Source organism: Gymnoscopelus braueri (genome assembly GCF_963280865.1).
Source record: "Gymnoscopelus braueri genome assembly, chromosome: 8".
Taxonomy (NCBI): Eukaryota; Metazoa; Chordata; class Actinopteri; order Myctophiformes; family Myctophidae; genus Gymnoscopelus; species Gymnoscopelus braueri.
In genome coordinates, this window is record NC_137609.1 from 10496904 (window position 1) to 10600791 (window position 103888).

Below are 103888 nucleotides of genomic sequence, written 5' to 3' on the forward strand. Positions count from 1 at the left end.
GTGAAACTAACGAGACACAGGTGAAAACAATCAGTCTCAACCCAGGTCCATTCTCTGTGCCTTCACACTTTGCATTAGATTATAGTCAAGGGATATTAGCAGAAAGATTTCCAATCTTGGAATAAATTCCTTACCAAAAAAAATCTTCACCAATGTGTTTGTAAAAGTGTCTAGTAACACATCTCACAAAGACTGAAATGCAGTTTCCCTAGGAGAATTTTTGACAGCTCCTGAAAGTTTGGGTACCATCCATAACCTTATGTGGGGAAAAAAATCAAATTTTAATTCTGTTTTAAGTAGCATGTGAAGGGTCAAACTATGGTGCTTTTATGATTCTGAATCCATTGCAAGCATTTGTTTTGCACCAAAACCACTCCTTGGGCTAAAAACGGCCCAATCTCAATGGGCTTTTTACACAAAAAGTATACCTGGAAAAGGATGGCTATGGCCGTTTTTAGCCCAAGGAGTGGTTTTGGTGCAAAACAAATGCTTGCAATGGATTCAGAATCATAAAAACACACTAGTTTGACCCCTCACATGCTACTTAAAACAGAATTAAATTTTGATTTTTTTTCCCCCCCACATAAGGTTATGGATGGTACCCAAACTTCCAGGAGCTGTCAAAAATTCTCCTAGGGAAACTGCATTTCAGTCTTTGTGAGATGTGTTACTAGACACTTTTACAAACGCATTGGTGAAGATTTTTTTTGGTAAGGAATTTATTCCAAGATGTTTTTAATATCCCCTGACTATTAGAGGTCATCTACTGTCAACTACATTCCAAAATTAATGAGCCAGACGGACAACAGACTGAATATAATAAACATGTTCTCACTCTCTTTGTCTCATCTTAACAGCTGGTCATCAGGACTAAACTGGAAGGGAGGCCTTATGTTTGCCTTTGGTTGTTTTTCTCCCTCATGGATCAATAAGAAAAAAATACAATGTCTAGTCTGACCCAGTTACACATGCATTTACTCACTCACTCACTCACTCACTCACTCACTCACTCACTCACTCACTCACTCACCCACCCACTCACTCACTCACTCACTCACTCACTCACTCAAATAAGACCTCAGTGGTTGTAAACAGGTCTCACACTGGCACCAGAATGTTATGTTGGCTATGACGTCTGTTAACAGCACGAGTTGGCACCGGCCTACTAAGTGAGGAATTTCTCGGAAGCTGTTCACGTGGCACTGCACACCCCCAGGTCATATAATGGGCCACACATGCCAAGTTTAGCAGTAAATAAATACTAAGAGAGCTCCCTTAGAGGAGCGAGATATGGCTGGGCTACTTCTGTGGGGTAGCTACTATATTCCTCCTATATTCTTTGCCTGTATCCCTTTCAGAAAATCAACATAAAAAAAGTTCTGTGAAGCATGGCATGGATTGAATTCTATAAGCTTGTGGTAAGGCCATGACAAGCTTTTAGCAGAATAAGTCTGGACAGAAATCTGCTGCGGGAGTTTAATGATTAGAACACCAAATCATCAATACATCTGGGCTCAGGGTTCAACGACTAATGGTTGAAATCGATTGATTGCTGCAGAGTGCAGTCCCTGTGTCCCAAAGTGTGCCTCTCAGTTCAAACACAGTTGAGTTCATGTAGACAGGCAGAGTTGCACATATTTCTGCAGCAAATAGATCTGCTTTATAAAGTGCTTGCTGTTTTTCATCTGAAAAGTGGAATATCAATTTCTCACAACATAAAGTGAGCAGACATGAAACCAGCAGGGGTCCTGCTGGCACTTGTGGCCTTGATGGCTACTGCCTTTGCTGCAGAGGGTAAGTTTATTCTATGTTTTTGGGGTTGTTTTTTAAGTCTGGTCATTGTGAGATTAGCTAAAGTATGAGTGCTAATGTAATGTTGATCAATTAGCTATAACAAAGCCATAAACAGGATTGCTGTCATGTAGTAGGAACCCTATTTTACATATAACAGCAGTATATTTATCTAGTGCTGATGCGTCAAACTGTTTTTCCACAGAGTCCTGTGTGGACCGATGCGGCACCTTCAACCCCCAGCATAAATGCCAATGTGACTCCATGTGTGTCTATTATAGCAGCTGCTGTGGGGACTTTGATACTGCCTGCCCAAAGAAAGGTCAGTAAAATAAGCATCACTTGCAATTTTTAGAAGATATGAGGACATTACAGTAATATGCTGTATATAAAACTATCAATCCATAATGGACGGTATCCTGGTGACTGGTTCGATAATCCGTTATATGTCACCATACACTCTAAATCTTTAAATCTTATATATCCATGTATGCAATGTTTTGTGACACTAACTTTATATACCATTCATTGCAGTTGCTCGTGGCGATGTATTTGATGAAGTAGAAGATATGACCCCAGTTACCACAATGTCCCCTGAGGAGACAACTATTGTGACAACTATAGCACCGATGACCAGCACAACACAAACACCCACCACCACTGCCCCTCCCTCCACTACGGATCACCCCACCCTGCCCCCAGACCCCGACGCAATCCCCTGCAGTGGACGACCATTTGACGCTTTCCTGCAGGTGAAGAATGGCTCCATCTATGCATTCAGAGGTGGGTCCAGATACAACTAGTAAATGTGCTCAGTAGAGCACATTCACTTCAGCCAAGGTGTCAGTTTGTCTATACAGTGTTGATGCATTTGCCCAGTTGAACAGTTCTTCCTGGGCCAAAGATAAACTTTTTGTTTGCTATGTTTATCAGTTTTATCAGTTCAAAAGTCTGTTTTTCTCAATTGCTTGGATCCATTTATTGAAACACTAACCTCATTCTCTTAGTACCTCAAACCCTAAGGCAATTGGCCAATACACTATTTCACTTCTTTATGTGTTTGTACAGATCCTTTTGGTTTAATGACTTTAGAGATATTCCGATTTGCGTGATGTTTGGACAAAATCTGTAAGAGTAATATAAAGAATTGTCTTTAGCAAAATTCGGCCTCCTGATGGCGCTATAACATGACAATCGGAAACATTTTGGACAGAGGTTCTACTCTGGCATTCAGGGAGTGTGTGTGTGCACAGTTTTCCTGCGACCGGGCCAACGGTGCTGAGATTAGCTGCTCACAGACACACGGACACACAGACAGACAGACAGACAGGGTCCAAAACATAGTCTCTTTTTGTTATATATTATAGTTTGATCTATCTTTTACTCAGTTTCATTTTTTCCACTACTCATTTTTAGGATAAAGGTCATTGGACAAAGGTCCTAACATAGATTTGATCCCTTATTTGTTTGATTTGTAGTGTTTTGAAGCTTGCTCGCCCTCCCCACCAACAACTATGTCCTCTGTTTCTCATCACATTTTCTCAAACAACATACATTTGGGCTGATCACATCGACTGATGTTCTACATGTATTATAGCTCAAAACAAATAAAATCTGCACACTGGTTCTCAGCTCCACTTTTATAGCTGCTTTCACCATTTCGATCTAGTCCAAGTTAAATCTAGTTCTCTTTTGTCCTATATTATAATTTTACTTTACTTAACTGAACGTAACTTAAATAGCGTGACATGCCGTATTCTGGTCATGTAATAATAGGCAAAGATTAGGCAAAAAGTTGACGAAGTAGACAAACAAAAATAGGTGAACATTTTGAAACTTCCAATCTACAAGCTTATAGTGCAGTTGTAGATTGGCTATTTTCGCTATTTGTACAGCAAAGCATATGGAGTCTAAGTGGAATGAGACACCTTCTTACAATGTACAACTCACTGTTGTATCCAGACTGGATGTCTGTGTTTACCTGACAAAAATACAAATTTCCAATGTCTCCCCAGGTAATTATTTCTTTGAGCTGGATGAGAGGTCAGTTCTTCCTGGTTACCCCAAACTCATCAAAGACGTGTGGGGAATCTCTGGCCCCATCGATGCTGCTTTCACACGCATCAACTGCCAGGGAAAAACCTACATATTCAAGGTACTGCCTTATATCTCTCTGTACCAGTGCAATGCTCCAACAGAGCAGAACCTTGATATAAAATTGTAGTACTTTATAGTATTTTTATTACAAAATACTTGTTTTCATTGCAACTTAACACCTGGTGTTCCGGATCTCAGGGGAACAGGTACTGGAGGTTTGAGGATAATGTTTTGGATAAGGACTACCCTAGAGATATTTCAGTGGGCTTCGAGACGATCCCAGATCATGTCAATGCAGCGTTCGCAATAGCAGCACCAGGTCACCATGGCAGAGAGAAGGTCTACTTCTTCAAAGGTAACACACAACACCTTGTTTGTTTGTTTTGTAGTGCGTGAACTATTTCGTTAAACTACATAAATAAATAAATGTATCAACAGTGGTACAATTAGTACTACTACTACTAATATTATGATCTTCAATATTAAATATATATACTCTCAGCTAGAGCTCATGTTGATGTCATGATTTACAAGCTCACACACACAGCGATGCAAGATGTTGTAAGTTTGTTTAGCAATTTTTGAACATATGGGTGTATATAATGACATTCCCAAAATAGGGACACCAGGGTTAAAGGGATTAATCCATTCAATCCGGGAACGCATCTGTGTCATTTTAAGATTTGAGCTATAACCATTATTTTATACTTTGGGCTATTCAAAAATAGCAGATGTACAAGCTCATAGCACGGCACCGAGTCCCGTGCTACGAGCTTGTAGATCTGCTATTTTTGAAATATCTAGAAAATTTGTGAAAATCTTTGAGTATAATTTTTTTTAAAGCAAACATTTTTAACAAAAATCTTTGCTTCTGGGAGGTCCCTGGAACAAAATATTTTGAGATGGGGGTCCGCAGCCAAATACATATAATTTTGGGGGTCCTTGACATGAAAACGTTCGAGAACCACTGACATAGAAACATAAGGTTTTTTTTTTAAACTGTTTGGATTTAGATGAAAGTTTTAGAAAGCAGATCTACAAGCTCATAGTGCGGCACCGAGTTTTGAATAGCCAAAGAAATCTAAAATGACACAGATGCGTTCCCGGAATGAATGGGTTAAAACCATCCCCAGCATTTTGTCTACCTGTGTGTTTGTCTATTCAGGGGACCAGTATTACCAGTATGAGTTCAAGCACCAGCCGTCCCACGCGGAGTGTGTGCAGATGAACAGGGCCTCTCCGTCCGTCCTGTTCTCACGCTACACAGACCTGTACTGTGACCAGACCTGGGAGACCCTCTTCACTCAGCTGTTTGGAGGCTCCAGTAAGAAAATTGGTTCTCAAAGTGGGGTCTGTTGTGATATAGCATATAAGGCTGCCCCCTGGGGGCACGCAGGTAGTTCTAAATAAAGATGGCTGACTGATAACACACAGACCCCGGTCTCTCTCTTAATATTGCAGGGTCCCTAGCTAAATAAGTTAATATAGCGTCACAATCATTTTAACCACTTTAACTATCATTGTACACTTTGGATATTCAAAAATAGTAGATATACAAGCTCATAGTGCGGCACCGAGTGCAGCACTATGAGCTTGTAGATCAGCTATTTTTTTTTAATCATGAACATTTTTGCAAATCTTTGAATATATATATATTTTCAAAGCGAACATGTTTAACTCAAATGTTTGCTTCTGGGGGGGTCACTGTCACAAAATATGAGAGGGGGTCCGCAGACAAATATGTATCATTTTAGGGGTCCTTCACATGAAAAAGTTTGAGAACCACTGCTTTAGAGACCACGTTTCATCTGTTGTCATGTCCTTCTGTCAAGAACTGAGACCACCACCATATCCTAGAGAATAAAAACATGTCTCCGCTGCTATTTTTATTTTTATTTCATTGTGAGTGGTGGGGCTACTCATTATTTGTTTATGTTTTTTATCACTGACTTTAATGCACAATTTCAAATAATACATTTGTATTTGTACTTGCACTGCACAAGGGGACCACGCAAGTCGGGAGCGATGTAAGTTGGGAATGCCCCACCCGGTGATGCAATAACCGCTGTACCTGTTGTCAGAATACCAGTTCTGTCTGTCTGTCTGTATGTCTGTCTGTCTGTCTGTCTGTCTGTCTGTCTGTCTATATAACTGTCTGCATGCCAGAATAGTCTCAATATGGTTATGTTTGTGAAGCCCATGCACCCAATGTCTATTCCCAAGGATTTTTTTATGCAGATGTGTGTAGCTACACTGTGCAGAAAAAATATCAACACACCTGAGTCACTTATCTATCTATCTATCTATCTATCTATCTATCTATCCATCTGTTACAGCCCAGGGTCATCCCAGGGGCCCTCGTCTCATCAGTAAGGACTGGGTGGGCATCAGACCCCCCGTCGACGCGGCCATGGTGGGCCGTGTCTACGTCAGTCCCCAGCCCGACCCGAGTCCCCCTCCGACCGAACGCCCCGCCCCTGTGAGGAGGATGCGGCCCAGTCGCAGGAAGCGTCCGGGGAGTAGGAGTAGTAAACGGGGCGGACGGGGCCGACATAGCCGCTCGCTGTCCCTGTTTGAGGACCTGTTCGATTACTTCACCGACTACGAGGACAGTGACATGCCTGACTATGACACCACCACCACACAGGACCACATGGGCATGTCTGACTACGACACCACCACCACCACCACACAGGACCACAGGGGCAAGCCTGCACAGAATGTCTACTTCTTCAAGAGAGGTGTGTATCATACACACAGCACTGCTTCTCAATGTCAGGTTCGGGGATCACATAACCCTTATGGGTCTGTAACTCTGAGAGTGTACAAACGGAACCAAATGGACCTGTATGGTCCATTTGGTCCGTTTGTACATTCTCAGAGTTAAACTAGATAAATGTGCTCCTTGGAGCGCAGGTCTCCGCCAGGCCGGGTTGCCTAAACTCTGGAAGGCATAGCCATAGGTCATAGCCACTTGGAATGGCATCTGAAAAATCGAACTCATACATCTTAATCACATGACCCCAGAGATAATGTGCACCGGTTTGAGTGAGTTTTTGACAAAAATAGTAGTAGCAAAAAAGGTTTTTGAAGAAAACACAACATGGTACAAGGCCGGGGCCAGGGCCTATATGGAAAGTGAGAATGCAAGGAATCCAGGGGGAAAATAATATTCAAGAGTTATTGGCCAAAACGTTAAGTGGGCCATGAGGCTGATGTTAAAATCGGGAGCTATGTTCCTGATTTGTGGCATTTTGTGCAAAGCGAGACACTCCTGCAAAGTTTGGAAAGAAATCATAGCCAATTGGAATGGAAAATGAGAAGTCTGACAGATACGTCTTGATCACATGACTACAGAGATAATGTGTAGCGATTTGCGTGATGTTTGGACAAAATCTGTAGGAGTATTAGCAAAAAAAGAGTTGAAAAAAATCGGCCTCCTGGTGGCGCTATAACAGGCCGATGTGAAACATCTGGGGCAGAGGTTCTGCTCTGGCCTCCAGGGAGTGTGCGTGCACAGTTTCACAACGATCGGTCCAACGGCGCCAGAGATTAGCTGTTCACAGACGGACGTACACACACACACACACACACACGGACAGACAACCAAAACACTGATTATTTTACAGGGTAGATTGGAGTCCCAGAGATAAAACGTTGTATAAAAGGGGGGTCTGTGGCCTAATGCATATTAAACTCGGGGTCCTTGAAATGAAAAGGCTTGAGAATCCCTGGCCCACAGTATGCATGCACTCATTCACAACACTCTTTTGTCATTGTTGTTTGGTATAAATAATACAGGAAAAAGAAATTGTGATTTTATAAATGTATATTGTATGATGTTCTTATTTCCCCAGATAAATACTACAGGGTGGACCTGAAGTCTAAGCGTGTGGACAATGTCTACCCTCCTTACCCACGATCCATTGCAAAATACTGGCTGGGCTGCAAGCGTGAAGGGACCACCGATGAGTCCCGGGCAGAGAAGAAATAGATGGGTAGATTCAAAGATTTAAAGACTTTATTGGTCAGACACTCGTGTATGAGCAGTGACTCTGTCCAGCATAGTACAACATGTAACACAAGTAGGTCAAAAATAAAAAAGTAAGGTACTACTAACTAGTAATAAGTAACAAAAGGAAGTATTAAAGCGTTAAAATCTAGTTAATGTGCAAAAACACATACACATACCATTAGATATAATATATAAATGATTTAGAATTGCACCTTCCCTGGGTTGCTGAGGTAGGATATAGAAAATATACGTAATATAGGTAGAATATAGTATTACAGAGAAAAATAAAGAATGTATGAATAAATTAGTAAACAAGGATAATAGTTTAGAATTACACCTAACCTGGTTATTTGAGGTATGATACCATGTCTACATGTTGCAGCCAAAAGAAAAATGTATACATAAAATACATTTGCGAAGATATACAGTATACAGCATAATACAGTTCAAGCAGCAGTAGGATGAATAAGTTATGCATAGCAGTCTCTATTATGTGGCGAAACAGTTCTGCCCTGGGTGCACTTGCAATCAAAAATTGTACAATTTACGCTAGGAGGTTGTGCAAATTGGTGTCCTAAAAGTACTTGATGTGCTCTGTTGGTGAGTGGGTTTTTATAGGTTACAGTCAGTTGACCTGGCAATTGGGTCATTGTTGAGCGCTCTGATAGCCTGAGGGAAAATGTTCTCTCTGTAGTGGCTTTGTGGCCGTGCATGCATTTGCCTGACCACAGCAGCATTGCTGGGTTGATGGGGGCCCTTTAACCACTTACACCCTCTGGTCTTAGTAAAACGGACTTGAGTTACAACTGTATTCGAACGATTTTTTTCCCGTCTACACCAAATCTCTAAGCCGAAAATAGCAGATCTACAAGCTCAAAACGCGTTGGGTTGCGTCACGTTTTGAGCTTGTAGATAGGCTATCTTTGGCAAATGTAGCTCTGCTCAAGCACCTCCTGGAATTACAAGTCCTGCACGGAGGGGAGTGAAGTCAGCTGTTAAGTGTAGATGCCTACCCCGCCCTAGCAGGGTTCAAGTGACCACTGCCTCTCTGGACCCTGAAACCGCCTCCCCACCACTTCATCAGCTCTCTATTCTGTCAAAATAAATAAAGAAAAGTTAATGAGAAACAAAGTGAATGTATTGATTTACCTTCTGTTTATCAGAACAGTTACTGTTGAAATTGTATTTTGTGTTGCTGAACACTGAATACCAGTAGTAACCACTGCTTATTTACGTTGATTGTTCATATGAATCATTAAATGTACTTGATTGCGTCTGAATCTTAGTTGTTTTTCCTGTTCACATGACATGACATGCACACGGCGCGTGCGCACACACACACACACACACACACACACACACACACACACACACACACACACACACACACACACACACTCTTTGCCATCAGCCTGACAAACTCTCACTAGCAAAGAGACATACACAAATTTGTAAAGTCTTTTTTTATCTCTTTATTTCAGTTTAGCAGTGGAGCAGAAACATTATTAATCTAGGCATGCAGTCACTTAATCTTGTCCAAAGGTATTATCTTGTTGATTTGTGCAGTTATGTAATTACAACATCAGATATATATAGAAAGTGCTTGGATTACAAGTTGTCCATGTATAAGCATGGGATTCCCCCATACAATTTCGGCTTACACTTTCTGTAAGACAACACAAAATAATACCCTCTATTGCAAATATAGTATTGTAACACATTTCACAGACTGTGTCTAACATCAAATCCACCCATACAAGCAATTGTCTTTCTTCTAATACAAGTTGTGTTGGAAATTATTCAAACAAACCTTCAATCAATAAGAAAGGAAAACCGGTGCGCTTCCTCTGGATGCCTTTTTAGTTTAGGCAGTGGGTGCTCAGCTATGTATATAAGTCAAAAGAAAACCACCTAAGTGGAAAAAGCGGCACTCCAAAATAAAGATTGCAAGACAGTGGCTCAGATGTGGTTTCTCAGATTAGATTTAATCTAATCTGCTCTGAGGAAGGCTGCGGCCGAAACGCGTTAGCGTTCACATCTCTCAATAAAATGAGAAACCACATCTGAGCCACTGTCTTGCAATCTTTATTTTGGAGTGCCGCTTTTTCCACTTAGGTGGTTTTCTTGAAACCTTCAATCAATCTTAGATTTTCATACACAGAATGTCATTATTCAACAGTATTTCAATCCTCAGTTCAGTCATGTATAAACTCTCACTTAAAAAATAAAATAAAAACAACCAATAAACCTTTCCAGATCTACCAAATAGCTCTCATTAATATTGAAATAGAGACCGTTGGGCTTTTACCTTGGGAATAATAACAGGTACATAACACCTGATTTATACTGTACATGAATTTAGTTGCACACCGAAAATAGCTACAAACTCACAATGCGTTCCCTAACCCTTTGCAGATCGGTTATTCGGTGCGTGACACCCGCACACAACTACGTATACGTAAATCAGTCTTAAAGGTTCTATGACATTCATTTTCACTTTTTTTTTTCTATGTTTTTTGGGGGGTTTTATGACCTCAATTACACCCAAAAAATCTGAACTTTGAACATTCAGTGGATTTTATGTGGTCTGGGGTTTTCTGAATAATTAGGCTGAAAAGTAATCTGAGCTTGGCCCTTCGGCAGTGAGGTCACAGCCGATTAATCCCGCCCACTCGCCTCCTCGCCCCTCCCCTGAAAAGCAGAAAAACACCTGCCATGGATCAATGGAGTGGAATTTTTTGTTAAAACTTTCTATACACGTTTGAAGGACCATGACAAACACTTTTAATGTGTGGTAAAACTGAACGTCATGAAACCTTTAAGACATGGAATGATGAACAACGTAACCCGCGTAACTCCCTGTCACCGTGTCTCCATCTTCCTACTTGTTGGCACAGTCAGGACACAGGATGTCCCGCCCCTGGCCTACGAAGCGCTTGTTGGAGAGACTGAGGGAGCACCTCTTGCAGTTGAAACAGTATTCGTGCCAAGAGCTTCCCTCGAAGCTCACCACGTTTACACCTTTGCCAAAACCTGCCAGGAGGAGAAAGGTGACAGAGGAAAAGAGGGATTTAAGACTATTGACCATTATTCACTGGGCAGCCATTTTGGTCTTAAGACCGGGTTACAGTACAGTACACGGTCAATTAGTCGTTTATGTCCCTTTCTGAATGTCTGTTTTTCTGTGCGTACCTATTTGTATGTGTCTATGTGTGGTTGTCAGCCTGTCTTTCTGTCTATTTGTTTGTTTCACAAGTATGTCAAGTCGCCTGCCTGGTCAAATAATATTATTTTAAGGCATTTGTACTTAAACCAAAAGGGTGAACCCCCCCCCCCCCCAGCCGCCCCCCCCAACCAGCGCCCTCTCATTGTCTGCCTCTGCAAAGCCTTGCAAGTTTGTCTGACTGTCATCTAGCTTTGACTAAGGTCCCCGAGTTTCTTGGATAAGCAGAACTAGTTTCAGAAGAGGTCTGGTGGTGTTAAAGGATTTCCGTTTCCTCCTCACATTCCAGTGTTTACATTCCCCAGAAACACAAAGGAGTGAAACTAGACACACACATAATATGGAAATATCAGAGGCAATATAATCAATGAACAGCCCAAACTTGTAAAACTTATCAAGTATCGTCTTTGCACTTCCTTTTGACCTTTTCAGTTGACAAAAGGCTCTATGCACAGCAGCCATATTGGAAAGAAATTGGGCCTCTTCTTGCTTCCTTCACAGGTGTTACCAATGATACTAATGAAGGCTCTGTTCCATTCTGGTCAAACAGAGTCAGGGTGCTGATATTGTGCATGTTGACTCACTGGAAACATTCTGCTACACCAGTCAGTGGGTCTCAAAGTGTGATCTAGGGACCCTCATGGTTCCTTGAGGGGGTTCCAAATAGCCTCTTGCGGGTGTGTAACTCTGAGAGTGTACAAATGGAACCAAATGGACCTGTAAGGGTCCATTTGTACACTCTCAGAGTTATGATATAGACTAATCAGAATAAGCCAAATGCCCCCTCCCTTTTGGACACAGGAATCATGCACAGGAGAAAGCCTGGGGATGGAGTGAGTCATCTAACCTGTGATGGGCTGCTGGCATCCACTGCACTTCTTGGCCACAACGGTCTTGTAGCAGTCGACACAAAAGACCTGGTCTTGATGTTTAGTGAAGCTCGTCCCCGCCAGCGGCTTGGAGCAAGAACCACACACGAAACAATGGCTGTGCCAAGGCTGCTCCTGGTAGTTTACTCCACCTGTAGTTATAGGCTGAACGAGCAAAGGAGAGGAGAGAATACTTTTACCATGTCCCCTAAAATTGCTATTATATTGCTAAATTAGTACTGTTGCTTGTCTTTAACATTTTCTTCACAGTTATAAAATCATTGTCAAGATAAGACCAAATCAAGAGCTTGTCTTGTTTTTAAAGTACATTGGGAACAATTAAGGTAAACTGTGAAGTCAATCTGAATGTAGAACAGCCTGTAACGCTACTATAAAAGGCATACTTTTCAGCCTTATTTCCATTAATTGTCATAGTGGTGGCATATCTGTAATGTTGACACTGCTTGCCAATATTCTCTACTGTATATGGATGAAGTGAGCTGCAGAGCCTGGTTTACTACCTCAGTGACTCTTCTTCTGGTGGAAGAATTAATGAAACTTTGTCTGTAGTTCTTCCACCACCCAACTTCCTTCAATATCCTTCACGCTCGCTCTGTGGTCTAAAGCTACATCATTATAACTAAACATCTCTGCCAATGAAAACCTTTGCGACGCATACTTTCACAAGTAGGGACTCAGATTTCTCTGTCAATAAAGAGAGTATGCACTATGCAGTGATGTTTTATTGATTCTTCAATTGAAAATATTGACCATCAGTAATGATTGCACATCTACCAAAAAAAGTGGCAAAGTTCTCCTTTAAGGTGCCCCTAGAATAAGGCAGTTATTCCTTTTGCTTAAGTGCAGTTACTCCCTATAAAGACATTTCTACAGTCGCTCCGAGACTGTGGCGACAGCGTAAGAATGTGAAGCAGGAAGTGGAGGAAGGCATAGGCAACACCCTAACCCTAAAGACAACACAGGATTATTGTGGTTTATAAAAGAATGTATAAAAACCTGCTTGCAGCCAGCACAGTGCTTGGCAAACTTCCTGTCATGGCATGGGCTGCAGTAGACATCGCTTCCTTTGGAGATGAAACTCAGAGATCCTATTGGCCGTTTACAGTGGCAGCAGGTGAAGCATTCGTCATGCCATGAGTTCCCTTTGTACTCCACGCTCTCAGTGCCTGGATGGGAGATACGACAGTCTGTTCCAGCATCAAATAGTGGGGAAAGGTGTGCAGTGCAGCAGTCAAAGACAGAGAAATGCAGAAAAAACGTTGGAAAAACTCTTTCCAAAGTTGTTGAGGCTAATAATATAATTGTCTTCATATCTGGCCACATGGCATTATCAACTTGTCCTGTTGAAGCAGAGCTGTCTAAATTGGTGAGGTTCAACCTGAAAATTACAATACGTTCTGATGAACATTATTCTGTTTGGTTTGTCTGTTTCTTTTTTATTACTTTATTTTTTATGTTTTACTATTTGTCTATTTACTTATTTTTTGCTGTCTTGTATTATTTTTGTCCTTACTTTACTGTTTTTTTTGTCAGATACAGTACAATGTAAATGTATGTTTATTGTCTGTTACACATGGAAATTAAATTGGTGTGGTTCTACAGGAAGCAATGCTGTCTAATGGGTGTGTCTGTCTGCACTAGACCAGTGAGAGCCAAATTTGTTGTGCACGCTATCAGCCTGCATGCGTTTTTACAGTGTGGCTCTGTAGGCTACCGTCTATAATAGGGTTTGTCTGTCTGTCTGTCTGTCTGTCTGTCTGTCTGTCTGTCTGTCTGTCTGTCTGTCTGTCTGTCTGTCTGTCTGTCTGTCTGTCTGTCTGTCTGTCTGTCTGTCTGTCTGTCTGTCTGTCTGTCTGTCTGCCTGTCTGTCTGTCTGTCTGTCTGTCTGTCTGTCTGTCTGTCTGTCTGTCTGTCTGTCTGTCTTGTCTGTCTGTCTGTCTGTCTGTCTGTCTGGGGCTAATCTCACAAACCTAAAAAATAATAATCTTATGCACACTACCAGTAGGCCAATTTAACTAATTCGGCGGAAGTAACATTAGCGTTTTCTCACCGTCAGTTGATGCTTCATATCCATATGAGTCAAATCATTTTTGGAACACAGTTCTTATTTGATGCGATATTAAACACGTCTATGGGAATTCAGAATGGGGGGGAAAAACGGTAGGATGCGTAAATTACCCCAGACTTCGGTGCTCTATACCATAGATACGTAATAGCTGACTGAGGAGATTGACCACACTGTTATTGGACCACATTATGTATTTTTTTTTGTTTTTCTTTGGTCAGTATGGTGCAGCCCTACCAGCCAGTATAGGTTTGTAGCAGCCGTGGCATCGCGGGGCGTCCTCGCGAGAGCAGCACTTCCCGCACATGATGCGGTCGTCCTTGGTGCTGAAGGGTTCCTTGGCCAGGTTCTTGTAGCACTTGGTACAACGGAAGCAGTCCTCATGCCAGTATTTACCTTTATGGCTCAGCTCCTGCGGGGATGGAGAGGGAGGTGAGGAAAGGGAGCAATTATAACTGAGAGACGGACAGATACAGTGAGCAAGTCATGAAATCATAGAGAAAGAGAGGGAGAAAGAGAAAGAATGAGAGAGGCACAGAGAAAGATATATGTATATATATATATATATATATATATATATATATATATATATATATATATATATATATATATATATATATAGAGAGAGAGAGAGAGAGAGAGAGAGAGAGAGAGAGAGAGAGAGAGAGAGAGAGAGAGAGAGAGAGAGAGAGAGAAAAGTGTGTACGTGTGTGTGTGTGTGACAGGGTAAAGTGAATGGCAACCTTAGACTCCACACTGATGGGTCGACGGCACTCTGCGCAGGTGTTGGCACAAAACTTGGCATGGCAGCGGACACACACAGGTCTGCCTTGACTCCTGACAAACCTCTTCCCCCCGAGGTCGTCACGGCAATAGAAACACTGAGCGCTGTCCGACATGACTGCACTGGAGATGGCTCACACCTACAACACACACACACACACACACACACACACACACACACACACACACACACACACACACACACACACACACACACACACACACACACACACACACACACACACACACACACACACACACACACACACACACAGCAAATAAGTACCCGTGCAGAATGCACAAATTGGAAATGATCCACCAACATCAGAAATTATATTTAATTCATATAGTACATTTCATATGGCAGCCCAAGAAGGCACTCCCTCAGTGCTCAACAATAAATAAATAATAATGTACTCATTTGATTCAAATCAATTAATTATTATGTTGAAATATTAACTGATATTGAATCAAAAATACACATTATAATTTGTATAATTTATAACTTATTTTGTGAAGGGTAGGGGGCAAGCGGACTGAGTCTCTCTCTCTCCCAATTCCTCTCTCTTTTTTCCATTTCAGTTTCAAAGAACTCTCACAGAAGATTTTCTAAACTGGTGTATCTCAACGGGGGCGGTACAGCCCCCCAGGGGGCGTACAGAGAGGTTTGGGGGCCGCTGGAAGTAGTATTTTTTAAAGGGGGGCAATACTAACTGGATACTAAGTGGATATACTAAGTGGATAGCCTACTTAAGATACGTAAAATCTGATATGTGGAAATCAATGAGATGTTTTCTAAATTACATAAGCAACACAATATACACAATACAATTAAACATGAAACATTTCAATTGGGTGTGGTCAGCGGTTCGGGACCTGGATATTGGATAGGGGGCACTGACCCAAAAATGTTGGGAAACACTGTTCTAAAGTAAACCATCAGGCCAAAACGCTACCTAAATCTACCACAAAGGGGCAGTGCAGCTATATTTTGTAGATGAAAGAAAAACACACACATACACACACACACACTCACACTCACACTCTCACACACACACACACACACACACACACACACACACACACACACACACACACACACACACACACACACACACACACACACACACACACACACACACACACACACACACACACACACACACACACACACACACACACACACACACACACACACACACACACACACACACACACACACACACACACACACACACACTTCCAGTGCTGAAACTATCAGTGCTGTCCTATTTAGGCTCCTTTTGTGTTGATAGTTGCCCAATTTGACAGAAGGATATTAAATCTTAAATATTACTAAAACAACAGTGGTTGATATGCATGGGCTGCTGAATAAGCATAGCAACAAGGAGTGTTTCTGTGTGTTAACTGTGGGTTCCTCTTTCTTTGCATCCTTCTGTGTGTATTTTTCCATATGTTTCCATATGTGAATGATTAACGTCGGTCGTCACCATGCTCATTTTATGAGCATGCTGTCATGACGTGCACCTGCACGATGAATATCACTATCATTTACCTCAAGCTGACAGGGCAGGGCCATAAAACTGATGCATTGCACAGTAAACCTGAGAACAATCGATTCTAGAGGCGGACAAATGGTGGAGGCTTGAATCATGTCGATGACAGAGCAAGCTAGAGGTGAGGTCAAGAGGTATGACAGAGATGCCAACCTGAGTTCAATGAAACCTCCCTATTTATGTACAGTTGAGCAAGCCGTCATGGGACCCAGCAATTGGGGATGTTTATTTTTGATTTTGTAACTTCTTTATTTGAGGCACTATTCAGTGGCTTTTTCAACCTTTCAACATTTGATTCAACCCTTGTTTGAGGTCCCACTTCCCCCTCCTACTGTGTTATGGTCAGAAATGTTTGCATAATCACATTGTAACCGCTAATTCCCCCTTTCCTCATTCCTATTTCATATGAATCAGCATAATACAAAAAATATCGAGTTACTGAACAGTTCTCAACCCCACGCTGTAAAATCCTGAGCTTTAACATAGGAATGAGTTCAATTAAGTCTCAAGATTTTGCAGTGCATTCCTGGTTAACCAGAGTAGTGCTGATTGTCATTTTCTCCATCTACTCAGGTCATTATAACCACTTAAGCCCTACATACTTTGTCGTACGACAAATTGCGAAAATATCCAAACTTGTTTATCTTGCTATTAACTTGTTTAACTTGCTATTTTCACTATTGAAAGTGGTTACGAATTTTGACACCTGGGGTGAATGCTGCTATCTATACCTGATTGCATAGAAAACTAGCAGCAGTTTGCCCCCCCCCCCCCAGGACCACAGTTGAGAACACTGTTCTAAAGCAGGGGTTTTCAACTGATTGTGAACCAGGAACCACCACCCTAAGAATCAACCTGGGGACCACTGTTGTGTTGGGTGGGGATTGGGGAATCTGGGGGTATGGGCTAAGATGAGTTTTTTGTTAACACTTGATATGCATCCCGTATCTATAATGCATTATAAACATTGTTGTTTGGAGCACTGTATAATTATAGTTATAAGAAATTCAGTGTAAACGATAGTTCATGTAGACACGGCAGGCAGAATGTTTATATTTCATTCATACTCCCCGGACCCCCCCATTCGCTAACAAGCTTATTCAGTTGTACTCCTTAAGTCATACGTTCAACCCCTTGTCATTCTCATTCGCTACAAGCTAACTCACTCACGCCCTCTTATACCCACAGTGCATCTCAGGCGGTTCATTTAAGCAGCCTCTGTTCTCTGTTCATTCTCTGTTCATTCTATGTGCTTGGCTGTCAGTGCCGGTTGTACAGCTGTAGGTTTTCAAAACTCCTCCACCTCCCCGGCCTCCTCCCTAGCATCTGATGTTGGCAGGATAGTTTTGTAGATGGCGTTGTATTATGGTGATGGTTGTACATTAAGGGTTTAATGTCGTGTCATGTTATAACTGTGGTGTAATAACTGTGGTGTAACAACTGTTGTGTAATAACTGTTGCGTTATAACTGTTGTGTTATAACTGTTGTGTGATGTTATAATTGTATTACGCTCTGCTCAGGGGTTTGTGATTGAAGATCTGTGTCATTTTGCACAGGAAATCTTTTAATATCACATGAGCAGAGTCACACCGCCAAACTTGAATGCAATATCATTGCATATATGGTAACGGTCATATATTAATAAATGGTTAAATGGTTCATTACGGTCTGGTTATTTCTGAGCTGAAGTGTCTAAATGAACTCATAAACACTCATAATGCTTTATAACACTGTTCAACCAATGGTCCATGGACTAGTGGTCTATGTCAAAATTAGGTCTGCAGGTGGTCCATGGGGGGGGGGGGGGGGAGAAAAAAAATAAATACATAAATTATACCTTTATTAAATGTATTAAAATATGTTTTTGATTAGTATTTGATTTAATAGGTGTGGTGTGGGGGGGAAAGCTAAAGACGTGGTGTGAGGGGAAAAGCTTAAAATTAAATAATGAATGTTTAAGGGCTCGATATAATTCGTTGCACAATACTTCCCCTTCTTGAGATTCAAACTGCCTTTTCTGTGGAACTTCTTGACCTCCGACTTCCCGGTAAATGACAACATTGACGCGTCATCTTAGGTCACCAGGTCATTTATTGCACTGTTTCTCAACTAGTGGTCCATGGACCACTAATTACAGGTGGTCCATGTCTGTCTCTTCTTAGCTATAGTGGTGGACAGGGGCACAGTCTTATGTCATTTTCTGTCCCTGTACATATTCTGCCAGTGTGGAAATACAGCTCTCACAGTGATATGTAGTTACAAAAGGTAAAATACATTAGTTTTTTTGCTGTAAGCTCTGTGAATTGTGTCTGACAACTCATCCAGACCTTCACAAGTGTTTCATAATGTGCCTCTTGACAGTCTGTGGACATGTCAATGAGCTTTGTATTAAGCTTGAAGTACTTTTGAAATTGAAGTATAAGCCTCCTCAAATAACCACTGATGATAATGTCTTTAATTCCCCTGTCCTCAAATACCAAGTTACTAAGTTTCTACAGAAACTACTACTAAAACTAAATAAAATTATTCTGAAAAAAACAACGTCCCTTTCCTAGATTACATACATGCAATACCTTCACAGACCACCAGTGGTCCACGGACCACCAGTTGAAAACCCCTGTTCTAGAGAAGAGAACAGGCAGTGCTGTCTTTTGCATTATGGAGTAAAATACTCTCCAGGTGGAAATAAAAGCCGTTCAGTTCTGCACTATTGCTAACTGCTACAGACACACAGATGTTGTGTGGTGCATGTGAGATTGATCAAAGTAAACATTTATTCTCTCACTGGGGTATAAGAATTGTATTGGAGTTGTTTTTGATACAAGGAAGTGCCCAATATTTCACGACACAGCAATGTATGTAGGGAGCAATTTCCCACACCACAGGACAAGGCAAATAATCAGCCTCCCTAAAATACAGCGTCCCACATCACCTCCCTAAACATAGGGCTTAAATCATCACTTTCATTACCATCAAACTCAAGACACGGACCTCTGATTACAGGGTTGGGACTCATGGTGAATTAACTCAGTGACAAATTGAAACTGAGGTAACCACATGCACACACGCACACACGAACGTGCGCGTGCGCGCGCACACACACACACACACACACACACACACACTGCACACAGAGATGGGAGAAGTCTGTGGTTTGAGTTTTCTTCCCACACTGAAGTTCATGCTCGCTGACCATGTGGAATTCTCCTCAATTGGTGTGAAAAATGTGTGTGTGTGTGTGTGTGTGTGTGTGTGTGTGTGTGTGTGTGTGTGTGTGTGTGTGTGTGTGTGTGTGTGTGTGTGTGTGTGTGTGTGTGTGTGTACTCAGGTGAGCAGCACATAAAGGAATGCCAGGTATGACTGATGTGGTCAGATTCGGAATGCTGTCAGCTCTTAGAGAGAACCAGAAAACTCACTCGCTCACTCACTCACTCACTTACTTGCGTGCACTCGCAGGCACACACACACACACACACACACACACACACACACACACACACACACACACACACACACACACACACACACACACACACACACACACACACACACACACACACACACACACACACACACACACACACACACACACACCTCTGATATGAACCACTCCCTACAAAACCCTCAAAACCACAGTTCTTTCCCAACCACTTCCCTTTTCACTGGGACACCATGTGAGCAGAAATCAGTCCATACAGGGAAGTTCAGCTTTAACCACTTAAACGCCTGTATTCCTAGTAATGCAGACGTGAGTTACAACTGTACTTGAACCGCTTTTTTCTCACGATGCGACGCGTTGTGAGCTTGTAGATCGGCTATTTTCAAATAGCCTATGTATAAAATAGGGCTAAAGTGGTTAATGTATGTTTTCTAATGTAATAATTTATATCTGCAAAGTAACTAGTAACTAAAGTTTTCAAATCATTGTAGTGGAGTAAAAGTACAATATTTGCCTCTGAGATGTAGTGGAGTAGAAGTAAAAGTATAGACAATTGTTAATACACCAGTAAAGTAAAAGTACCTCAAAATTTTACTTAAGTACAGTACTTGAGTACATGTACTTAGTTACTTTACACCACTGGTAATGCATAGCTACATACTGTATGAGCAGGTTTGTTGGTTGAAAGGAAACTTGTAGGGAAGGTTGTAGATTTGCTATTTTTGAAAAAGTTTGAAAAGATTTGACAGTGTTTGAAATCATTTGACTTCACAAAGTACATGTGGGGCTCACAACGTGTAGCATCACAAGTTTGCAGTGCGTGGTGGGCTTGAAGATATTCTATTTTTTTGCATTTTTATTTTTCAATGTATTTTTCATTGACAATAATGACATGCCTAAAATAGGGACGCCAGGGTTCAAAGTGGTTAAACTGGCACACTAATCTAATGACATAGTTTTTGTTTGTTATGTTTTGTTATTTTTACAATTCTTGGAAAACGGTCAGAAATCTGAAAAATCGGAAATCAGAAATGCATAATCACATTGTAACCGCTACTTTTCCCCTTTCCTAATTCCTATTTCATATGAATCAGCAGAATACAAAGAATATCGAATTACTGAACAGTTCTCAACCCCACACTGTGAAATCCTGGGCTTTAATATAAGGGTGCGTTCGGAAATGCGCACCGGGAGCACACTCACGTATTAGTTTGTATTGGCCTTGGTTTGTATTAAGCCCTACATACTTTGTCGTACGACAAAATGCGAAAATATACAAACTGCTATTAACTTGTTTAACCTGATATTTTCACTATTTAAAGTGGTTAAGAATTTTGACACCTGGAGTGAATGCTGCTATACCTGATTGCATAGAAAACTAGCAGCAGTTTGCCCCCCCAGGACCACAGTTGAGAACACTGTTTTAAAGCAGGGGTTTTCAACTGATTGTGAACCAGGAACCACCACCCTGACTAAGAATCAACCTGGGGACCACTGTTGTGTTGTGTTGGGTGGGGATATGGGCTCAGATGAGTGAAAACCTGTAAATTAGGCTTCATAAGACAGCTCACACTCTTTTCTCTACCTGCCGAGTCAAGTCAACAGAAATGGAACAATCTGTCCGTTCAGAGGATGGAGATTGTTTCCAAACCCATCCATCACTCCCGTTCTCACTTCCACTCCCACTTCCCAGGTTCTGAGTGAGCATTTCCCTTCCCGATGCAGGTCGAGACTCAGGCCACAGGACAGTTGTGTTGTTAGGGTGACGTAGGGTCTGTATCCATCAACATTCCAGCATGCAAACAGCCTTTTCAAAGCGCCACACCGCTATCGGCATCGTCCATGTTATCTGATTGTCACGGGGGACAAACAATGGCTGCCAGGAAATGAACCCGTATCCAAATACGTAGCCAAGAGGAACGGAGGGCAGGTTTTACTGACATGAAACACGGTTGGAAGGGCTATGTTGATGCATGTTTTTCTCCTCTCTTTTCAGTTGGAATACCCTCAACGATTCTGCCTCCTTTCAAGAAAACGCTGACGCCTCCTTTTATTTAGTTTTTCCTGTAAAAAGTGGAGAGTGGGCGGACAATTCCCACATGTTTTTCTTTTATCTTCTTTTAAGAGTGTGGACATTTTTGAGGTAGAGAGAGAGCGTGTGTGTGTGTGGGGGGGGGGGATTGGCTGTTTTCAGAGTTCAAGGTTTAAGCCGTCTTGGGGTACTCGTGGAATCTGGAAGCGGGCGTCTCAAGTGGGGTGTCTTTCCTTCTTCCATTCCCGTTATTCAAACTACCTGCTCTGAACACTTTGATCTATAATCAAAGTGAATATCAGTGTTGAATGTGAAATGAAGTCCTGTTCCTGTGCTGACGGCTGGGACCTTTACTTCACATCATCACACAGCCCAATCTGGAACGTCCTAGGAAAGCAGTATCAGAGCCAAGGGCAACACTGCATGTGTGTGTGTGTGCGTGTGCGTGTGCGTGTGCGTGTGTGTGTGTGTGTGTGCGTGCGTGTGTGTGTGTACGGTGCGTGCATGTGCGTGTAGTGTACTGTGTAGATATATGTGTATGTACATGCACATGTATTTTAGGCTGCACATGCAGCTGCTTGCATTCGTCTGTGTGAGTGTTGTCATGTGGTTTGTAGCTTCTGGATTCATAAGAATTAAACAAAATGTCTTCTTTTACTCTCTCTCCTTCTTTGACTCGTGGTCTTTCTCACTACTCACTCTCTGTCTCTCTCCGTTCTACCCCTTGATTTTATGTATTGTCACTCGTAAAGTGTCCCCCAATCCATCCATACCCCAAACCAGCCACATGCAGAGATGTGTAAGAATAGCACATGGAGAAGAGGTGACATCATCTCATCTGGCAGAGGACAACCTCCAACATGTTTGGAGAAAGAAAGAGACAGACAGACAGACAGACAGACAGACAGACAGACAGACAGACAGACAGACAGACAGACAGACAGACAGACAGACAGACAGACAGACAGACAGACAGACAGACAGACAGACAGACAGACAGACAGAGGCACAGAGAGAGAGAGATAGAGATAGAGAGAGAGACTCACAGACACAGAGACACAGCCACAGAGACAGACAGACATGCAGACAGACAGACAGACAGACAGACAGACAGACAGACAGACAGACAGACAGACAGACAGACAGACAGACAGACAGACAGACAGACAGACAGACAGACAGACAGACAGACAGACAGACAGACAGACAGACAGACAGACAGACAGACAGACAGACAGACAGACAGACAGACAGACAGACAAAATGCAACAAATGTTTCCCATGCCAATAAAGACCCTTTGATTTGATTAAACAAACACACACACACACACACACACACACACACACACACACACACACACACACACACACACACACACACACACACACACACACACACACACACACACACACACACACACACACACACACACACACACACACACACACACACACATTCTCTTAGCTTTTGTTTCCTCAGCTGGACACAACAGACACAGACACAGAAATAGATAAGAGAAAAAACAGAGAGACAGAGAGAGATTGAGAGAGACAGACAGACAGACAGACAGACAGACAGACAGACAGACAGACAGACAGACAGACAGACAGACAGACAGACAGACAGACAGACAGACAGACAGACAGACAGACAGACAGACAGACAGACAGAGAGGGAGAGAGAAATACTGGGATAGAGATTCATGCAGGTGCGCAGGTGATAAATCAGATGGAGAGACAACCAGTCAGCCACCCAGACAGACAGACAGACAGACAGACAGACAGACAGACAGACAGACAGACAGACAGACAGACAGACAGACAGACAGACAGACAGACAGACAGACAGACAGACACCCAGACAGACAGACAGACAGACAGACAGACAGACAGACAGACAGACAGACAGACAGACAGACAGACGGAATGAGAAATAAAAAAGCATGACAAGGCAGTAGTGATGTACAATGTAGACCAGTGCACCCATCCAGCTGAGGAAACAAAACCTGTGTGTGTGTGTGTGTGTGTGTGTGTGTGTGTGTGTGTGTGTGTGTGTGTGTGTGTGTGTGTGTGTGTGTGTGTGTGTGTGTGTGTGTGTGTGTGCACTGACTGTGCCAGCTCCACCATTCCGGCGGAGACTTCCTGTTTCTCGACTTTCCACTACATTCTTCAACGATAAGCTAATGCCAGCACACATACACATTGTACGTACGCACGCGCGCACGCACACACACACACACACACACACACACACACACACACACACACACACACACACACACACACACACACACACACACACACACACACACACACACACACACACACACACACACACACACACACACACACACACACACACACACACACAATACACAATACAAACACATTACAAACAGAACCCTGTTGGTCACCATGAATTCTCTATAGACTAGACTTAATTGTGTTTCATGTACTGGCCATTGCTAAATGTGTCTGTGTAAGCAATGGACTGATGTCTGGACTCTGGAGATGAACACTGGCTATAGAAAATGGACTAGTAGCTATTACATTATATTTAACCACTTGAACCCTATAGCGTCCCTACTCTGGGGTGAAAACTTGTGGCAAATGGCTGATCTACAAGCTCCCAACGCATGCAGATCAGTTATTTTCAGTAGAGGGAAATACTAGTGGCTCTAGTATAGACCAATTATTTGTTTACCAACATTGAGACTGGGCGCACAGGTGATTGTTTCACGCAATCAATTCTCAACCTGTTGTTTTGGGGTGCGCTGGTTTCAGCACACCCCAACCCCCTCTCGTGTATTGGCTAGTGAGGCGCGTCCTAGCGAGACCTGACAGAATGGGTTTCATTGAGAGCGCATACTGGTTCCGCGCATACTGGTTCTTATCAGTGTGACGTCGTCTGTTAAGGGGTCTATAGAGACCTGCACTACTCCGGTCATTTAAGTATACAGTACACCGTAGGGTTTAAGTTGAAGTGCTGATGAGTGATGTTCACTTTGTTTTGTGTTACAGGTTTTTAAAGTCCTGTCCTCTCCATGCAAGGTTGCCCTTACATAAACTTTGTATTTGACAGGGTTTCAAGGTCCCTGTACTTGATTTGTGCGTGCGTGAGTGAGTGTGTAAAAACATGAAATGTTATCTGCCTCCATAATATCGCATTGATGTATTGGTCCCAAATAGGTTCTATTTGAAAGCTGCAATCCATAACCTTTATGTCCTATCCTGTATTTGAACCTACAGTACAAGTCTCCTGCGAGAGAGACCGAATTTCTACCGCCCCACCAAGACAGAATCCCCTCTAGGGGAGATATTGCGCTTATGAGCTTGAGGCAGTACTTATTGTCAACAAGTAGGTGTCCTACCCAACACCAGGGTGTACAATTCTCAACGGAAGAGTAGGGAGACCACATACAATTGTATTGTATTAACATATTCTACCATACATACCATTTTATTCATTAAAATAGCTCCTGGATTGTAGCTATAAATAGCGAACGGTTAGACTGGCTTTAGGAAAAGTTGGACAGTGAGAAACGCTGAAATGGAGAAGCCACCAAACTACTGACAGGCACAAATAGGGACACTTTTCTTCAATTTGAGCTATTGATGGAATAGTAATGACAGCCCATGGAATGATGGGTGTGGAAAAAATGTACTTGAAGGAGTGTCTGAAAGAATTTTACTAGCAGTAAAGTTGATTAATGTCTTTTTTCCCCTTTAGACTTAACTTTCCTTGAGGATTATTCAGGTTTTTCCGATAATAATGTTACATAAGCATAATAGTTTATCACAACATAACAATTTCCATTTGAAACATAACCTCTACCAGAGAATGATCTGGTACTTCCCATTTCAACTTTTAAAAACTAGTGCTCAACACTTGAATTTCAGTAGTGTGTTCATTTAACGTGTCCATCTTGTAAAGATGTCTCTCACATCTCTCACAGTTGACCACTTTTAACCATGGCATCCCTATTGTCGGCATGTATTTATAGGCAAACATTTTCGTCGGGGCGCTGCGGGGTGAATAATTTGTACTGTGCCGTTTTTGCTGCATTTGTACTCAATGCACACAAAGAACTAGAATGGAAGGACACATCCCAGACAAAAGCCCTCGTAGACCACAGCCAGATACCACACAGATTTATGTCTTGTAATGTAAGACCAAAGGAACGCATCATGTTGCTGCAGTACAATAGACTAAGCGTAGCCGCTGTGTGAATCAACAGACATGATCACCTTAACAGATGTGAATCCACTGTGGAATGTCAAGCATACACTGTGGACTAGTAACTCACTGCGAGTTTGAATGACCCTTGGTGAGTTAATACCACTCACTGTGAGTTAGTAAAACTCACTGAGTTAGTAGCACTCACAGCAGACCCTCAAAACACACAGGAGCCCTGCGTTCTGAACCCCCCTTCTCTCCCTATACAGTACACCAATGACTGTGTGGCCACGCACGGCTCCATCTTTGTTTGCTGATGACATGACAGTGATGGGCCTAATAATCATGCATGACGATTGGACAGGAGAGAGGTGGAGAACCTGACACAATGGTGCCAGGAGAACAACCTAGCTCTCAATGTCGACGAGACCAAAGAGCTGATCGTGGACTTACAGGGGGTCAGGCAGAGAGCAACACCTCCATCCACAATAAGGCGCTGCGGTGGAGAGGGTCAGCTATTTCAATTTCCTGGGAGTCCACTCCACATCACTGAGAAACTTATCTGGGACATAGATAGATAGATAGATCTTTATTGATCCTGTGGGGGAAATTCAGTTGCCAAAGGCAGTAGAGCAGTAAAAAAAAAAAAAAAAAAGGCATCTGCCTTTTTCTCCTTTTTTTTCTTAGCTGAAACAGAAGATTCAGCTAAGGATAGTAACCAATAGATAGATTCTAAGAGCAGTGATATGAAGTATATAAAAGATACTAGGAAAGTAGTGACAGACACCAGGTTTACTACAGAACAAACTTGCCTAACACCCCTCACCTGGATTGTATATGTACAGTTACAGTAAAGTACAGTATATTATGTGCATTATTTATCATAGAAAAACCACGGAGTGGTTCAGATGATGCCAAATGGAAAGTGGCTCCGCAGCCATAAGGCCACTGGCAGAAGACTGCACCACCTGGACAATCTCACACATGAATGAACTAGCAAAAGTGAAGAAAAATAAGCTTGAGAAACACAAATATCCCCCCCCCCCCAGCCCTGACAGCCCTGTTGTTTGTTGCCTAGGGTTGATGCTTTGTTGGAAATTGTCCTGGGCCAATGCAACTCCCTTCACTCCATTCAGTAAGGGAGTAGGTAGGAGTGGAACAAGTGGATAAACATTAAAAACCACAAGAAGCACAGCCTAGAAGGCAAATAGTGCAATCGGATTAATCTGTGACATTTATCCATGACAACATCATGGATAATTTATTGTCCATCATCTTCCAAACAGACAATAAAGCTAGACGACACCCATACACCATGTGAGGGCACGTGTGGCCACAGGTGTCAGGAGTGATTGCACAAGGTGGTGTTGAATATGTTGCCACTCGTATCTCTCTTTGTGTCATAACCTGAATGATGTCGGTGCCAGCGGGGAAATAATTAATTGATTAATTACAACAAGTCCCGGTCTGTCACACAATACTCTGTGTTCATTTAACACTGAGAGTGTACAAAAGTAATCAAATCGACTCTTACGGCTCCGTTTGGTTACATTGGTCCACTCACTGAGCTACATTATTAACACTTGGCTTTTACTGTACAGAGTGGGTTCATTTTGCCTTCATAATTTCGTTTTGTAGTCTTTCAGAACTACTGGATTTGAACAGAAGTGATGTCGTAGTATTAGGGAAAGTAAAATAGCGATAGCTGTTACGTATTAAAATAAAAAGAACATACTAAAGGGCCCTGGAAAGTTTTCACAAAATACACTTTTATAGATTTTGGTCACTCATATATTTTCTTCCAGAAATGGGTCACCATAGTATATACCGTATATTTGGAAACTAATCAACCTTAAGAAAGAAAATGAAAAAGAGGGGGGGGGAGAAGTGTTTTTCTAGCATACTCTACTGTTTCCCAGAACCCCGGAGCCAAAACATAATGGAGTTAGTTAGATGTGAAGTCAGACATGCTTTATAAAGCTTTATGGGTTTATGGTGTTATTTTATGGGGCTGAGCTCATGGTAATTTATTTAGCATGCAGGATGTGTGGCCAGGAGAGATGTTTTGTGTCTGTGCGGTAGCAAGAGGTGAATCACACATGAGTCTTGGGTTACTTCATTTTGTGTGTGTGTGTGCGCTCACGCACGCGTGCCAATGCGTGCGTGCATGCTCGTTCTATAGACTTATGTTCTGAGAATGGAAAGGTGATAAAATGTGGAACATTTTTCTCTCTCAGACTTAAAAGTCTTGTTTAGGGTTGGGTTTGGATTTATAATGTGGTTCGTGTTAATCTCTTAAATGTTAGTGGTTAAGATTGGACATGAGCCGGGGTGTTAGGGTTACAGGGACATGTATGTGTGTGTGTGTGTGTGTGTGTGTGTGTGTGTGTGTGTGTGTGTGTGTGTGTGTGTGTGTGCGTGTGTGTGCGTGTGTGTGTGTGTGTGTGTGTGTGTGTGCGAGTTTGTGCGTGCGTGTGTGTGCAGTTATGGTTGGGGGTATTAGCTGCAGATTACTGTCTACTTTACTTAAAATCAAGAATAGTCAGCAATAATCTGTCAAATTAGCAAAATCTTGCTGCTGTTTGCATAGCCTATTTGGATTATTTTGGCTGCAACCCTGGAAATTGAAATGACAACTGGTTTAAATTCTAACTCCCAAATCATAACTTGGAATAAGTAGGCAATACCTTCACAATAAACCACCATTTCATACTCTCAAATGTTCTTCCAAGATGTTAGTCAAAAATATTTTTTTAGTTAATTCTACAGGGCTTTTCTCCCCCCAACAGCTAAAGGATTACAGTTATGTTTGTGCACCACTCAAACACTATAAAATAAAATACATTACATTTAATCCTCATTGTGCGTGTGTAGAGAAGGTCATGGCTGCTGGCTCACTGCTGTCTCCTTTTTAGAATAATGATAGGCAGGGGAACCAGCACTGAAACCATAACCCCTTGCAATTTACAAAGATACACGCACACACTTCCTCACAGTGAATGAAAAATAGCTGTAGAGGAATTTTAATTGATCTCGGGGATGCATTTTTTAGCCTCAGCGGTTCCATCCTGGGGTTGAAAAAAAAGAGAAAAACTTAACTAGAAACAGATTTGGGGGTTAGACTTCCAGAAGTCAGCATGCAGCCAAAGACAGACAGACAGACAGCCAACGCCCCAGAAAGATTTAAGTCTAGTTCCCCCTCAGGAAATCAAATGCACTATAAATATATTAGAATATATAACTAAGCTAATATATTCTCATATGCATTTCAACAATCCACTATCCAGACCCATTGCATAGGAAGCCACTGTTGATCCTGCCTGTGTATGGGTCTGTAGTTGTTGGAATTTGTTCACATAGGTATGAAACATTTGACACTGACATCAATGTTGATGATGGGATGAATTGCATTGGAGCTGTCTGGTCAACAAAAAGGTTTATTTCTGTTACAAAAGAAAAGAAAAGAAAAGAAAAGAAAAGAAAAGAAAAGAAAAGAAAAGAAAAGAAAAGAAAAGAAAAGAAAAGAAAAGAAAAGAAAAGAAAAGAAAAGAAAAGAAACACATTTTGACACAGCAAATAGGCAACCTATAGCCAAGAATTAGAATGCCATCATGTTTTATAAAAATAAATGCTCGCAATGCACAAGAAAACACAATGCACAAGAATATATCAGGCTACCCTAGTGCAAGAACTAAAATAACATCAACACAACTTACCAGATCGGGGTTGTTGTAGCAACGGCAGCACGTTTGATCAGCGCGCCGCTCTCTGGTCCTGCGTTTAGTGAGCAGAAGTTACTCTAGTCTCAAAGTTCCCTTTGCTCTTGTTGACACAACGACGAACGGTAACCAGAACGCTCGCCCCAAAACACACTCACCCCCATTTCTTTCCGCGGACCGCTCTTCCCCAGCCCGTCCCCGGGCCAGAACCGGTTTGACGGCTAAACTGGTTTTTAATGGCCACTCATTAACAATTCGGCCGAATGCAAATGAGCCCCACTTAAAAACAAAGGCAACTTTCTGTGGTCGGCTGCAACAGAATAGGGTGAGAGCTGCTAATGTTGATTTTTAGTTTTTTTTTCCCCTGGATCTTGCCCCTACACAGGGACAAGTTGGGTTTACAGACCGGACCATGGCCTCGTTGGCCCCAATGACGATACGCGCCTGGTATTCTTGTATTTGTTTTACTGAGGATAAGGTTAGATATACGTTTAGGGGTTGGCATAGTTTTACTGAGGTTAAGTAAAGGAATAAAGTTAGTTTTAGGCATAGTTTACTGAGGAATACGTTTAGGAATACCTGGGCTGGTGGCGACTGGCGACCGTTCCGAGGTCGCCGGAATTGCCCCGGGGCGACTGTGTTTTGGGGCGAGTGTTTTGGCATGCCAACGAACAGCACAAGCAGCATAGTAAGTACAGTGGCCTACATCTACACGTACAGCGGTGATCCAACCCCTTACAGGCGGTGCACTGCATAGCTACCGTCTGCAGTGGTGTAAAGTAACTAAGTAGCCTACATTTTTACTCAAGTAGGCTACTGTACTGTACTGGCATTTTTTACTTTACTGGAGTTTCCAGTTTGAAGTACTTTTACTTCTACTCCACTACACCTCAGAGGCAAATATTATATACTTTTACTCCACTACAATTATATCAGCTTTAGTTACTTTGTAGATTTGGATTATTATTACAAAACACAAACATTGAACACTCCCACCCTGTATACATTCCTATCTAGATCTGCTATTTTTTTTTTAATTATATATTTTTTAATGTTTATACAATGTATACATTTGAAAACTTATGAAATGGTACATTCTGCTCTGCATAATGAATACTACTTTTGGTACTTTAAGCACATTTTGGATTGATACCTTTTGTACTTTTACTCAAGTACATTTTGAATTCCGGACTTTTACTTCTTCTACTTCTATTTATATATTGCAGTATCGATACTTAACTTAAGTTGGGAAAAAAAGTACTTTTTCCACCATGTAGGCTACTACTGTACAGTCTGTAATGAATGCGAGGAGGGGAAAATCTGGACCGGATGGAACCTTTTGTCAACGTTCTTTCCATTCATGAAATATATCATTGTATATAGCTGGCCGCCACAGATGGGTGGTAAACATACATTTTCAGGCCCGTGTAAGAATTTTTTTTTTTATCTTAAATTAATTAGGCCTAATTGATTTAATACTTAGGCTAATTAGTTAATTAATAAGTTGCAGGGTTAGGTCGGACCGACATTAATTGTAAATAGATCACACAAAGGACAAGGGATAGTTATTTTATTTGTAACAGAGGAAGGGAAACACGTAGTCACATAAATCACAATTTCCCACTCCACCAAATTCATTTTGGACATACTAATCATATCCCCTGAAAGCACTTCACACGTTGCAAAAGGTACAACTCACAATACAAAAGAAAATACACATCTTTTCACGTTGGAGACATTTTTCTTTTTCTTTCGTTTTAAATAGTGGCCTACTGGCTTTAATCTTTCAATGCCCCATACAGACAAGCCCTTGTTTATGTTTGTGGCAAATTAATACCAATTTTGTCAAAAAAAGAAAAAATAACCCCATAACAAATACATAAAATTAGAAGCAACTCCAAAATCTGGGCCGAAAATCAACTATAAGAATAATGTATTTAATGTTGTCTAAAAAATAGAAAAGCAATTTTGACCAGGAATGCACCCGTTCTTATTGTTGAATTCATGAATGAAGTCTGGATAGTGGGAGAGGATAAGGGGAGGGGCTGAAACACAGCATCACAACAGTTGACAGGCATTTAAAACAATACACTGACTACTGTTACTGTAGTAGGCTACAATGCATGTGATGCCGCACTGAGAAGTCAGGAAGAATCTGTCCCGATTAGATTTGAATCATGTTTTAAAATAGATTAAATTAATCTGTATTCCTTATGATTCTTTTATCCATAGTATTTGAGTTCAATTAAGTTCATCCATCATGTTGTGTTACTTATACTGACACACTCAATGTTAAATACGTGTACTGTACCGTCGATTCTTTGTGTTAATTTCATCCATCTTTGTGTGCATGTTTTCTGAAAGCTTACGGATACAAAATGTTATGTATCTGCACGGTGCCACAGTGCAAAGTATGTTTGCAGTGCTGGTTGCATTCTGAACATAATGTCTGCATTCAGAACGGGAGTATAAATGTGCCTATACTTTACAACATGAATACATTGTTTCAGCTCAAACTTTGACATGAGTTTATCCTAAAGTAAACACACCTTTAAACAACCATTGAACTGTATGACATTGCACAGCCACAAGCTAAGGGCTTTTGAGGTGTTAATTACAAGGTTTTTAACCACTCAAAGTTACCATCAAACTACACGTTAGCGAATCAAAATATGTACAAATCTCCATAAACTTAATTTCAGGATAGGCACTTAAATAGAAAACAGTTGAGCCAGCCCTCAAGGTCTTTCATGACATGACAGAGTCACACATCACAAAGACCGCGGCAGTTGTTTCGTTGGAAATAAGCTCAAAACAGGTTGACCAATATAAAAACCACAAACAGATATTAGCCCTAAGAAATCTACTGTGGCCACACACACACACACACAAAGAAAGTACAGTCATTGTGGCAGTAGTTACCCCAGATAGAAGTATCTGCTACATACAGTATATAGCACAAAAATAAATCATGCTCACATTCTAGAGGTCTAGGCGCTCCTGGAATGTTTACCTTGCTAATGTACCATGTGTCAATGGTAACGTGGAGGTTTTCTTATGACAGTGCTGTTCACTACTAGAGAACCTGATGTACTGTAGCATACAGTAAGTCCTCATAAATAACATCCCTAAACGTCCGCACCGCTTAACCTCATCCATCTTTTTGCATCGAGCTATTTTCACAAAGGTTAAGCATGTTTAGATGCCTTCACCGTAAGAAACCCCCCCTTCCAAACAAAAAAAGTCCTTTCTTTGAACAGGTCAAGATAATCTCAAGAAAATGACACTTCAAAACAAACAAAAATACATCAAATAAATAATGAAATATATAGATCTGCTTTGTTCTTCAATAAATAAATAAATCAATAACTTAGTGGTTTGATCACAGGAGAACAGGCAGGAGTGAATGGAGAGTGAAGTGAAGTTTAACTAGTAGCTAGTCGGAAATTTATATTTAGGCAGTGTCCTGTATTATACTCAAAACTACAGTAAGGTCCCCAGTTAGAAATGGACAAAAAATGTGCAAACATCTCTGTGCCATTTGAGTCTGGATTTTCTACAGTATAGTAGGTAGATCAATATGACTAGTATTGTAAATCACAGGGCCTCAAATCAAAATCATGTTATTTTGTACCTATCTGATTAGCAAATTAATCAATATTATCTGTACGGCCCTGAAACCTCACTTATTTGGTACTCAAAGAAGTTCAACATAGATTAAGTATACTTTGTAAGTAATATCTGATTCAGGTTATTTCCCTGCATCTATGAAGAGGAATCACAGAGGCAAGCCGTCTCCATACTTCCTCTTTTTGCTGTTCTTTTGACTGAACTCTCTCTAATCTAAACCATTACATCTCATCCCAGGGGTTTCCTCTTTCAACACTTCCTTCAGGAGGCTTTGAGATGGAACCAACAACACAAGGAGAAATCAGAACGTCAACCATGACCTGTGGTCAGGTTGTTTCCCAGTACCAGTTAACATCACATCACTGAATGTCAATGAGGAATAATCAGTTATTACTTATTACAAGTCGAAGAAACTCATACCATCCATTCCTACTATATAAAATGTTGAAGATAAGTGTGCACCCTGGGACCCAGGGCTAGCAAAACATACTTGTGGCTAGTACCTCTCTTTAGTGGGGAGGCAGTAGCTAGTCTCTCATACAAAGTGGAGAAAAATTCAGTAGTAGCTTTGAAAGAACAAAAATAAAATGGAAGAGCACTTGATTTATGGTACCTTACATGTGCTATCTATTTTGCCTTCCTTTGGGTTTACAGTAATCCACCTTGTACAATGGATTAAATCAAGTGTGCCTCTATTTCATCACATACCTCACTGTTAAAAGAGAGGTATATACAGAGGTATCGTCAAAACTATGTCCTCTGTGAGTCGAAGATACATTCTAACAACCAGACAATTCTTTCAACTTGAAATGCTAAATCGATCCTGCTGTGATCGGATGTTAGTCAGACTCAATTGCGATTTTCACCACATTTTAAAAACATCCCCCTCCCAACAGTAAAAAAAAACGACTTGAGATTTCAAGCTGAAACCACTACTAGCTTTTCAACAGACCTATTTAGTTCCTCTACAGTCTGTGCCTGCGTGGGTCTGCACTGGGCGGGGAGGGGGGCGGGGGCAGGGTGACGGTGGTCGGGGCATCGGCCGGGTGGTCCGTGGGCAGAACCAGACGGGTGCCCCGGATCACCAACTCGTGCTCTCCGAGGGCGAGCTCCGGGTCCAGGGTGTCATCTGGTGAGCCGGCCGGGGAGGAACGTTTGCGAGCGCTCGTTCGGGCGCCGGAAGCGTCGGTGCACACAGTGAGGTCGGCGTACATGGAGCCCGCGTTGGCGTCGTCGAGGATGAGGTCCGAGTCATTGTCGATGAGCTGTTCTTCATTCTGGTGAGAGAACAGGGAGGAAGGAGAGAGAGACAGAGCAGTAAGGCAAGAAGAGAAAGAGTGAGATAAAGAGGAAGGAAGAGAGAATCATAACCAAAAAAATGATGGAGAAAGACTTCATTCTACACAGTAAAATCATCAGTGTTCATTTAATTATGGGCGTACAAATGCATGCTTTGGGGTCACACTCAGAATTTACACTGAGGATTTTACTGTGCACTTCATGCAAGTGCTGTTATTTAGCCTTTTCGTCTTAAATAAATGTATTTAAAAATATATGTAGGTACATAACAAATAGGGCTCATGGGCTCTAGCACCTAATAATTTACAAATTAAGCACCAACTAAATTCCTTCACGAACCCCAAGCTCGGCAGTAAAACCTAATAGCTTCATTATTCATATTTTCTATTCTCTTAACCATTTAAATAACAAATTTAAATTCAATTAAAATTACCTTTTATAATGTGTTATAATGCTCTTCTCTTCCCGTGTTCAGCACTTTGAATTGCCTTGTTGAAACATGCTATACAAATAAACTTTGCCTTGCCTGGAGTGATTCTGGCTCGGTTAATGATGTGAGTGTGAGAGCTTGAGAGAGAGACCAAGCAAGAGAGAGAGAGATAGAGAGAGAGAGAAAGAGAGAGAGATTCTCCATACCTCATAGGCCTGTGGGCTGGTAAGGCATCGCGCCAGCGGTGCACAGCAGGCTGGTAGGGTGCTAGTGAGAGGGGGGCCACTGTGGGTCAACAATGGCTTCACGTAGCTGGAGGGGGGGTTCTGTCAAGGACTTATGCTGTTAGACAACAGGACATTTGTACATGAGGAATGAGTAACCCCAAGGAGTCTCCTGCGTAAACTGCAGCAACTACAGTGATCTGTAACACACATTATTAAAAAAAAACATTTTAACGATACCAAAAAAATATATTTTTAATTGCAACCTGACAACTGAAACCAAACGTAAATCGAAAGCCAAAAACCTAAAAAAAACTCGTGAAAAAAAAAAAACTCGTGAAAATTTCAGAACTACCTGGACATAGGCATGTCTCCAAAATAAGAAGTGTGTAATAAATTGCATAGCTCTACCTACTGATCTGCTGTAAAAACAATCCTGTTGAATACAGTAATTTGAGTAACTAGACAGAATGGCAGCCTTGATAATTTGCTTAATTGTGCCGAGAGAGCCATCTAGTGTTAAAGGCTTACCTGCGTGTAAAATTTCAAATTCATCTGGTCATCCAACAAGACATAAACACCAACCATCTCTTTAGACAAAATGGTCGCTACAAAGCAAAAGGATACTTGTGGTCGAAGTTGTACCAGATCCTGAAGGGCCAGGCACTCTCATGTTTGTTACGATTAAACTGAATTCCATCCACCATGGTCACCTGAACATGGATGGATAGAGGACAACAGTGATGAACACTATCAAGTATTTCTATGTACTGCTGTTCAGTATGTGTCAATCTAGTTGCTGTATGTTTTGTATGTTTATTTTGGGGTGACAGTTTACACTGCACATGTGAAACCAAAAACATGTTGTGGTATCTTTAGGGCATTAATAACCAGGACGAGCAAGTGAGTGTGCATATTTGTACAATTATTTTCTTCCATGTCCACTGGTCACTTACAGAGCTCTGCTGCTCCTGATCAGAGTCCACACCCACCCTGAAGGAGAAGAGAAAGGCATGCAAGTGTGAATTTAAAGTGATTTTCTTTGCAAATGTGCTTGAGAACTCACAGGTGGGTCACAGAGACAGACAGACAGACAGTACTAAACACACAAATTAAGACAAATAAAGGCAAACACAGATGCTGTGTTCACAGTGGCAACAAAGGCTACAAAACGGCCAAACGCAGTCAGCTACGCTGTCGCTGAATTGCTGTTGAAGTGTGGCTCAAGTGAATGAAAAGGGTTGGGTTAAATAGCACAGGGAACTGGTTAACGGAGCATGAATTGTGAGCTGAGAGAAGGTGAGTGGAAGTGGTCAAATAAAAACATCATTGATTGACGATTCACTGCGTCATTTGAGCGCCGAAAAGTTGAAGACAGCGCAACTTTTATTTTGTATCGCGCCACGCAGCGACAACTGTCGGGCATCAGTTTGTAGCTTTGTGTCCCGGGCCCGGCTTTCATTCAAAATGATTCGTAGCCTGTTGCTTTGTCGCTGCTAGCGTGAACACAGCATTACACAAACATGTACAATCAAAGGGTGGCACACATACAGTATATACGGTACATAGTGTCTGTACAGCCTTACGGTATGCTCATTAAGGACAGCATGGGGGTGGTCCCCCCACCGCAGACCCAGACGGTGAAGAAGACGATGAGGAGAGTGGTGGAGAACATCATCTGACGGGCATACGTGGCCGTGTCGCGGATAGACAGGGCAAATGTCATAGCACCGCGCAAGCCTGGAGGGGTTTGAGAAATAAATAGTGTGTTAGTTACATAGTATTAACATACTCTACCATATGTATTTGATAAAGTAATGTTTTATTCACAACAAAAGTTATGGATTGCACTTCAGCTACTTGAGAGGTTTATCTACAGCGATAAGCTTGCTAAGGCAAACTGGGCATTCTGCTATAATAACAGAATCGAGTGTTGAAATCCGAGTCGTTCGAGTGCCGGTACCTGCGAACATCATAACGTGCTGGACGTTAGATCCAATCTTGTGCTTGCGGCCCAGGTTAAGCAGGAAGGACAGAGGATAGATGTTGGCTGCCCTGCCCAGGAACACTGCCAGCTACAGCAGGTCACACCCCAGGTCAAGGAAGCAACACAGTCCAGTTCACTGAGTGATGATGCACAGTTTGCTATTTAAATAACAGACAACATTACACGCCACTAGATGTGGCACTTTTACAACACCTCTGCTCTATAAGGTTCGCTATTTACCCGCCACCTCTGTAAAGCAGAAAAGGCAGTAATCATGTAGTCTGCAACATTGTAACACTATGGCTGTCTTACAAGAATATATTTGGGTAAAATGTACCTTACCCAACGAAAACACATGGCCAATGACCACCGTCAGCTTACAGTGGTAAACAAAACAAAATTTAATTAAAATGTTTAAACATTTCATGACAAATGAAGTGAATAGGATAGGGTTTTCTTTAAGTGCTGTGGCCCAGCATCACCGGCCTGGACAGGATAGAGCAGGGCTACTCAACTTAAGATGGCTCAGGGGCCACTCAGCAAAATACCAAAAGTCCAAGGGGCCGCCATAAAAATGACGGTCCTATTTTGGATTTTTCGATTTTGTAACACACAAGAAAATGTACATTTTGACATCATATTCTTTTCACTGTACCAGTTTATTTTGTGTGTATGTCCAGTGGCATCAGTTCAGCAAAAGCTAAGGTATGGCAAGGTTAGGGTTGCCAACTCCCAGAGATTGAAATAAGGGACACCTATCCTGGGCGCGCGGCAAAGCCGCGCGGCCGGAAAAATGTGGGGGTCAAACCCCCCCAAAAACCCGAAATGCATAGAAAACTATGCATTATACCTGTAACAATTGACGCACCTGTATGTATGTCTGTCTGTTTGTTTTTGAAAAATGTTTTAGCAACCCATATATTTGAACGGAAATGTATATATATATATATTTATTTTTTTTGACCATGAGGGGGCCGCCAAGACGCTGCGTTCGGGCCGCATGCGGCCCGCGGGCCGCGGGTTGAGTAGCGCTGGGATAGAGCGAGAGGCAATATAAGTCACTTTTCCCATGCAATGCAATTGACAGTGTTTACTCATTTTCTGTGATGGACTCAATTCACCAATGTTCGTGTCTGAGCTCTTCACATTTAATATCTCCAATTTTGTTATCTTGAATCACATTTATGTAATTTTGCCAAGCACCATGAATAAGGGCAAAGGGACAGATATCTTTGTAACATCTCCTATCAGGGCGGTGTAACTGTGATGCCTTGTTGGTACAGTAGCTCTCTGAAAACATCCACAACGGCTCCCCGTTTGTTTTGGCGTGAAGTGGGGGGCCAACACCAAAGGATACAAAGGCTCCTAGGATGAACAGGGGATTGAAGACGTGCGACTGGAATGAGAACAGAGTCAAGCCCATGTAGGAGAAGATAAAGTTCTCTGCCAGGAAGTTCAACACCTCAAACAGCTGGAGGAGCGGAAGAGACAACAAAAAGAAAACAAAGACATAAACCTACGTTGTAAAATTACAATGTCATCTGTGTGTTTGAGGTAAAGCATGTGTGTGTGTGTTTATGCTTCCATTTTTGTGAGAACAAAGACAGGTTAAGGTTGACTAGTACAGGGTCCCCACACATTTTTAGCAATGAATTTCCAAAACTTTTCCAAAACTTTTCCAGAATATTTAGCCCAATTTCCAGGCCTATATAACAATCATTCAGCGCAATAATGTGTCTCTTACTCCTATGTAGAATGCCCAAAGATAGGCAGTGTAGCAAAAATAAAGCATAGAATATAGAATAGTACAATTTCATTAAAAATTTCGTGCAAAATTAGGGCATAGCTCACTGGAAGACTCATTATGGCATCCGTATGACTTATTTTATTTAAATAATATATGCCATCACACAGCCCGTTCGGCGAAAAACTACTTATGTTACATATTTCGTGTAATGTTATACATGTTTATGAAAATGTTTTGTATTAACAAAATCAATAGCCAAAAACAATGCATAGCCAAATATTTTTCCAGGACCCTTGATAAATTCCAGGACCTTTGATCAATTCCCAAACTTTTCCAGTACTGGATAATTTTTTTTTCAATTTCAAAATATTTCCAGGAATTTCATGACCGTGGGGACCCTGCTAGTAGTACAAATGTGTGCGCGTGTCACCTGTTTAGTCCTGTCCTGGGACTCAGGTGAGAGATTATTGTAGGTGTAGTGAGCTTGAGTGATGCCACAGAACAGCACGGCCACCACACCTGGCAGAGGAACACAAGATAAGACATTGATTATATAATATATACAGTACAGTATATCGAAACTGATATTTAGAACCAATAATCAACTTAATCTTGCTCATGTAGGTTAATGGAATAATCAATAAGCAGGGTTTTTTGGAGATTTGCTTTTATTACTTATGTGAATCAACATGATTCTTTTTTTTTTTTGAATAGTTAACTAAATAGTTTAGTCTGGTTAACCACTTAACCCTGTACTACACCTTGTTGTACAATAGTGGCGCACAAAAATAGTGAAGCTCACAACATGTTGCATTGCAATGCGTTGATCTGCAATTTTAAATTTTTTAATAATCATAATCGAGGTAAAAGTAATCATGATATTGATTTGAAGTCGTATCGCCCAGTCCTACTGTGTGTGAGTGAGTGATTGAATGAGTCTATGAACGAGTGTGTGCGTGTGTGTGTACAGTAAGTGTGTGTGTGCGAGTGTGTGTGTTTACTCTTTACCAGTGAATCCACAAGCCTCAGCTAGTAAAAATGTGCTCCAGGACATGAGGAAGAACAGAGCGGTCTCCAGCAAGGGGAAGTCCCGGAGTTTGGTGAACTTGGTGACGTGACAAAACAGGTAGTCAAGGAGAAGCACAGTCCAGCTGTTGTGATACCGGTTTGACATCACGGAAGTATGTCTTCTTTTAATGCAGCACAATGCCGACATTTATGAATTACGTCAGTGGAACCACATGTCTAAAAGCCCTACAGGACTGTGGGACAGTGCCACTTGACAATAATGTTACACAGTAAGCTGTAAAGGATATGAAAGATGTCATGACTCCCGTGGCCACTCCTAGAGCAAAGGACCCACTGAAGACACCCAGGAAGACACCAAAGCACTTCAGCAGGGCTATGCCCTCAAAGCTGTGGTCCCCCGTGGGCTGGTATGCCACAATGGAGCTGGAAGGGACAAGCGTTGTGGGACACAGACAAGAGAGGCGGACACACAGACAGGTAAGCACACAAACAAAAGACAAATACACACAAACACACATACAAAATTTAAACATGCAATTAGAACGAGTCTAGGACGGAAATGTCCAAATAATAGATGAAGGCATACATGTGGGAATGATGCAGTCAGGCATCAAATCCAGTGTGTAAGAGCCCAACTCAACTCCACTGTCATATTAGTAGCACGTCACTAAAACTGGTCTCAAGGAGCAGGAGTTGTGGTGTATGGCCTGGAGTTGGGTTTTACGCTGACCCATAAAAAGGAAAGAAGGTAGGGTCTTGCATTCCAACTGGATTTTGTGTTTCATATCAACACCACACACGGTTGATTCTGCCTTTACCCTACAGCACAGTAAATCCTACTCAATACCATCATTAAAGGAGCACTAAGCTCTGCTCACAAGGTCTGAATATTGAATATTTGTTCAATGTCATGATTTCAGCAGGTCTGCTGAAATCATATGACATTGAATTCTGCAACCGGGAGGGTTTACCAGGCTAAGGGTGACACACGCCATGAAGAGAAATTCCTCATTCTAAGCCTTTGAAAATGTTGTAGTATAGTAATGTGAGTGTATATTATTTAAAAGATATTTCAGGAAATTTATATTCATTTTCTTTGGTCTAAAATTAAATTACTTAGTGCTCCTTTACAGAAGATGACAAACAGTCGACTTAGGATCTGTAAGGAACAAACTGGACAATATCCAGTTTGTCATACTGTGCCCTAATCAAGAGGTTAAAGGAGCTACACCATGAATTTAAAAAAAATATTTGATATTTAATATCATATGGTGTATGTCCCTCAAACCTTTTTCAAAAGGTTTGAGCCTAAATCATCACTCAGATATACTCATCCCAAGTCAATTGTCTCTGGCTTATACAGCACTTTCAGCTGCAATACCAAAACGTCCTATTGTGCAGGGGGGGGCTACTGAGCAATTCTGTCTGTTAATAAAGAAAAATATTTAAGAAAATTATTTAAAAAAAAAAAAAAAATGGAAAAATTCTGCATAAAAAGAAGCATCTAAGAAAAATACAAAATCGAAAAAAAAACACTTTGAACATTTTTGAACAATTCCACCAAGTGTTTGAGGTGCCTGTTTCACCCACTTCCGGGGGGCGGAGCCAAAATCCAAGCCCGAAGTATTTGTTCGTAGACCCCCACTTAGGGGGGGGTAGAAAAAGTTTCGGAGCGATTCGGGCACTTTTCATTTAACATTGGGTTTGCCATCATTAATGTTTGTGACATCATAAACATTTCCATTCTGAGATCGCCTGTTCAGACACGCCCATTCTGGAAATCCATGAAATGAGAAGGAATGACTGAATTAAAAAAAAAACATTTTTTTGGGTACAAGAGACACTGGGGACCCCAAAAAATACAAAAAACCAAGAAAAATTTGATTTTCATGGTGTAGACCCTTTAAGTCTACCACATTAGTCACCTGAGAGTGGATAGCACGGCATGCAAAATAATAGGTAAGAGCTGGGCCATATAATTATACCACAATATAGTGTTAATACACATCATGTCTCAGTGGTCACATTTTCTCTCAATTTACACGATTACATAAGTCAATGTATTATTATCTTTATTATTCTATTTTTAATTTGTGTCTTCATGTACTGAAATCACTGACAAGTTAAAGGAGAGACAACAGAGAGATAAAGAGAGGATTCTAGTGAATTATTTTGTCTTACATTGCTGAAAGATACAATGCTGTATTTTGAGCTTGTTCAGATTGTTTACTAAAATACATTCTATATATTGCCCAGCCCTACCTACGGGACACCATAATGTTGAGTGGTAGGAGGAGGGAAAGGGGTGGTTATCGTCTGATGGACAGAGGGTAAAACTGCATGCACAGTCAAGTACTACCTCAAACTGTGCCGCTACAACCGCACACACTAGGGATGCACCGGAATGCCAATCATTGGCTACTAGTACTGATTAAGAGCTACTGGTAAATTCTTGGACACGTGGCTGTCTTTAAAGCCAGTAACAATACATATGTTAAATCAATTTCATTTTAGATTCATGGTGAAGCCCATTGCCTAGACTACCAAAAATTCCGGTGCATCTCTAATACACACCAACCACCCACCGAGGGGTTAGTGTCTCGTTCCCTCCCAACAATTCCTCCTCGCCCTGGGACCAAGCCGGGCCATTGTCCCCCGGAGCGGACACGGCCCCGGCCCTCCCCCTGCCCTGCTTCTCTAGGCGTAGGAGAGCACTGATGATGAATGATATGGATGGATGGATGAAGAGACATTCAGCGAAGGCAGGCAATGAGATAAGAGGGATGGAGGTTAGTAAGATTAGTAACCGTTGGATGTTATTCAGCTGGCAAATGCGATGATATGAAACAGCTTGATGGAGTGTGTTGTATTTGTGTGTGTGTGTGTGTGTATGGTGAATACTTACGAGGAGAGGACAATGGCCACAGCGTCATTAAGGACACTTTCTCCAAACAGCAGAGCATACAGGTCCACGTCTACCTTGAGCTCATTGAAGATGGCCAGCACCGTCACTGAGAAGGAGAGAAAGATCAGTCAGTAGCATGTGACGTAGCGGGTCACATGACTTTACATATGTTGAACGACACAAACGTATACAATAAGAAAAGTATTTTCTTTTCGTTGCAGGAAAGTCAGACTTAGTTTACGTAGAATTATATGGGTGCTTTATCGTGTACTGCACACATCATTCTAGGGTTCACGGCATGCCCGGTGGGAACTAAACTCCCTCAACTGGAAAGCATGAGCTTTCCTCAGAAATTATGTGAATGCATGATAAAACCATGTAGCTTCCTCTGGGTTCTTATCCACATACCTGGATCTGTCGCAGACACAATGGCCCCAAAGAAGAGGCAGTCTGTGAAGAAAAAGTCTCCCCCCAGCTGGCCCACTGCTTTCATGAATGCCACAAAGCCATACATGGTCAGCCTGGGAGGAAGATAAGACACAGATTGAGTGTAAAGCATTGATTCTCAACCTTTTAAATGTCAAGGTGCCCCAGTTTGGTATGCATTTGGCCTCGGACACACATTTGATAAGACTTTTATCTCTGTGGCCGCCAAAAATACACTGTAAAAGTGTTCATTTAACTCAGAGTATAATAATCGGTTCTGTAGGTTGTGTTGTCTGTTTCCTTTGTTAAGTGTGGGCCTGTAAAGCCCTTTTTGAGACTGTAACAGTGACTAAGGTCTACAAAATTACATTTATTTGAGCTGAGTTTAGTTAAATGGATTACCCAATAACAAAGGAGGATATGATGGTTCCCATGAAAGCATAGGCCAGGATGGAACCAATGTTCCTGAAGAAGTGCCTCTAACAGAGACAAAGATAGAAAGAAAGACAGAAAGGGGTTATTATAATCAAACTACTGTTATTACTAGTCTGCTACACACTTAGCATATGTCCTTTGTAAATCACATTATAATCATAACATTTGTAACTAGATTACTTTTTATGCATACTTTAATTAATTCATTCATTTCAGTTCGTAGTTTGTAGATGTTTTTAGTCCTATCTTGGACATTGTTTTAGCCTCAAAGAGACAGTTCACCAACGTACCCGTTTCAAACCGTAGCCAGCATGAAAAATGATGGGGGGCAGCAAAATGTTGAAAAACACTTCTGGGTCAAAGGTCACCTACAGAAAGAACTGAAGTTTCAGACACAAAATGGTATGTTCTATATACAGTATGCATCTGTATTTCCATTGAAAAACAGTACAGCATACTATATGACCTTGTAACTGATAACATTTGCCACCCTTTGCTAATCTCCCTTAAAGTGTGTGTGTGTTTGTTTGTGTAAGTGGTTTCACAACTACTGATTTTACTAGTTGGTAGTTGCCACGTTTTTCATGAGTCGTCTTTTAACTTTTATGTAATAAATAATAATGTAAACATTCAAAGGACAAATTAACAACAAGCATTTGTCATCAGTATGTAGTACTGATATAAACATATATATAAAAACAGTGTCAATTGTTATAGCAGTCAACTAGTTGGTGAAATCCCTACGTGTGTGTATCTAACTATCTACAGTATGTTTCCAAGGCGGTGTGGGAGAGTAATTAACGTATTAAACCCTAGATGTGTTTTATGTAAATAGCGAAAATACAACAAGACAAGACTGGACGCGTTGTGAGCTTGTACATCGGCTATTGTTGCTGAAAGAATATTCGCCTATTTTCCCCAAATGTTTGTCTATATTCGGCAAATGTTTGTCTATTTCCACCTATTATGACATGCCAAGAATAGGGTCCATGTAGTTAAGTTGTAAACATTTGGCCTGTCCATTCACTCATTCATCCACTCTTCTTGCCTTTCTCAGCATCTCATCATCCTGTACTTCGTGGCCTTTGGCCCGGCTGACCTCCCCCCTCAGAGTGTACTCATAGAACCTCCCACTGACGTTGACCAGCAGCGTGGGCGGGCTGGCATTGACTGCACAGCTTGGGATCACGTTACTCATGTTCTGGGGCACGTGGACCGCGTACCTCAGAATCACACCCACCAGCAGACCTTACAGGAAGGGAGACAACCCAGTTATTCTTGCCCCAAGGTGTGAATCAATAAAGCCCATTATCATATTCATATCTAAATGCTTTTCCTCTTTAATAATGTAACGGGCTGTCAACACTAAGCTCTGTAACTACATTGTTTTAAAAAATTGTTCTAAATGAAGTGGATGGGAGAGTCCACTTCATACACTCTAACTTGTATAGTTATAGTGCTTGGTGTGGGGGTTTGACAGAGATTATATATACATTTGTCAGCCAATATCCTTCAGCCAATATAGTTTCGATGATCTAGTACTGTCAAACTGCAAGGCAAGGGGCCATGCAGTAACATGTACGTTAATTTTACTAATCCAGTAACAGTTATTATCTATCATAAACGTGAATTGCAACGTGCTTAGGTAACATATATGTACATGTTTTCACTCTCAGAGAGTTATTATTAGCTGCTTGAGATCCGTCCAGTCATGTACACTCGTTCATTACTAGCTGTAGAATACAACTCTTGTAGACGTATTTATGATTCTGACGTTTTCAATCTACGAGAGTTGTAGGGTTCACGCCCCATGGAGACAGGGACTTTCTGCACTATACCCCGTAGACACTCCCAACATGTACAAATTGAAAATAAAGGTCCCCAAATGTTAACTGTCTCTACGCGGTAGTAGTTTAATGTAATAATCCATATCTTTCAAAAAAATAAGTGTTTTAATGCCGTCTGTGGCCGAACGCCATTTTTTCACCCTCGTTTACTTCCTGTTTACATTTAATGTAATTCCGGGTTTCACCGGATGCGCCCCGTCACTACCTGTCACTACCGCCCATTGGGAACTTCCGACAGAATCGGCCACAGACGGCATTAAAACACTTCTTTATTGAAAGATATGGATTATTACATTAAACTACTACCACGTAGAGACAGTTAACATTTGGGGCTTGGGGGTAAGCACCTTTATTTTCAATTTGTACATGTTTGGAGTGTCTACGGGGCATAGTGCAGAAAGTCCCTGTCTCCATGGGGCGTGAACCCTACAACTCTCGTAGATTGAAAACGTCAGAATCATAAATGCGTCTACGAGAGTTGTATTCTACAGCTAGTTCATTACCATAGAACATGGCCAGTCCCGTTTCGTGCAGAAACCTGAACCTGCGGTGTTTGAACAGCCATATGGTCAGGATGGTGAGCGTCAGGAGCATGATGAAGATGAGCAGGTTGGCACTGTCCTGCCGGTGGCTCTCCTCGGCCATTCTCTCTGTGGCAGCGTTGTCCATGACAGGACTGTCGCTGTCACTGTCGCCGCCGCTGTAGCCGACCAGCAGGGATGTAAACAAACAAAGCAACACCGACTTCCACGGCTTCCTCACGCCGTCGACGTGTGCTTTTGAGAATCCCATCGCGGCTTTTCTTTCTCACCGACCGCTTAATTCTGTTCAGGAATCAGTAGACTAAACGGCTGAGATTAAACAACAGATACCATCTTTGAAGTTACATCTATCGTCACTTGCTGTCCTCCATGTTGCTTTCTTTCTCCCCTGTTTGCTCACGTGACGAATGTTTCTTCCTCTTCCTTAAATTAAACGCCCGTTTTGTCGTTGGTGTGTTGCTGCCTCCTCAAGGCAAGATAAGGCAAGGCATGTTTATTAAGGCATAGCCTACAGCAGGGGTCTTCAACAGGGGGTCCGGGACCCATAGGGGGGGGGTCCTCAGAGTTACTACAGGGGGGCTGCCAAATCTTTGTGTGATATGAACTTTTTTTTTTACATTAACCACTTGAACCCTTTTAATATGAGCCCTATTCTATGCTTGAAACCTAGCACCCTATTCTGAGAACTTAAGTCAAAAATATCAGATCTACAAGCTTCGCAATGCTTCGCAGCGCGAGGCGTTGTGAGCTTGTAGATCAGCTATTTAGAGGTATAGGTGTAGAGGGAAAAAGAGCAGACCAAGTAAAAAAAAAGTTTAAGGGTCCTTGGCCTGAAAACATTGAAGACCCCTGGCCTACATAGATATTTAAAGCTGCACAATGTAAATTTCCTGTTAAAAAAAATCTATGGTTCTCCCTCGAATTTGAACCCTCGGTCTTCTGCGCAAGTGCTGACATTTGTACCACTGAGCTAACAGAATTGTGACCTTGATCAGGTCAAAATTTGTGTCAAACCAGAAACAGGATCGTGTCAAAGGTCGTGTCCAACCTAGACAGTAGACACAGGATCTAAATGTCTAATAGAAGAGCACGGAGACCAAACGAAACCAAAACGCTCGCCCCAAAACACAGTCGCCCTGGGGCAATTCCGGCGACCTCGGAACGGTCGCCACCTGGTATTCCTAAACGCTACCTCAGTAAACTATGCCTATATCAAAATAATTGAGTGACTTAGACAAGAGCAGCAATATTTTCAAATGGATTCTTTGATGGAAGCCAGTGCATTATATCTGAGAAGTGGTGTAATGTGTTTGGCTTTCTTATTAGAACTCAGCAGCTGCATTCTGAATGAGCTGAAGCTGCTTAATATATATTTTTTGGATGACTTATAAAGACATCCTTACAGTAGTCGATTGGAGATAAAACGATGTTTTTCAAAGGCTTTGTTGTGAAATGAATTATTTCCTAGATTTCCTAGAGGAACTTCATAAACAGAATTTGAGGCCATTGACAACAAAACACTTGAGGAAACAAGTGACATCAGACGTCCACCTGCTGTCTTAGTACTGTGCCCAAGCTTCCTATAAATAGATTTCAACTCCCTGGCAACAGATTTGTCGTAAATAGTTAATAGTTCTGTCCTATCAGGCATTTTTGGGCTCAGAAAACCATCTCTGTTGAAATAGCGAATCTACTGTATCTGATTCTGTAGTAACAACTACAGACTTAAATAAAACCTCCCTTGGTAAAGTTATTGACAACATTGACTTCCAGCAACGTAGTAAATTCTTAATGTATGTATGTATGTATGTATGTATGTATGTATGTATGTATGTATGTATGTATGTATGTATGTATGTATGTATGTATGTATGTATGTATGTATGTATGTATGTATGTATGTATGTATGTATGTATGTACAGTATGTATGTATGTATGTATGTATGTATGTATGTATGTATGTATGTATGTATGTATGTATGTATGTATGTATGTATGTATGTATGTATGTATGTATGTATGTACAGTATGTATGTATGTATGTATGTATGTATGTATGTATGTATGTATGTATGTATGTATGTATGTATGTATGTATGTATGTACAGTATGTATGTACAGTATGTATGTATGTACTGTATGTATGTATGTATGTATGTATGTATGTATGTATGTATGTATGTATGTATGTATGTAATGTATGTATGTATGTATGTATGTATGTACAGTATGTATGTATGTATGTATGTATGTATGTATGTATGTATGTATGTATGTATGTATGTATGTATTTATGTATGTATGTATGTATGTATGTATGTATGTATGTATGTATGTATGTATGTATGTATGTATGTATGTATGTATGTATGTATGTATGTATGTATGTATGTATGTATGTATGTATGTATGTATGTATGTATGTATGTATGTATGTATGTATGTATTTATTGGTGGAGTTAAATTTCAGGGCCTGGTGGTGGAGTTTATCACTCTATCAACAGTGGCCAATAGTTTCTGCACAATATTAATGTTGTCTCTAGACTATAGTTACATTTTCAAGTCTTTCTCCAGAGTCTGGTACTTTGCCATCCATCATTCTCTTCTTTGGATTTTCACAGATGTAGCATTTCTCCACGGTGCTTTTTGCTTACTATAAATGGTTTTAGCCCTACGGTGCAATAACATCAATAACATTTACAATTTCAGAAATAGTGTTAGTGACAGGCCCTGGGACAGATTGTGGCTGACAGAACGGAAATCAAATTTGATCAGTTTGCAGTGTGGGTCGGATACATTTTGTTTAATCTATTTCTCGTCAAAACAGGAATGGGGAAGGTGACAGTCAGTCACTGACATAGAATGTCTTGGTGGTAGTGAGAGGCCAGCAACACACACATAATAGGGTCCCAACTTGATATCGGAGCAGTCACAAATACCATCTCTGCAGCAGCAAGGGCCCTGAGGACATCAGTTGTTATGTTTTCTGACATTGATATCAGCAGTACTGGTGGGACAAACTGTACTTAGAACAGCCGCCAGGCTGTGTGTGTGTGTGTGTGTGTGTGTGTGTGTGTGTGTGTGTGTGTGTGTGTGTGTGTGTGTGTGTGTGTGTGTGTGTGTGTGTGTGTGTGGGGTGTGTGTGTGTGTGTGTGTGTGTGTGTGTGTGTCTGTGTGTGTCTGTGTGCGTGTGCGTGCCTGCGTGCGTGCGTGTGTGTGTGTGCGCGCGCGCACGAGTGCGTGCGTGCAGGCTCAAGGCTAGCTAAATTATAGTGTGGATGAGTTTGATGACATAATTTGCCAGTTTTTCCATCTTACTTGTGATTTCCAAGTGAGGAGAGGTGGGTGTGGACGAGGGCTGAGGGTGACCTGGAGGAATGGAGAGACCCAGAGTCATCCAAGCGGTGCCATTGTGGTTGACGCGGGCCAGGATGGTCATTCTGGTGCATGCTGAGACTGTTGCTGCAGTGAATGTATCATGATGGTTGTCCTGGTGCTGAGACTGCAGCCAGAGTGAGTGTATCACAATTAGGGCTGGGCGATATGACAATTATTTCAAACATTTGCCTCGATTACGATTAATGAACGATTAGAAAAAGTAAATTAAAAAAATAATCGATTAGAATATTTTTTTGTTGATTTGTTGATATGTAAGGGAAAAACCTGATTCTCGATTATTCGATTAACCTACATGAGCAAGATTAAGTCGGTTATTGGTTCAAAATATCGGTTTCAATATATTTTCGTTTAATTGTCCAGCCCTAATTTCTGAACCCTGGGACTACAACTACCCACCCAACTACCCCCCCCCCCCCCCCCACACACACACACACACACACACGCACACGCACACGCACACGCACACGCACACGCACACGCACACGCACACGCACACACACACACACACACACACACACGCACACGCATATGCACATGCACAGATGCACGCACACACATGTAATCCAATATGTGATTCTGATTCACCTCTCGCTCCTGCACTGACACTAAACATCTCTGCTGGTACACAGCCTGCAGGTGTAGAATCCATCTGCACATGCGTGACTGAAGTATGAAGTAAAGTTAGGTAAGGTCACTTCAGTGCAAGGGATGTTTTGCTTTGGGGCGTGTTGCAGAAGGAGAGACTTAGTGTGATGCAATGCAACAGATGTGAGGGTTGCGGAAGATGGCTGCAACCTCAGTGTGGTGCAACTTAGCCTAAAGGAGGAAGTGTTTTCAATGCAGGGGAGCTCATGAATCAGACTCTATGCAAGGTCCCTTGAATAAAAGAGAAGTCAAAGGGATCAAAAATAAAGACAGAACAGAGAAGATTACTTATGTGGAAGCAGCCTTAAAGGTAAAAACACAAAACAAAAACAAAAAAACTACTGGAATGATTGTTCAGAGATTTTTTTTTACACCAGTGGACATGTGGGAAGGGATTTAACCATTTAGGCTCTATTCAAAATGTGAGCTTGTAAATCAGCTATTTTTAAAAGAGAAAAATGTCGCCTATGACATGACCAAAATATGGATGCCAGATTGAAAGTGGTATTAGCAGTGGTTATCAAAGTGGGGCCCCTAAGGGTTCCTGGAGGGGGTTCCAAATGTAACTCTGAGAGTTATGGGGATCCTTTAAATTAAAAGTTTGAGAACCACTGAACTAGAGCTTATGGGGAGTAAATCACAGTGAATTCAGTTAAGTAGAAAACATATTCAAGTCCTCAACCCCCAGTAGATGGCGGTAATGTGGCGTTAAGGATCAAAGTGCCCTAAAACACCCAAAACTACACTTCCGATCGTTGTCGTGACGTCACTGTCACATCCAGCGTTGCCAAGTCTGTTTAGTTTAAGCGACTTTGAGCTTCTTTCTCTGTAAAGTTGCTTGTGAATATATAGTTGCAGGTTTTTGGGGGGCTTGTTTCTAAAGTGTAGTTGCTTGTTTGGCCTTGTTTCCTAATGTTGTTTAAACCAGTGGTTCTCAAACATGTTCATTCATGGCAAGGCAAGGACCCCCAGATTAATGTACTTGTCCCCTAGACTGTGATTTGTCCGCAGACCCCCCCCCCCCCCATCTGAAAATAGTTTGTGCCAGGCAGGGACCCCCATACAAGATTTGTGTTGTTAAAAAAAAATGTAAAAAAATTCCAAAATTACAGCCTTTTTTTTTTTTTACATGAAAATAGCAGATCTACAACCTCACGACGCGTTGTGAGCTTGTAGGTCAGCCGCTTCTTGTGGGCTTGTTTTCATAGACTTTAATTGCTTATTTCTCTCTCAGAACTTGGCAACACTGGTATCCTCGGTTAGCTAGCAGCAGCTCGTCGGTAACCATGTAATCAGTGTCTTGTGTAATAATCGCAGCGTTAATCCGGCACATTGTTTAGATAACAACATGGACATTTAATAATCACACAATAACAAGCCTGGATCTAACAGATTGGGGGATAAATAAACACACCGCGGCGTGCTGGCAGAGGGAAGGAAAACACTGGCTTCACATTAAGCAGCTAATGCTAACATTAGCTTGGTTTGTAAAAAAAAAAAAGAAACAACTTGTTTGCTTTTCTTCTATAACAAATAAGACAAAGTGAAACTAACTTATTTTTCAATTAACGTTAACGATCTGATAGATTGTTCGGCCATTATTATTAAGATTGTTATTATTATTATTATTATTGTGTGAGCCACTACCCAGCCCTGCTTTGGAGGTGGTGATAAAAGCTTAATAATACTATACTATAACCGTCAGGATGTCACAGGATCAGGAGTTAAAATCACTGCACTGTGTCCCAAACACAACCAACAGATCATTGTGATCAGCTCCTATAATAATAGACGCCGTTCAGGGCTCATATAGCTTTTTTTTTTTGTGAAAAGAGAACCCCGCAGGCTGTAGCTGTTAGTTGTTCATATAGTTTGTATTAGTTGATGTAGCTGTTAGTTTAGTTGTTCATATAGTTCAGTATGTCTGGGTCTGGGGAAGCTTCGGATTGTAGCGGCAGCAGCAGCGGCGATGAGTCCGATTCTAGACCGAGGAGCTCGGCTGCAGCCTGCACTGTCAAACACAACATCACCAACGGTAAGTTCATCTACGTTTGAGTCATTGATTGATTGAATTATTTATTAGCAGCACAAGAGGGTACAGTTCAATACAAGGTCAGCTAAGAGCATTTTAAACCCAAGAAAGCCTATGGCTTGTTTACATTGGGGTCCTTTTGTACTCTATTCATAGAGAAGAAGAAGTGTAATGTACTGTATCTGATAACAGCAGTGGTTTTAAAACTTTTTCAAGGACCACTACACCCAAGTCCATTTGGTACACTCAGTTACAGATGTGGACCCCCCCCCCCCCCAGGAACACGGAGGGTCCCTATTTTAATTTCAAGGGCCACCCAGTTTATATGCAATTAGGCCACAGACCCTCATTAGATTACAAAAAAAAAAAAATCTCTATAGGACCCCAATATACACTGTGAAATCCTCAATTAAACTCTGAGAGTGTAACAATGGAACCAAATGGACCCATTTGGTTCCATTGTTGGTATGAAATGGAAACAAGCCATTGGCTTTCTTGGGTTTAAAATCCTCTTAGCAGACCTCGTATTGAACTGTACATTCCTGTGCTTTTTTTCTTCTCCAAACTGCTAATAAAGTATTCAATCAATCAATACAGACCTGTAAGGTTAATGGACCCCTGGGGGTCCCCATACCCCACTTTGAGCACAGCACTCCAATATGACCAAAGGGTCCTCTGATCAGAGCGAGAGACGATAAACATACCACACCAAATGACCCTGTATCAGAGGGAAAGACTGAAGGGTCCTATATTAGATACTAGAGGGAGAGACACTAACATGACCAAAATCATCTGTATAAGCCCAATTGATACTGTGTAGTAGTGTGATGCGTGTGCTTGTTAAATATAACTGACCTACTCCTACAAGCTAGAAATGTGTGCAGTACAGCGCATTGTTGGCTAATAGATCTCCTCTGTTTGGCAAGCAACACCCTTGTGATATGAATATTTAATATTTAGCTTAAGGGCTTAAGAGCTTATCATGGTGGACTAGACATCTCATGGCCTTCATTTGCTCAGCATGGGTTATGGCAGTGGTTCGTAACCACATGAACCCTGGCGTCCCTATTTTGGGCATATCGTAATAGGCGAAAACAATTGTTTATCATTGGATGATGAATTGACTTGAGTACAATGACGACAATGAAAACAAGCCCCCCAGGGCCGTTTTGTGTTAACTGTACTGCTGTACTGTTTTCAAATTTCAAAATTTACAAATTCAATCAATCAATTTGTTTTTGAAAATAGCAGATCTATGTGCTTGTTGCGTACATGGCTCATATTTAATCTGTGAAGTCACAACCCATTATAACTGGGACATAACACAACATTCCTGTCTAAATAATGTGTTGCTATTAACTTACCTCTGAGAGCGTACAAATGGAAACAAATGGCACTAGACCAGCGTTACAGACCTGTGAGGCAGACTGTTTAAGAGGGTTATTATGCACAATCGAGTAGGCCTGTATTACAGAGTTTACATTTGGGATTAAACTCCTGAGTCATATGGGCAATTTTCTGCATGACTCTCTGTTTATAAATGACATGGGAGGAACCCCATTGTTTCACTCTCACCCTGAACATGGGAATGGCTGTGACATTGGCAGCACATGGAGGAGCTATTAGAATCAGGGGTCATGCCCAAGAAGACACTATTGACATTGTGATGCTTGACCGGAGCCAGCAGGTCACCTAAATTGAATTGTATTTCTCTAATTTTGTGGCATGCATAGTGCTGCATAAAACTGACACCGTTGAAGGCTGTCCCTAATGTAAAGTCTGTGTACCACAGTTTTCTGTGCTTTAAAAGGCATATACTGTATGTATGTATGTATGCATGTATGTATGTATGTATGTAATTATTTTGAACGTGCAATTTTTTCTGTCATTAGCCAACCTCACAGGTCACACAGAGAAGGTCGGTGTGGAGAACTTTGAGCTTCTTAAAGTGTTGGGCACTGGAGGTAAGAGACCCCATCACGTGAACCCTTTTTGGATAGATCTATGTACATGGATGTAACCGCACAAATTACACAAATTACGAAGACAGGGGGACAGATGGCCGTGGGACAAAATTGGGACACCTGAAAAAATAAAGCTTATTTCTTCTTTGTGAAATTAATTTTAATATTTTTTCATTCACGAATGTCTGTAACTGACATTCATTTCATGACCATAACATGAATCTTGTAATTCAAACACTGGCCTGTTCGTTAAAACCTTTCGTCTAGTCTACTTGTGTGTTGTGTATACTTCCTGTTTCACACCAAATCTATGACAGCGATTTTTGCAACACCACCTGTTATTGCCTAATTCTTTAATGTCATGAATAACCACAAACAACTTGTAACTAATCAATCAATCCTTATTTCAGACTATAATAGGTCCATATAAAAGACAGCACAACAAAAACGTTACTAGGCCTACAATTAGCCGTACTTAAAACACTACCTTTCATTCCCCCTAAGCTATTTCACTCAAACTTAAAGACATCACCATATTGAATATAGACTCAATAGTGTTTATTTTACAAAATAATTGAAGTAAGTAAGCAGTAAGGTGAACTATATACAAAGCCACTGAAACACACATGTAGGTCGAAAAAAAAAACAGACAGCGATAGATAGCAGGACATTTTCTTTTTTTATTGCAGTGGGGGGAAAAAAATCTCCAAAGCTGTACAAGTAGCGCAACTCCTGTATAGAACAGAAATATTGCTCTACTGTATTTATCTTTAACCTCGGTCCAACTGTTCAACACTTTGGTCTGAAATTACATATCAAAAACTACCCACTGGTTTGCAATTTGCTGAGAACCATCATTTCACCAGAGGATGGCCCCCTATTGATTTAATCTAGTGCCACCCTTAGGCCAAAATGTTCAATTGCACTCACAATATCTCAAAATCGAATGGGCAGATTTCCATGAAATTGTATCCGCTCAGCAAGGATGAACCCTACTGATTTTAAGGACCCCATGGCCTTTCCATGACCCTCAGTTAAGCCAAAATCTTTACTCGTCTTGCACACAAGATCACTGGGTCTCTTAGTGGAGGTGTTTGTTGTTTTATTTTGGCTGTTATTAAGTGAAAAAGTGTTACTTTATTTCTTTAGCTTACGGAAAGGTGTTTCTGGTGAAGAAGAACAGTGGTCACGATGAAGGCCAGCTATATGCTATGAAGGTGGGTGTCACAAGCTCTTTTTCCTCTTTTCAGGAAGTGAAAGAAAAGCTTTTATGTCATTTTCCATCATTTTTACAGTATGTCCTGTTTTGCCATTTTGTGTTGAGCAATGCAAACCGACGGCAGATTTATAGTAGTGTATAATGTCACCCCCAGGTGCTGAAGAAAGCAGCTATCGTTCAGAAGGCGAAGACGACAGAACACACTCGCACTGAGAGACAGGTGCTGGAGCACATCCGCCAGTCTCCCTTCCTGGTTACCCTCCACTACGCGTTTCAAACGCAGAGTAAACTGCACCTTATCCTGGGTGAGACACCGACATGACACGTTCTTACATTAACCACTTAGCACCCGATATACTTAGTTGACTGGTGTCCCCCAGGACTCTATACCTATATAAAAAATCTTCACGTGCAAATCTTCAAGTTTATTTTCACTTATGAAATCCTAACTGGTATAGAAAGTCTTGACTTAGATTGACTTTACTATCTGAAATAGGTAGTCAACCTCTGTTTGTGTTTTGCATTGTAGACTATGTGAGTGGTGGTGAGATGTTCACCCATCTGTATCAACGAGATCATTTCACAGAGGACGAGGTGCGGATTTACATCGGGGAAATCATCCTGGCGTTGGAGCACTTGCATAAGGTGAACTTTAATCACTTAAGCTCTTGTGTACTTAACTCGTTGAGTGCCATTGACGTGTTTCACATGTTTTACAGCAATGGCGCAACGTGCCAATGACGTGTTTCACATGTTTTTGAAAAAAAAAAGATATCATTTGAAGATTTGCTGCTCCATTCACTTCTTGTTTAACTTATTTCTGAAAAGGGCTGTATCTCGGCTCCTGAGAACTTTTTTTTTACTATGTATTTTTTAATGTTATTATGTTATTTTCAAAAGGCAGACAATTAATGTCAACACGGTCCAATGACCTCATTGACATTTGTGAAACCACACAGTGCAACCCTCAGTTATTAGCACCCATCAGGGGATCGATTATACTGGAGATAAATATTCTGTGACTACTTGAAAAAGGTATAAGAAAATTGAAACATTGCTGGCACAGTTCGCAATTATTTTTTTATTTCATTGGCACTGAATGAGTTCAAACATTTTAATATTTCAACGAATCGATTAATCACTTAAGCTCTTGTGTAAATATTGAAAATAGCCGATCTACAAGCTCCACAAGCTTGAAGATCGGTATTTAAAATATGTTTGAAAGGATTTTTTTAAACTTTTCGCTATAATGACATGCCCAAAATAAGGATTGATTACTAGTCGATATACATTTTAACAATTACTTTGATTAACTGTTGCACCTCTATTATTTATGCTTTGAAGAAATCGGCAGTAATGTAAATTCTTATGAAAATCTTATTTAAAGTGCTTTAGTTTTTTTCATTCTTAATCTTTAGTCTTAATCTTTTTTTTTGTATTTAACTTAAAACGGTAACTGCACAACTCAAAACTCTGCCAAAGTGTCGTCATAGATTAAAACGGTCTCTGTTTAAACTTGACCATGTCGACAATGCATGTAACTGTATTTACTGTTGTTGGACCCAGCTGGCGATTGTTTACAGAGACATCAAACTGGAAAACATCCTGCTAGACAACGAAGGACATGTGGTATTGACAGATTTCGGGCTCAGCAAAGAATTTCTGGAAGAGGAGGTATGTAAGCACCGAGACCAGTGATTCTCAACCATTTATTTTCAAAGACTCCCAGTTTGATATGGATTAGGCGACGGACCCCCCATTAAAATAAGATTTTTTATCTAAAACCTCTGTGTTATAACCCATTAACACATTCCATGCCAGAGTTTAATCTCATAATGTACTCACCAGTGCCAGCGTTTTATTGTTGTTTTTTTGTTTTTTTCATGTCGCCACAGACCTCGCTAAATAAGTTAAAAGTGCGCGTTCATTTGGTTCTAAACACACAGCGGATCTGTGAGAAACGGCCAGCGAAAATAGTTTCCAAATGCGAGCCGCCATCTTGAAGATACAGTGGATCAACGCTAAACAGTGATCAGCGAGGAGAAAAACAACAACCGAGAAAATCGAGTTTTAAACAGGATCCCAGACAGGAAGCGGATACGATCGAAAAAAACGGAACCCGAATAATTCTGTTTCCGACCGGAAACCGGAAACGGAAATGGATCAAAAAAATTCGGAAAGTGCACCTGGGGCAATTTCGCTGCGGCTTTAAATAGGTTCGCGTAGATCTACGCGACTGGCATTCAATGTGTTAAGACCTGGAACGCATCTGTGCCACTTAAGATTTCTTTGGCTATTCAAAAATAGCAGATATACAAGCTCATAGCGCGGCACCGAGTGCCGCGCTATGAGCTTGTAGATCTGCTATTTTAGAAAAATTCTAAAAACTGTTAGGATTTAGAAAACATTTTTAAGAACTTAATGGGTTAAGTTAACTTTGGGAACCAAAATGACCTGTAATCAGTGACCTAGACAATTTGAAACACAAGGTTGTGTGTGTGATAAAAGATTTTATGGCGCTCGGCTGGCGCAGTGGTAAAGTCCCTGCCCACCACCTTGGAGGTTGTGGGTTCAAATCCACCGTGGTGCAACCGGCTTCGTCGGGGCGTCTATGCGAACACAATTGGCTCGTGTTCGGGGGAGGGGGAGGGTGGTACTGGTCATTGCATGTACTCCTACGGGCTGGGGGCGGTACCTGTCAGCGGGGGAGTGTTGGGCGGGAGGAGTAGCACAAAGGCTCTACGTCCTCCTGGTGGGGGCTCCTCACTGGCAGGTTAGTCAATAGGATACGACAGCAGTGACAACACAGAAATGTGTGTGGGGAGGAATCAATTGGCATAACGACTAAATTGGGGAGAAAAAGGGGGTAAAAAATAATTGGCTACTCTAAATTAAAAACAAAACGACAAACGGAAAGAAGTTTTTTTTTAGACATTCACAACCCGATGTCCAATAAAATGGGTGCTGGTTCAAAAGAAAACAATTGTAATTTAGAGCAGAAATATCTGCACGCCAAATAGCTCCTGTTCAGAGGACTTTATTAAATGTAGTGACATTTCAAGCAACGCAGGCTTTTCCTCAGCCTTATGTAAGAAACTGCCTGCTTTGTGAAGATGGAAGAGAGAGGATATGGCAAAAAAGAACAAGATATGCTCAAGCAGCTGGTCACAAGTCTTCATCGGTCATCCAATTATTTTTCTTGATGAAGAGCCTGTATTGCTCGAAACGTCACTGACTGCATCTAATAAAATCCTCTAAATAGGAACTATTTGTTGTGCAGATCCTTTTGGTATGTGAACAACAACCTTCAGTATCATACATTGATTCAGTTTATCTCCCTTTCTCTTCCATGCAGAAGGAAAGAACCTATTCTTTCTGTGGAACCATTGAGTACATGGCTCCGGAGATCATCAGAGGGAAGTCGGGCCACGGCAAGGTAAAATCAATAACTATGAATAAATAACTTGGCGGCAATGGCTCTGGAGGTAAAGCGGCCGTCTTGGAATCAAAAGGTTCCCGGTTCGATCCCCAGCTCCTCCTGGCTGCGTGTCGAAGTGTCCTTGAGCAAGACAATGAACCCCTAACTAACCCCCGATAAGCAAGTTGGTGCTTTACCTGGTTTCTTCTGCCGTCGGTGTGCATATATGTTTGTGTGAATGGGTGAAGGTGAAATACATTTTAAAGCGGTTTGGAAAAAGGCGTGATTTAATTGACTGCAGAAATACTTTTTTAAATAGGGCTTATTCACTTGTTTTTAGGATAAGACTCTTTTATTGACATATTTATTTGTCACTGACAATGCAGAAAGCTTAATCGGTTACAATAACATGAAACAGATGTTGTATATACCGTAGGGTTTTTAGCCAAGGCTAATTTGCAACGCCTGTCCCTCGTTCAGGATTTTCCACTTAAAAATGGTCATTCCATAACATCATTAGCAAAAATGCCTTGGGTATAGTGAGCACATGAGTAGTGACATTCATAATCATACAATAATTACATCACATTACAGTCAACGTGTTGCGTTTGTATGTGCGCACACACGCACATACCGTAAATGTGCAAATGTATTATGTTCACTAATTCATGGCAATATAATATGTGTGAATAAAAAAGTATGCACATCCAAAAGATAAAATCCCCGGTGCTGGATAGAGGAGACACTTTAAAGTAGAACATAGAGTCTGCACACTGGAAAAGTTGATTTACTGTAATGGATTACCACCAAGGTGACTTAGCTCTTCCTCAGACCTCATATCAACTCAGGGAGCATGATCCAGTGTGCAGACTCTATTTTATGTTTTAATGAGATTGTGCATATGTTCATAAGTGTGTGTGTGTTATGGCAGGAAGTACTAATACTTATACTAAAATATAAGGAGAGTACAAGATGTGATGAGACATTCAATTCAATTTAATAGGGATCCCTAGAGAACAACCACCTTCCAGCATGCGAGATTATTGAGGCTCCAGAACAATGTAGTTAATTTTTATACACTTAGGACCATCCTGTTTGAATGACAGCAAAAGGTCTTAATTAAATCGTTCCTATTCTAAATAGTCGGGGGTGTCGATGAGACTGTGATGGATAAACGGAGAGAAAACAAAGAGTACAATACAATACAGACACTATGACTGTGTCGGTTGTCGCCGCCCCGCTGAGGGAGTCTCACCGACACCCTGATCAGAACAAAAGCCATTGATGTGCAAAAGAATTGATTACGTCGAGACAGGATGTCAGACCACGGTGTAAGCCACACCCAGCTAGACCAGTTGTCAGGACAATCAGCATACAGTTTAACAGAAATATGACACAAATGAACAATGACATTTTTCCCACTACAGAATGTCTGTGCAGGGGAGGTTGACACTAAAGGTCTCAAAGGCACTTGCCCGCCGGGCAAGTACAGGTCATGTTCTTCTCCAAAGTGAGTGACACCCACAGCCACAACACTAGAGGGAGCAACCGTGATCTGGTGCCTCCCAAATTTAGATCAAACAAACTAAAAAGTTCTCATTCTACTACTCTGCCACCAAAATGTGGAAGGCCCTGACACCATCCATTAATCAAAGGATGTGAAACATTGGTTTCTGTCAAAACTGTCCTGGAAAAAACATCTATCAGGAGACCACAGAGGTCAATGCAATTTCCCATCTCCTATGTACATATAGTGTTTGTATTTGTTGATGACATGTATTTTTTATGATTTGTCGATTCATTGAATACATAGGACCACAATGGAAACAAGTCCCCAGGACTTTTTTTGTGTTATCCTTTTAGCCTTAATGTCTTACTGTACCATGTGCTGTTTACATTTCTGACTATGGGTTCACACTAGTTTATATTTTTAAGTGTAGCAACAGTGGAAACGGCACATTATAGGTCAAGCGTGCTCGAGAGGGAGAGAAAGCGTTCAAGTGTTTAGACAGATAACTCGTGTTATGTTTATAGCAAACTAAAGCCGGTTGCGTCCTCACTCAAACTCCACCTGCCCGAAAGTTTTTATTTTACCTGCCACGGGCAGTCGGGCAACCGTTAGTGTCAACCTCTGGTGTGTGTGTGTTCGTGTGCATGCATGCAAGTATTTACTGTACAGTATGTATGTTTATCTAAAGTGTGTCTTTTCCTCCATCTTTCTTACTCTATATATATTTTAGTATCTGTGTGCAATTTGGGTCATCATAACAGCCAGCAGCAGGTTGTAAATAGTGCTACAATAGAATGATGAACACATAGCAGTGGAATAGATTTCAATATCAACACACAAAAACATAATGGATAAATCTCAAACTCTCTCTAAAATAGAAGAGAACTGGGCATATAGCGGATTTGCAACATTTGCATCTTTGCAGTATCAGCAGCAAATGTGGAATAACATTCTGCATCTGCAAACACATATTAATGTACAGTTACACATGATGCACCAAAATATTACATACTGCATCGTAGTGCAAAATGTATTTGTTGGCAGTCACTTTGTCCTCTTTCCTGTATCCCTTTTTACCTTGTCTCTCAATCGATCAATTGATCAACTAATCTCTTCTCAGTCAGTAGATTGGTGGAGCCTGGGGATCCTGATGTTTGAGCTTCTGACAGGAGCGTCTCCGTTTACTCTGGAGGGGGAGAGCAACTCCCAGAATGAAGTGTCCAAGTGAGTGCTGCAGTCTTGATGGACTACCCCAGTGATTCTCAACCCTTTTTCATTTTGAGGACCCCCCCCCCCAGTTGGATGTGCATTAGTACACAGACCCCCATTTCATACGATTTCTTTATCTCTGGGACCCCAGTCTACACTGTAAAATCCTCAGTGTTAATTTAACCCATTAAGACCTGAAGCCGATTCTACAAATGTCTTCTAAATCCCAACAGTATTCTGATAAAACGTATGTTTCTATATCAGTGGTGCTCAAACTTTTTCATGTCAAGGACCCCCAAAAGGGTATGTATTTGGGGTAAATATGTTGTTCCAGGGACCCCCCAGAAGCAAAGATTTGAGTTACAAATGTTTGCTTTAAAACAATATATATTGAAAGATTTGCACACATTTTAACGATTTTTCAAAAATAGCAGATCTACAAGCTAGATCTGCTATTTTTGAATAGCCAAAGTGTAAAATAATGCTTTTTAGCTCAAAACAAAAAGGTCTTAATGGGTTAACTCTGATTCTGGATGCTTACTGGTCAATTTGGTTCAATTTTACACTCTCAGATTTACAGACCCTGTATGGATCCATTTGGATCCTAACTATCAATCATTTTGTGGGGAATTCCCTGGAACCCCTCAAGGACCACTGGGGGTGCCCAAACCCCACGTTAAGACCCAGTGTTATATGCAGATTTAGATTACTCACACTTTAAGCTGTGTCCTCACTTATCCACATTGCAAACAGATTTTCCTTTGACGCACAAAATGCTGATAGTCGCTGCCGTGCTTGTTATTCGGTCCCATAGCACTTCACATCCATTAAAACGATGGCAACGGCTCGGGAAATTGCTTTCTACACCTGCTGTAATGGGACTCGGGTTTAATAAGTTGCCGTTTTCAATCTGTCTAGTTAGCCGCCTGTCACCTGCTTTACTCTGCATGCACTTCCACGTTTTATCAGCGTGTGGAATGTTTACATCTATGCATTGCACATATAGTCCAATATAGATTTTTGAGGCTCATTGCAATTATACTTCATTATGCCAATTATGTCTCTGATTAACTCTAGAGGTGATCAGATCCTAAGTGCATCTTGGTTACTTTTATAGCTGGATTTTGATTACCCAGGTTTGTGTCAGATGTACAGGCCAGGGGCCATTTATTATTAGTTGTTCTCCGATTTATGAAGATAACAGCCACCATATTGCAGGGTCCTTTCACCCTTTTTATTTACCTAGCCGGCCGGGAATGCAATTGTTTTGATAAGACGAGTGCTTTTATGTCGAATAAAGGCTGGAGCCTAATTTATATTCAGTCATTTCTTATTAGGTTTTTTTTATCTCGTATTCAATTTCAATTTCTTGTTTCATGTGTTCCACTAGACGACCATGATGTTTATTTGTCTAATGGGCAATCATTCCCAGTTGAAACAAATGTATTTGTGTTTATAGCAAAAAAAAAGTTTGCTTTTGATATAAATGTATCGTACAACATTGTCCCATTCCAATAATAGCAGATCTACAAGCTCACAACACAGCGCGCATAGCAAGCTTGTAGATTTGCTATTTTTGACACAGGACACCGTGGTACGCCTAATGCTTAAAACTACCACGCTTTTTTTTTTTTTTTACCTCTACGCCAAAACTATTTGCCGAAAATAGCCGATCTACAAGCTAGCTGTAGATCTGCTATTTTCAGTGAAGTTTCCACCCTGAATAGGGATGCTGTGGTTTCAAGTGGTTAAACTCTCCTCTTCCTCTCCATGTTGTCCCCACCCTGGTTTCTTCTCAGACGTATTTTGCGCAATACCCCTCCATTCCCCTCCATGATCGGAGCCGTTGCTCAGGACCTCCTCAAGAAGCTGCTGGTTAAAGATCCTCACAAGAGACTTGGATCTGGGCCACGAGGGGCGGAGGACATTAAAGGACACGCTTTCTTCAAGGTCCCAAATTACCACACCCCTGCTGTTGTCCTTCTCTTGACTCCTTTTTCCTGCTGTTGTCCTTCTCTTGTCTCTCCTTTTTTTCTCACTCTTTCACCTACACACACAAACACACATACTGTAGACACACACAGGCTTGCAGGATATTGACCAAAATCAACATAACTGCAGTTTTGTGTGTGCTGTAAGGTCCTTAAGAAAAAGAGGGGAAGTCCGCACATCGTTTGAGCTCCCAGTGGAAGAGTCGTTTTATTTGTTAGGCAACGTTTCGACCGTAGTCGGTCTTCATCAGGTCTGCTCAGTCTGTAAGGTCCTTACACACGGGTGCGCTTCTTAATTCAATTCAACCGAAAGTTTAAATTTCGGTTTGTGTCATGAGTACTTTCACACAGGAATATTATATGGCAATTAAGCAAAGTTATATTTTAATTCTCAACCAGGTTGATTTTCTTTTAGCTTCCACTCAGCGAATAGGAGTATGAGCCTGTATGAATGAGGCATCAGCTATATGAATAGATTTGATGCAAAGTATTCCCCCGGGGAGTAATTTCCATTTTCCTATCCTTTTATTCGTCATACCCTGGTGTGTAAAAGGCCCGTACACTGAGACACTGATTTGGATCGTAAGCTATGTGGACACAGTTTAGATATTTTTTCAGTAAAATTAAATCAGCCCATCTTAACGGTTTTAGGACATACCAATAATATGATGCGTAGGCCAGGCTTTCTACAACAGCCCTGGAATAGCTTGTTGAGGCGGCTGCCTTGAACATCTTTACCCGCATGAAGTTTGGAAAATGCAGCAGGCCGTATTTACTTACTTTAGATCACAATGCCCTCAGTGTACGGTTCTCACGATGATCACTCTCATCTCTTTCTACATACTCAGGGACTGAACTGGGATGACCTGGCGCAAAAGAAACTCCCAGCCCCATTCCGACCAGAACTGAAGAGCGAGCTTGACGTGGGAAACTTTGCTGAGGAGTTTACAGGCATGGATCCCGTTTACTCCCCAGCCAGCACGCCTACCAGCACTGACAAGCTGTTCAAGGTTAGTCCTCGGCACATACATGATTTAGCCACACAAACTGACTTGCCAACGGGCACGATCCAACTTTCCATAAAACTCAGCTAGCAGTACCTTCCAGTGGTGCAGTCAGTGGTGTCAAGCGTTTGGAACCGGTCAAACTTATTGGAGCGTGAACGATATTGCATCTTTGGAACCATTCTGAGTTTAACTTGGGCCAAAAATGTCACTGTTTTATATCTGCCAACGCTGGCTGCTGCAATGAACTGTACCTATCCATCTGCTGATGTTTAGATTGTTGTTGTTGTTCACAGTTCACAGTATAATGTATCGCTTTACGACTGTGGTGAGAGAAGATACAAAAATAATGCAAAAAGATACTATAAAGGAATATAGGGGGGGAAATCATGCTGGATCCACATGGGAATGACATGGTTCCAATATCCTTTGTCTATGGTATGTATTTGACTTCCATTATAAAAGTACTATATTTCAAAAAATAGAAAATGTGAAAAAATATTAGAATTAGTGGCATATCAAACGTGGAACTGGATGGTCCAGTGGTTAGCTTAGCTCCGTACACACACAGACAGACCCTCTTATAGATTAGCCTCCTGCAGAGCCACGGTGTAAAAAAAGGACCATACGGACATCAGTACCTATCGTCTTTGAACAGCATTGGCCAGGCATGTACATAAACATAGACCATTTTCCTGGCTTTATTTGTACATCGCGTTCCATTTTCCCCAGTCAAGTCATTAAATTCTACCGAACTTGGACTGCATAATTGGGTCAATGTTTGCTAAACGTAATTGGGCAGACTCGGCTAGACTTCAAATTCACGCTTTAAAATGTATTAAAAAGCAACGATAACGTAACGTCGACCAAAAATATCAGTCCAATGTTAAATTCAATAAATTGCCTCTCTCGGGTAATTTTCAATTCCCTGCAAGATGATTTTCATATCCCACTCAAATAGAATCCATTGGCTTCCTTGAAAATAAAATAAAAAACATGGTATGCTTTGTAAAATCGTTGGCAGTAATGTCAAGTAAATGGTGAGTCATAGTTAATGTGTTAAACCTGCCAAACCACCAATGTGGTCTATTAATTTTGTGGGAAATTAAATGCTGATATATATGCTGATTAAACACAGATCCATGAAACCTTATATTTGGGCATGTATTGGCCAACTAATGTCTTGTTTGGGCTTTAATTTCCTCACTGTACATCCTCCACTCAGGTAAGAACTGTACAACTGGAGGTTTCAGCCAAGCACTCGGATAGGGTTAAGACAGGCCCCAACCCTGCTCTCTCAATACCCATAAAGCTCAGTTAAATACCCTATTGTCGCTGTCGGTTGCATGGAAACCTTGTATGTCCAAAACTGTTAACAGAGAACCAGTGTTCCAATGGAGCCAATGTAGTTATTATTTAGTCACAAGCTCTTGTTAATAGTTTTATTTTTGTCATTGGTTCAATATTTCAAAAGCCCACAGACACACTTAAGCACTTTAACTTTCATTTTCAGAATGTTAAAAAAATAGCGGAAATGGACAATCTACAAGCTCACAACTCGTCCCATTGCGACTTGTGAGCTTGTAGATTAGCTGTTTCCGCTACAGTTGCGCGAAACTGTTGTACAACAAAGTAAGGCATTAATTTACAAAAAAAAACATAAAATGATGAAAAATGGAGATACAAGGTCTGCCCAACAGCGACGTTATGTTTGATGAGTCTGCTCTGGCAGTAAGCAAAGATCAACTGTAGCTGTCAATTTCTTTTGTGGTTGTTGTTTCTCCTATGTACCTAGACTACCTACTTCTTTAGAACAGTGGTTCTCAACATGTGGTCCCCACATGATTTTTTTTGGGGGGGGGCGGGTCCCCAGATGACAGTGAAGTGACAATTTAAGGACTTTTAAGACCTTTTGAATACCTTTTTTTATTTTATTTTACCATTACAGCATCAAAAGTGATCAACAAACTATACTATAAAAACTCGTCAAACATTGGCCAAATTGTCAAATAATATAAGAAAGAGGCAAAACATTTGAAAATAGCTGATCTACAAGCTCACGAGGCGTTGTGAGCTTGTAGATCGGCTATTTTCACAATATGTATCTGGGGGGTCCCCAGTTCAAATATATATGATTATTTTGGGGGGTCACAGCCTGTAAAGGTTGAGAACCACTGCTTTAGAAGAGAGAGAGACAACTTTTTAAGTCAGTGCAAATCTTGGTGACCATATGATACATGATGTGACCGTTGAGGATGTCAAGTACTTTAACTATGGTTACCTTGGTGCTGTGGCACTTACTCTCATCTCTTGCGTCACCTTCATATTACCACAGTAAAGAATGGCTGCTCTTGTGTGTTATGGCTCTCATACACATTATAGTTATCAGTATCACGCTGTCAGTGGGCTTATTGCTCCAATGCACACTACAGTAACTATGCTGTCACTGGTATTATTGCTATAATACACATTGCGGTAATCATACTGTCATTGTTGGTATTATTATCATATTATTAATACAGTCACACAACACTAATCACACTGTCACTGCTTGCTGCCTGTGAGCCAACCTATTCTCTGCAACTGAAACCACTCCAATGTGTGTGTGTGTGTGTGTGTTTTTTTTTAAATCTCCAGTTAGTCATCTAAATAAAGCCATTTTACATGTATATTAGGCTATGTAAATGTATGGCCAGTTGGCCACTCAATTTAAAATTAGAGCCATTTATCTGATTTAAAAATAATTATATATAACAGAAGTAAGCACAGAGAAATACATTTGTCGACTTCCTGTGACAACCCTTTGAATGCAGAACTATAGCAATTAATTGGGTTTTTTCTACATTAGTCTATGCACATTCTTGCTTGGAGTTGGAGCAAGAGCTATGCTATGGTTTACTGCCTCACAGCATTGCATGGCAGGGTATTATAAATGGTCTGTGTGTGTGTGTGTGTGTGTGTGTGTGTGTGTGTGTGTGTGTTAGTAAGATAACTTTAAAATGGATGGGCGGATTTTCATGAAATTAGGTGGGAATGAGCAATAGGCTGCCCTGAAGAGATTATTAACCCAAGGGTCAGAGGTCAAGATCACAATTCAGAGATGTAGAACAAGAGATGTTGGTGTGGGCAGGATTTGAACTTTTGCTTTTGTTTCATTTTAGGTGCTTGGGGTATGATAAAAAACATCAGAACTGTTTTGACCATGTACTCTACATTTGATTGATTGATTTGAATACTTTATTAGTCAGAAATGTAAACAGCACGAGGTACAGTCAGACATTTAGACTAATACACAAAAGTCATGGGGACTTGTTTCCATTGTGGTCCTATGTATTCAATTCATCAACATAGTATACAAATAACACAACAATACATATCGTCAACAAATATAAAACATTATGTACAAAAGAGAAAAAATGACAGTGAATGTCACCTCCTTTCTATGGAAAAAATGAGTTTACCTCCCCTTGATAGATGGATTTTCAGGCCTGTTTTGAAAGAAGCTAGTGATCCACATTTTTTAAGTCACAGTGTCAGGGCATTCCACATTTTTGTGGCAGAGTAGTAGAATGAGAATTTTCCCATGTTTTTCCCATTGCAGGGCTACTCGTTTGTTGCTCCGTCCATCCTGTTCAACAAGAATGCTGTCATGGGGGACTTCATCGAATCCCAAATAGGAGCAGATCGACCGGGTTCATCGATGGTCCAGCGGAGTGCGATGTTAAAGGTATGTACTTCATCTTGCAATTTGTAACTTAGTTATCACTGATAACTGGATGATGTGTTGAATACTAAAACGGAGTTGGCAAGCCACGATACCGTTAGCAGTGTAGTGGTTGCAACGGTCAAAGGCCTGTGGAACCACATGTTCCCCTGCTTGGAAGTCGTGTCCAAGCTTTCCTTCTCTGTCTCCCTCTTTGCTATCCTAGTGTCTGTCTCCCCTACACGGTCTACCTCTCAGCTCTCCTAGTGTCTGTATCCCTGACACTGTCTACCTATCTGCTCACCTAGTGTCTGTCTCCCCTACACGGTCTACCTCTCAGCTCTCCTAGTGTCTGTATCCCTGACACTGTCTACCTATCTGCTCACCTAGTGTCTGTCTCCCCTACACTGTCTACCTCTCGGCTCTCCTAGTGTCTGTCTCCCCTACACTGTCTACCTCTCAGCTCTCCTAGTGTCTGTCTCCCCTACACTGTCTCAGCTCTCCTAGTGTCTGTCCCCCCTACACTGTCTACCTCTCGGCTCTCCTAGTGTTTGTCTCCCCTAGACTGTCTACCTCTCAGCTCTCCTACAGTCTCAACAAAGGACAAACTATGGAAAGTGGACTGTCTACTATTGGTCTTCAGGTGTCTACCCGAACTGAGTTTGTGTTTGTGTTTTATCATGGTCAATTGGGTCCAGGTTGGTTCAGATTCTATTTCCTCGGGTCCCGGGCTTGTTTATCATTATGTGTAATACACGGTGCTTGTTAGAGAGAAAAGCCTGAAGTGATGTGTGATAATTAGGCTGACCTAGGATCAGATTACTGCAGCGCAAAGTAAGGGAGGGGAAAGTTGAGCTACGCTTGGAAGCCGGGCTGCCAGCTGAGTGGAGAGAGCAGATCAAAGGTGTAAGATCATTTTCAGCGATGTGAAAACATGCAATTTAATTTCACTGGCTCTTATTTTAAGCTGCTATGTAGCTGCTAGATTCCATTATGGAGTTGCCTATTTCATTATATAGCAGCCTATATGATAAAAAAAAATTCAGAACCAATTGGATCTCAGAACGAACATTATGGGGCCATTAGGGTTAAAAGCTCTACTTTACACCCCCCCCCACACACACACACAAAATGAAAGAAATGAAAGAAAGGTCATCAGGGTGTAATGGATGGAGGAAAGTGTCAGAAGGAGTGATTTGTGACAGAAGGTTACCAGCAAAGAGTGAGAAGGAAGATGTATAAGCTGCTAGTGAGACCAGCCATGCCAGGAAGCGGTGGCACTGACAGAAAGAGGGACAAGATCAGAAATTACTGCATTATTAGAGGGCCAGCCCAGGTCAGAAGGTTTGGGGATAAAGCAAGAGAGGCAATCTCCAGAACACACACAGAACTTGTGCGTTCTCGTCGGACCCGCAGGCCATTCGGCACCACACACCTCGGGGTCATATACAGACACACGGCAAGTTTGAGACCGCTCGGTCAGACGCTTTCTGAGTTACGCCCGGGCCCCAGGACAGAGTCACACACACACACACACACACACACTAGGGCTGTGAATCGTCTGCTATCTCACGAATCGATTCAATTCCGATTCTTGGGGTCACGATTCCGATTTTTATCGTTTTTTTCAAAACAAACAATTCTCGATTCAAAAGCGTTTTTTTCCGATTCAAACGATTTTCGATTCAAAACGATTCTCGATTCAAAACGATTCTTGATTCAAAACATAGGATTTCAGGATCTACTCCAATCTGCTGGCATGAGAACAGAGTACATGTATGTAGCTTTTATAATTGTAAAGGTTTTATCAACTGATAATAATGTAAACACAAAGGTAAATCCAAGATCCAAAAAAAAAAAAAATCTTTTTTTTTTCTTTTCTTTTTTGAAAATCAAAAAAAAAAAAAGAGAATCGATTCTGAATCGACAGTAGAATCGCGATTCGTATTCGAATGGATTTTTTCCGACACCCCTAACACACACACACACACACACACACAAGGTAGATTATAGGACTGTTTTTTGTGAAAAAAAGCTCTTCAATGTATTTTAATAATAACATTGAACTCTTTACAGTTCACTGTGGGGAGCCATATCCTGTGGCACAACCATCATTTTCATTGACCTACCATATTTTGGTTCTGTTTGACTAAAAGCATAATGCTTTCCTGTCCAGGATTCCCAATTCTTTGTGAACTACGAGCTGTGTCTGCAGGAACCTCCCCTCGGCGAGGGCAGTTTCTCTGTTTGTAGGAAATGCCGGCACCGGCAGAGTGGCCTCGACTACGCTGTCAAAATTGTCAGCCGCAGGTGGGTTGACGGTTGTTGCTGGTACTCCAGCTGTTTAGCTTTGATTTGTCTGTGTGCTTGAATGTTTAATTTATGTGGTGTCGATTACCGAAAAGAACGACACGTTGAAGATCTATTATTTTCATCAAGTGACACCGTCATGCGATGAAGTAAATGATGAACTAATTGTCACTAATTGATTTGAGCTAAAAAGCATTGTTTTACACTTAGGCTATTCAAAAATAGCAGATATACAAGCTGCTACGAGCTTGTAGATCTGCTATTTTTGAAAAATTGTGAAAATGTGTGCCAATTTTTGAATATATATTGTTTTAAAGCGAACATTTTTAACTCCAATCTTTGCTTCTGGGGGGTCCCCTGGAACAAAATATTTTGAGATGGGGGTCAGCGGCCAAATACGTATAAGTTTGGGGGTCCTTGACATGAAAAAGTTTGAGCACCACTGATATGGAAACATATGTTTTTCAGAATACTGTTGGGATTTAGAAGACATTTGTAGAATCGGCTTCAGGTCTTAATGGGTTAATCTCCCGTCTCAGTAAAAGCAGAAATGCCTAAAAAAAAAACTATGTGCACCTGTGCTTTTACACCTTTTAAACTTTTCAGTTACATTTCATAAAAAAAATACAGAAAACACAGTTCAATGTTTTGCATACAAGTACCTAGGGAAGCAGCAATATAAAAGTAGTCATTTAATCACTCTACAGTACCTGTTACAGAGCTATACTAGGTTGCAGAAGGTTTTTGTTGACTGGACTGGTTTTCCCATTTGGTTTGAGGTGAGGTGGTTATATCTGCCTCTTGGGTGCTTTGATTTATTTTGATGCACTTGCACAATTAGCAATAGTTTCCCCTTCCGTGTGTTTTTTTTTATTTTTTTGCATTTTAACACGGTTTGTGATAACTTCTGTTTTGTCTTTGTGCAGTGGTGTAAAGTAACTAAGTACATTTACTCAAGTACTGTACTTAAGTACAATTTTGAGGTACTTCTACTTTACTGGAGTATTTCCAATTGTCTATACTTTTACTTCTACTCCACTACATCTCAGAGGAAAATATTGTACTTTTACTCCACTACAATTATTTGAAAACTTTAGTTACTTGTTACTTTGCAGATATAAATTATTACTTTATAAAACATACATTAACCACTTTAGCCCTATTTTATACCTAGGCTATTTGAAAATAGCCGATCTACAAGCTCACAAAGCGTCGCATCGCGACGCGTTGTGAGCATGTAGATCGGCTATTTTCAAAAAAAAATGTACTTTTACTTTTGGTACTTTAAGTACATTTTGATACCAATACTTTTGTACTTTTACTCAAGTTAATTTTTAATTCCGGACTTTTACTTGTAACTGAGTACTTCTACATTGCAGTATTGATACTTTTACTTAAGTGAAACATTAGAGTACTTTATCCACCACTGCTCTTGGGTGCTTTGATTTATTTTGATGCACCTGCATAATTAGCAATTGTTTCCCCATCCGTGTGTTTTTTTCTTTTTTTTGCATTTTAGCACGGTTTGTGATAACTTCTGTTTTTGTCTTTGTGTGAGTAGATTAATGGTCTCTTGTTTTCTTAGAATGGAAGTGAATACGCAGAGGGAGATTGCGGCATTGAGGCAGTGCGAGGCTCATCCCAACATCGTCAAGCTGCACGAAGTCTACACAGACCTGGTACAGGAAACATTTGAATATTTAATGAGGATGTCACCTTTCTCCAAATCCACCATTCTTCTCACAAGTCACAATTCGATTCAATTTTTATTAGATTTATTTATTATACGGCACCGATGGCTATACTATTGTTTAGACTTGCGATTGTTAGTCTTGGTCACGTAATGTGAAGAGTTCTGAATACATTTTGAAGCCGCTGTACACTGGGAATAAGTGGTGTAAAGTAACTAAGTACATTTACTTAAGTACTGTTCTTAAGTACAATTTTGAGATATTTGTACTTTACTTGAGTATTTCCAATTTCCAATTCTTTTACTTCTACTCCATTACATCTCAGAGGCAAATATTGTACTTTTACTCCACTACAATTATTTGAAAACTTTAGTTACCGGTACTAGTTACTTTGCAGATATAAATTATGATGTTATAGAACATACATTAACCACTTTAGCCCTATTTTATACCTAGGCTATTTGAAAATAGCCGATCTACAAGCTCACAACGCGTCGCATCGCGACGCGTTGTGAGCTTGTAGATCTGCTATTTTCAAAAGATGTTTATACATTTGAAAACTTGAAATGGGACATTCTGCATAATGAGTACTTTTACTTTTGGTACTTTAAGTACATTTTGATGCCAATACTTCTGTACTTTTACTCAAGTACATTTTGAATTCTGCACTTTTACTTATGTAACTTGAGTATTTTTATATCGCAGTATTGGTACTTTTACTCAAGTAAAGAATTTGAGTACTTTTTCCACCACTGAAAATAACTCGCAATGATCAATTTTTGATTACGAATGCATCCCTCGCTCCTCCTGCCCTCCCTCACAGTATCACACCTACCTGGTGTTAGAGCTCCTACGCGGAGGGGAGCTGCTCGAAAGGATCAAAAGAAAGAAGTTATTTGGAGAGGCAGAGGCGAGCCAGCTGCTGCGGAGTCTGGTGTCGGCAGTGAGCTTCATGCACGAGGCTGGAGTCGTCCACAGGGACCTCAAACCAGAGGTGGGTGAACACAAGTCCTGCATAAGTCCTGCGATGGAAAATAGGCTCTATGCACAGCAGCCATATCGGAAAGAAACTGTGCCTCTTCCTTACTTCCTTCACAGGTGTTACCAATGATACTAATGAAGGCTCTGTTCCATTCTGGTTCAAACAGAGGTCAGGGTGCTGATATATTGTGCATGTTGGCTCACTGGAAACACTCTGCTACACCAGTGGGTCTCAAAGTGTGGTCCAGGGACCCTCATGGTTCCTTGAGGGGGTTCCAAATGGACCCTTACAGGTGTGTAGGGTCCATTTGGTTCCATTTGGACACTCAGATATATGGGGGTCCTTGAAATTAACCCATTAACTGCCAGAGGTATTTTCATATTTTTTTAGCCAGTGCCAGAGATTTTTCATTGAAAAAAAAAAAGTGCTCAGGAGCCGAGATACAGAATTTTTAAGTTTTAAGTTAACAAGGAAGTGGATAGGAGTCTAGATCTTCGAAAAATCATATCTCCTTGGTCTTTGGGTCAAATTGGAGATCTACGCGACTGGCACGTGGCGGCTTTAAATAGGTTCGCGTAGATCTACGTGATTGGCAGTAAGGAGTTTGAGAACCACTGTGCTACACTAAATGGAACAGAGCCTTCATTAGTATCATTGGTAACACCTGTGAAGGAAGTAAGGAAGAGGCCCAAGTTCTTTACAATATAGCTGCTGTGCATAGAGCCTATTGGAAATTAAATGAAAATATATATATATATTTTGATGCCATCTTTTTGTTTATAAACATTACATTAATTTGATGAATTAATATGTATAATACGTCATTAATCATTTCCATGTTGAAAAATGTTTTCAAACATTTTCCAAAAATAGCGTAAATAGCCGATCTACAAGCTGACAACGCATTACAACACGTTTTGATCGGCTGTTTCCACAATTATTTTATTTTAAAGTATAAAATTATTAAGTTATACCTGACCTGTCATATCTGCCCTGTGCACATTTTGGCTTCATGAATCCTAAAGCCAAACAGAAGTAAAATATTTGTATGTTCCAGTGTTCAATGCCAAAAACACAATTGAATTGTTATTTGCAATTATTTTTATGACAATTAATCGTCAACTAAAATCTCACTATTGTGACAGCCCTAGTATTGCCTTTGTTTTTGGATACTTCATTCACTGTGAAGGATTGCAACACAAACGAGCATTATTCATGAATTCAAGGCTATTTGATTCAAGGCTAATTGATTCCTTTAATCATTCACCTGGTGTCCCATTTGGTCCCTGATTACAATACACGCAGGTCTGGGTCGGACTGCACAATTCCACATTTATTGATATGGCATTGGACCCTTTTCAGAGTGGCAATTTTGACAGGTGGACTCAGCTGAAGGTAATAAGCTAATTATGGGTGTTACAATCCATGCTGGCCCACAGTACGGCTGGACTCACCAGTGTTGGGACCAATCTGGGAACCCAGATCCAACTGAAAATGAAAAACAGCGACCTCTGCTGTTTGTTCTATGTCTGTTGGCTCTGGGCGGAAGAAAACGTAACACCAGTGCGCAAGGAAACCGGGGTTTAGGTCTGCCTTCAGCTTTCACTTCCGGTGGGTGTCACTATGTTTTCATTCCCACTAACAATATTTCTACACGGAACACTAACACCACTTCTCCCAGAGAACATGGATCGTTTTGGTTATAAGCCCACTTGTTTCTATGATGAAAGAGTAAGTTAAAATGTGAATATCTTTCCGTGGTTTTGTCTGCTCCGCGGACGCTATTGTTAAATTAGTTTGGGTTTGTTTCGAGGGGGAAAGATCGACGGACATGTGAATCCCGCCCACTACATTTGATTGGGTAAAGCGCGGCCTGCTTCCTGATCTGAAGGCACGCCCACTTGTAGCCAATGCGCACACGTTATGACGAACCTCCCCGACAGATTCCAACGCAGTGCAGAATCTGTTCTTGAGAGATTAGTTGGGACTAACGCGTTACAAAGTAACTTGTTACTGTAACTACCTTCTGTGGTAACTAGCAACGTAACTAGTCACTTTTCCCCAGATCGGTAACACGTGATAGTTACTGACATTTTAATGGCCTCGTTACTTTATGTGAAAAGAGCCGACAACTTCAGAGGATTAAAGGTTCATTGATCCGAGTCCGACTTGTACTCTCACACTAGCCGCCTGTCTGTCACTTCACTCTCCCCTCGCTGCACAGCTGTGGGCAGCGGGGCCACTCGCTCGTTGATCAAACTGTTGTTAAGAGGGGACGATCTGTGCAATCAATTCTTACCTTTTTCTGTATTCTGTACCAAAAAAGGAAAGGTATAATCCTGTTATGCTACATTTAAAAAAAAGTGTTGAAACAACCTTTTAAACCATGTTTTAGCCCTTCTGCCAGAGCCATGTTGAATATGGACGCGCGCGTTCATGACCGGGAACGTGCATGCACTCGCTGCATGTTCGTCAACATGGAGGCGCGTTCAAGATCACGTTGAGCCGTCTGCTCCAGCCTAGAGCCAGGCAGAACTAAAATGACATGATTTCAATGTCGTTGTTAAGACATTATTGAATATTGTCTTAACAACGACATTGAAATAATGTAATTTTAGTACTGCCTGAACTAGTTGATATAGGAGTAATGATTATTCCTATATCTACTAGTTTAGTAGTCTTAGTGAGCTACAATAGACAAGTTGAGAGTCGTCACCTTGTGCTTCAGCAACATGTAAATGTATACATACATTTTGAAGTAACTGTGTGTGTGTTGATACACACACACATATATGAATTGTATCAGAAAATAAAACATACATAATATACGTATATACGCATAAAATATAATATACGTATTTTTTTTTTTAAAGTAAAGTAACTAGTTACTAGTTACTTTTATAATTTAGCAATTAGTAACTTTTTGAGAGAGTAACTAGTAACTAGTTACTTTTTAAAAGTAACTTGCCCAACACTGGGACACTTCAGCCGACGCATTTGAAAGCAGAGACTTCAGACGCGTTCATTTCCCATGATGTTTTGAGGGGCTGTGGGCAGTGCTGACCAAGGCTATGATAGAAGAGGATAATAGGGTCAGTCCACGGGTCAGTCAGGCGCCATTGACGCACGTGGGAGGCAAAACTGGATCCGGAAGTTCGGTGAAATACATTGGAGTCGATGTGAGCCGGCTGGACCAGCTTGTGAACAAACACTATTTCTGTTGCGCAAACTGTATAATCTTATTAAGGCATCTAAAGAGCGCCATGTAATATTTCATTTTCAGGCTGTCACGTTCAGAAACGTACTTTGTGCTCTTAGATACCTCAATACAATTATACAGTGTACACATCGAAAAGCAACACAGCAGAAAACAATGTGTGACATGTCTTCTTTTATTTTACCGGGCAGAGTATTTTACAAAGGTCTCAATCGTTCAGAAATAGTGTTTGTTCAGAAGCTGTTTTGGTGGTCTGTGCCCTGCATCAACGCTCAAAATAGAACCACGCTCTGAAAGGCGCTTCAACAGCTTTTGACGCGCCCACTTGACGCCTTCAGTGTGACTACAGCTGTTTAAAACCAATCGCCGCTTTTTGACACAAGCGTCTGACACTTCCTGTCTGTCAGTCCCTTTTACACCGAGATGAAACACACCCATAATCAGTGTTATTACCCACAGCTGTGTTTACGCCACCTGTCAAAATGGTTTCTATGAAGAGGGTAGATCTATAGTGACTAATGCAGTATCCATATTGCAAGACACTGCAATATCATGTGCTGAGTGGAACTTAGAGGCTGCAGGTTTTCCTTCCAGCTCAACGCTACACTACACTAATGAGTTCCTGCCTCTCTGCTTGAAGGTGGCCTAATTAGCGAAATCACCTGGTGGAGACTGAGAGTTGGACCAAAGTGAAAACCTGCAGCCACTCAGACTGGAACACACTGTTCTAGTCCAAGTATTTTGGCTGACAATTCTAATCCTTATCATTCCTTCTCCCCAATATATATATATATATATATATATATATATATATATATTTTAAATTAGCACAAAGAATGTATACCATAAGCTCAATATTAACCATAAATAGACTATTGTGTCATAGTTTTAGATAGATCAGACAGACAGGCAGGCAGACAGATATTTATTGATCGAGAGGGAAAATAAGTTACCATAGCAGCACTGCAGTCAGGATGAAACAAAGGTAAGGGTAGAGAACAAGTACAGAATAAATAGTAGGGTAACACTAGTTAAAATAGGATAACGATATAAAAGACGGTATAAAGACGACTTAACTTTCGACCTGGCCCTCTACGCCTGGCCTGGATAGGTATACATAATGTATATGAAAATAGAGGAATTAGTACTGTGTGCCTTCCATCACCATTAAAACCCGGATATTGATAGACTTACAGACATAAAGACTGACCTGGCCATCTGCGTTTGGACTGACTGGGCATAATAATTTAAAATGTATCACCAGTAAAATGGGCTTGTAGTACTTTAGGTGTATGTACTGAGAGTCCAATATGTACATTAACACATTCCATGCCAGAGGTTAATATCATAATGTACTCACCAGTGCCAGCGTTTTATTGTTGTTTTTTAGTTTTTTTCATGTCGCCACAGACCTCGCTAAAAACGTTAAAAGTGCGCGTTCATTTGGTTCTAAACACACAGGGGATCTGTGTGAAACGAGCAGTGAAGACCGCGTCGCTTTGCGATCAGCCATCTTGAAGCTACAGCGGTGAACGCTAAACAGTGATCAGCGAGGAGAAAAACAACAACCGAGATAATCGACTTTTAGACAGGATCCCAGACAGGAAGCGGATACGATCGGAAAAAAATGGAACCCGGATAATTCCGTTTCCGGTGGTGCTACCGGAAACGGAAGTGGATCGAAAATTTCAGAAAGTGCACTTTTTGTTCATTTCGAGAAAAAAACCAAAAACACCACTTCGCGTAGATCTACGCGATTGGCACGCGGCGGCTTTAAATAGGTTCGCGTAGATCTACGCGATTGGCACGTGGCGGCTTTAAATAGGTTCGCGTAGATCTACGCGATTGGCACGTGGCGGCTTTAAATAGGTTCGCGTAGATCTACGCGATTGGCACGTGGCGGCTTTAAATAGGTTCGCGTAGATCTACGCGATTGGCACGTGGCGGCTTTAAATAGGTTCGCGTAGATCTACACGATTGGCACGTGACGGCTTTAAATAGGTTCGCGTAGATCTACGCGATTGGCACGTGGCGGCTTTAAATAGGTTCGCGTAGATCTACGCGATTGGCACGTGGCGGCTTTAAATAGGTTCGCGTAGATCTACGCGATTGGCACGTGGCGGCTTTAAATAGGTTCGCGTAGATCTACGCGATTGGCAGTCAAAGTGTTAATATAGGCATATACAGTAGGTACGTAGTATGTAATAAATATAGGCACATGTACATATATGTAAAGATAATTATCAAGGTACAGTCTTATCATCAGCAATATGTGCATATAGTAAGTATAAATGTACAGATAACCACCAGCAATGTGTATTAACCAATACGTACACAAACCATCACCAGCAATATGTGCATATAGTAGGGGTTTATGTACAGAGAATCAACAGTAAGGTGTATCAACCAATATGTCAAACTCCACCCAGGTGAGTCTTGTTAGTAATCAATTTAAAAATTGCACTGCATACGGTTGACATAAGTGGCAGCACATTAGACTTAATGTGACATTCGCTTGACTTTCATTTTTGAGACAAAATGATAAGTATCACAGCTCATTTACACCTTACTCCCTTAAGGCGGCACTATCACGGCTCACATTGCTGAAGAAGCAGCCTGCCATTATAACCTGCCCCTCAGTGTGAAGAAGTGCAGACTGCGCGCAAAAAAAGGTTGGAGGAGTTGAGGACAGGAATAATGACATGAATCTCTTATTTGCCTTGCAGAACGTGCTGTTTGCAGACGAGGGAGAAGACTTGGTGCTGAAAGTGATAGATTTTGGGTTTGCCCGTCTGTGCCCGGCGGGCAGCGCGCCCCTGCAGACCCCGTGCTTCACGTTGCAGTACGCCGCACCTGAGCTCTTCGACAGCGCCGGATACGATAAGGCCTGTGACCTCTGGAGCCTCGGGGTCATCCTGGTAATTTAAATTAAGGATGAGATAAAACTTTATTGATCCCCAAGGGAAAATTGGGTCGATTCAGCAGCCACTAATGGGATGTGCACGGAGCTGCGATAGAAGGGAAATTGTCAGGGAGTTGGAGTTCAAAACTCTCTCCTCTATAGGACAAAAACTAAAATATGTGAATACACATGCCAAAAAGTAAGTGAACTGGTCAACAGTGTATGCAATGTTCATGCAATGTTTACTTAGAAAATCCAGAATGTGTATTATTTAATTGTGTCTACAAAAATATCAAAAAGATTATCTACAGAGTTATGAGTGTATGGGTTTTATCCACTAATGCAAAGTGTTACAAATAGACCTAATTATATATAGTATAGAGACTGTATACTATTTGTACAGTATATACATGTAAGTGCAGATAATGTACTCTCAGTAAGACTTATACTGTAGTTAGTGTGATATTAAGGGTTACAGACTATATACGGTACTGTGCCACACTGCCACATTTATAAAAATCCTCTGTAAAATGTACAGTACATTGTTAATGTACTGTACAGTCTTAATGTAGTTATGCTCTCTTACTAGGTTTTGGTTTGGCCATAACAAAGCCCCGAAATGAACTGATGTGTGTGTGTGTTCTCCGTGTGTGTGTGTGTGTGTTCTCCAGTACACCATGCTGTCAGGCCAGGTGCCGTTTCAGAGTGAGCAGCGGGGGATGACCTCATCTCATGCTGCTGACATAATGCAGAAGATAAAAGAGGGGGACTTCTCTCTGGCGGGGGAGCCCTGGAAGGGTGTGTCGGAAGAGGCCAAAGAGCTAGTGAAAGGTACATCAAAATGAAATATTATTTCGCTTTTCGGAGAGCTCTTGTCTTGTGTGTGTGTGCATGGATGTTTTTTGTTGTATTGTTTGTGTAATGTATCAGCATCATTGGTTTAAAGGCACCGCTGGGTTGGACTGGATTCCCGCTATGGTTTTCTTACACCGGGAACGGTCCATGGCCACCTCATGGTCGATGCAGAGTGCTTTCATGTCAGGCAACACGGTGGTCTGCCAAGTCTTCTTAGGCCGGCCACTGGGTCTTCTCCTCTCTAAGTTAATCGACATTACTTTCTTCACCCAATCATTCTCTTCCTTCCTTACTGCGTGTCCGTACCATCGCCGTCTGCCTCCCCTCACCACATCCACTATGGCCTCCACTCCCATCTTCTGTCTCAGCTCTGCACTGGTCTTTCTCTCCCTCGGTGACACACCGCACGCACATCCATCTGATCATCCTCATCTCTGCTCTGTTCAGCTTCTCTTCATGCTCCACCTTCGGGGCCCATATGTCTCGCTCCCATACGTCATTCCACTTCTGACGCAGGATGAGTACACTTGCCCTTTCATCTTCAGGGATGGGGCCTTGGATGTTAGAAAGGGCAGGATGTTAGAAGGGGTTTGTGTAATGTGTGCCTTGTTCATTTAGCACAAATGAAGGACCCCCTTGAAAATGATTTGATGCATATCAAGGGGTTTATATCCTTCTAATAAAGGTACTATACGTATAGTCCATTTCATACAGCGAGTGCAACTCAATGCGCTTCACAGAAAAGAATAACATGAACCCTACCATCACTCTTCTGAGGCCAATGTTAAAGTGATTTTCTTTGGTTAAAATAAGTGTTAAATAGCTCTATATTCTCATAGTACTCATTGCTATTGAGTGTTTGTTCAGTAAAAGGAGTCTCCTTGTCTCTCCAGCTCTTAATAAAACAGAAAATGCATTTTCGTTTCAGTTTAATTTCCAATTTTATCCAATCAGGATAGAGAACTCAATCAGGATATAGATTAAACAAGTGAAATTGGAAGTGATGACACTAAGAAATGAGCAGGCAAAAATGGAACTGGAACACTATACAAATTAAGCTTAAAAATGGGTACTTTCTCCTGATTGGCTGAGATTTTGACACCTACCGGAAAATGTATTTTCTGTTTATTAAAGAGCTGGAGAGACGGGGAGACTCCTGTTACTGAACAAACACTCTATAGCAATGATTGCCATCAGAATATAGTGCTTTAACCTTTTAACCAAATACTTTTTGTTTTAACCCAAAAATATCACTTACCCTACCTTTAAGTGAAAGTAAGATTTAAATCTACAAGCTTGTAGATCTTGTAGATTTTGCTGAAGAGATTTGGTATAGAGGTAAAAAAGAAAGCCGACACCAAACTTGGGACTCCTGTATCGCCGCACTCCATTCCTTCCTAGCCAGCATCAGAGTCTGGAGCTCTGCGGTGTCCTGGCTCCGCTGTCATGCCGCAGTATGTCCACGTAGGTGGTGCTCACCTCCTAGCTGTGCCTTGGGTTGATTCCCACAGTATATGTGGGCTCACCATCAGTCCCAGGTGCCTTGACGCAGTGCCCAGCCTCATCCTTCTCTCTCTGACCTTGTCCGTGACCCTCGAGATGCCCCTGTAGAGGATGTAGTGCTCCCACGTGAAACCGGTCAACTAAGTATATAGGGTTTAAGTGGTTAAAAAATAATAATGATAACAATTCAAATACATTTAAATATGCTTTTATTTTTATATTTTAAAAATATATAAAAATAAAAGCAATACAATAAACGTGAGTATGTCCACAGATTCAGAAACCTATGGATCCTCTGGCAGGCTGTTCCATAGGCTACGTCCATTATAGCTAAAAGCTGCTTCTCCAATACATTTTTGTTCTAGCATTTGGAGCTTTTAAGAGACCACTGTCAGTGCATCTAAGGGCTCTGCCAGGCACATACCCAATAAAAAGATTTGCACATAAATAGGCAGGTGCATTGCCCTTTAGTGATTTAAAAAAACAATAAAAGGATGTTAAAATCTATTCTAAAAACTAACGGGCAACCCGATGCAGGGATTTCAAAATGGGCGTAATGTTTGCTCTCCATCTGGTCTTTGTCGGTCCGCATGCTGCTGCGTTCTGCACAAGTTGTAACTAACCAACTGCCTTCTTTGGTAGACCCGACAGGAGAGCATTACAGTAATCAGGCCTGCTAGCAATAAAGCCATGCATTAACTTTTCAGTATCAGCCTGGCCCTGAGATGAGTTTGTTTTGCTTACGGCATTTTGCAGTTGAGCTCAGCTCAATGCTTCACTGAGGGGAAACTAAATACACTGATATATTTGAAAAATGTAGTCGGTGCTGCTGTGAATACCTCATGAGTTCTCGCTGCAGTTCAACCGCCCAAGATGGGAGATCTTAAATTCGCCCAGTTGAATTGGCCCTCGCTCTGCCTCTACACACCATGACTGAATGTGAAAACTGCATTTATTACCATGTCACGATGTCAAGAAATGTTTTTAAATACTTCTTTCATATAAATGTCAGTAGCTTCCGAAATCCCACTGGATGTTTTGCAACTTTACATTTGAAGCAGAGCTTTGCTATTCAGTTGCTGTCCAGGAAATATAAAAGATGGTACCGGTTCAGTCGTTTTGCACTTTGCCAACACTGGTTTGAATTTCCCAATTCCCATGCATGTCTGTGTTGTTCACGTCTCTTGATTGTGCTGCATCCAGGCTTCAGTCTCTTCATCATTAAAGCCTGACTGATGCCTGAGTTTTGGCTTTGTTCCTGATTGTGGAGAGTCCTAGACCATTGATTACTGATGGTTTGACTGATATTTTGTCCAAAAAAAATAGTTAATGTTTCTATTTGAAAACATCAAAAAAGTCTATTAAAAATAAACTGAATAAATAAAGCTAACTTAACTTTATTTTATATAACCACTAAAGCTCTATACGTTTAAAAAAAGAAATGGTCCATCTACAAGCTCATAAGCATCGCGTTATTATTGTGAGCTTTCAGATTGGCTATTTTTGAATACTAGAGGTTCGTAGAGTTCGGACCGCACCGAACCGACCAATGTCTGAGTCATAGTGTCGGGGATTTTGTCAGAGTACCCGTTGTACCCGTCTGTGTCTCTTTTGTGCCGTATATGGAGATGTTTCTGTCCGTCTACCTGTGTCTCTTTTATGCCCATATATGGAGATATCTGTCAGTCCATGTCCCTTTTATGCCCATATATGGTGATCCATGATGTCATCAGTATGTGCCCATATATGGGCATGCTGATATGCCCATATATGGAGATCTTTGTATCTATCTGTCCTTGTCCCTTTTATGCCCATACATGGAGATTCCTAATGTCATCAGTATATGCCCATATATGGGCCTGAACCCTTTTGTGCCCATATATGGAGCTGACTCATGGTTTGTTTATGGTCATGTTGTCATAGTGACGTGGCCGTGGTTTGTTTATGGCTGACTCGCTGAGTCAGAATTGCGTCCGAGGTCCGCCAACCTGTCCGCCCTCCTCCCTTCAGCCAATTTTTATATGGATTTTTGAAAACTTTTGATAAGCTTGGCCTATAATGGGCCCAAAATAGGGACTCCAGGTTGAAAGTGGTAAAAAATCGGGACACACTTTGGCTGCATGATTGCAGATACAGATGTTGTCCAAAAAAAAGTAAAATAATGACCGCTATACCAGCCAGGCCGATATGTTGGTTGGCCTCTAATCATCAGAGGCATTCAAAACCAATTATGAAGAGGTAACAGTACACAGGCTGCTTTGTAGGTGCTATCCATCACTGCAAAACAAAACAAACAAGCAGGGAATTAAAATCAAACATTGTTTTTTTTTGCCGCTATTAATTGCCTTAAGGTTAATTTTGCTTACACGCAGCCAAAATAAATAAATTACAACATGCTGCTGAAAATAGTCCCCGTGAGATGTGCTAATATTAGCATTATAAAGCAGTATTTTCCACATTCATCAACTGCTTCTTTTGCAGTTGCAGTTTTGCACATTGCAACCTTGCAGTTTTTTCAGCACAAGCATGCTAAATGGAACTTTGGTCTGAACCTGTCAGTGTGGCTCTGCAAATACATGCAACTCAACCGGAACCCTATATATATATATATACATTTATTTATATATATAGAAACAACGTATCAGGTTTAGGTGATCCTATAACCAAAAAAGTTAGCAGTTTTGAGCCTTGCAGTGGCCTATGTGTGTTAAACATAATGCATAGGATGAGCACCTTCTAAGGCAGTGGTTCCCAAACTCTTTAGCTCGAGACCTAAAAGAGAAATTGGATGTCTCCACGGGACCCAAACTAGTGAAAATAGCCGATCTACAAGCTCGCAAGCATTTTTTTTATGGAATGCTTTTGAAAAAAACATTATTTGGGGGGATTTTTTTAAATGTTTTGAAATAATAATTAAAAACTAAATGTAGGAAACAAAAAAAAATGAGGGTATTTACTCACGACCCATAAAAATGTGTCCACAACCCACGAATGGGTCCCGACCCACTGTTTGGGAAACAGTGGTCTAAGGGGCTAAAGGTAAGCAGGTCACATGGCGTCACATCAAGGTTCAAGGTTCAAGGTTCAAGTTTATTAATGTCCCAGAAGGGCAATTGGGTTTACAGCCAGAGTAGTGGTTTAAAACATACAGACAGTACAGGACAACAGCAGACATGAAACACCATAGCATTAAAACATAGGTCTGGGCGCATCTAGTGTAAGAGATAAAAAAGGAATTATAAATGACACCTGAATTCCCCTGACGGATCAATACACGTCTAATCTATCCATGTTCCATATTAGAACTGAAGGAACGGTGGGAAGGTCAGTGTGCCCTGGTACTGTAGCTCAACCAGCACTGACTGACACACAAGAGATTCAGCAGTACATTTTAACCCAGTAAGACCGGAACATTTTTATCGTTTTTAGATTTGTTTGGCTATTCAAAAATAGCAGATATAGCTATGAGCTTTCTATATCTGCTATTCTTTTTTAAATCATGATTTTATTTTTTCAAATCTTTGAATATATATTTTAAAGCGAACACTTTTAACTCAAATCTTTGCTTCTGGGGATTCTACAAATGTCTAACAGTTTTTTTTGGGAGAAAACGTATGTTGCTACAATATCAGTGATTCTGAACCTTTTTCATGTCAAGGACCCCCAAAATGATATGTATTTGGACTCTCATCTTAAAATAAGTTGTTCCACGGAGGACCCCCCAGAAGCACAGATCAGAGTTTAAAATGTTCGTTTTAGAACGTATACATTCAAAGATTTGCACAAATTTTCACAATTCTTCCCCCCAAAATAGCAGATCTACAACCTTGGTGCCGCGCTATGAGCTTGTAAATCTGCTATTTTTGAATAGCCAAAGAAATCTAAAAATGACACACTGATGCGTTCCCGGTCTCAATGGGTTAAGACGGTCTTGTAGGACAGCTGCTAAGAGGGGACGCTGCAGGCATGTAAGTGGATCAATCCAGAGATAGGGTCTGTGTATACAGGAAAGGTCAAAAGCACTGCGCCGCTCCGCCCCCTGTGCTGAGATTTTAAAATGTATTTCTCGAGCATCTGTAATGTGCCGTACTCAGCCCTCTGCGGGTTTTTCCTTAAATATTTAACGTTCAAACATCACCCATCATCTCACTGCTATATATATATATAAGTGACCCAGTCCTCCTGTCACGGTTGGTTTCAGGCCTGCTGACGGTGGACCCAGAGAGGCGTCTCAAGCTCTCCGACCTGAACGAGAACAGCTGGCTGCAGGGCGGAGTGTCCATGTCCACCACTCCGCTGTGCACGCCGGACGTGCTGGAGTCCAGCGGGCCGACCGTTCGCACCTACGTCAACGCCACCTACAAGGTAAGCGGACCTACCAGATCAGCTATTTTTTTCAATGGGGCTTAAAGCTGCAATCTGTGTGCTTTCAATTCTTACCCGAGATTTGAACCCTGGTCCCCCACGCAAGTGCCGAAATTTTTAATGGAGCACACCTACTTATTCAGGGGAGAAATTTAATTTTGGCCTTCAGGCAACACCACTTGTCAACCAGTATTAGTCAGACCCCAGGGCTGGACTGGTTCAAAAATGTGGCCCCTGACATTTTGGCCCAAACCGGTCCACCACAACCGGCACGCAGATAGCAGACACTCTTCCGCCCGCTCCGTCGAGGCACACACAAACAAACAAGCCCTAATACCACCACTTATACTGAAAACATTTACACGAGTAAAATAATAACTACACAACTACACAACCCATGATAGTTGGCTTACAGTACTCACAAACAAGCAGAGTGTGTTGCTCTTATAAGGAGGATTGCTGGCTAATCAGATGCTAATGTAATCAGAGCTTTGGCTAGTTAGCTAAAATATAGAAAACAAGGGTTGGCTATAATGACCTGAGACTGCATCTGTTATAGGCTAGAATAGATCTATAGGCTAATAGGCTATAAGAGGATGGCATAACAGGAAATGCTTAACTTATACATAGTGAAGGCTGTAATGTGCTGTGTGTATGCAAACACAGTGTTTTATTGTAACAGCAAAGTCATTCAGTGTTTTTAATAACTATGCAGTATGACCCTGTGAACATTTTGGAAGGTCAGTAAACAATAACGCTGTGACTGAAACAATAATATTGTGATGCCTAGATTGCCTACATGTTGTTATAAATGTCCTTTAAGCCCATATGGGCTTCCTGGGCACCAGGAAAGATGCGTATCACTTTAACCCAATTAACCCTGGTTTTGGGGATTCATTATTCGTCATTATTAGCAGAAATTTTCATTAATTGCAAAAATAGCAGATCTACAAGGACAACAATTGCAAAGTGCAATTACACTTTGTGACTTGTCCGCTTGGAGATTGTTATTTTTGCATGACATAATCATATGACTAAAGTATAAAATAGGGCTTAAGTGGTTAATAAAGCAACTAATCAATCATTTAGGATATTATACGATTACTATTATTGCCTTGCTTTAGATAACTAGACATAGTTGCAACACACCACACAACATGCAGTTTGCTATTTAACGTTCTTCTAAGCAACCATTCTGAAGCCTTTTATCTAGCATGCTTATTGGATAAGGAGGACATGCAGTCCTTCTGTTGTGCTTGCAGTTACCACATCACCTCCTTGGCTCCTTCACATAGGGGTTAACTCTCCTCTCTACAACTGCGTGTGTGTCACACTAAGTGTGAGCCAGCGTCAGACGCTGTTTCTCCCTCTCTCTCTCTCTCTCTCTCTCTCTCTGCTCACAGTCCTCCAGGCCACTGTAGCCTGTGACAGACAAGCCAGTGGGCCAGTGTGATGTCTGTCTGCTCTGTGGGCCGGTGCTACTCAAGGATTGACCATTTTCAGATGAGAGACAAGCCAGTGGGCCAATTAGATGAGTTCTCTTTAGTTTGTAGGCCGCCCAGCCCCAAAAATGGAACGAAGCCGATTACCGTAATTTCCGGCGCGGGCCACCAGTGCCAAGGTGTTTTTGTTGTTTTTTTGATGTCGCCATAGATCTTGTTAAAATCCTTAAGATTGAGCCGTACAAAGTCTGTTTACATCCGCGACATCTCAACGTATCTCCCAGTGAAAATCACGTGTCAAACGGGGCATCCATGTTGTAGTTAGAGCGGATTACGTTAAACAGTGAAATGCGAGGAGAAAAAACTACAGGAAGAGAATTTGAGTTTCAGTTTCGTCTGTAGAATGGGAGCGGACGTGATCGTCAAAACCGGATCCCAAATAATTCCGTTTCCGGTCATCAAACCGGAAACGGAAGTGGATCAAAAAAATTCCGAAAGTGAACCCGGAAGTTTTTAGCGCGAAAAGACCGTGGACCGTAGGGCTACGGTCTCGGCGCTTAACAGTTGGATTTAACGGACCGTAGGACTACGTTCTTGGCGTTTAATGTGTTAAAAAAAATATGCTTTTTCCCCGCTGTGTCAAAAGGCCAGTCCACCACTGTCACACCCTACCACAGGATCTAAATTTCCCAAAAGAAGAGCAGGGACACCAAATACAACCACCACAGTTGTGTTAGTTTATATTGTACTAACATTCTCTACCATGCAAAAACTATTTATTCACCAAAAAGTTACATAGTGTGGCTAAGAGAATTATTAAGGCGAATAGACCCACTATAAATGGTAAATGGTGCATTTACAGTATAGAGCGCCTTTATCCAAAGTGCTTTACAATGTGCAATTACATTTACCTCTTCAAACACACATTCACACACAGTGACGGTGGAGGAAACCATGCAAGGCACCAAGCTGCTCATCAGGAGCAGTTGGGTTTCAAGTGTCTTGCTCAAGGACACTTTTGCAGTAACCCAGTGGGAGCCGGGGATCAAACCGGGAACCTTGCGTTGATATCATTCCAGCTTGAGAGTGTTGCATGTCCCCCCCCCCCCCCACATTCTACAAATGTCTTCTAAAATCTAACAGTTTAAAAAATATATATATATGTTGCTATGTCAGTGGTTCTCAAACTTTTTCATGTCACGGACTCCAAAATGTATATGTTTTGGCCGCGGACCCCCATCTCAAAATATTTTGTTCCAGGGACCCCCCAGAAGCAAAGATTTGAGTTACAAATGTTCGCTTTAAAATATATATATTGAATGATTTGCACACACTTTCTCGATTTTTCTAAAATAGCAGAGCTACAAGCTCGTAGCGCGGCACTCGGTGCCGCGCTATGAGCTTGTATATCTGCTATTTTTCAATAGCCAAAGTGTAAAATAATGCTTTTTAGCTCAAATCTACACATGCGTTCCAGGTCTTAAAAGAACTAAGAACTGGACTTTATGAATACAGTATGAATTGTCATGGAATGGCTCTGTTACAGACACTGACACACAATGCTAAGTAGACATCAATTGAGACATGCTGTACAGACATGAGAACAGACGTCACATTGCAGCGCGAAAGCACTAAACGCAGGCGATGGAGCAGATACTGTAGGCATGTATTGCATTACTGAAGGTATCGCTTCCTGCTGCGCAATCACACTCCCACTCGATTATGCCAATGACATACTGACTGTTTTTTTCACAAAAAAAACATCCAAGTAAGGTTAAAAAATATATAGGGCTGCTACACTTAATTATGAATAATAATCAGTACAATAATAACTAGAAAATCACAGGTCTCCGCCAGGTGAGGTGGTAAAACTGTTCCTGATTAATTCTGTCTTACCTATTTATATTACATATTGTGATGTCACGTGAAGCTTGACCAATGTTAGGTGTTCTCAGACAGACACACACACACACACACACACGGACGGACAGAGGGTAAAACATACTCTCCACCATGCCTTCGGCCTGGCGGAGACAATAATAACAAGTACACCCCCTGGACATGACGCTAGTATGTCGCAGGGACTTACCCAAAGCCAACCCTTGATGCTGAGTGCCAAGCAGGGAGATTGCAAATCTTCCCCCTCTCCTCTCCAGCCCCCTCCTCTCCTCTCCCCTCCCTACTCTTGAGAGAAAGATGCTGCGAACAGAAAGAAGGAATGATGCTGTGGCTAAAATGTAGTAAGAGATATTTATGAACCAGGACGGCGGCCTTTGCCGGCCTAGTCATAGCTCTGCACACACGTCATGCCAGGACCGGCATAAACGTTATGCGAAGCCCTGCCAATCAATCAGTCAGTCAAGCTGAGGGTCTGATTGGCCATCAGGGAATCAGTCAAGCTGAGAGTCTGATCCACTGATCAAGGTGGGGAAAGAAGCTTATAGGTATTAGCCAGAGCACTGATCAATTGTCTGTGGCAAGTTTGGAGGCAAGTGGAGAGATCGTGTGCTGACCAACCCCGGACGTACTTTGGAGGTCTTGTCAATTAGAGTAGTAGTAGGATAGGATACATATAGAAATAATAATTTTGATAAATACAAACAAATATTTTGTTTAGGGGGATTTATTTTTTCATAAATTGGCCATGAAGCTCAATAGGGCTGCAGCAGTTAATCAGACTAATCGATTTAAACGTTGCAGCCCTATTCATACAGCACGAATAGGAAGGAATATCGGTCAGATCCTGGATATATATATATATATAGACCCTCCAGAAAAATGCGATTATGCGATCGCATTTTTTACCGCATAATCAGCAAAATGGCGCATAATTATGCGGTGGTAACGTTTTTTTCAAAAAGGCCGCATCGCATAATATGCGCTTCGCATATTTCCGCATATTTCGCAACTTTTCCCATATTTCGCAACTTTCCGCATATTTCGCAACTTTCCGCAATTTCACCGCATAAAATTGCAAAAAATATATATATATTCATTGCAAAATCAAGTAATTTAGCCCGCATAATCAAGAGTTTTAGCCCGCATAATCAGGGATTTTTGCCCGCGTTTTTCTGGAGGGTCTAATAATATATCCAGGATATATCTGTTCCCCCAATATACGCAGGACGCTTGATGTCCAGGTCATGATGATCTCAGAAGGCATCAACTCAAATATACAGTGCTTGGATTTCCTGTTCTGTCACTGCATTTTGCCACGTACGTCAATCAGCCGCAGCGCATGTGGTGTGTGTGTTTTGCGGGCTCCGACTCCCTCATGTCCTCTGATCTAATCATTTTATAGTGGCTCACCTTCCCAGCAGTCAATCAAGTGTCATGTCGCAATCTTTCTGTGTGAAATGAATAACTGCCGTTATCCTGCAGCTACAAAACCACTGGAAACCAACCACCCAGATCGTTACCATGCTTTTTCATTAAGCCTTTAAGACCGGGAACGCATCTGTGTCATTTTTAGATTTCTTTAGCAGATCTACAAGCTCATAGCGTGGCACTCGGTGCCACGCTATGAGCTATTTTTGAAAAAATCTGTTTTTTTTTGTTTGTGAAAAACTCAAATCTTTGCTTCTGGGGGTCCCTGGAACACAATATTTTGAGATGGGGGTCCATGGCCAAATACTAGACAGAACCGCTGATATAGAAACATAGGTTTTTTCAAAAAACTGTTAGGATTTAGAAGACATTTGTAGAATCGGAACCTCAGCTCTTAATGGGTTAAGTAAACATGTAGGTCATATGACAGTGAAATTCTTAAACAGATAAAACTGTGTGTTTGTGTCTATTGTTATTTGCCCGAGTGGGTAGGAAAAAAAGAAAAAGCACTTGCATGGCATAAAAAAACAACAACGCGTCTTGTCTTTGCCTTTCCCACGCCAGGCCTTTAACCGCGGGAAAAGAGAGGGATTCTTTCTGAAGAGCGTCGACAACGCTCCCCTCGCCAAGCGGCGGAAGCTGAAGATGACGAGCACCGGCGTGGAGACTCGGTGGAGTTCCTCCTCCTCCTCGTCCTCCTCGTCCTCTTCCTCGCCCGCCTCAGCAGCTGTCTCCAAAGCAGCCGTCTCCAAAAAAGCACAGCCAAACCAAACCGTGACCCGAAAAACGAGCTAGCCCAAGGAGGAGGGGTCGTAGGAGGCCGTGCGGAGGGTCAGGAGGTGATTGTTGGAATGGAGGAAGGAAGTAGTGCGTATGGCCTCCCAGTTCTGTTAACCACTTGAACCCTAGCGTCCCTGTTCTGGCGGGCGAGGCGAGCATTTGGCGAAAATTGCATGTCGACAAGGTCACAACGTATCGCGTTTGTTGTGAGCTTGTAGATCGGCGATTTTTGCTGAAGATATTTGGTGTAGAGGGAGATACTAGCAGACCTAGTATAGAGCCCATGGGGGACAACTAAGGATATAGGGTTTAAGTGGTTAATTTAGTTCTGATCATATTTAATGACTGGTTGTGTTAAAAACATGAGGCACGATTTAAATGAGTGTTTTATCAATGCAATTGATAGACTGTATTTATCACTCTATATTCTCCCCAACACCAATCATGTATTCATCCGCATCGAATGTAAGACGGGTCACAAAGAAGTCTAGATGATTTGTTAGATGAATAATAATTCTGTGGTTGAGGGATACTCAGTACTTATTTGGTCGCCACAATTTGGTGATGTTACACACTAAGGTTTTTAAAAAGAAAATCACAAATTGTATTTTCTCCCTATTTTGAATAGAGGAACAGTGCCTGACCGTGTTAGTTGTAAAAAGGGAAAAAGGAGCCATGAGTGAGCACAAGCCATAGAAAAACTGAGAAGCCGATGACCTTTTAAAATGCGTCGATGTGAATGATCACATCGGCCGTCCAGAGTTTTGCAGACATGGCCCTGTGATTATCGCAGACACCGATGTTTGACTTTCGGCCATAAAATTGAGGGCTGACAAATTATAAGTCAGCGAGTTAAGTGTTCTGCTTGGCACATGCTGTATAAAAGTGCAAAGATTTGTGATGGTTGAGGTACCAATATATATATATATATATATATATTAAAAAAGGGATTATGAGGTTTATGTGCTAAGTGTATGAATTGGTTAAAATGCCATACATTTGCACAGTTGCAGTTTTTCTTTTTTCCTTTTAAACATATTTCATATTTCAGTAAGGACTTAATAAGGAGGCAATTGGTTTTGGAGATCTATAATCGTATTTTTCGTCGCCGTCAGCTGGAAGCCTTGTATGTCCAAAATGGTTGCTTTTCAGGAAATGGAAAAATAATCCAATTATGTAATGCATTTCATTGGTTAAATATTTATAAAACCCACAGATGAAGTTAACCACTTCCTACCCTATGTTGGGCATGCCATTAAAGGCAAAAACGTTCAGAAATACTCGCCACGCATTGCGATGCGACGTGTTTATTTTCATACGACTTAAGTATAAAATGGGGCATTAATTAATTAATGAAAAAAATCAATTAAGGAAAGTATGGAGATGCAAGTTTTCTGCCCGACAGCGATGAAACACTGGATAAAGTGATGACATTATAGTGGAAAGCTGGTCGGTTACTCTTCATGTTAAGGGCTGCCCTCTTCGGCTCACCAGTAGCTCCTGTAATACACTGCCAACTTAAAAAAATCCTTGTATTAAAAGTCAGTGTTTCAGGTGGAACAACCAAGAAGCTCTGATAAAATACGATTGTAGTCCGACATATTTTAACACCATAATCTATCGTTGGTGTCCTGGCGGATCGTTAGAAACAAAGAGACTCCAGCACACTGCTCAATACTTGCAATTAGAGAGAAACAACATTTTGGTCCTCAGACCTTCTTTAGCCAGATTTATACTTGGAGTATAAATGTAAATCAGCCATTTGCCTGATGAATGTCTGAGGACCGAAACATTGGCTCTCTCCAATAAATATTTTAATTTCAAGGATAGATGGTGTACGGGAGACTCTTTGTTTGTTCTGTGTGCCTTCAGGCCCTCTCCTACGCACCTGTCTGTTCTGTTTTTTTATAGTGCAAAGTGCATCGTTTTCTGGGATAATTTCCTGTCAATCTCTGTTGAATATGAACCAACATAAGATTAGTTTTTTTATAGACACTGCTTTCAGAAAGCGAGTACATGCCAGTGTACTCGAGGCATTTATATTATTGAGATACATGACTTCTGGCTGTTGTGAGTGCAATCTTCTCATTTGTTTTTGTTTTGCCTGTATCCTTAGATTGCCTTATGGTAAGGTAAATAAGTAACGATGGAAGAGTAACTTTGCTTGTTAGCCTTCTCTAGTCCTGTCGGATTAGCACCAAATCACGCTTACAGTATCACATAGAAATTATCTTTTGATATTATGGGAGGGGGTTATTTTTCCATAGAGGAAACTGTAAAATGTTCATATTGACTGTGTGTACCAGAGACAGCGAAAAGCTCAGCGCGTCCCAGCCATCCTGCCGTTGGGTAGAGCAGTGGTTCTTAACGTTTTTCACTTCAAAAGACACCCGGTTTGGTATGGAGGCCAACTCAAGAGAGTGTTAAAGGTCCATTTGGTTCCACTTGTACACTCTCAGAGTTACAGGCCTTTTTAGAATCACCTCAAGGACCCACTTTGTGAACCACTGGTGTAGAAGAGCATACATTTTGGGAAAGACATAGTATCACCCTCACTTTAGCTGATTTACACTTCTACTACCGTACTAGACAGTTAGAAATAAGTTTAGAAAGTATTTTTCGACTTTGCTCATGGTTCATTTCCATTTACATTGTAGACATCGGAACAAAGGATTTCATCAGTCTGTCCTTACCTGCCCTTCAAGTATCTTTGTGTGTGTATATATATATATCATTGATATGATAAATAAATGGTATTTTTAGTGTTTTGGTGGTTGTTTTGAAGCATTGAATATTAAGCACACCAATCTTATGTTTATTATTTGACCTTTTGATTTATTTTTACATGGATATTGCACAGTGTCAGTTGATCAATTAAACACATTTCAGCTTTATATGGACAGTGCTTTTCTCCGGTATTTATTACGTTTAATCTGTTTTTAAAGTGTTTTATATTGCTGTGGTAATGGGATCTGTGACGGACTGGCTTGTGTATATCTGCATTGTATTTTGTCTGCTTTTGGGTGTGAAAGAGAAGAACGAGTGAGTGACACCGTGGGAGCTTGGATCCACTGATGTTTGCACCAAAACCCTGATTCATACTTTTGTCGTACAGCGGTTTCACACTCTGAAAATAGCAGATCTGCAAACTCACAACGCGCTTGAAGAGCTGGTAGCTCTGCTATATCCCATTAAGACCTGAGGCAATTCTTAAAAATGTTTTCTAAATCCTAATATTTTTTTGAAAAAAATCTAAAACATTTTTTTTCAAGATTTTTTCAAAAATAGCAGATCTACGAGCTTGTATATCTGCTATTTTTGAATAGCCAAATAAATTTAAAGTGACAGAGATGCCTTCCAGGTCTTAATGGGATATTTGGTCCTGTATGACGGAGCATAAATTGGGCAAGATGAAGCATTACTGCAAGTTACTGTAATTTACTTTTATTCACACGGTAGCCAATTTGCTCTGACTTCATACTCATACTGGAGGGGTTGGTGAGGTCTCCCTGACTACGAATTAAAAGCAAATTGGCTGCCATGTGAATAGTCAATGGATAGATTTTTTATTATTATTTGTTTTGTGTGTGATGTTGCATCCCCATTTTTACAATAACTGGTTGTGTTGGAGTATTATAAATTCACATCAGAAACTTTTTTTGGTGTTTATATTTTCAGTTGGTGGTTATCATTTGTGATAAATAAAATATTTTGTGATGTTTTTCTGTTTGTTTTTTTGGTAATATAAATTTTTCTAGAGCATATCATTGTTGAGATGCACTGTGTCTAAACTTGTAATTCGTCTTTGGCACCGAGAGTGCTTCATGAGATCTGGTGCAAAAATAAAGATTACTTTTGAAAAACATGGTTGTTAGTTGTATCTTCTCATGCGGCAATATTATTGTGGCTTGTCCCGTTAAATAGATCACACAACCAGGGTGCCGAGTACACTGCTTAGTACATGTTATGCAAGTTTATTTATTTATTTATAAAAGCAAGCAGGGGAAATGGCTCTACCTCGTTGTATACCCATAAACCTTTCATGAAGTACAGTATTATGAAATATGTATGTGTTGAAATATCCTTCTCAAGTTTAAAAGAGATAACCCCCCCAAACACAAACGGGATGCTGTTATCGTCACTTGACTCCACAGTATCGCCTCGCTCATAAATGGAACTGGCAGGAGTAAATGTTTAATCCATTACAAAACTTAGAAGAAAAAATACCTTGCAATTTTGTGACTAGATGTTCTAGATGGACAAGAGGGACCCACGGGCTGTAGTTGAATTATTCATCTGGTTATGGAGCTCAGGACATGTTGCGTAATCATTTGCTGTACTTTCTGTGTCCAGTGTTTATTATGACTTCTTGTTACAAGCTGTCACTGTCAAATAATATAAAAACATAATAGAAAAAACTGTTTATAGCAAACTTAACTTCAAGGTGCACATTTGTTTAATAATGTATAATTTGGTAAAGTAAGTAGCCACTCATTGCTGTGAAGGGTATTCTCAACTTATCAGTTACTGACAGAAGTGAATTGTCCTCTGCCTAATTTTCAAACTCCTCTTTGCATTTGCTGAACCACTATAATCTAAAATGCTACATGTCACAGTAATACTACTGACCCCTATTACTGCCATTTGTAGGAAATCTTTCTTTGGTGGAGGCCCACCGTATGGCTTAGTGCTAGAGACAGTGCAGTTTTAATTGATGTACGAGTTACTTAATGGCTTAATGGATAAAGATTTAATACGTTATTAATATGCTTCCTAATAAGCAACTAATTGATGTTGAATATGTATGCCAACAAACCTGTTCTCCATCCAGGGTACATACAGAGCATTGCACGTATCCTTAAGCTTATATTTATACTCTTGTCGCACGACGGTGTTGCGCGCTGAAAATAGCCGACCTGCAAGCTCATAACGCGTCCAATACGCGACGTGTTGTGAGCTTATAGGTTTGCAATTTTTCGACGGGCAACACCGTCGTGCGACGAAGTATGAATGTGGGGCTATAGTCGTGAGGGGGCCCTGCACCATAAATTCCAAACCACCGGGGGTCAGTAGGCTGCCTGGCGTTAACAGCACAAAAAGCCCAGTGAGCGAGTGAGAAGCAGTGGATAACATGGCTATAATGTGTCATTGGGCCATTAATCAAAGATGGTCCCTGAGTGGTCAATTTGCATAGGAAATTGTAATATATTGAGCATGACACAGATGGATATGGCCGAAACCCTAACTGAAAACCATTCCATCAATTACAGTCTGCAGTCTTGGAACTGACCCAAGGAGTGAGCCTGCTGCTGCCTTCAGTCAGGCACATACAGTACACCGCACAGACGCACGCACGATCGAATACACACACACACACACTCACACCCCGGCTCACTAAGACCTTTGTGAACAGACCATGCATACGGGTAGACTTTTATCTCCAACTTTTGAATGTCAGAGCAGATCACCAAAATGTGTTGCGATGCGTTTTTTGCCCCACATTTAACAAGATTAGGGCTTATGTGGCAAGGCCGGCAATAGGAAAGCACTTTATTATCCAGCTTCCCATCATCCATACAGATACTGTACAGTTAGAATGAAGACATTGTAGATACCGAGAATGAACACAGCTAGGTCATCTTGCACATCTCTACCACTGTGACATAAAAAACAATAAGAGACTGATTGCGGGGCTGCTGATTGAGCAAAGTGAAATAAAGATTTGTGTTTATTGTATTTTCGACCTTGGGAAAAAGCTATAATACTACTGCATAATATGTCTTTACAGTCATGTTTTATTCCCCCCTCTTTTTCTGCCTCCCTAATGAAGTTTGTTTAGGCCATCTCTCTCTCTCTCTCTCTCTCCCCCTCTCTGTCTGTTTGCTATACCACTCGGTAACAATGGTGTCAGTGTCCTTATGCTTTATGAGATGGCTTTATGGACTGCTGAATACTGCATTAGCCAGCTGCCGTGCAGAACAGCAATAAGAGTGATCCTTCAGCGTATGTCCCTTTCCCCTTTTAAATGGCGCTCCTCTCGCTCAATGACATTTACACAAGAAACTTTTAATATTGCAACAGTCAAAATACGTGTGTAGATAATGCACTGTGTACATAAGTCACACACACGCACACACAAACAGTTACCTACACTGTTTGACATCTATATCAGGTTTGTTCGTGGAGATACTGGTACGGGTAATGTATAAAGTTCCTCTGGCAAGTTATTTTCTCTCAAAATTAAATGGGATGATAGCTGTGGTGTTGTTGACACATTTTGATCTTTGCTGGGGGAAAAAAGGGTGAGCTCAATGTCTGATATGTCAAAACAAATCAACATGGACATTGGATTAAGTATGCAGCGTTGGGAAGAAAAGGTTGACTGCTCAAGATGACCCTTCCAAAAGATGGACCAAAGATCATGGCTCAAAAAACAACTGACAGAAGCAGTTGAGGGTTGAAAAAAAGTTCACCAAGCTCAATTGTGTTGCCGTTTTCAGCTAAGACGATGAGTTTGAATGCAAGAATGATGTAGTATAATTGGTCAAGTAAATTACTTTTTTGAGGCTTAAGAGGGAATTCAGAATGCATAATTTGTATGGAATTTCCACACATTTGTATTAGTTTGCGTTTAATTAGTTTGTGCAAGCACAAACTATTGAACAATCTTAGTACATTTGCCACAATGTATGTATTTTTTTAATTTCTTTGTGGAGCACCCGAGTTTCTATATAAATGTGCAGTACAAGTAGGACAAAATTAAATACACCAGAGACTGCTTTTGAAAATTAAGATGCAATCCAGCGTGCACAAATAGAGGGAGGACAAAAGGTGAAACTGTACCACATCCAATCCCAGCTGGTGGGGGATTTGTTTTTTTTAAATCACAACTCAAATGTAAACAGCTGGCTGGAGCTTAGCCTCACCTATGGGTCAGAATAGGCAGTGAATGGAGCCTCACCCTGCTCAGTCAGGAGAGATGTCCCTGAAAATATAAACTCAGACTGGCTTAATCTCCTGCTGAGTGCTGTTTGAGCAAGTTAGCCGTCTGAGTGCTTTTTTTAGAAATGAGAGAAAAGTGTTTCTGAGCACAAACCGTTTCAATTCAGGCACAGGATTGTTGTGATATTCTTTGACGTGTACACTTAATCGATCAGGATTCAGGAATACAACTTTTAACAACTCAATACATAACACAAAGGTAAATATTCAATACGGAAGCTGTGGAAATCTGTGGATTTTTTGTTTGCTCGTTTGTGTTATTTCACTCCTTTTTTTTGTTTTTAGAATAATGCGTCAAGAACCAAAATGCACGTGTTCCAAATCATGCTCCGAGAAATACCCTCGCTGACGTTTAGTTGGTGATCCACACATGACTTTAGCCACTGCGTCTCTCTGCACCCTGTCACTCTATCAAAAGGGCCTTTCGGCTGACCCAATGATCATCCCAACTGACAGGCTCTCAGAGAGGGAATCGGCGTATCGATTCAGCGGCTAAAAAGGCATTTTCAATCCACATAACCATTTTAAACCATCCCCCACCCCGCCCCGCACGCGCTCACCTCCACCCCACTCTGCACTCTTTACTCCACCAATTCCATTAACCTCGCCCTCCCCTCTGGCACAAGCCCCCTTCTTCCCCATCTCCCTTCATTTATTTATTTATTTATCTCTCCAAAGCTCCGTCCTCATTATTGTCATCCCTTCATTTATGGTTCATTTGAGAGAGATAGACAGGGATGACCCCTGTCTTCTTTGCTCTTTCGGTCTCACTGTTGTGCTGGCTGACCTATAGCCGTCCCGCCCCCCACACCCCCAACACCAATTATCATCACCCCGTCCTCCACTTTCCACCTCACAACTCCCTGCTCAGTTCACACACACACACACACACACACACACACACGCATGCACGCACACACACACACACACGCACACGCACACGCGCACGCGCACACACACACACACACACACACACACACACACACACACACACACATGCACGCGCGCACATGCACACACACACACAATATTGGAATGGAATAGTAAACTTTAATGTTCAATATGCCAACTGAAGATGTATTCATAATATGTTAATCTTTTTTTTATTATTATAAAAATATAATACATTATGGTAAGTCTTTAGAGGATATAAGGTCACTGAAGTCCCCCACTGACAAATTAGCGCATTCACTGCCCGTATTGTCTTATATCATGGTTTATAGGACATGAATGACAAACTTTGGGATATTATAATAAAATAGCTAAATAGACCACCCTGCACTGACATAACATTACTTGGTAATGCAGTGCTACTCGAGCTGTCTGCCTGCATTAGCTATGCAGGCTTCGCTACATGACATATTGGAAATAGAATCGCCCATATTCTCTTGTAACCCACCGTAGCAAGCCTGCAATGACATTTATGCTCAAAGAATATAGTTCTAATAAATAAAAATAGATGCTTTTCTGACAGCCGTACCAGAAGCAGCTCAGACCAGACAAAGGTGGCAAGGCAGTCAAATGGTATAAAATTGAGTAAATTGAGGTGAACGGAGCGTTTTCACAGCAGTGGCCAAAAGCATAAAATTGCCTCCTGGCAGCAAAGCCTTCAATCTGAAATACACAGAAAAGAACAGATCTGCAAGCCCCAACTCCTGACCTTTTTTTTGCACGTCAAACACTCCTCTCTAGCCTCTTTTCCCTGGTTCTCTACGCGTTTGTGTCTAATGAAACTGATGTGTCTTAAAAAATAATCCATTTGAAACATTTGGTGTCATGCAAATTATATGTCCTATCTGTCTCACCGGCATTGTTGAGTGCTCCTCGCTGAACTGAGCTGCAGGGCTGCAAGCAGTTTATTAAATATGGAAGCCATTTCAAATGAGCTCATAATGCATTGGCCCTTTCTGGAAACATCAGTGGACCTTAATGGTATTTCAGCCTATCTCTGACAAGGTTAAAGACTTTGTGGAACTGAGTTCATACTGTTCATAGTTCATACTGTATGTGAACAGCCTGGACCGGGGAGAGAGAGGGATACTAACCCATACAGAAATCCAGTGGTGCTCAATTTTTGTTTTGCTTTAGTAAAAAACCCACAGTGTAGAAATACCCTTTTACAAGTAAAATTCCTCTTCAAGATTGTACTTGAGTAAAAGTACAAGGGTATTGGCATCAGAATATACACAGAGTACCAAACCTAAAAGTACAAATTTTGCAAAACGTTTCATAATTTTATTTTTGGATGGTAATAAGTTCATCACTTTAATGTAGCTGCTAAGTGTAGGGCTGATTTTAATTACTTTTTGTGCTGCTGGGTAGCTTAACTGATAATAATGCATTTTATGTTTAGTATTAACAACGGAAATCTGCAAAGGAACTAGTACCAAAAAATGGAAAAAGTAAAGTAAAAGCAAACCTCAAAATTGTACTTAAGTGCAGTACTTAAGTGAAATGTTCTTAGTTACTTTCCACCACTGCAGAAATCTAACACGCCATCAATATGCCTGACGGAGTAGAATAAGATACTGAACACGGTTAATAACCAAGCAGTGGTAGATTAACTTTATTAGTTCTAAGTTGTTAAAACTTTTACGGTTTGTGTAATTGGCAGGGAGATTTATGTGATGCAGCTAAGTCTGTGTTCATTGAATGTGAGGGGAGGCGGAAGAATTCATAATTAATATAGGTGTGTTACATAAAAAACATCTCTATGCCCTAGAATAAGCATCAACCATGATGGATGAGTTCAGCAAGTATAATCACATGCACTAAAGTGTTCAGGGTATAAATCTGCATCGAGCGTGAATGGATATTTCAACCATTACATCTGAGCTCTATTTCCTCTCAACTTTCAGTGTAATTTATTTCTCCAACAAGAAGAATGATTTTCACAGGAGCCTGTGAAAATCAGGAGCCTTGTTATGCTTTGTTGGAATTTGAATTCCTGAAAAGCCCTTATTTGCTGTGAAGTGTTTAGAACTGATTGTTTAATATGGTAATTCTCCCTAGCGGAATCCCTCCATGAGACCTGAGCTCATGCTAAGTTTAGATTTCCATCACTCCACTGAGCTGCGTTTATCACCTTTTTGTATTTTGTATGATGTATCAATTTCGCTATGCACTAGCATACACCCCACCATTGAATTTTCAATTATTTAATGCTGAATGTGTGAAAATGGACCCATAAGGGTATTGTGTACTCAACTGTGTCCCACTTTTTGCCCAATCTTTCTATTGACAAAAGGAAACATCGTTATTGAAAAGTTGATCCTGTACACTGAATTAAATAAACCAAGGGTTATTAACCATCTAGGTTTTTTATACATGTTATTCAAAATGTAGGCAATAAATGAATGCCGACTACAGTTCCCCAGAGCTACCAATTCTGTTGGCTGACTGTTCATGAAGTCCCATGGTATTATGAGCACTGGAAAAAATTGAAATATCCTATCAAAGTGAAATAACACAACACTGTATGGATTATGTGTACTACATGCGACACCAGCGGGAGGGTAAATTTAACCTCATTAACTCGCAGACCAAATGAATTTCTGCTGACTGTGGACAGTTTTTGGGACATGTGTGAGTTTATGTGCTCAACAAATCAGCTTTATTTCCTGATGATGTGTCCCTTTAAATTCTTTGGGGTAAGCTGTTCACATGCATCATTCATGTAATGCTCATGAGAAGCCATATGTCATGAATAAACAGTCTTCGGAGAAAGGCCACTGATTGTCTGATACCATGGAAAATGTGCTGGCGTAGATGTCCAAGGTATTAAGCCATAATTTGTACGAAATCTTTAAAGGTTTCTTACAACTAGGATAAGTGCTTGCTTGGACCATTGTAAACAAAATACAGCATTCACTTTGTTAAGGGAACATTGAGTATGTAAAAGGCAATTTCAATATGTGAAATACAAGCTTAATGTAGCAAGCCATCCGGATATTATTTTTGGATGGTGAAGGGTCACCCTGCTTTTTGGGACACTGAGCATTGAAAAGGACAAACTGTCATGCATTGTTATGCCTGTCTGTGTTGTAGGTCAACGTGCATGAGCGCATTTACAAGGACATTGAAAAATACCAATAATAGGACCCCCATTTCAAAGGCAACACAATCAACTGTATTGTGGACTGGAGTATGCACTGCTCTTATGACGGGCCTTTATGCTGCTCTGCTCCGATGTGGGAATGGAAAGCCATTCATATGGTGACTAAAGCTGACTCGTACTGTATTTGCCTTGAAGATCAGTTATTTTCGGCAAGTGAAACGGCACCGTCGTGCGACTGACTATGAATTGAGTTTAACACAGTGCCTTAAACCCTTGGTTCTCAAAGTGGGGTCCGGGGACCCCCAGGGGTCCTTGAGGAAGTTCCAGGGGGTCCCCAGCTAAATGATTTTATGAACCAAATGGACCCTTATGGGTCTGTAACTCTGTAACTAACGGGTCCATTTGGTTACATTTGTACACTCTCAGAGTTAAATTAACATTGATTTTACAACTTAAATTGGGGTCCCAGAGATAGAAATGCCATTAAATGGGGGTCCGTAGCCTAATGCATGTCAAACTGGGGGTCCTTGAAATGAAAATGGTTGAGAATCACTGCTAGAGCCGTAAAAATCGTCTCTTATGGCCGTCCCTGGCATATTTTTTCAAATGGGGGTCCGCGGGCTAATAAGTGTACATTTGGGGGTCCTTGACATGAAAAAGTTTGAGAATCACTGCCTTAAACTATCACTTGGTGCAGGGGTTCCAAAACATTTCTATGCCAAGGACCCCTAAATAACCAGAGCCTACTGACCCCTTTTTGCGGAATGGCTTTTAAACCTCCCTTTGGAACCCCCTTATGAATTTAATTTGAATTGAAAAAAATATATAATAAAATCATATGTACACTTATATATACGTAGTCTATACTGTACGTATATGTCCCCCACTTTGAAAACCTGTGAGATGGTGGAATGATAGCTGAAGCATCCATGTCAATGAAGCTTTCAGGGGGTTCCATACAGTATGTGCTGAAACTTTCACAAGCCACAAAACACTGAGGGATGTAGACTACTGAATACATTGCTGACCTAGTCCTCCTTGTACACAAAGAGTAAAGCATAATAATTACCT

At 41.1% G+C, this 103888-nt stretch overlaps 4 protein-coding genes across 5 annotated transcripts; 2 read left to right on the forward strand and 2 right to left on the reverse strand.

The window, feature by feature from the left end:
* Positions 1-639: 639 nt before the first annotated feature.
* LOC308090323 (vitronectin-like) lies at positions 640-9017 on the forward strand. The gene is made up of 8 exons (XM_080435443.1): positions 640-1794; positions 1997-2113; positions 2326-2574; positions 3807-3946; positions 4087-4243; positions 5054-5212; positions 6225-6629; positions 7746-9017. The coding sequence occupies exons 1-8, from the start codon at positions 1731-1733 to the stop codon at positions 7880-7882; spliced, it is 1428 nt and encodes a 475-aa protein (XP_080291569.1). The 5' UTR covers positions 640-1730; the 3' UTR covers positions 7883-9017.
* A 335-nt stretch (positions 9018-9352) lies between these two features.
* On the reverse strand, positions 9353-29863 carry LOC308091105 (four and a half LIM domains protein 1-like). Its single transcript, XM_080436448.1, has 6 exons — positions 29786-29863; positions 14825-15004; positions 14319-14493; positions 13013-13182; positions 11974-12160; positions 9353-10936 (listed from the first exon to the last, which is right to left on the reverse strand). The coding sequence occupies exons 2-6, from the start codon at positions 14978-14980 to the stop codon at positions 10785-10787; spliced, it is 840 nt and encodes a 279-aa protein (XP_080292574.1). The 5' UTR covers positions 14981-15004; positions 29786-29863; the 3' UTR covers positions 9353-10784.
* A 1480-nt stretch (positions 29864-31343) lies between these two features.
* LOC308091115 (sodium/hydrogen exchanger 6-like) lies at positions 31344-46670 on the reverse strand. 2 transcript variants are annotated; one of them, XM_080436470.1, is made up of 17 exons: positions 46251-46670; positions 44949-45148; positions 44191-44268; positions 43868-43944; positions 43448-43560; positions 43040-43145; positions 42720-42848; positions 40422-40557; positions 40114-40219; positions 39536-39624; positions 38716-38829; positions 37335-37446; positions 36958-37111; positions 36328-36364; positions 35999-36084; positions 35354-35459; positions 31344-34695 (listed from the first exon to the last, which is right to left on the reverse strand). In XM_080436470.1, the coding sequence occupies exons 1-17, from the start codon at positions 46537-46539 to the stop codon at positions 34384-34386; spliced, it is 2244 nt and encodes a 747-aa protein (XP_080292596.1). In that variant the 5' UTR covers positions 46540-46670; the 3' UTR covers positions 31344-34383. The 2 variants fall into 2 exon arrangements, with proteins under 2 accessions (XP_080292596.1, XP_080292597.1); XM_080436471.1 differs by lacking the exon at positions 42720-42848.
* A 4909-nt stretch (positions 46671-51579) lies between these two features.
* rps6ka4 (ribosomal protein S6 kinase, polypeptide 4) lies at positions 51580-95623 on the forward strand. The gene is made up of 18 exons (XM_080435854.1): positions 51580-52369; positions 54259-54330; positions 55480-55547; positions 55704-55854; positions 56079-56194; positions 57116-57223; positions 58905-58985; positions 61598-61701; positions 63486-63636; positions 64526-64687; positions 68283-68408; positions 70561-70694; positions 72280-72373; positions 73209-73379; positions 79311-79502; positions 80158-80317; positions 86046-86209; positions 91543-95623. The coding sequence occupies exons 1-18, from the start codon at positions 52255-52257 to the stop codon at positions 91771-91773; spliced, it is 2400 nt and encodes a 799-aa protein (XP_080291980.1). The 5' UTR covers positions 51580-52254; the 3' UTR covers positions 91774-95623.
* Positions 95624-103888: the final 8265 nt, after the last annotated feature.

What these genes read in the sequence shown, in the direction of transcription:
- LOC308090323 (XM_080435443.1), top strand. Translation starts at nt 1,731, where the DNA reads ATGAAACCAGCAGGGGTCCTGCTGGCACTTGTGGCCTTGATGGCTACT. An exon ending in TACTGCCTTTGCTGCAGAGG is followed by an intron (nt 1,795 to 1,996) that starts GTAAGTTTATTC and finishes GTTTTTCCACAG; the next exon opens with AGTCCTGTGTGGACCGATGC. An exon ending in CTCCATCTATGCATTCAGAG is followed by an intron (nt 2,575 to 3,806) that starts GTGGGTCCAGAT and finishes ATGTCTCCCCAG; the next exon opens with GTAATTATTTCTTTGAGCTG.
- LOC308091105 (XM_080436448.1), bottom strand. Translation starts at nt 14,980, where the DNA reads ATGTCGGACAGCGCTCAGTGTTTCTATTGCCGTGACGACCTCGGGGGG. An exon ending in CCATCAGTGTGGAGTCTAAG is followed by an intron (nt 14,494 to 14,824) that starts GTTGCCATTCAC and finishes CCATCCCCGCAG; the next exon opens with GAGCTGAGCCATAAAGGTAA. An exon ending in CTACAAACCTATACTGGCTG is followed by an intron (nt 13,183 to 14,318) that starts GTAGGGCTGCAC and finishes TCTCCCATCCAG; the next exon opens with GCACTGAGAGCGTGGAGTAC.
- LOC308091115 (XM_080436470.1), bottom strand. Translation starts at nt 46,539, where the DNA reads ATGGGATTCTCAAAAGCACACGTCGACGGCGTGAGGAAGCCGTGGAAG. An exon ending in GTGGCCATTGTCCTCTCCTC is followed by an intron (nt 42,849 to 43,039) that starts GTAAGTATTCAC and finishes ATTCATCATCAG; the next exon opens with TGCTCTCCTACGCCTAGAGA. An exon ending in CGGGAGTCATGACATCTTTC is followed by an intron (nt 40,220 to 40,421) that starts ATATCCTTTACA and finishes CTGTTTTGTCAC; the next exon opens with GTCACCAAGTTCACCAAACT.
- rps6ka4 (XM_080435854.1), top strand. Translation starts at nt 52,255, where the DNA reads ATGTCTGGGTCTGGGGAAGCTTCGGATTGTAGCGGCAGCAGCAGCGGC. An exon ending in AGCGGAGTGCGATGTTAAAG is followed by an intron (nt 68,409 to 70,560) that starts GTATGTACTTCA and finishes TTTCCTGTCCAG; the next exon opens with GATTCCCAATTCTTTGTGAA. An exon ending in GTCAAAATTGTCAGCCGCAG is followed by an intron (nt 70,695 to 72,279) that starts GTGGGTTGACGG and finishes TTGTTTTCTTAG; the next exon opens with AATGGAAGTGAATACGCAGA.